This window comes from Tiliqua scincoides, chromosome 1, assembly GCF_035046505.1.
Source record: "Tiliqua scincoides isolate rTilSci1 chromosome 1, rTilSci1.hap2, whole genome shotgun sequence".
In the NCBI taxonomy this organism is placed as follows: Eukaryota; Metazoa; Chordata; class Lepidosauria; order Squamata; family Scincidae; genus Tiliqua; species Tiliqua scincoides.
This window is the reverse complement of record NC_089821.1, coordinates 135,114,828-135,259,006: the sequence shown is the minus strand read 5'-3', so window position 1 is coordinate 135,259,006 and position 144,179 is coordinate 135,114,828. Positions and strand designations below refer to the sequence as shown.

Here is a 144,179-nt window from a genome sequence, read left to right as displayed (position 1 = left end):
GCTCATAGAATCTGACACTAGATTCACATATTTTATTCTAAAATTATTTTTAAACATATACTATCATAATTAGGGCGCTTAGAGTATGTCATTTACTTGGGGCACTAAGAGTATGCCTCAGTATGCCTTTTCCCCTTCATCCTGCACTGCTCCTTCTGATTCTTTTATGTCCCAATCCTAACCTGTGCTGGAACAGGTAGGCAAGTTAGGAGGTGGCTGGCGGTCAACTTGGGATATTTTTCTCATTATCCTGGTTAAAGCCCCAGCCACTTCTGGGGGGGGGGGGGAAGAGAGAAATCACTGGTACAAATCTGAGTTGCCCATGTAAGGCTGCTTGGGCCAGGGACTGCAGTTAGGAATTGGCCTATGCTGGACTACCTATAAATTAAGCTTAACCCTTTAAAGGAATGAAAGGTTGAGTTTTATGCTAATATTTCAACTTTTAAATTCATCAGAGTAATTTCAATGGCCAACGATCAAGCAATTGTGTTATTTGCATCTCATACTCACTCGAAATGACACCATGAAATGAATTTTACAGATGAATTGAGCAATTATGTATCTCTCAGGCTCTTTAGATATGCTTTACTCTATGTGCTCTGATGTGCTCACAACTCTGATGTGCTGAGATAGAAACTATTATGTTAGCAAAAAAAAAACCTTGATATTTTTTCATCAGTAGAAAACCTTATTAAATAAGATAAAAAATGAATACTGGAACAGATCCATGTCCACAGTGGAAACATCAATAAGTACTTCTTTCTCTTTAAAAAAAAAATGATTTAATAAAACACAGGAATTAGAAAGTAATTCCTGCTGGATTATTTCAGAAGTGCCTTTTTTTGCAACTGACTATATTGAAGGATGATTAAGAGTGCAAATCCTATCCTCCCCCTTCCCCCCCCCTGCAGCAGCTTAAAAAAAGAGCATTTGTATGCAGCAGCTAAATAAAGGGTCCAGTGGGGTGGAATTGGGAGGCTTCAGAGGAGAAAGGGGATCCTTCCCCCCCCCTTAACTCCTTGGGGTCTCCTTGGACCTGTGCCAGTGATTTTGGTGGCATAAATCTGAGGAGACAAAGGGGGCAGCAGGCTTGAAAAAGGGGGGATAGGATGCAGTATGTGTCATTGCTGCCAGATTCATCCAATCCCGAAGCCTCCCTGCTCCATTCCATCCCTCCCCACTCTGCCTCTGCCATACCTGCTCTGATAGGTGCTGGTCAGTCTGGCAGTGGCTGGGAAATCACTTCCTGTGAATGCCAGCACAATCTTAGGTAGGAATGGGCCATTAGTGCTGCAGTTTGGAAATGGCACTGCTTGACTATCTGTAGCTTCTCTACCTCTATCTATATCTAGGCAGATGATGGAAGTGTATGTGCAGCTACGGTCCATCAAAAGTTGGGAGGGAGATTCAGCATGAATTTCGGCATAGAATTCCTCTTCCCTTTTGTGGGGTGTATTGTGCTTGCTTCTCTAGTTGGAATGGTGAGGTCGAGGTTCCAGTTGGGTGTTGTGTGGAGTCCTCCTGGAATATCTTGCTGTTCATGTTGTGAGGGATAAGAGGTTGTTTGCTCCCTTTGTGCACCCAATGCCTTTTCACCATGGTACCCTTCACCAAAGTTCCCCTTTGAGGGACCAGATGTAGCCCCATGTTGTGCATCGTCTCAGCGGTGATCTGTTTGGCAGCGGGTTTGTACTGAGGCTGATGTGTAGACTGGTTCCCCAAGTTATGGATTGCTTTATTGGCACTTTTGCACAGGTGCAATATGTCCTTTGTCATGTTTTTGTACACAATATTGCTGGACCAGCAAGATATGACTGTTTTAACCTACATACATTCTGCCATCCATTTAGACACCTGGAGTGGAACTGGTACTTATGAGGGGGACTGAGTTTGTTGATCCATATGGCAGGTTTTTCTGCAAAAGTACAATTGCCATATGGAACAGTCATCACAGGAGGACCAATTGGTCTCAATGCAGGAATTGTGCTAAGTAACTCTGTTGGCTCTAGCAACACACTTGTATTTCTGTAAAAGGGAGGGTGCATTATAAGGTTCACATAGCATTTGATTATCAACAGATATCCTAAACAAAGGAAAAAGCCAATGGTTCATATCTATCTGCCCTCTTTTGGGGGGGGGGGCCTTCAGGCCTGAACCTCTGAAGCAGATAATAAATTGAGTGACCTCTGTGGTCTTGCAGTATCCACAGGGGAACAATGGCTGTGATTCATTAGATCCATTTTGCTCACTGTGGCATTTTATCATCTGTCCTGCATTTCAAAGCTATTGAATGAAGTGTAATGGGCTGTAAAATGCTCATTTATCCTATAGATGTGCCATGTGCAGTGTATCTCCTGTACAAAAAGGGAGCAAGGAAATACAAGTAGCTATAAAGAGCAAGTAATGCTGTCAGTCCCAGTTCCTCCTTTTACAGGGGAGTGTCATTGAGATACAAAGAAAATGCAAGGTCAGGTCCAGTGGTTGCATTTTCTGGAGCCGTATCTTACAGCTTGGGACTCCTGAAGCGGACACTGGATACTGGAAGCTTAACTAAAAATTCTCAATTGAGAGTTAACCTCAGTTTAATGGAGAAAGTTACAACAGGCCCTTCTTGTCATTACAGTAGGCCCTTGGCTTCCATGGGGGGATCCATTCCAGGACCCCCTGTGTGGATACTGAATTCTGTGGCTAATGAAATCTGTGGGGGGGGGGGTGTCACACAATTCCTTACCTGGGGGCTGTACCCTTCGGAGGTTGCGCTCAGCCTCCCTTCATCTCAGAACACCTCCCAGATATGACAGGAAGCTACTTCTGGTCATGTCTGGGAGATATACCAGAACCACCAGCTACAGGCTTGGAATCTGTGGGTTTTCAAATCTGTGGATACCAAGTCCATGGATAAGAAGGGGCCACTGTACTTTGTGATATTTCCTTGTAAAAACTATTTATATGCGGATGTCTGCATGTATGGCAAGTTATATCATAGGACAAGATTCAGGGCCAGCCCAAGATCTCCTAATGCAGCATGCGAAATGCTGCCTTCTTACCTGATGATGTGCCACCTCTACTCCTCCCACTCTTCAATGTTCTAGCATTTGTTATCCAAGTAGAGAAGAACAGTAAACTATAAACAGTGAGCATTGTAAGCTATAGTTAAGCAAAAAAACCATTTCCCAGAAGTCCAAAGAGAGTTTGCACAAGCCCTATGAGAGCTCAGAAGCACTTCTGTGTCTCTCACACACTCATCCATACAGACATTGTTACTTATTCCTCAACTTACGTCGGGAACTACACCTCTGCTTCTGGGCAGGGGTGGATCCAGAGTTTGTGTTTGGGGGGGGGCATAAGCACTAGCTTAACTCCAGAGCAGGGGTGCCCAAACCCTTGCCCTGGGGCCACTTGCAGCCCTCAAGGACTCCCAATGTGGCCCTCAAGGAGCCCCCAGTCTCCAATGAGCCTCCAGCCCTCCAGAGATTTGTTGGAGCCTGCACTGGCTCAACGCAACTGCTTTCAGCATGAGGGCAACTGTTTGACCTCTCGCATGAGCTGTGGGATGAGGGCTTCTTCCACTGCTTGCTGTTTCATGTCTGTGATGCAGCAATGGCAGCAAAGGAAAGACTGGCTTTGCTTTGTGCCAGACATTTCTATAAATGCCTTGAGCTATTGCAAGACCTTCATTCATATAAGTTCATCTTTAATATATTCATTTATGTAAACTTATGTAAATTTATTCAAATTTTAAATGTAAATTCTTTTTTTCCCCCAACACAGTGTCAGAGAGATGATGTGGTCCTCCTGCCAAAAACTTTGGACACCCCTGCTCCAGAGCCCAGGTCAGCCAAGCAGATAGACCTGGGCTCCTGCCTGGACTTGGAGCCCTGATCCACCTGCTATGTAGACAAGGGCTCCCGGTTGAACCTGTGGCCTCCATGGATTTGCTGTGTGGGTTGCTGTGTGGGGCTCCCAGTCTGACTGCTATGTCAGATGCCCCATCCAGTGGGCGCTCCCTTTTCTCCTGACTGTGCTCCCCATTCCAGCAGGTGCCCTTAAATTTACATACAAGTTAAAGGTGTTTGGGTCCATAGAGTTGGATATACCATCATTATAATATGAAATCTCTAATACTTGGAATGGCACATTTGCATAGGATATTTTTCAGGGGCTATAATCAGTGCATCCAATCCTGCAAGCCAGTCAAAAAACACAACCTTCTTTTCTGGGGTTCAGCTCCCTATATTTCTAGTTTTGCATTTCACAGCAACACAGATCTCTCCTCTGTGAATATGCCCAGTAAATGATTCTGCCCTCATATCATATTTAAATTAGACTCAAAACAAAGGTGTAGCTAATCAGTTACAAACACTTCCAAACAGGATCATTTAGCCAGATTTCTGCTTCTTCAGCAAGCCCATAGCACAGTTAGGGTGCATTCCTGACCAGTGCTTATGTTGGTGCTGACATAAGGGCAATGCAGCTCTGAGGTAAGGGAACAAACAATCTTTGAGGAGGCCTCCGTGAGTGACACCCAACTGCAGGATGCAGCACATGTCCCATTGGAAAGCACTGACATGGGGTTAGGATTACAGCCTTTATGTGGAAAGTCTGCTTTGGAAACTTAATGTGGAAAGCCACAGGTCTCCTATGCCTTTAACAGGGACATTCTATGACAGCAGCTGTTCTTTTTGCACCAAAGACCAGCTAATCTAATTAAGGGTCCAATCCTATCCAACTTTACAGCACCAGTGATGGAGCTCCAACGTAAACACATGTTCCCAAACCTTGAGGAGGACTCAGTGACTGCCCCTCCACTGCAAGATGCAGTTCATGTCCCATTGGTACAATTGCACCAGTGCTAGAAAATTGAATAGGGTTGGACCCCCAGTTCAAGGTAGGAAATGTTGGGATTCTCATCATGTCAAATGGAACAGAGAAGCACTTCAGAGCTGCCTTCCTTTCTCCCCCCCCCCAGGGGGGCACTCTCTTATAGTCCAAGAGAACCCACTCCTTGGCATGTCTACCCCCCACAGTTTCACCATGAAATACCCTTTTTCCCCATCCACCCCCCTTTTGGGGGGATGTTTAACATCCAAAGTGAGAGTGAACTGAAAAGGAAGGTTTGCTCATGCTTTGACTTTTTAGTTGGTTCTAGTCTGTTTATTCCCCTGGGGGCTGGGAATAAGAATAAGCCCTCAGTTTGGCTGTACTTGTTGTAAAAGGCGACTAAACCGCCACCAGGTAGATGGGACTCCTTAGCCTGGGAAGGCAGCTCATCTGAGAGAAGGAAAACTCTGATCCCAAACCTCCACTGCCTTGTGGCTACATCCAGTTACGGAAAAGGCTTCGGGAGTCAACCTCGAGGCAAAATTCGGAGCTGGAGTCCCTGAGGCAGTTCATGGCTGAACACAGTCACATTCTGGCAACTCCTGTGACGCCGCTGGAACCAACCGTATTGGCCTCTGCCTTTCCATTGGACCATTTCAGCGACGTGGAGAGGGGGGATTTGCTGCATGGGAAACAGCCTATCCTCCATACCTACTTTACCCAGGCTTCGCGCACTGGAGAGGACACTCTGTTCCAGAATCACTATTCAGAGTGTGATACCATAGTCTTCCAAGACTGAAGGGTGCCAACCTAAAATCTGCATGTGTCCCCTGTTCGTGTCCTAACAGCTCCAGCTGGCTAATTGCAGTTCTTGTCAATTGGGGGGAATGGACTGCTGTCTGAGACATGCCAACCCTATGCATGTCTACTCAGAAGTCCCATTATAGTCTGTGGCGTTTGCTCCCAGGTAAATGTGGATGCCATTGAAGTCCTTGGCATGTCTACTCAGAAATAAGTCCCATTATAGTCTATGGAGTTTGCTCCCAGTTAAGTGTGGACAAGACTGCTGCCTAAGAGAGCCCAATCCTAGGCATGTCTACCCAGAAGTAAGTCCCATTATAATCGGTGGGGCTTCTTCCCAGTTAAGTGTGGACAAAACTGAAGCCTCAGAGCCCGATCCTAGGCATGCCTATTCAGACGCAAGTCCCACTATGGTCAATGGGACTCACTCCCAGGAAAGTGTGGATGGGACTGCAGCCTGAGAAAGCAGGAGAAAAGTCAGGGCGTGCAGGAGCTGAGGGTGCACTCTGCCCGATTAGAAGGTCCCCGCCTGCTGCCCACCTGTAACAGTGAAGGTGCAGTTGGCCAGCATGTCTACCCAGCCCTGCTGGGGCTGGAGCAGCAGCAAGAGAGGGACCAGGCAGGGCAGTGGGTGCCCCATGGCTGCGCACTGGAGAGATTGCGCTGGAGGGCAGCAGGGGAACACGAAAAAGATGGAAAAAGAAGCCACCAAGAAGCGCTGCACTGCCAATATGGAAATAAAACCCAGTTCCCTGTTTGCCCTCCCCCACTGCCTTTCCACACTAGTGCGACAGCTTGGGGGGGGGCTATGCATCCATGGCCCCCCCTTGGATCCACCCTTGCTTCTGGGGGCCATCTTTGTTTAAGGAAGAGGTTCTGGCTAGAGGCATATAGTTGGGTACTGAGCCTTTTGAGAGGTTTCAAACACTAAAATGTGTTTGTACCATCTGCATTAGCACTTCTGCAGTGGAAGTTCCCTCCATGAACTTGCATTCTGTGCATTTAAAGTGCATTCTGCTCTTTTGGTTCATAAAGGGAGTGCTCAGCAGTGCTCACCACTGAGGATGCTACCCATCCTGGGTACACACTTTGTTGCTACCCAACTTACCTTTATTAATAACTTAAAAAAAACACATGTTGGATTGTAACCCAAGCATTTTAAACTGCTTTATCTTAACTGTCACTTAACAGAGCCATCTGAAAATAGGGCATATTATGGGCCTCAGTGTATAGATACTCCATGTGTCAGACAGTTTGAATAAAAGGGCTGAATTTCAGATAGTGTTGTCAGGGTCCCCACGCTGCACCCAAGCCCCACCTTATCTCAGGAGAAGGCTCCAGGGCTGGGGAGCCAGGCCACTGGAGAGGGGAGAAGCCAGAAGGACAGGAGGAAGGGCAAGGTGAAGGCAGCACAGGGGAAGAAGGGAGGCCTTTAAGCCCAGGGAAGAGTGGCTCCTTAGGGAACCACCCTTGTTACCTCCCCTGAGGGGAAGGGGAGGAAGGGGCTGTGGGGAGCATGACTGGCTCTAGAAAAGCTGGGAGGCCAGTGAGGCTGGGGCTGGCTTGAAGCTGGGAGGTGGGTGGCTGTGCAGCCAACAGGCAGAAAAAGCCCAGCCAGGGAACAGGACCAGGGTGCTGTAACCCTGTCTCCCTGAGCCAGTCTGAGGCCTTCTCAGGGCTCCCTTAAAGAGGCCCTGCCCCAAGAGCCTCACAAGTGTTTAGAATGTTTATGATTTACAGCTGCAGAATTCTATATGACTTATCCATAACAACTGCATAAATGCAGTCAACATGACACTGCATGTCATAAATAACTCATGACAACAAGGAGTTTACAAATTCACATTGCCATGGACAATCATAATAGCAGAATTACCACTGCTGGAGGAATGCTGCAAAATGTAAAGGAATTACATCAATGGCACCTGAGAAATTCAGAGGCTCCACTAAGCAATGTGCAGGTTGATATGAGAGAGAGAGAGAGAGAGAGAGAGAGAGAGAGAGAGAGAGATGAAACGTCAAACATTATTTGAAAGGTTTTAGGAACAGTTCCTATCTTTCTACTAGTTTGATATTCAGACTTATGCAGTCATGAATTAGGGAAATTGGCATGTATCTGCATGGACAAAAGAAGCCAATTATGTTTTATTAGGATCATATCAGAAGAATGTGTACTAAATCACCATTTCTCTCCAAAGAGGACACCCAGAGTGAGTGACATGACAATGAACATAAGTATGGCATTTACCTTTGGCAAAGAGGCAATCATAGAGAAAGACAATATCCTTGACCCACTGTTTTGAAGCAGGGAATTTGGAAGTTCTTTTTACAAGCCATTTGGTGATGTTGCCTCATGGGAAGAAGTGGAATTTTGGGTGCTCCCAAACCTTAAAGCAAATTTTGTTTCAAGGCTTATATTTCTTTCTTAAAAAAAACAAAAAAAAAAACCTGATTAATATAAATGCTGAACTCTAAATCATAAAAAAATAATTCTAGAAAATATGTAAACCCAATGCTTGGATGCATTGACATTTATTTTATATCACAGGAGGAAGAGCAAGAAAGAGAAACACACTTTTTGTTACTTTGACAAAACTTTAATTATAAAAACACTTTTCTTTTTAATACAAAAATACACAAGCTGATAAATCTTTGTAAGATAGACAGAATAGTTCTTTTTTTCTATGAATATCGTGAAACACAATAGAAAATTTAAAATAATGAACAGCATTCATCAGACTACCATCCTCTAGTCTATCTCATCTAATAGAAAATGCATGTCATTACTGCCACTAATAATGGCATATATATGTTACCATTTCAAGGGAGAATACTGAACATCTGGATTCATTGACAACTTCCAGCAAGCCAAAAAACTAATGGTTCCTATGACAGCTGGAAAGGGAATCTTATAAACCTAGTGCGCAATCCTATCCTGCACTGGAACAGGCAGGTCAAGAGGCTTGCACTGTATCCAGCGCAGGATAGTGGCCACAAGTGACTTAGTTAGAGGCAAGGGGAAGCTTTCCCCCTTACCTCTGGGTAAGGGCCACTGGCCCCTATGGGTCTCCTCGAACTTGCGCCACCTCTTGAAGTGGCACAAGTCTGAGGAGAGCGGAGCAGCTTAAAGTCACTCCATTCGCCCACAGAAAGATGGTTGGGATCTGGCATAACTGCTGGATCCCAGTCCCGCCTCCAGCTCCCTGCCCACCTGCTCCTGGGGCTGCCCACCACCTGGCCTCCCTCCCGCTTCCCCTGCTATCTTTGCTGCTTGCACTGGCCCAGCCAGGCCAACACAAGCCTCAGAGGGGAAGCCGGCATGGAAGCTTCCGTCAGCCTCCGCAGGCCAGCGCTTCTCAGAGCGCCGGCCTGGCTTCCTCTCTAGGAGGTGTAAACATGCCTTACAGCCTCAAGGCACGTTTGCGACCTTCCTGAGCCAGCCAAAGTCATTTCTAGAATTGCGCCCCTAGTCAAATAACAAAAAGCCAAATAACAAAAACCACTTTGTGTTGGTTAGCATGAGAGCTAGCCAGTATAAATCGCTACATTCCATACAGTAATTTGAATGGAGCATGTGCTGTGTTATGATGGAAAGAGCAGACTAATCAATGAAATACAGATATTCATACAAATGACCAAGTGAACTTCCCTTGATTTCATGAGAGTATGTCAAAACCGTAGTGGGTGCAATCCTCCATGCACAGCTGTTGCACAATTCCCATTATCTTACAGAAAGCATGGAGCTCCCCTAGAAATCCCACTGAAATGGATGGAGGATGTACCACTAGGCTTGATGGATTCCTGAACACTGCATTCTTGAAAGTGTAAATTAGAAATACGTTTAAATAGTGTATCTGCATATTCTGTTTCACACAGGATTTTGCATTTTTCAAATTGGATTGCACATCTCGCAATCCACCCCTGCCCATATTTAAAAAGCAGTTTAGGTGGTGATGGTGGCAGTGGTTTACTGATGGATAAAGAATGCACTGTGTGTAGAAGTTGTATACACTAATAACAATATATCCTTGAATACAACATGATAGAGGATGTTTGCTGGAGCACAGCCTATATAACCAGGCATCTATTAACAAGAATCATGGCATTCAAGTTCTGGGAAGTTCACAATAAAGAAGTGATTTTTAACATCTGTTTTAGGAACATGAACAACAGTGTCTGATTTGCACTGAAAGAACCAAATGGAATGTCAAGTTTGGAACTGGGTTGCATAGTGCATTGTATGATAGCTTTGTTAAGACCAGTTGAGTGAAATAAATTTAAACCAATGTGCCTCTGATATGTATTATGTCACAATTTCAGGCATCTGGAAACTGGGAAGCAGAATGATGAGGTACATTTCATTGCAAAGTATGCACATTTAGTATTATTATTAGTTGGCTCTGCTTCCCTCCAACCCGAATGTAGCTGCTATAAAATTGACAGGTCTTATCCTGAATTTTAACTGGGGCCTAGCTGAAAATAATGGCTGCCTGCAGGGAACAAATTGGTAATAGGTTTGAAGAGCATGCAATATCTTTTCCATACAACGCAGTTAACCTTACTGTGTTTCCGATTTAATGCTCTTCAGCATCACTAAATTTTAAAGCCTCCTGTGACACCTGCCTACAGGTTATTTTATATTTTGTAAAATACATTAAAAAGAACAGCCATTCGCTGGTGTTGTCAGGTGGTCGTAGACAACTGATATGGCCTAAACTGCTTCTCAATGTGAAAATCACATTGCCTGCTGTGAAAAGACTATTTTTTGACATCATTGCTGATTGCCTCTCCAATGACTGAAGAGGACAAGAAGGTGGTCTCTCAGATATCCTGGCCCCAAGCTGTATAGGACTTTAAAGGCCAAAACCAGAACCTTGAATGAATGGACAGCCAGTGCAGCTGCCAAAGCAGTTGAACCGCTGCCCTCCAGCAAACACACAGGCTGCCACATTCTGCAATAGTCACATTTCAAAGCAAATGTAATTACACTTGAGATAGGAGTTTGAGGATTACTGCCTTAGGGCCCAATCCTATCCAATTTTCCAGTGCCGGTGCTGCTGTGCCTATGGAGTATGCACTGCATCTTGTGGTGGGGCAGCAGTCACAGAGGCCTCCTTAAGGTATGGGAACATTTGTTCTCTTACCCCGGGGCTGCATTGCGGTTGCATCAGTGCTAGAAGTTGGATAGGATTGGGCTGCCAGAGCCCAATCCTATGTCTGTCTACTCAGAAGTAAGTCCCATTATGGAGCTTACTCCCAGAAAATGTGCATAGGATTGCAGCCTTATACCACAATGTAAGGTATGGCATTTGTACCACCATAGCCCTCTTTTTACATGCCACCTACTGCATTCACTGATCATGAGCTTGAGTGTCTCAGGACTGCACCCGATGTGGGAGCAAACTGCCTTGTCTCCCAGCAACCTTCCATTCAACATTTTGATTCTGGTGATAAAGGGGGTGTGGGTTTCATGGGCACAGTCTCTTTCTCAAGATTGGTGAGCATGTGGCTGTCTGGGAAGTGGCTAATGGGCATTGTCCCACACCTACCTATGGTAAGCGAAAATGGAACACACTGAAGAGATAGCTTACTGTAGTGATACAGTGTCTGGGATCCATGCAGCTACTTTAGGTATGTCCAAGAATTTGTGGCTACTCAGTAGGATTTTTTACTTTTTTCTCCTTACAGAATTTTCTCCTTTTTTTTGCTCAATGCCATATTACTAACATTAAAAAAAACCCTCAGGTTTAAAAATGGCTAGTCATGTGGGTGGGTGAGCTGCTGTGTAAGGAACAGAAGCTGGACATGTGAAATGAATTACACAGTTCTTTGGATCCTCTCTCTTGGTTTAAGCTGATAGCAGTACTGTTGGCACACTGCATCTTATGCATCTTACTACTGGGGCAGCAAGTTCAAGACCTAAAGGTTAGTAGAGGTCATGCCCGATTATCCACTGATTTAGCATCCGCTGATTTGACTTACCACTGATACTGGGTGGAAAATGGCTTGTAAATGCCTTGTAACAAGGGGGGAAAAAGCACCAAAATCTCATTTCTTAACTTTGTGCTGTTAAAGCACACTGGTTATAAGCTCCTCGGGGTTAAAGATAGCTTTAAAGACCCACTTCTGAGTTTCTTCCTTCTCCATTGTCACCTCAGAATGTATCAGTATATAGACTGTATACTGCATTCAGCCATATTTTCATTCCATTAGATTTCATTATTCACAAAATTTAGTGGATTTGGAATTTGGAATTTGCATTCTGGGGCGACAATGAAGGAGAAAGAAACCTAGAAGTAGGTCTTTAAAGATATTTTTCCACTGATTTGGTATCCACTTATTATTATTATTTTTTTTTATCTACTGAGAGTTCCAGAACAGAACCCCAGTGGATAACAAGACACGACCTGTACTGGTGCAATTATGTTCCCATAAATAAAAGTTAGTACTGCCATCTTTTATCCTAGAAGATACTGGATAGTCCAGTGGGGTAAAATGCAAAAGATGTCCAGGAACTTCTAGCAATCATGGTATAACCAATGAATGAACCAATGACCATTCCTTCCCTATTTGATTCATTAAATATGGAGCTAGCACAAAGCTTACTGGTCCTTATAGACCTTATAGACTGGTTCTTACAGACCTATGCAGCAACTTCTGTTTTCAGATTTGGGTGTCATATGAAACACATACTATGTGGTTTATGGAGGAGTCGGGTCCTTGCAAATGCTGCCTCACAATCCCTCCCCCCACACAGATTTTAAAAGAGAAGGCAAACTTGATTGAAACGTTGCCCTTCCAAAGAAAACAACAAAGCAGGTCTGTCTTTTCTGTACCTGCAATAAACACCATTCCTGAATGTGTGCAATCTATAAATTTATTTATTTATTTATTTTGTTATTTACAAATTTATATCCTGCTTTATCTCCCAAGTGGGCATTCAAAGTCAATAAAAGCATAAAATGCAATATAAAAAAATATCAATACTGTATTGGAAATCTAAAAAAAAAAAACTAATTAAAACCTAGGAGCAAAAAGCAGAAGAAGCAGCAAACACCCATAACTAGCCCATAAAACTAACAAAAAGCCAGAACCTTAAAAGGCAAGAATAAAAATAAGTGACTTTAAGTCCCACTGGAAAGCCTCTAAGGGAGAGAGCAGTTTGTAAACTGGGAACTCCAAGTGGCATTGGTACTACTATGGAGAAGGCCCTACTCCTTGCCTCCACCTCACCCACCTCCATAGGTGGTGGTACCTGTTAAAGGGCCCTCTCAGATGACTGGAGAGGACAAGCTGGATTGGAAGAAGGTGGTCTCTCAGATTTCCAGGCCCCCAAGTCATATAGCACTTTAAAGGTCAAAACCAGTACCTTGAATTGGATCCAGAAATGAATGGACAGCCAGTGCCAAAGCAGTTGAACCGCTGCCCTCCAGCAAGCACATAGGCTGCCACATTCTGTACTAATTGCAGTTTCCAAACCATCGTCAAGGGCAGCCCCACATAGAGCGTGTTACAATAGTCTAGTCTTGATGTCACTGTGGCACAGATCACTGTGGCCAGGTCTGCATGATCCAAATGTGGCCGAAGCTGGCGCACTGGCTAAAGTTGGGCAAAAACTCCCTCATTACAGCTGCCACCTCAGAATCCATGAGCAGCTGTGAATCCCCAAGCTGCGGATCTGCTACTTAAGAGGGAGTGCAACCTTGTTCAGTGCACAGGGCAATACTCTAGCACAGGGGTGTCAAACTCATTTAATACAGAGGGATGAAGTTAGCATTCAGGGCACCTGCTGAGGGCCGGAAGTGACGTCATTAACCAGAAAGTGACATCATTAAGCAGCTGATAGCCAGAAATCAGCACTTTGTTCTCATTAACTGCAAATGACAGAAGAGAAAATACGCAAATCTTGATCATATTTCAAGATATGGGAGAGTCCAATTTTCATGGGGGCTGCTGTTTCAGCAGTACCTAATGCAACCTCAGTGCTGCTCAGCAGCTGAGAGCCTGAAGGCTGAATAAAAAGCTTCCGGGGACCACATCCGGCCCCCAGGCTTTATGTTTGACACCCCTGCACTAGCACCTGCATTATGGATTTCTGAACCAGGACAACCCCTGTCTTGTTTGGATTTAATCTCAGTTTATTAACCCTCATCCAGTTCTCAACCACCTCCAGGCAGCACTCCAGGGTCTCCACAGTCACCTCGGAGTCACCTCACTCCAGTCATCTCGGAGAGAGAGAGCTGGGTGCCATCAGCGTACTGGTGGCACCCCACTCCAAATCCCCTGGTGACCTTCCCAGTGGTTTCATGTAGAATAGCATGGGGGACAGAATAGAACCCTGAGGCACTCGACACCTCAAGGGCCAGGGTGCCGAACAGGCATCCCCCTAGCACCACCATCTAGGACTCATTCACCAAGTAGGAGCAGAACCACCACAGAACCGTACCTCCAACCCCCAACTCAGCCAATTGGCCCAGAAGGACACCATGGTCGGCGGTGTTGAAAGCTGCTGTGAGGTCCAGTAGGACCAACAGGGATGTACCCTCCCCATCCAGTCCCTGGCGTAAGGCTTTTCCATCCCAAAGGCTTTTCCATCCCTAAGTCTGGCCTGAAACCAGATTGAAATGGATCCAGATAATCCACTTTATCCAAGATTCTCTGGAACTGATACGCTGTCACCCACTTGCCCAGAAACTGGAGGTTAAAGACATGGAGTCCAGGAGAGTTGTTTTTTTTTTCAGAAGGGGTCAAACCACTATCCACTTCAGGGCCAGTGGCAGGACCCCCTCCGTCAAGGAGGAATTAATCACCCTTCTGAGCTTATGACCTTGCCAGCTGCAAAATTGTTATATTTGAGCAATATGAAGCAGGCTCAGCTGTTGGTCTCAAGTAACATGGAGTAACTTTGTAAACAAATTGCTGTTTTTTAACTTTTATTTTTTATTTTTAACATATATTTATATATTGGACTGTCTGGAGTTATCTGTAAAATTCTATGCCTAATAAAGGTTTGTTGAGTTGAATTAATCACCCTCCCCACCTACTCATTCAGGCACTCATTCAGCCTAAATCAGGCAGATCTAAAAAGCCAAGCTGGGTAAGGGTCTAGTCTAGCAGGTAAGCAGATGGCTTCAAAGGAATTTGTCCACATCCTCAGCCCGTACAAGCTGAAAAGAATCCCACAAAACTGGACAAGAAGTCAACAAGGGGACATCATTGTGGCTTACAAGTCGTGATGAATGCAAGTGATTTTATCTGCAAAGTGCTTTGCAAACATGTCAAAGTGGGCAACCATATGTTCCTCCTGGTCAGTTAGTTGGAGGGGTCTGATGAAGTAGGCCTCACACAATATGGTACAGTTCCACTGGACGGTTCGCTGCAGACACAGTAGCAGAGAAGAAAGATATCTTTGCTGCTATCACCACCATGGAATAGGCTCTATTCAAGTCCGGTCAGATTCAGCCCGGGTTTTCTACCACCATCGCCCAAGATGTCTACCCTGCTGCTTCATCATTCACAGCTCCTCAGTAAACCAAGGAGCCGCTCTGAGTCTGCAGTGTGGCAGAGGTCACTTGGGAGCAAGCTCATCCACTGCCCTGGCTATTTTCATATTCCAGAGGTCAACCAGGGCCTCAGACACTAGTCATGGCAGTTGGAAAATCCCCCAGAGCACTAAGGAAACCTTCAGGATCCATTAGCCTCCAGGGCAGACCATGCAATGCAGTCTCCTGCCTTTGCAGAGGTAAGAAGCCGAAACAAGTCTAAACCTTACCAGGAAGTGATCTGTCCATGACAATGGAGTGATCTTTTCAATTCATAATTGCAATTATGAATTGCTGGCAACAATAATAGCATTCCACCAGTTTTACTCCTGATGACAATGGTTAGGGACCAGACTGCAGGGGTGGTCAGGGGTGGTATTAATGTGGGCCAGACAGTTCTCAATCGCCTCCCCCTCCCGCCTCCCCCTCCCCTGCTCCATACTCAGCCCTCCCCATTGCCAGCTGTCCCCACTTCTTTCATAGGTGGGACGCTAAGCTTTTAAGAGTCTGGTCCTATGCCTGCCTACTCAGAAGTAAGTCCCATTCTAGTCAATGGGGCTTACTCCCAGGAAAGTGTGGATTGTAGCCTGAGAGCCCAGTCCTGTGCCTGCCTACTCAGAAGTAAGTCTCATTCTAGTCAATGGGGCTTACTCCCAGGAAAGTGTGGATTGGATTGTAGCCTAAATCTCATGCTTTGCTTGCTGGGAAGACTTCCTTACTGGGCTGTTTTATTTGTGTAGGCTGGAGCACGGAGAGTCTGCACCATCTCATTCTGAATTCAGCAAATGCTCCCTGGGTTTTTTTAAAGCAATCCCCTCAGTTACTACAGAGTAGTATGAGCTTGGCAATGAGCCAATGGGGCAAAAGGACCACAGTGGAAAAGGATATGTTGAAAGTCACTTTTGCAGAGCCTTAGGAAGAAAAGGGCATCCCAAAGTGCTGAAAAAAATTTTTTTTAATTGGCCAGCAATAAGCTGCCTTAAAATATAGTTTTCGTGCATTTTTCTCAGCCAATTGGAAATGTTGCCCAAAGAGCCAGGGTAAAGGGGGAGTGAGCTCAGATTGTCAGCCCAAGCCTAAAATTCGTGTATGAGCAGTGCAGCCTGACTGATGGCATCACAAAACACAATGCTTCTTATTGTAACCAGGCTGCTGTGGTGAGTGGTGCTGGCCTTAAGGCAGTGACCTCCTTGGAGCCCCTGGCACCAGAATGGAGGGGGAGGACTGGGAACATTTTTGAGTTGAGTGGGGGAATCAGGGATGAGGAGGAGGATTTGGCAGCATCATTTGAAAACCTCCTCACCCTTTTTCTAGCTTTGGACATATGCCACCAAAATAGGTAGCATTTGTCTGAGGAGACCCATTGGTTTCACTGACCCAATGTTTTCACTTCTCTCCTGCAGGCTATCCTGCCTGCCTCCCCACCACCACCACCACCACCGCCACCATCATAAAATGCAGAATGCACCTTTTCTGGTTTGGTGGCAGAGGATAGGATTGGGCAACATTTTGTCCTAGACAAAGAACTTTGTCCTGAGAGTAGGACTAGAACCAGTGGGTTGAAACTACAGGGAGGTAAATTTAGGCTAGGTATGAGAAAGCCTTTCTTAACTGTAAGAGCTGTCTGGCACTGGAACAGTCTACTGCAGTAGTTCTCAAACTTTTGGCACCGGGACTCACTTTTAAGAATGAGAATCTTTTAGGACCCACTGGAAGGGAACTCACGACCAGAAGTGACATCATCAAGCAGGAAAATTTTTTAACAATCCTACCCAGGAGTAAGTCCCATTTACTATCATTGTTAAAAGCATATAGTACATAGTAGCCTGTCAAAAGTGTAGATCTGCAACATTTCCCCAAATGCAGTCACATACCATGTACATGGTTGGCAACCTTCAGTCTCGAAAGACTATGGTATAAGCCAGGGGTGTCCAAAGTTTTTGGCAGGAGGGCCACATCATCTCTCTGACACTGTGTCGGGGGCCGGGGAAGAAAATAATTAATGTACATTTAAAATTTGAATAAATTTGCATAAGTTTACATAAATGAATATAATAAAGATGAACTTATATGAATGAATGAAGGTCTTGCAATAGGGCAAGGCCTATAAAAGGCCTTGCACAAAGCAAGGCTGGCCTTTCCTTTGCTACTGCAACACAGACGTCAAACAACAAGCAATGGAGGGAGCTCTCATCCCCACAGCTCACGCGAGAGATCAAACAGTCACCCTCAAACTGAGAGCAGTTGCATCGGGCCAGTGTGGGCTCCAACAAATCTCCAGAGGGCCAGAGGCTCATTGGAGACTGGGGGCTCCCTGAGGGCCGCATTGAGAAGCCTTGAGGGCCACAAGTGGCCCCAGGGCTGGGGTTTGGGCACCGCTGGTATAAGCCTACAGCACCCGGTATTCCCAAGCGGTCTCCCATCCAAGTACTAACCATGCCTGACCCTGCTTACCTTCCAAGATCAGACAAGATCAGGCATCTGCAGAGTAACAGTTGCTGCCTACCATGTACATACCATCAAGTCTAATATATTAAAAATAAAATATTAAAATGAATGGGGACTCACCTGAAATGGGCTCGTGACCCATCTAGTGGGTCCCAACCCACAGTTTGAGAAACATTGGTCTACTGGAACAGTCTATAGTAGTAGGCTCTCTCACACTGGGGTTTTTCAAGCATAGGTTGAACAGGCACCGGGCAGGGATGCTATCCCTGCACTGATCGGGGGAGGGGGTGGACTAGATTCCCTCCAAGTTGCCTTCTATTGCAAATGTTCTATGATTCTATGTCCTTTACCACCTTTGGAGCCCCTCACATGGCACTAGAAAAAACTTAATTGTATAATTAAAACTGTTTTTGCAGTTCATTTGTACTTGGCAATAAAAAAATGAGATATCTATTATTTGTAATTACTGCAGAAATGACAAGTGGTACTAGGGCACAAAACACTCATGGAATTCTTTAGTAATAACTATTACTGAAATAGTAAAAACAGGCTTACTGTTTTAGCTTTCGAATCTGAAACAGAGAGAGCCAAACTATCTCAGCGGTCTAATACAAGGTGTGTATGTATAATGCAGACAATACAAATGTTGTATAGCCTCACATTCCCAATTATGATTGAACATACAACATCTTTCAGGTAGATGGGATTTTCCCTTCATCTAAATGTTTGCCCATTATTGACATTGCTGAGTTTCAGAACTGGAGATGGGCAGGTGGGCTTCAAAACGAATGCCTCCAGTTACAATCAGCTTTTTAAAAGAGCTTTTAAAAAACACCAGCCAAAATTCCTTTGAATGTCAGCCCATACATAAAATTTAAGGCAATCTGAACTGCTCTCTTTTACTGCTTCTCAGGACAAAAAGCTGTAGCAAGAAGTTCCCAGTGCAAAGATCCCCAAGAATTGTACTCTGCCAAAGTTTTAGGCTTTTACTTATTATATGGAAAAACTACAGTTTTGCTGTCATTATCTCTGACATGCAAGGCTGGCCTTAGGAGCTAAAGGACCCAAAGTGGCAACAGATTTTGCTAGCCCCCCTCCCCTAAGCCCTCTTTCTCATGGGTCCCCTTTCCCATGACCCCTACTCATCCTGAAAAGCAGCAGGCATACCCAATAGTGCCTACTGCAAAATGCAGCACCTCCTGGAAATAGGTAGCAGTGACATGACCAGGTCATGACTAGGACACAAAGACCAGATCTAAATATCTGAGAATGCCTGGAAAATGCTGAGCAGGGCTTTTCTGATAAATATCTGAAATATCTAGGAAAATCAAACCAAATTGAAATTGTGGGGGAGGGAGGAACATGGGATGCACAAGTACAGGCTCAGCTTGGCTTTTCAACAGTATGTGCAAAAAGGATCTATGTATAGTGGAGCCCAGTACTAAATAAATCTGCTAAGCTGATGATGCAGCCATGCTCCATACATCCTGGGGGGGGGGGGGAGAGAGAGACCTCCATCAAAGAGGTCTCTTCAAGGTAAGGGAATAATCCCCTTTCCCTGGGAAAGGGAACCCTTGCCCCAATGGGCCTCTTGGATCTCCACCAGACATTTTGCTTGTTGCAGAACCAAGGAGAGTAAGGAAGAAGGAATGGGGATAGGATCCTGGCGCACACACACCCTTCCACCTCCCCCACCCCCTCTCTCCACCTCCCACTGGTTTCCTCCCTGCTTCCCTGTTCCTTCTCCTCTAAGCCCCTTTCTAAGTGCTTGGAGGACAACTGATTGATGGAGTGTCTTCTTAATGACTCTTATCTTACATCGCAAAGGTCAGCAAGGCAGTATGCAATGGGGAGGTGGGAACAGGAATCAATGCAATCAGCAAGATGCCTTTGAAACAGAACTTAGTTGGCAACCTTCAGTCTCGAAAGACTATGGTATCGCGCTCTGAAAGGTGGTTCTGGAACAGCGTCTAGTGTGGCTGAAAAGGCCGATTCGGGAGTGACAATCCCTTCCACAATGGGAGCAAGTGCAGTCTGTCCCTGGCCTGTCTCCCTGGCTATGGGCCTTCCTTCTTTGCCTCTTAGCCTCAGACTGTTGGCCAAGTGTCTCTTCAAACTGGGAAAGGCCATGTTGCACAGCCTGCCTCCAAGCGGGCCGCTCAGAGGCCAGGGTTTCCCACTTGTTGAGGTCCACTCCTAAGGCCTTCAGATCCCTCTTGCAGATGTCCTTGTATCGCAGCTGTGGTCTACCTGTAGGGCGCTTTCCTTGCACGAGTTCTCCAAACAGAACAAGAAGCTTGCAAACACACTCTTTCAAGAAAGCAAGACACAGACCGTTTGCAAAACAATGCATGAATGCCTAGGAAAGAGCAACACACATTTCTGCATTCAGGCAGCCACTCTGCTCCTGGAAAACCCAATTGCAAGGCAAGACGGAGAGGGAGAGAAATTTCCCCATGTCCTAGTGCTAGCCTGCACTCCTCTGCTGTTGCGGAGGAATTAAACAGGGGGGAATTAGCACACACATACATAGACAAACATAACACCACACACACACACACACCACCATCACGGGGAAGAGAGAGACCAGCTTCAGTCATTGGATAAATCTCCTTCTACACACCTTCAGTCTTGTTGGCAGTGGGCAATGGAGGGAGCAGGACAGGGAATCAACATAAGGGTAATAAGCAAGATGCCTTTTAACAGGACAGGAATTGCAAAAGCACTCAGGCAGAGACACAGACTGTTTGCAAAACAAATGCTGTAATCAAGTAGAGCAGTGCTCAAGATGCCTAGGCAACCTCTCTGCTTGTGGGGAATAGGAAAAAGCCAACTGTTGAGATAAGCCAGGTCTTGATGAACTGCTGGCAGGGAAGGAGAACAGGAACATCAAGCTGTGAGAGAGGAGAGAGGAAAGTGGAATGCAATCATAAGCCCCTCATCACCCCCAGCATAAGAATGTGGGTTAAGCCACACTGAACAGAAGATGAGCTACTCTGTCAGGAGCATGAAAGTAACAAGAGGGCAAGGTGTTTTTTTTTGGGGGGGGGGCATTATTAGAGCTTTTAAAGCACATACAGGCAGCACTCACCCACTCAAGCAGGATGTGGGAGAATAATTGTGGTGAGCTTCTCCTCTTCCCCACTGTCCCCCAACAGAATTGCTCCTGAATCTTCTGCTCAAAGGTTGCCAAACAGCCAACAACTTGATGATGCATTCTGGGGCAAGTATTTTGTTTTTAAAGGCATTTAATCTGTATTCTGGTATAAGTGGATTGTACTGGTAATTCATTTTTCAAGATCTGGCCTCGGGTAAAATCAGGCAAAATTATAGTCAGACACTCCCCCTAAGTTTTACCCCGACTTATCAGAGGGTCATAGAAAATACCATAATTTTTTTTACTCAAAACCTGCCCTCAACTTATCTGTAAGATGGACAAGGCAAGTATCTGTGGTGCATCCTGTCTTTCAACACACATTTTCACAGTACCTGTTAAGCGTATACCTCTGATAAAATGGACTGTAGCCCATGAAAGCTGCAGTTGAAATTCATTGTTAACTTTTAAAGTGCCATAAGACTGTGGCTTTTCCACTGAAGACATACACATACACAATGCATGTGTGCGCACATGTAGCAATAGTTTTAGTTTGATTGATTTGACTGTAACAACTAAAACATTTGACTGCCTTAAAAATGTAGCACTTACTGTACTTACAAAGCATACGTACTTATCAGGAAGGGCTTCACTTGATGTAGCTGTCAGTTGAGCTATGGCACCTTATAGCAGCACAGCATTGAATACAAGGCCTTTAAAAACCTTAAATTTGGAAAAAGTTAAGCAAGCAGTAGTCCCACTGAGGTCAGTGGAAGCTGCTGAATGCTGAATGGTTCAAAAAATCAGGCCACTCATTGCTATGCCTAAATTATTTAGTTCTTTATGAATTTTTTAAAAGCCTAAATATAGTCAAACACTTTCCAAAACACTGGCTATGATGCAGTGCCAAATATCCTCCACTTCTGGGATGATTTTGTTTTGTGTTCCTGTTTAAATGTGTTTGTGTCATGGAAGAATAGCAGAATAGTTGTCAGGCTGAGTTAGGGACATCCTAATGATGTCATATTATATGGTTACATTGACAGAATGATTACACAATTTCATGGACAGAATTTGGGGTAAGGCAGCTAATGACACTGAGGGTGCAATCCTACCCTGTGCTGGAACAGGCAATCCAAGAGGCCCAAGGTGGCTCAGCTAGAGGTATGGCAAGCATCCCAGCCCCGACTCCTGCTACCCACCCGCTTGCTCCCGGGGCTGACACTGCCCACCCTTTCCCCGCCTAGGAATGCCTCCCTTTCACCTCCTCCCCGCCCAGCCAGGCCGACGCAAGGCTCACTGCAGAAGCTGCCACAGAGGCTGGATTCAGGCTCTGTGTGCTGGTGCACCTCTGTGCGCTAGCACGACTTACTCTCAAGGAGGCGCAAACGTGCTTTATGGCACGTTTGCAACTCTCCTGAGCCAGCACAAGGGACTTGTGTCGGCCCAAGTAAAGGGCAGGATTGCACCCTAAGAGTGCAATCCTAACAGGGCATTCGGCTGGTGCAAGTCCCTTGTGCTGGACTGAGAGGGCCTACTCCTGAGTCAGCTGGGCTGGCGCAAGGATGTGCACCAACAGAGGGTAAGTTCATTCCGGCCAAGCTTGGCTGGCATGTGGGTCAGGGGGCATAGGGAGGGCTGGGAGGAGGCGGGAAGGAGGCATTTCAGGGCAGGGGTGGGCGGTTGGCAGGCAGTGGGTGGGCCCATGAGCAAGTGGCAGGAGAGCTGGGGGTTGGGCCAGGACCCAGCTCTTGCTCCAGATCCTGACCCCATTCCCGGGCAGCGTGGTGCAGCTCCAGGCTGCTAGGCTCTTCGCCACCTCTTGAGATGAAGCAGATCTAAGTACACCCATTGAAACTGCAGCAACTCTCCCCAGGTGATTCCCCCTGCCCCAGACTGGGCTGCTCGCAGCCCGAAACTTACACTGAATGGAGGGAGGCATGCTGGCCTCCCTGTTCCAGTGCAAGTTAAGATTGCACTATAATTGTCCTGATGGCAGTGGATAAACTAATTCACTTTCTTCCCATAGCCTCTAAAACTGTGTATGTCACTCTCATATATTTAGGGGCACTCTCATATATTCTTGGGGAAATGGCTCTCTGGAACTTTTCCTACAGTTGAAGTGGTGATGTCATTAGCAGGAGCATTCAGGTACCACCTTTGAAATTTTTTTTTTTCAAATAGACATTACAGTGAACAGTGCTTCCGAACCTTTAGGAGCTCAGGGACCATTAAAGCAAAACCTGGAGATGGCTGGGACCACATGCAACCCCCGCACACACAAAATGCAATTAAATTTGTAATACATAAGAAGACTATTTAATAATTAATGTGATGGTTGTGTTTGCACTTGCTTCACTAGCTGTGAAAGTCTTGGGTTTACATGGAATACATGGAACACAAAATAATCCCCCCCCCCAACTCAGAGGTTTTCACACCCACCGACCTAATTCAATCCAGTTTCTTTTCCCCCACACCAGACCACATTACGCACAGCCCTTGCCTCTTTTAAGTGTGGAAAAACACCTCAAAAAGGGAGACGGTAAGCACAAGGGGGTTATAGACAAGTCATGTAAGGTAGTTAAAAAGCACACACACCCCTGCACAGTTCCTTTTCTTATACAGCCCTGGCCCTGCTCCCCCCACTTGTGAGTCCAGAGTCCTTAGGAAAGTGTTCAACACAATTTAGGCAGGTCGGTCCTGAAGGAGAAGAGACGTGTGAAGGAAGCACCAACTCAGAGAGACATCTCAGAACGGCTGCTGCATGTCTCAGGAAGAAAAGTCCTTTTGGTGTGAGCTGCAAGGTCTTTAGGGGGGAAAAAAAGCCACTTCCTGTTCTAATTGCTGTCATGCTCTAGCTGTGGACTAATTCGGTTGGGGCTAAGAGAGTGTGAGCAAGCCTATAGGTAGGCTGCAGCCACAAAACAACAGCTTCCCACTCTGCCATTAGTCTGTGGAACTCCTTGCCCCAGGATGTGATGATGGTGTCTAGACTAGATGCCTTTAAAAGGGGATGGGAGAAATTTCTGGAGAATTCCATCACAGCCACAGTGTGACTGACAGCCCCATTCTAGGCATGTCTACTCAGAAGTTAGTCCTATTAAAGTCAATGCGGCTTACTCCAAGGTAAGCATGCATAGGATTGCAATCTGAGGAGATGGGGGAACTGGCCAAGTGTGGGTGGGGGAGGGCTTCCCATGGACAAAGCTGCTGCTGCTCTCCTGAGGAGGAAGAGGCAGGGGTTACACCTGCTGTACTTGGCTATGGCGGTGCCTCTTCTGCAACTCCTGGGATTGCTTCTCCCCAGGTGGGCAGCTTGCAGTAACACAGCTTGCCTGTTTCCCTCTCCAAAAAGGGTGCAAAAACCTGGTTGCCTGGATCCCTTGTTCCACCCCTGGGCGACAGAAGAGTGCATCCAGGGGGTCCAGTCCCGCCAACTGAGCGGGTACCAGAGCTGGGGCTTGAGCATACTGTTTCTCCCCTCTCCTGCTGCCACACCACCTCCAACTGCCTTCCTCCATGTTCCCTGGCCTGCAGGAAGGAAACCATGTCCAAAGCCCAGAGCGCCCCCAACTGCCCAGCCAGCGATGACTCCTCCTCCTCAGCCTCTCGCCCCCTCCCCAGGTAAAAAAGAGCTGCCTGGAGTCCCAACCCAATTCCAGGGAAACCTTCAGGCTCACCTGAAGGAGGTGAGGAATGCAGGTGGCAGTGCCTCTGCTCCTGATGCCAACCTGAGGTCTGAAGCCCACCACGAGGCTGCACAAACATGCACAGGCGCCTGCCTCCTTACAACACAGGCGCCCGCCCACCTTACAACTGCCTGTGTGCCCCAATCCTCCCTGGGCTCTAGGGCTTCCCCTTCAAGCTTGTCTGGGTGCTCACACGTGCCTAATGAATGTGATCTAAACTCAAGCACACCTCCTCCCCTCTCCTGCTGCCACACTGCCTCCAACTCCCTTCCTCTGTGCTCCCTGGCCAGCTAGAGTCCACACTCCCAGGGAAATCACACCCACACCCAGGGAAACCCCCAGCCAGCCAGCGATGCCTTTGGGAGCCCACTCCTCCTCCTCAGGCCCCCACCCATCAAAGCAAGAGGGACTTCCCAGCCCCTGAGAAACCAGGCTGCCAGGGCTCACCTGAAGGCACAGGGTCGAGGAACAGAGGCAGTGGGTGGCAGGGCACCTCTCCTGGATGCAGCTGAGCCATGTGTCTGCACAAATATGCACACACCTTACAAGGCGCCTGCGCTTGCTTCACTTTGTTGCTTGTCTGGGTACTCACACACAAGGAGGGAGGGAGTTGGGGGGGAGGCAGGAGAGAGGGAAAGGCTCTGATTGGCTGCTGGCGCTGCAGAGGCTTTTTCTCTTCTTGGAAGGGCATTTTTTTTTCTTTTTTCACCAGAGAAGTTGGGACCACCTGGGTAGGTTCTTCTAGGACCATTGGTTAGGAACCCTAGCACTAGAAGAAGCATCAGGCTAATCAAGAGGTAGACTGAGAAATTTGCCTATTACTGCTAGGCTGTCATCACCCCCAAGGGCTATGTTAGAGATAGTATGTAGCTACACTCTTTACCTATCTTACGGAACTGAGTGTGACTTGCGAATAAACATGCATAGACTACTACTAAGGGCCCAATCCTATCCTTCGCTGGTGCCCAGCAGTACAGCAGCACCCAAATGGCTGCCACTGAATTCTGTTGGGCCAGGGAAGCTGCAGAAGGTCTCCTTGGGATAAAGGACCCTGTGTCAAGCGTGGCTGGCCCTGTTGGGTCTACTCACATCTGTGCTAACCCTTGAACTGGCTGTCAGGCAGCTGGGCTCTGGAAGGGGCATAGACTCATGCGACAGCATCTGCCAACACTCCACCCCCAGCCCAATCCACCCTCTAGCTCGCCCTTCTCCACCCAGTTTTGCCCCCTCCCCACCTTCCCCTTGCCCTGAAAGGCCTCTCTGCCGCCAATTGGGGAAACCAGCCACCTAGTGCTCCTGGCTTACGTCCGTCCAGTGCTGAGGCCCACTGCTGACTTGCTCTGGCCTCTCTGCTGTTGCAGGCAAGCGACGGCTCACTACCGCCGCCAGACTGCCTTATGGCACTTTTACAGCGCCCAGCGCAGGGAGTTCAGGATCAAGCTGCCTGGTTGAAATTGTATACACACTTACCCGGGAGTAAGGCCCATAGAAATTAATAGGCCTTACTTCCGAGTAGACATATACAAGATTGTGCTGTAAAAGACTTTGTATATTTATTTGGGATATTGTACTGCCTGTTTTGCACCACCTGCACTCTATTTACTTCCAGGATCAATTCAGAATGCTTGTTTTAAACTTTTGCGACCCTATACAGCCTGGGACCCATATACCTAAGAATCACTCAGTGGTGAATTCAGCTTTTGTGGGTCCTTGGGACAAAAGCCCTCAATAGCATATTCCCTGCGTGCTTTAGAAGTGCCTGAACCTGAGCTGCAAAACTGGGAAGGATCATGTGGGCCAGTGGACACCATGGACCAGTTCCAGGAGGACATTGACAGTGACCCAAGAGGGAGCAGGAGTAGGCATTGGTGAACATGGTTACCTTGTGGCAGGTGGCAGAACCACCTCTTGAGCATCCTGGCTGGAGTGCCAGCTGTGGGCATGCTGCCAGTGGTGTGTATGCCCAAATAAGGGCCAGTCTCAGTATCGGTGTGGTGTCCATATAGGTTAACCAATCCATGAGATCCATGAGATATCCTACTTCTCTCGAACTAAGCAGATCAGGGCTAATAATATTTTAAATGTTTATGTAGTTTGGCCCTAAACACTGTTTGTGTTGGTGTATTTCCTCAGCTACTTCACAACAGATACCTTTTTTCATTTAATCTGTGTATGGTGCTAAAGTCTATGATGTTATTCCAGGCTCAAAAGGAGCAAGCATTTCAGCTGCATTTGACAGATGTGCAACAAAATCATGTGCATATTTACTCAACAGTCACTCCTAGTATGTTCAATGGGTCTTACTCCTAGATATGTGCATAGGACAGATTACTAGCTGACCAGCAGTAACTGCTGAATTGCATATGCATTACTATCACTTTTTTCTTCACATATTGAAGAATATATAAAAAATGTGGAATGCATACAACTGGTTTGTCATACAAAAGTTGATAAGGGATCAGAACTGGGCTTCTAACTCTACAAATGGCTTGTAATAAAAGTTGAGAATAATTCTGAAACTCTTGTCTTCAAAATCTTTGTGTAGTTTTAATTTATAAACTATGCATGCAAAGCTAAATGCATTATTCCACTAAAACATCTCACATGGTATTGCAATTTTGGCAATTTACTCACTTCATCCACTCGCCAAGTGGATTGGGAAGGTGTGCACCACTGTGATCTGCTCCTTTTTCTTCCCAGAGAAGTCTTGACAAAGACATGCCCCCTGAATCTCCTCAAAGTTACACCAGCTAAAGGCCTGGCATAGGACTGAGGACATCCATTGGGAAAGAGGTAAGTAATGGGGAGGTAAGTAATGTTCTTACTCTTCTGGGATGCCTGGTCCCCTGCTGATACATAACATGCTGCACATAGCATCTATGGCATTGCATACCCTGGGCTAGCAGGGTATCAGATTGGGCTGTTACTGTGAACCTATGCAGCATTGGCTGCAGAGTGCAATCCTATGCACTGTCTACTCATAGCATGTCGACTCACATATAATCCATACTTGAGTTCAGTGGAATTACTCCCAGTGCAAAGGACTGCAGCATAAGCCTACTGGAAGTAAAAAATGCATACGATTAAGGGCGCAATGCATATGATTAGGGGCACATATGATTAGGGGCTGCATGAGTTATGCAGCCTAGGAGGGTCACAAACATGTCGTAAAGCACGTTTGTGCGTCCCTGGAAGGAAGCTGCATCAGCGCACGGAGGTGTGTTGGCACACAGAGGCTGCATCCAGCCTCCATGGCGGCTTGCAGGGTGAGCTTTGCATCAGCCGAGCTCAGCCAACGCAAGGCTCTGGGGTGGGCGAGGAGGCGGCAGGAGGGAGGTGTTCCAGGGAGGGGGAGGGCTGTCCTGGGCGTGGGCAGGTGGAGAGTCAGAGGCAGGGCTGGGATCCGGCTGTTACGCCGGATCCCAACTCCCATTCCTGAGCAGCACAGAGCAGCTTCAAGCCGCTCTCCTCTCCTAAGATGTGTGCCACCTCCTGAGGTGGTGCAAGTCTGAGGAGACCCATAGGGGCTGTAGTAGCTTACCTGGGGGTAAGGGGAAGAGTTTCCCCTTGCCTCCGGCTGAGCCGCTTTGGTGCCCTATCTCACACTGGATACAGCGCAAGCCTCCGGACTTGCCTGTTCCAGCGCAAGATAGGATTGCGCTGCATGTTGATTAAGGGAGCACATGAGAGTGTGTGTGTGTGGACATTGACTGCAGACCTCCAGTAATGCATGTAAAACACTGGATCTCACTGGCGTTTCCCTAGTTTTAAATGAATTAGAAGAGATTCAGTCAATCTGGTCTGGGGATAATCAACAGATAAATACAACATGATAAACAACTAATTATCACAGTCTCCTGAATGCACATGCAACAATAGCTATACACACACACATATATTATATAAATATATATAAATAAATCAGTGAAATAGATTTGCTCATAATTTCCCATTTCACTACAAGTCTCTATGAAATAAAGAGATCTCTATGAAATAAATCCACTGACCAGTACAGAAAAGATTAGCAGTTATCTGGACACAGTGCATGTGTTCAGAGAATAAGATCACAGTAAGAAAACAGAAAAAGATGTTTTGCTGGCCACTGGATAATCATGGAATTTTAAAAACAGATCAACTTGGGTGCTATACACAAAGGCACTATATATCAGTGGTTGCCCAGTTATTTTCACAGGGCTATGTCCTGTTTGTCAGTCCAGTGGATCAACAAGCATGCATAGGGTACAGGCATTGATTCAGTTGATTTACAATAAAAAATGATTAATATTGCAATGCTTTCCTTCTGTAAAGACTGCATGCTGATGACACTGTTTCTCTTCCCCACCTCACTCATCCCAGCTGGTTTTCTGTTTAAGTAGTGATATGCACTATATGAGTATCAAGGAAAGATGGTAACAGTCTTTTCTATTTTGAAGAATTATTGATAATAGAACTAGCATCTGTCATGGTCTCATTGAACTTTTGCATGCAGAACAGGTCCTCCTCTTTGGATCCCCTGTGAGAATCTGATTTTGCAGCTCTTTCATCCTCATCACATTTGCCCCTTCATACACTTGTGGCTTTTCCCTATGTAGCAGTAATCTGTTAGATTAGCTGTGAAATGGGCAGCCCAATCAAATACTGCCCTAGAACCAGCTCTGGGGCTGCAGTGCCAGTGCTGGGTGTCGCAAATATGCCATTTAGGGTCTGGCGCTGCCCTGTCAAAGAAGCCCCAGTTGCCAGTGGAGCAGAGGTAAGTGCAAAATGGTGTGGGGGTATAGGGGAGATGGTGGGAGGGTGGGGGGAGGACAGAAGGGGGAGGGACAGGCCCAGGAGGGCAGTAAGACTGGCAGATACCTCCTCTCCACCAAATTTGATGCTCCCTGTTGGGCACAAAAACTCTACACGAGACTTCTCAAGTCCTATTGAGCAGGCAAGGGGCATTATTTGGTAGACCTCCAGCCTGCTTGCATTCAGCATAGGATGTAGCAGTAGCCATTTAGGGCCTGCTGCTTCTGTGCTGTATAGGATTGGGGCCTAATATAACTCTCTTCACATTTTGCACAATTTTTCTGAATTTTCAGCTGGTCTTCGTGGTTCACAAAGGTGGAGCTAGAAGGGTTACTTTATCTTAATTCATGACCCCTGTGTTCTTTCTCAATAAGCACAATTAATGGCTGGTAGGTATGAAACCACTGGCCACTGATGTTTGAAACCACTGATGTTAAAAATTACACTTAGTAATATGAGGACTGAAACAATCTAACATACTTTCTGTTTTAAATATTAGTCATACTACATCTAAATTTTTAAAACCAGTGGTAAAGCTGGACTCATTCCTTTTTTTTAAATAAGAGGATACTATTTGTCTAGCAATAATGGAAAAAGTGTGGATGAGCCTATCAGTGATGGGAGAGACTTTGGGCACAATTCAGTTGATGACAGGATACTTGGCTCTTAAGGTATTTTCAGCTTTCAGCTGATTGCACTGACAGTTTGTGTTGGACATAGTGGGATTTAGGCATCTCCCACAAGGCTGCCTGGAAATCTATAGTAATAGGACTAGCATCTGTCATGGTCTCATTGAACTTTTGAATCTAGAAACCTATTAATATTATACATCTCTGCCACCACATCTTAGTTCATTGATCTCTGACAGGAAAATTAGATTAAAATGGAGCAAAGCAGTCTTCAGATTTTTAAAAGTTGTCATATAATGTACCTAGATGGGATAAACATTACATGCGTTCACAGGCATGAAGGGGTGTGCATCTTCCCGTCTCACAATTCCACCTAGCAGACCAGATTGCTCCAGGGGGCATCAGGCATCTGAACAGGTGCTGTGTGTGCAGTTCCTCCCTTTTGGTGACCAGGTCAGTCCACAACTTGGGTGGGACAGCAAGGGTGAGATTGCTATCTGTTCTTTCCCCCACAGCTGATTTGTACTATTGTCAATTATTTGATTGCTTACAAACATAAATGGAAATCAGGCTGAAATATAGAAAATAGGATAGAAATTTTTAAGGGAGAAGTAAAGACAAGATCAATGAATGTCCTGCAAGGATTTAGACAGCTCATGGCCAATGAGAATTTGGTTGAATATGTCCATATACATATACCAAAAGCTAAAACAAATGAGACTGGAGACAGTATCAAGAAGGTGCCATATGCAGTCCAAGAACATGGCTGGTAATGAGGCAATACAGAGTGGATTCCCATCCACTCTGTATTGCAGAAAGAAATGCTGACCATCCAGAATGCATTGTGAAAAGGGGGGAAGAATCTCACAGTGCAATGCAGGTTCACATCAAGGTGCAGATGTGCAGCTGACAATCTGACAAGGTAAGCTATGTGCAGATGTTTACCCCCCCACATATCTCAGTATGACCCACTGTGCAATAACATAGCAACCCACTGACCCATAGCAACCCACTGTGTGAACTCTACAGTTTTAAGGGGCCTGCAAATAACTCTGCAGTTATTTTTATTGATGCAGATCAAGGTCTGTGTGTCACCCCTTCCTCTGCTATATAAGCACACATTCATATTGCATAATATACACAAAAGACATACATTATAAATCTAAAAAGTAAAATAAAACACATCTGATTTAATATCATGAAAGCAGCAGCTGCAGTAGCCTCAAAATGTCTTGCTATGGCATGAGTGCCAACTTTACCATAGGACTGCAGAACTGTTGCTGTATTCCTGGAAGTAGCTTGCTAGGAAAGAGGGGAGAATGGTTCTTGGTCTGTATAAGAGGATCAATTTCAGATGCAAGACAGTGCTGTGCTTGCAGAAGTGCATTTTCAGATGAGTGGGTTTTAGAAAGTGGGGTGGGGTGGGGTGGGGTGGGGGGCTAATGAATGCCTGAAGTCTCAAAACACAGAACATTCTCATCTTTTGCCTTAGTGCAGGACTGATATCATGTTTTGGTATAACAAAACTTCAGAACAAAACCTGTTTCAAAATCAAGTTTCAAAGGAGCTGGCATACAAAAATGTCACATTAGCAGTTCAGCACTTCAGAGTACGGTCATTTAAAATGTTGACCAGCAAGATGGTAACATTTTTACGTCTCAAATGACTTGTGAACAAAAGACCTCTCATGAAAATCCTGGAACCAAAATATGAATCCCCAAATCCAAAACTGTAAAACTTTACATCAGATTCAACCGTCTAAGTTTGAATATGAATATCATTTTAGATACTAGTGTAAACACTGGAGAAACATAGAAAAAGGAAAGTTGACAATATCCTGTGGCAGAAGGAAATTCAAATTTCAAAGGAATTTTGAAACCAGCATCATTTTTTAAGAAGTGTGTTGTTTAAATCATGAAGAACCGAAGCACGTGGGGCTGGCAGGTGGGCAACAGCTCAGTGATAATAGCACATACTTAGCGTGCACAAGTTGTATCTTTGTCATCTTTAATTATAAGGATCTCAGTGCTGGGAATGACCTTTGCGTATAATCTTGAGTAGTCACTGCCAGCCAGAATAAGGCTTTGGAATAAGGTCTGATTCAACAGATCATATGATAATGAAAATATGGCTTTGGAGCAGGTCATTCTCAGGATCCATTTACTGTACTGGAAGAGAGATGTCATGGAAGAGAGTGTTTAACTGTAGCAAAGAACATGTGGGTCAGCTGTCCATGAAGTAGTGATTGGCATAGAGCTCAACAGAGTCTTCTTCCCTCCTTCCTCCCTCTCTGAGCACATGCACGTTGTATTAGATCAGCCACAACCATCAACAGGAGGAGGATCTATGCGCACCTCCCTTATATTCAAATAGCCAAAAGAGATGGGAGGTAAAGCTTCAAATGATGTTTGAAGTTAAAACAATATAGTATGCTCAACACATTTCAGCACATTGCCTTATTCATGGAAGATTTCATGGTTGCACAACATGTTGTTACACAATGAGCAAACCTCTTCTGAAAGGAATCAATGAATCAACAATACCATTCCCTCCATACACACACACACTCCCTTCACTATTCCTTTTAAACAGTTATCATATACAGAATATATTTTCAGGAAGACATTGCTAGTTTATGCAAGGCTAGACTGCATTCAAGAATGCATTAAGCAAGCCCTTTCTAAAATGCAGTTGGAAGAGAGAAATACGTGGCTTAACTCAGGGCAAAGCGTCACCCTGAGTATGATTGGTTCATTCTCTTTCCATTCCTTCTTTTGCGCTTCTAAGCATGTATACTTTGTAAAGCAGGGACTATAACCCTAGTTTCATGCAGTAAGGGATGAATTTACTGCATTCATCTATGATTCTTGACAGCCATAAAGCTTTGTTTTTTTTTTCACAATCTCTCAGCCATTTAGTACTAATGCTTTATAAAATTCCATTTTTCTAACAGCCTGATGCTTTTCTGTTTAATTTTAGTCTCATTAAAACAATTTTTTATTGTAGCAGAAGGCATAGTCTACTGATCCATTTGCCAAATGAGACATGAAACATCAAGCACATAGTTCAGAGCATATTTCAAGGGGAAAATGGGGAAGCTTACCTCTGTTATGTGCTCAATTTTTGATTCAGGCACAGAATTATCATTATGCTGTGTCTACGGTGATCTATCGTTACCAATGACACATCTGATTAGTATTCTTTGCCTAATGCTGGTACTGAGAATATGGGAATCAAAAGGACAGCACTGAAGTAATTATAGGCAACACTGCAGTGGTTGCAATCTGGTCTGCTTCTCAAAATTGAAGTGTGTATGTATACAACAATTCTGATGGTTACTGTAGCCCAGTTGCGAGCACTGTCAAAATTCAGTTTTGCAGAAACAAGAGTTGCCTTGTAAATTCCTCTCCCATAAATACAGTGACCTACATTTCAGGGGAGCACAGACTCGCTTTTTGAATAAATGATGCCATTGCCAATGTTGGCATGTAGATCTGGGGTATTAGAGCAGGGTAGTACTTTGGCTTAGATTGACTGAATATCTACTTCCCACCTGCATAGGTTTTATTATGACTGACCTTAAAAAAAGTTTGATGTTATGGCCATAACTTTACTTTCTCCTTCATTAGTAAATGTTGCTTTCTCTGCTGGGAAATCCTAATGACCATTTTTATTGGCAACTTTGAACTGAGCTGTTAACTTCCATGTCTATATCGTGTTCTTCTGATAAAACTGCCAGTAAACACTATTCTTAGTGAAGTGAAAGGATAAAAGAAAAACAGTCTGGGGTACTTTTCCTCCCTGCTTTCCCCCCTTTCTTTTGGTTATATTTTAAAACAGGGTTTCAACTCCATTTGTCATAAATACCCTTCCTTGAGCTTCCTTTGAGCTTCACATGGCCAGCGCAAGCAGTGGAGAACTCTACTTTCCCTGCAGCTCTGTGCAACTTTTTCAAGCAATAAAATATGTAATTTTGTGTGTGACTTTCAGACTGCAGTCACGTGGTCAGGATTTTCTTGAATTTCTATGCATTCAATTTCTTCTCTCTCCCTTCGTTTGGCCCGTTTCTTTTTCTTGTGGTGCTTTTTGGAGGGTGGGAAAAATGTCAGAAAGACAGGTAAAATCACAACACAGTGCAGAAGGGTGCAACTGCCCGTGAGCAGCAAGCATTTGAACAGTGTGAAGGTCAAGTTTGAAGGCACAAAAAGGAGGGGGACCAACCCAATCAGAAAAGAAGTGACATTTTGCAAAATGGCTGTCCCATGTTCTTGCAGGGAGCTCTTGATACACTGAGTTCGAGTGTGCTCAGTTGCCAAGACAAATGTGTAAAGCAAGGGTGCACAGTGATCAATGGAAAAATTCAAAGTGTAAATAAGGCACAGGACAGAAATGCAATCCATGTCTACACTCCATAAAGTCATCAAGCCTAAGACACCCAGTTCTATTGAGGTGACAGTGATAATTAACCAGAAGTTCCCCAAAGGATGAATAACCAAAAAAAAGGTAAGTAGCAACACCAGCAAGATGCCAAAGCTTGAAATCAAAACAGGCATAGTGACCGATAGGCTGTATTGGTCCATGAAGACGAAGGTAGGGTTGAACACTATAAACTTGATGCTCTGCTTCAAGGACAATGGCCTCAGTTTCTCCAGCAACTCAATAACATCTCTCTGAGTTTTTTCACTAGTCCTAGCAACGAGATACATGCGAGAAGCAATGATGTTATTCTCATATCCAGCCTTGGAGAAAATGATGTCATTTTTGAAATGCTGGAATTCTGGCTTTCTTAAAAAGGAGTTTTGAAGGATGCTAATAAAGTCACTTTTATTGGTGGCACTAATATTCCCAGCTCTCAGATATTGGTAATACTGCTGAAGCCAGGACAGGGTGGTGAAACCTTCACTCAGTTTCTTTAAGTCGTCTTGTACAGTGCCATTCCAGTACTCGAGGGGTTCATAGATGTAGAAGCCAATCACTGGACTATAGTTGCTGAAGTACTTCTGCTGAATGACAGCATAGGACACACTTGGAGAATCGCTGGATAGCAGGTTGATAATGTTGGCTCCATCACTGATCTGCAAGCAGCCCATGAAGGAGAAAGAGGCATAGATGAGATACAAGATCACCACAAATGGCTTAACATAGATATTAGTAATCCACTCATTGTAATGCTCCCGTAGGAAATGTTGGATAAAATGGTTCTGGTACCGGTCTGTTTCATGATGGGAAGAGTGCTGGTGGCCATCGCTCATCATAGTCTGGAACCAAACTGGCTTCCTCTCCAGGTATTCTGCTGAGGGAATCTTGCAGCAGAAAATGCTGTGGTAGCGGTTCTGCTCCAGCTGTCCAGCAAAGACTAGACAGGAGCCAAAAAAGGAGAAGATATAGAAGTAGTTCAACAGGATGGAGATGCACATATTCTGGCAGAAGACCTTCACAGCCTCAATGTTGGTGAAAGGACTGGCACCCATGCCAAAAGCAATGAAGTATAAGAAGCTTGTCATTGTGTAGGAGACCATGACATCCGAGTAGGCGTCTGCAACCCTGTCTTTGAATGGCAAGTTTTCTCTGGTTCGCCGCCATCCTGACAGAAGTTCAAAGACTCCTTTTGTTCCATGACCTAAAGCAATGACAATGAGGAGATAAATTAATGTGTTACGGTCCGTAATGAAAATTAATTCTGTGACTGAACACACTATAATTGTGAGTTGCCTGGGGCAACCCCCAGTATTCCGCCCCCACACCCCATTTCGCCCCTCCTTCTCCACCCCCCATGCACCTGAACCGGAAATAACTGCGGTGACGTCATGGTCACCGCAATTACTTCCGCGCAGCTGCCTCCTACGTTCCCCCTTTGAAAACAAGGGGGAATGGAGGAGGCAGCCGAGGCCCCCACACAGACTTCCACACCGCAGGGGTCTCCATAGCAGTGGTCTGGGGCTGCTTCCAGCAGCCCCAGACCGCTGCAGTGGAGACCTCTGCACAGCTTGTAAGCTGTGCAGAAGGCTCCGTGGGGGCTGGGAAGCAGCACACGTCTCCTCCAAAGTCGGAGGGGGCGCATGCCGCTTCCCCTCCACCTCTGAGGGACGCCCTCAGAGGCAGAGCAGGGGTGACCCAGGCTGCGAAGGGGTGCCCAGGAGCGCTCCTCAGGGGCAGCGGGAAGCTGCCTCCCAGGCAGAGTCTTGGCACCAACTGGGCCGCCTCCCCCTCCTTTATAGGAGAATCAGTGCCTCTCTAGGGCGCCTGTCTCCTATCCTCCTATAAAGGAGGAGGGAAGGGGGCGGCTCAGTTGGCGCCGAGGTGCTGATGGAGAGGCAGCAAGCTGCCACTCCGCAGTGCTTCTGGGCGCTCCTCCTGGGGGGGGGCGAGGCTCTGAGAGGCGCCCCTGGAGTGCCCCGTCTGCCCACCCCCAGGTACACCAGTGCCGCAGCAGAATGGTAAGCACTACTCAGGGCAGAGAGGGCTTTTTCAGAACAGAGTGGTTTATTTATTTATTTGTTTATTTATTTGCAGCACTTCTCCCTGAACCAGCACCAAGGTGGCTTACAACAATGACTAAAAAATTACAGAAACATAAAATCACAATTAAAAACACAATAAGTATCATCTTTAAAAAAGCAATCAGACATTAATAGAGACATTAATACAATAAAAAGAGCAACAGCAGCAATTTTATAAAAGCCCCAAGTCTGTAAAAAAACTAGATGTTAAAAAGGCCAAGAACTCAGAGGGCTTGACTGAAAAGAATTGTCTTCAGGCTTTGCCTGACGAGAGGGAGCAATTTGTAAATTAAAGGAGAGGGAATTACATAATGTTGGTGCCACATTTCTTGGTCTTATTTCTTGCCACCATCCCACACACCTCCCCATTATAGAGGGCCTTCTGTAATGACCCATGGGGATGTGCCAGATTATATGAAAGTAGGCAGCTTCTCAGATGCCCTGGCCCAAGCTTTATAGAGTATAGAGCTTTAAAGGTCAAAACCAGCACCTTGAATTGGGCCCAGAAACAAATGTTTCCAGTTTGGGGACTCTGCACTAGGCGCTACTGTGTGTGGTCAGTGTGTGGTCACTGGCAGCTCCTCTCTTAACCTTGCCTTATCTAAATGTTACCAGTACCAGAAAATATCTTTCCATCATCTAAATCAATGGGTTTCCAAGCAAGCAACAAATTGCTTAACTGTAACACATCCTTTGACCCTTTGGCCAGATCAGGCGCAATATGCCCAGCAGCACTGACATTTGGGGGGAAAATGGAAGGACACCATTGAAATACATTTCAATACATAATTGAAAATATACTGAACATGTACAGAAAATGTATTAGGCAAACGGGGTAGCCCAGGAAAGGAAGAGTTGGCGCTCGGGGCCAACCACTGGAGAAAGCGGAAGCTAAGATTATTTCCCTTAGCTCTGTTTTAAAATGAACTAATTAAATAGAGTTTACAAGCTGAGTATGTCTGATGTTCAGATAATCCTTAACTACTTTCCGGTTGTAATTTTGGTTACAGATACACAAGACTCAAGTGGAAGATAAGTTTTGCACAAAGCATGCAATCTTATGCATGTCTACTCAGAAACAAATTCCACTGTTTTCAGTGGGGCTTACTCCCAAGAAAGTGCATACAGGCTTACAGACTTACAAATAAATATAAATTCCAAAAAGCAGGGTCACAGCAGAATCCTATACATGGTTAGTCAGAAGTCCCAGTATGTTGAATGAAGTTTACTGCCAGGTGAGTGTGCTTAGAAGTGCAGCCTAGGTTTTTTGTGAAAATTGCACAGGGTTGCAATCCATAGCTTAAGATAAGGTACATGGGAAATTGGTTGCCAGAATTAAGAGTTTGGAAGTGAAATTTATGAGAAACTTTGAGGTTGTATTAATCCCAAATTCACTGTTGCCCACAAAGCAACACTTGTCTTCCTCTTGCAGAGGAAGAGGATTCAGACTGAAAGATGAAAGGAAAGCATCGTTGTATGAAGGTTAAGTTAGGTGGCCATAACATTGCACAACATGTTTATTGCATGCATGTTATGGAAGTTAAAGTGAATGTCTTAACAAGAAAGCTCATGTCACAGTAATCGCACACAAATAGGCAGGACAAAGACCCTTGATTTTATGAAGAATGTGCACAGAATGGTGAAAAATCTGCTCATCTCAACTCTGTGGGCACTCCTGTATGTGCAAAAATCATAGTACAATGGGCCTGCTAAATCCACGGATTCAGAACCTGCAGATAAGATTTCACTATCTGTGAGTCCCAAACCTGCGGGGATGGCCCCACATGAACCCTCCAGAGGCTACCAGAACTCTGCTTCCAGAGGGCCTTCTGAGGCCTGTGGAGGCCATGCCTTTGGGAAACCTTAGAAGGTCTGGTCTTCAGGTCTTCAGGCACTTCTCCCATCACCTTCGGAGGATTACAGGGCCCCTGAGACCTGCGGATTTCATCATCCGTAGGTTTCCTTATTCATGCGAGGTCCTGGAACGGAACCCCCACGGATATCACGGGACTCCCTATCAATTGCACATGAATTAAGCTGCCTCCGAGAACTATAGTTGAATAATTTTTCTGTTCAAGAAGGCATTCTCCTCTTTGTTACAGCAAAATTAAACATACTGTCACTTCTAATAAGATGGTACAGAACTATTGTGAATTCTTTCATGTGGGTCAGGGGTAATATATTTATGAGAGCTAACTTGAAGGAGAGAGAAAGTGGTTTACAAATTTTCAAACACATTCAAATGTGTTTGAAAAGTCTGACACATTCAAAAGACCAGAGAACAGAGTCGGTTTGTATCCTAAGTTGTATAAATTTTGCTTGGTAATGAAGAAATTCTTCTGTTGAAACATTCTGAATCTACAACTTCCAGAAGTTCAGCCACGTTTGTCTGTAAGCAGCAAAAACAGTAAAGAGTCTTGTAAGTAATTAGCAATAAGTAAGTCTCCACTTGGGGGTAGCATTTACCCCCCAAAATGTGCATTTTGGGGCCTCAACTCCCAGCTTGGGAAACTCTGTTCTACAGGCAAACATTTCTGTGAAAGTGGACTGTAGTCAATGCAAGCTTCTTCTAAAATAAACTGGTTGGTCTTTAAGGTGATACATGACTGTTAAAGTATAATTTCATATATTATGATGTTCTCTATGCTTCTTCCTTTTAGTCTCTGGAGACATTGCTACCTTGGTGAGTTGTACTACCTGCCCCCTACAGCAATTGTCTGTAACCTCATTTTTCCATAAACGGTTTATCACAGACTAAAACATCTCTACACAATTCAAACATCTCCCAGTGTGTTCTGCATTCCCCGATATTGCTTCCTCTTCACCCTGACTCCTCCTCATTCATGAAAATATATAAACTAAGGCAAAAGCTGAGTTCCATGAGAAATGTTGCGAGTAACTGAACAATAAACTATCAAATGCATTATCGCTTACTGAAGAAAAAAATTTTTTCTTAACACATCAAATCTTTTATTATTAACATGGGTTGGTAATCAACAACAAACTGTAAGGCACATCTGTGGCACCCAGGAAGAAGAGGCGGCGCTGGGCCTTAGTGCCAGGTGGAGACACCATGGGAGAGCCCAAGGTAAGTCACACCGCCAGGCAGCGGTACGGATTTTTTGGGCGGGGGAGGCATTCTGGGGAGGGACCTGCCTGGGATGGGGGTGAGACCGGCAGAAACCCTGCTCCACCAGATGCTATACTCTGTGTCAAACTGCAAAGCAGACTCAAGTAGCCCCATTGTGGGGCCTGCGCCCTTACTTGGGGGAAGGGGGCACAAATGTTCCCTTCCTCCTGAGGAGACCTCTGGTGGCCTTCAAGGGGCTGCAGGATACAGCAATAGGATGCCAGGGATAGGATCAGGCTGCCCATCTACTCACACCACTAACAGAGAACTGCTGGTAGCTGGTCTGCAGAGCACAGCTAGACATCCTTTTCTACTACCTTTCTTCAAAGAAAATGGCAAAAAAAGAGAACCACTAATATCTTAGATTTTGGGCTAGAATATAACATTTTAATCCATTTCACCAAATTTTCAGGAAAACCTTATTTGATCAATGTGACAAAAATAAAGTTCCAAAGGATTTATTGTGGGGTTTTAAACTATCCCATCCCTGCACTATATGGGGAAGTTTCAGGAGGAAGGAAGTGAAAAAGGACATTTTCCCCCTTTCTCACTCTTCAGAAACCTCCCTCTTATATATAGCAATGGTGCTCAGGTTTATATAGTTCAATTGATAGATTTTGGCAGGGGAAAAGTTTTTGGAAGATAGGAAAGGAGCAAAGGTGTGTCTTTCCAATTTTGTGAAACCTCCCCAGCACAGTGAGTGAGGCAAAAATACTCCTATTCAAGACAAGAATACTCCTGTAACAGGTTGGAGATGCACTGCAACAATTTGCACTGCACTGCAATTATTTGCACTGATAAATCAAAGGACGTATTTCAAGTACTAACAACAATTAAACAACAACTAACAACAACAATAAATGAATGTTCCTACTGGAGTTTGCACAATGACTTTGTTTTTGTATTTTTCTGTTTTTCAACCATAATAATGAATTTTAGTTGTTTGGGAAATATCAATGATTAATTACCTTTGTCCTCATGCTGATCCTGTAATGCAATCCTATATATACTTACTTGGAAGCAAGACCTATGAAACTCAATGGGGTTCATGTCTGAGTAGACATGCATAGGATTGCGCTAGACCAGTAATTTTCAACCACTGTACCATGGCACGTTGGTGTGCCGTGAATGGTCCGCAGGTGCACCACAGGAATTTGGGGTAGGGTCATTTATCAGTAGGGACGTTGTGGGATATGAGCCCCCCATTAGCAGTACATTGTGCCTTGCCAATTTTTCAAAAACGGACCATTTTAGTGCCTTGTTAGCGTGCCGGGGGATGAAAATGGCTGTGCTAAACATTCAGACACACTATTATATATAAACATACATAGATACATAATATAAATGATATTAATCTTAATAAGATAATCTTGATCTTAATAGAATAATAATATAGGGACCAGTTTGGATCTCCCACACCTCCCTTTTCTCTTATCACATAATACTTCTGTGTTCTGGGTTTTAATTGTTCTAAATGAATTTTAATCAAAATTGAACTACTCCTTCAAACCAAACCCAAAAGCTGAAAGGATTTTTTTCAGTTCTAAACCCAAATTGAGTTGCTCTTGGTTGCCCTGAACCTGAATCAAAGCCCTTAAACACAAAAATGCTAACTGGCTCAAAATAAGCAGTTTAATAATCAGGTACTCAATTTTCATTTAAATGATTCATATTTTATCATCACAATTTCTAACCTGGTTTATGTACTTTATAACAACTTTTAAAGATCAGGGAAATCTGCTTTGACAGCAGCACATGTAAAAAGGACCTAGCTGTCTTACAACATAAAGACATTTGATCCATATTTATTTTCTCCCTCCACTTAATTTCTCATATTCAACAAGATGTTTCACTTTGGTTTTCATTGCAATTATTGGCAGAACAGTTTAAGACTACTTACTAAATGCTTGTTCTGAACTAAGCATGGTTCTCAGGCTGTTTATTTTCTCTTAAACTTGTGGCTGACATTCTTTGAAGTTTTAATTGTTCACACTTACACAAACAAAAATTGTCAAAGAGAAGAAATCCACCTGAAAATTCAAACTGAACTAATAGCTTCAGAGATTTTACTTGAGCATACATAACATGAAATAAACTGGATAAAAAAAAACTTCTTGGGCATTACTCAGAAGCTGTTGATGTATAAGTCATGCATGAATCTAAATATGAACAGAATTAGTGTGCCTCAGCTAAATTCAGGAATATTCCCTATCTTTGGCCATGTATTAATTCAGAATAAATCCAGACAAACCTTTACCAAATAGCAATTTATATCAGATGATATAGAAGAATTTGCCCATCTGGTGAGGAAAATATCAACTAGTTTGCCCCATCTGTTCCCTTTAAGGCAGTGGTTCCCAACCTTTAGGAGCTCAGGGACCACTAAGGCAAAATTTGGAGACAGCGGAGACCACATGCAACCCCCCCCCCACGCACACAAAAAATACAATTAAATTTGTAATACATAAGAAGACTATTTAATAATGTGATGGTTGTGATTGCATTTGCTTCACTAGCTGTGAAAGTCTTGGGCTTACATGGAATACATGGAACACAAAATAATTCCCCCCCAACTCAGAAGTTTTCACACCCACCCACCCAATTCAATCCAGTTTCTTTTCCCCCACACCAGACCACATTACGCACAGCCCTTGCCTCTTTTAAGTGTGGAAAGACACCTCAAAAAGGGAGAGGGTAAGCACAAGGGGGTTATAGACAAGTCATGCAAGGTAGTTAAATGAGCCAACAAAAAGCACACACACCCCTGCACAGTTCCTTTTGTTACACAGCCCTGGCCCTGCTCCCCCCACTTGTGAGTCCAGAGTCCTTAGGAAAGTGTTCAACACAATTAGGCGGGTCAGTCCTGAAGGAGAAGAGACGTGTGAAGGAAGCACCAACTCAGAGAGACATCTCAGAATGGCTGCTGCATGTCTCAGGAAGAAAAGTCCTTTTGGTGTGCGCTGCAAGGTCTTTAGGGGGGGAAAAAGCCTCTCTTCACTTCCTGTTCTAATTGCTGTCATGCTCTAGCTGTGGACTACTTTGGTTGGGGCTAAGAGAGTGTGAGCACGCCTTTAGGTAGACTGCAGCCACAAAACAACAGCTTCCCACTCTGCCATTAGTCTGTGGAACTCCTTGCCCCAGGATGTGATGATGGTGTCTAGACTAGATGCCTTTAAAAGGGGGTAGGAGAAATTTCTGGAGAATTCCATCACAGTCACAGTGTGACTGACAGCCCCATTCTAGGCATGTCTACTCAGAAGTAAGTCCTATTAAAGTCAATGCGGCTTACTCCAAGGTAAGCATGCATAGGATTGCAATCTGAGGAGATGGGGGAACTGATTTAACTGATTTTTTTTTTTTTAAATCCACTGAGGGTTCAGTGCACAACAAGGCATGACTTGTACAGCTGGTCAGGAACATGTGGCCCCTCTTTCCTTCCCGTCTACACAAGTGCAAAACTCCTGAAAAGGAAAAGTTGTTGTCGGGAACTATAAAACCTGGGAGTAGGTTCCATTGGGAGGAGGTCTGGTCTAGAGGGTAGAGCCTCCATTTGCCTGAAAATAACATCCAAAGGTCACCAGTTCGAGGCCACCGGCACTGTGCGACCTTGAAGCAGCTGACAAGCTGAGCCGAGTTATTCCATCTGCTCTGAGCATGGGAGGATGGAGGCCAGAATGTGAAACCAGATCAGAAAGAAACACCTGAATGTTGTGGTTCTTGTAAGATATAACATTCTTTCAAATTGTAAAAATCCCTTCGAGGAGTTAATAAGCCTGCCTATGTAAACCGCCTTGAATAAAAGTCTTGAATAAAGACCAAGAAAGGCGGTATATAAATACCTGTATTATTATTATTATTATTATTATTATTATTATTATTATTATTATTATTGACCTCAGTAGGATTTACTTTTGAGTAGTCATGCATAGGATTGTGTTGTAAGCCACACTAGCTTAATGAAAGCTCCACATATAGGGGCAATGAATCTACAAATGCATTTGAATCTGCTAATTTTCACTGTTTTGGTTTTCAGTAGCTGTTCACCACAGATGACTTCGCAGAACATCTGTATTCTGAGGCAGGTTACCTTGGAGGTCAGCTAGCATAAATAGCTGCTGGGTTGAGCATTTACCAGCACATGGAGGTCTGGACTCTCATGGTGGCTTAACGGCACCTCTATACCAGTACGTTTCAACCAGTGGTACTAGTGACATGTCACTGCCATGGTGATCACATGGATCTGTCCCACCTGGGTCTGACCACACTGGAAATGGAATTAGCTAGGGTCATGGTGCACCAATGGGCAAGATGTGGCTGTGGAAAGATAATGGGCTGAATGGGCCCATTAGTGCTCTTCTTACACCCTTAACCCATTTTTGCCTGGCCTACAGGTGTACACATCTGACTTCTGTTGCGTATATGCAATGTTGGGCAGAAAATAAGCTGCTTCCTTCCCTGAAAAGGAAGCATGGTTTGGGGAAGGAGATGCAGAACAAAAGAGAGGTCAGGAGGACATCAGGTGAACAAGCCCTTGCTCTCCCTGGATGCAAGGACAACTGTGGGATAAGTTCCTGTGCACAATTGCCATCTCTGTGACAGTGTGTGGTACTTGCAAAAAACAAACCACCACCACCACCAAGACTGAAACATCCTGGTACGTCATCATTGGTAGTATACCTCTGAATGCCAAGAACTAATGGTGATGGTGGCCACCAGCTCTGATGACATTTGAGACAGGGGAATAGAAAATATTTACAGGGATAAGTTTCATCTATGACCTTTTGAGCGATGACATACTGAAGCTTCCAGGTTAAAAGGCAGTGAATATACGAATTCCAGGAGCAATGCAAAATGATCACTAGGAAATGAAGCTTCCATGTGCAGCTCAGAATGACAGGAGATATAGAAGGGGATGCAAGCTTCGATGGCTTTTAGCCAAAGTTTCATTCACAGGAATACATCTATTCATGGCTGTTAAATGTAGTACAATAGGGAAACCTTCTTGTATTAAAGCACTGTACCTTGGCATGCTGAGACATGTGGCTCACATAGCTTTAAAGATCAAGGTTCCAATACATACCATAACTATGAGGTATAGGGTCATAATGGAACCTCCAGATGTACCTCAGAGCTCAATTCTATCCACACTTACCTGGGAGTACGTCCTGTTACTTACTTCTGAATAGGCATGCATAGGATTGGGCTGTCAGTCTGCTACTTGGTGTGGTGTGATTTCAGATAACTATCTCAGATAACTGAAAAACTGGATTTGGTGAATTCTTAAGAGCTCAGTCTAGAAATGAATAACTACTTACAGTACTTTTAGGAAGCCTCCACATTCCACAGCAATTTACCTCTGAAGGACAGAAAATGTGTTGTATGCTGTGGCCTTGATGATTTTGTACATATGTCTTTGCATGGGGGTGAGTTCCTTATAGGACAGTTGCTTTGGTGATAATTGCCTTGCCTTCATGGTCGGTGCAACATACCTAGGACTTACACAGGAAGTGGCAACGGCCACTGGCTTGTTATGTCCTGAAAATGTAGGTTAGACACATTTATAGAGAAGATGTCAACTAGGCCAGAGCAGCACCTTTTAAAAAGTGACAGCTCTCTTATTTGGTAGGAGGAGCACCACTGTTCTTAGTCACCCCGGGTTAGCATATAGCATCCCTCCCAGTAGCTGTTGCTCTCAGTGTTTCTTTTTCAGATGGTGACACTGGGACAGGAAGCATCTTCTCATTCCTTTTGCTACGTAAACCTTTTTAGTAGTGTCTTCATTTGAACAGTGGTATATATAAATATTGTTAATAATGTAACAATAACAGCAACAACTTTCACCAGTAAAGTCTTAGCATACTTGGTGTAGTAACTTATTGGCAAACAGCAACCTGGAAAATTTATTACAAGAGCAAGTGGAAAATCATTTCTTGTCAGTGGCATTTGCATCACATCAAGAATTTTGACTTTTTTCCCCTCAGGTACTCCAACAGAGAGCAGGAGGGCAGTGCAAAAGATTTATCTTCAGAGCTAATTGCGTTGGCTCTGCTCAAGCTCCTGGCAGTGTTGTCAACTTTTTTTCTTTCAGAATCTCACTAACTTGCAGGGCAATTCCAGTGCGACTTGAGTCAAGTCACGAGTCTCCGCCCCCACGACTTGAGTCGAAAACGAGTCCTAACACAGGGACTTTTCAAGTTGCCCAGAGTGTTTTGGTGACTCAAAAAGACTTGAGTCACAAGTCTTTCCCTTTAAAAAGCCAGCCATGGCTCCATGGAAAAAACTGGAGCTGCTGCCAGTGTGTGTGTGTGTGTGTGTGTGTGTGAGTTCTCTTTAACCACTCACCTGATGTTCCCATCCCATCTGCAAACAAGGTGGGAGGGGACAGGATGAACTGTGTGAGATCAGGGACAGAAGCGATAAGGAGTGAGGGTCACATGCAGCAGCTGGGAGGTTTACCAGTATGACACAACCCTTTGCAGCTCTTCTCAGAAATAGTCCCATGTGCACCAGTCATTCAATGAGGCTTCCTCCTCCCAAGTAACAATGGAGCCATGAGATTGGAAAGCGTGATTGCTAAAAATCGCTTCCCCTCTGGCTTGCCAGCCTCCTTTTTCCCCCCTCTCTGGGCTTTTCCAGGCAATTGTAAGGCAAGAATCCCCTTGGGCTCCTCCTTCTGCCCTCCCTCATCCAAATAAAAAAATCAGACCACCCATCCTTCGTCCAATGAATTCCTTCAGAGATGGACAAGATAGCCCACTCCTACCACCCCCGTCCTGCTCGATGCAAAAGGAAAACATTAACTTTTCCCTGCTTCCTGGCTGCAACTTCCCTGCTGCTCAACCAGTCTGAATGATGGCCCTATGAGGTCTTTCATGTCACAAAAAAGTAAGCCAGCACAACCAGACACAGACAGACTTGAGTCTGCATGCATGGGGACCGAGTGCAGAGTCAGTGGCCTCAGATTCAAATCAGTACCCGAGTCATTGACACAGGTGACTCAATTACACGTGTTTTTGTGACTCTGACTCAAGTTCCCATCCCTGGTAACGAGGTTCAAGAGCCACTAAATAATGGGGGAAATTAACTGGACAAATTCCTTGCCATGTTCTTTTCATGTCCTTGTACTATTAGATTTTTTCCCCCCTGCATTAGGATTATTTGAGTTGGTACTTGATTGTTGTTTTTGGCTGCAATTCTATAAATACTTATTCAGGAGTAAGCTCCACTGAGTTCAATGGTACCTACTCAAACTGCAAGTGTCATCCCTCAAGGTTAGTACAAACCCATCCAGAACATAAATCCATTACCTGGGTTGTAGATTTCCAATCTAGAAGCACTTATGTCTTGTTCAGATTGACTTTCAACTGAGCAACTTACAAAATGTAATAAATTAATACAAAGTAAAAAAAAAACAACAAAACAATCAATTACAACAAAACAAAAGAATCAAAGCAGCCAGAACAACCAAGGCAATCTTGTGAACCAAGGCAATCATCCATCCCATCATTGACCCCAAACATCCATCATTGTGGGTGTTCAGAACATCCACAGTGTCCCTCTAGTACTCGATGGAAAAGACACCTAGAGCTGAGTATCATCTACATACCCTCACATGACCCCTCCCTGCAGTTCCACGTAAAAATGCACAGGGGTCAGAATGGAACCCTGTAGACTACTACAGATCCATGGCCAAAATGCCAAACAGGAATACCGTGGCACCATCTTTATCCTTCAAGAAGGACCAGACCCACTGAAAGAGTGCCTCAACATTCATCTTAGCAAAGCAATTTAATCTCAAAGCTGCTGTGAGGTCCAGCAGAACCAATACGACACACTTCCTCTGTCTAGTTCCTAGTATGTCACCCACTAGGGCAGTGGTTCCCAAACTCTCCCAAACTCTCTGGTCTAGGAGATTGCAGAACTGCAGAACCCGGGTGACTGCTGCACGCTAGCCCAGCGCCAGGAGTCTGGCGGTGAGCCCCGCAAACGTACATTACAGCACGTTTGCGACTGAGGTCTGCAGCGTGGAGCCCAAAGATTGGGCTCAAAGTCAGTACAAATAGTTTCATGTAAATATGTACAGGACCGTGACATTAATTTCTGCAATTTACGATCCCTTCAGACCCTTCTTGATCTCAGACCCTTCTTGAACACTTGAACAGTGTAGAAAATTTCATATGGGGAGAGTGCTGCATAACTTTGGGTTGAAAACAACAAAAGCAACCATCCTTGCAACAAAAGCAACTTTTCTTTACCTTTTCTACCAGCTCTCCATCAAAGTCAGTTCAACCAGTATCCATTTTCCTTGCTGAGCTGACTAGTTTTCAGTAAAAATTTCTCCTTCATTTTGTAACCAAGTTTAATGCAAACACCTCTCTCACATTGGCTGAGGTTGTAACAGTCATTTCCCGCTTTCTGTTTTGTTTGGAGATTTTTTTTTTTCCTGGCAAGGGAACAGTCAATTTAACAGAGTAAAAAAAAGCCAATTGTATAAATGAATGAATGAATGAATGAATGAATGAATGAATGGTGTCCTGTACCTTCAGAGCCCGGGACACAATTTACAACCCTGTCATTAAGTCAGCTAATCCTGTTATTAGGAAGATAAATAATTACCCATTGCGAAGAAAGGGATTCCCAACAGAGTTGAGTTATATTTGCCATCCGTAATGAAAAAGATCCCTGCTGCAGTGACACTGGAGATGCAGATAGTGAGCACTCCTAGGAGTCCCAGGAATGGCTTACTTCGAAGGCAGTCCTTCATGGAGCTGGAGAAGATAGCTGTCACCAGAATCAGCATCAGGCTCACCAGGATCTTGCCCCTGGCCAGTATGCTGCTTTTGTGAAAGTCCCTCCACAGGCTAAAAGAGGCTAGAGAATACAGTTGCAGATCCTCATGGCTCAGACGCAGTTTATGCATCAGGTTGCAGAATTCATTCTCCCATTTTTCACCAATGAGGTCCTGGGCAGCAGAATGGTAAGTTTGGAGGTAGTATGTGATTTGGATGGCTCTGGCCGACTTGACCCTCTGATCCTTGCTGTTTGGCAATTCCATGACCCCGCCCAGTTGGTGACCAATAAAACTGGTTCTTCCATCCTTAAAGAAAAACAAATACAAATGATTTGGTTACAAGAGAATTTTATGCGTCAGAATTATACACCACCCTCCCATTAAGACAGAAACAAGAACTTCAATAAATCATCCATTAATGCCAAACAGTTGTAAGTGCTTACAAAATCTATTACAGGTTGTGCTTCACTGTCCACTGGGATTCTATTCCAGAACCCTCAATTGATTTTTTAAAAAATCAGTGGATACCAAATCAGTAGAAAACTTTAAAGACCCGTTGCTGACTCGAGTCTGCCTGTGTGTGGAGGTGCCTGCTTACTGTTTTTGCCATGTAGAAAACCTCATAGGGCAAGCATTCTGACCACCGAGCATCCGGGAGGCAGGAAAGGGTTAATACAAGCAGGAGAGGGGGGGGCAAGACTGGGCTCTCTTTTCCCATATGTGATAGGAAGGAAGGAATGGATGATCATTGGACAAAGGATGGGCATTCTTATATTCCCATTGGCTGAAGGAGAGCAGGAGGAAGAGCAACCCTCATGAATAAATGGCTGAAGTGGGACTACTTGTGAATAGGGCTGCCAAGGATCTGTCATTCTGGTAAGCCTCCCAGTTGCTGCTTGTGACCCTCCTCCCTCTTGCCGCTTCTGTCCCGGCTGTCACTCAGTCCCTCTCACCCTGTTACAGATGGAAGGGAAGTGAGTAGAGAGAACTCCAAGACAGACAGACACACACACGCGCACACACACAGAGCCTGGCAACAGCCACATTTTTCCCACAACTGACTTTTTAAAGGGAGTAATTCAGCCCAGGGAGAGAGAGGTGGCAGAGGAGCAATCACACTTTGCAGGCATGGCTCTGTTGTTACTTGGGGAAAGAAGCCCCACTGAATGACTGGCTGCAGTGAACTACTCCTGAGTAGAGCTGCAAGGATTGGGTGTCCTGGCAAGCCTTGCAGCTGCTGCTCGTGACCCTCCCCCCTCTCACCTTCTGTCCTGACTCTCTCACTCCCTCCCACCCTTCTTGATGGGCAGGGACAGATGGGCGGGATAGCAGGGGAATGTTAAAAGAGCTCTAACACATGCATGCACTCCCTGGCAGCAACCCTGTTATTTCCACTTTTTAAAGGGGGGCTTTTTAAGGGGAGAGGCAACTCGAGTCAATCAGAGTCACTAAATGGTGACTCAGACTTGGAAAATGCCCCCAATATGACCCTTTTCCGAGTCAAGTCATGGGAGGTGACAACTTGAGTCAAGTCACGTTGGGTTTTTCCAACACTGGCAGCTGTGGGCTCCAACAGTCTCCAACAGGCCAGAGGCTCATTGGAAACTGGGGGCTCCCTGTGAGCCAGATTGGGGGTCCCTGAGGGCCACAAATGGCCCCTGGGCCGGGGTTTGGGCACCCCTGCTGTAGAGGATGAAGTGATCTTGATAAAGCACTCAGAATTGTCCTCATGATCTCTAATGCTGCGTATATTCAGACTATGTCTTTATAAGCTAGAGGTGTTTCATAACCCCCTTTCCTCTCCTCAGTTCAGGTTCTCAGCACATCAAGGCAACTTTTAATGATAGATGGTTTGAACCAAGGATGGCCAACTGGCAGTCTGCAAATCATGAAGAAATGTTTTTCACAGCACCCTGACAATTTTGCCACATTTTAATCAATTTACAAAACATGCTATCCACATTTTTGCCTCTAAGAAATTATTTTAAGAACTTATTAGAGTAGATATTTCAAACTCTAGTGACCTGTGTCTCTCCATTCCAACTCCACAGTTTGAATACTATTTCCCTCCCCATAGCTACCCTGAAATTAGCTACTATATATATTGCATACATATTAACATCAGTACATTTCAGAACAGCAAAGGCCCATTGCCAATCTGCCTTTTGAGAAGGATCATTCAGGAAGCTATGACTTGCAAATCCTTTGCTTTTATGTGTCAGTAATAGTGATGGGCAAGCTTTCTACACCCCCTGCCCCGCCTTAAAATGAGTAGCAGGAGCTTGAGAAATAACTGATTATTTCTGAACCAATCTAAATTTGAACGCACTCCAATGAGCCCCTTTGACAGCTATTGATTCCCCAATCCATCATTTGCCTGGATTTACTTCCAGCATGAAGCAGTGCACTTGAAAGTGAGGAAGAGCCCTCCCTCCCTTGCTTCCTTCTGCTTGCTGCACTTTACCATAGTGCTTGCCTGGTAAGTGGCAAAGGAATTCTTCTCCAGCTTGACCTGTAATATGAATAGGATAAAAATTCAAGCGCTGTAATGCTTGCCTCATAATTGAGAGGAACCTAACAATCTTAATGTACACATCCCAACATTCGTATTTCCAAGCCCAGAAAATTGCATCTTGGCAACATTACTAACCACTGACTATATTATAAAGTCAGATTATTTGCGCAGAACGTGGTTGTGAAGAGATCAACAATACTTCCAAATCCCTGTTTGGCATGTCAGAGAAATGGAGGTCCAGAGTACCTTGGTTACATGAGTGACCTTGAAATGGCTAATTCTTATGCAAACTATGTGTTGGCATCCTTCAGTCTCGGAAGACTATGGTGTCACGCTCTGAATGGTGGTTCTGGAACAGAGTGTTCTCTCCAGTGCGCGAAGCCTGGGTAAAGTAGGTATGGAGGATAGGCTGTTACCCAAGCAGCAAATCCCCCCTCTCCATGTCGCTGAAATGGTCCAATGGAAAGGCAGAGGCCAATACGGCTGGTTCCAGCGGCGTCGCAGAAGTTGCCAGAACGTGACTGTGTTCAGCCATGAACTGCCTCAGGGACTCAGATGAGCCGCCTTCCCAGGCTGACGAGTCCCATCTACCCGGTCGCCTCTTGTCGCCTCTTACGACAATTACAGCCAAACTGATGGCCTATTCTTATCCCCAGCCCCCAGGGGAATGCAAACTATATACTATACAATATAAATCAATAGTTTTCTTAGGGTGCAATCCAAACCTGCGCTGGAGCAGGCAAGCCAGGAGGTTTGTGCTGCATCCAACGCAGGTTTGTTGGCTGCAGCAGCGCAGCCAGGGGCAAGGGGAAGCTCTTCCCCTTACACCTGGGTAAGGGCTGCTGGCCCCAATGGGTCTCCTCGGACCTGCGCCACCTCTGGAGTCTGGAGACTCAGCTTGAAGTCTCCACGGGGATGGGGGTTGGGATCCGCATAATTGCTGGGTCCCAGCCCCGCCCTGGCTCCCTGTGCGCCCACCCCCAGGGCCGCCCATCGCCCGCCCTTTCCCCACCCAGAAAGCCCCCTCCCACCTCCTCCCCACCCCCCACGCCTACCGTTGCTGCTTGTGTTGGCGCAGGTGTGCTGACAGAAGCGGCGACGAATCTAAATGCGCCAACATGCTTTCCTCCCATGGAGGCGCAGATGTGCTGTAAAGCACGTTTGCAACTCTCCTATGCTGGCCCAAGGGACTTGGGCCGGCATAAGGCACAGTTAGGATTGTGCCCTTATAGATTTATTAAATCCATAATAGCCTCTGTGTAAACAAAAGCTTATTGTAAAGTGCCTTGGTCTTGCCCTATAGTTCAGCAAAGAGTATGACTCTAGCTGCAACAAGCTGTATCAGTACTAGGGTTGATACATTGTGTTTCAGACATGCCAATTGGTTTCTGAAGGTCCATCCTGAAAATCATGTGATTTTGGTGGGTGGAAAGTCAAAAGGACAGTTATCTGCATTTGAATATATAATTATATATATAAATTATATTTGGGGAATGCTAGTATAGTAAACATGCTTAATTTTAGGCAACAGGAATATGGCTAAATATGGTTGTAACTGAGCTTATTTTATGAATAGATAGATAGATACTTTATTTACGGTCATCCGACCAGCTCGTCACAAACAACAAAACAAAATACACAGAATTAAAACCAACACCCCGTTACACATATGTAAAATCATAAAATCAGAGGTCTACACTCTCAATTTTCTTCCTTACCAACTGTGCAGCATAACAGAAGCGGGCAACCCTGAGTGATATATCCGAGTAAACATCAGAAAGCAGAAAAGCAAGCTGCTCCTCCACTTGCATCCCCGTTTCAATACCGAAGATCGGGGAGATAAATTTAGATCTCAAATCGTCATAGTATGGACATTGCAAAACAATGTGGGCAGTTGTCTCCACCGCATTTTGAGGGCAGGGGCACAGTCTCTCTGAATAGGGACGCCTTGCATAACGCCCCAAAAGAACTGCTGATAAAAGTGCATTACACCTAGCTTTAGTAAAAGCAATCCTAAATTTAGGTATAACAATATTATAAAAATATCTAGCAGGAGAAAATGCAAGAGCTTGATCCCCAAGAAAAGCATACACAGAAAGTCTGGCTCTCGCAGATCTCAATTCAAGGTATATTTTATGAATATGTAACAGGTATCTGCAAAAGGGTAAAACAACTTCGGACATTTTGCTAAGGAGTGTGTCCAACCTTCATCCCATGTGTGTTGGCACTGTGTCCTGAACAGCTATAAATGGAGCTCTATCTGAACTAAAAGCTACTTTGTGTTTTGAATGTTTGTTGTCTCCAGACAGAACCCTGAAGGGGATGCTACTTGGTTTCCCTGACAGAAGGATAGAGTGGCTTCCAGGAATATAGAAGTTGGTCATCTCCAGTTTAAAAAATGCAGACTCACAAACTATCACAGGGTTTTGAAATGTTCTAGTCATTTGATGAATATCCCATGTTACTGCTCATTAATTTGTTCCAAATGATACATTCTATCATTTGTTTAAAAAAAAATCACACATGTCCAAAATATACTGTCAGACAATACTGAGGAGCCTCACAATTCTGATCATGAAGCACACTTCATGAAAGGGTCTTTTTGAGCATCAAGCACACTGACACAGTACACTGGCACCAGCAAGCATGAAACAGGCAAACAAGCATGCAGTGACTGTGGCAATTTCTATGCTGAATAGCGCTAGTCTAAACAGTAGATTAGGAATGAATATAATCAGTGTCCATAACTCAACCACCACTTAGTTTGAGGAACCTTTTCCCTTTTCAAGCACTAACGATTGAGGAAACTGCCATCTTTCATGTCATTCACTGAGATGGTGTGCCACCACTATAAGAATAATACACTGATATTGCATACAGATATGGTGTGCTAATGTATAGTGGGAATGAAAACGTTACAATGAACAGAAAAGAGCCAAGTACGCAAAGCAAGTCACAATCCTAGCTACCACATCCTTATGTCTCATGTCATGTGGAGTTGTCCTTTGTTTTTTTTAACTATGGTTTGTTTGATCACCCAAACCAGGTTGTCAGATGAACAGCCCAATCCTATGGACCATTTGTACTAGTGTATTTACAAGTACGACAGTTGTTGCCCTCATTATATCAGAACATGAGAATCTCCACCCTCTCACAGCACTGGTGCTTATAAAGATACCAGTCTACATCAGTGGCAAAATAAGAGAGGCTTTAGGCTGAAAACCGCTCACAAGTGTTCCAGTCAAAAAAATCCTTGCCCTGTTTGTTTGCTGAAAAACCATTTTTACACACACATTGAAATGCATAGGCTGGAAGCTGTGCTGCTTCGTTGCCTCAGCCCAGGGCAAGGGGAATCATTTCACCTTACCCCAGGAACAGCTGCTGCAGCTCCACTAAATCTACTCCAGTGAGTCTATTCCACTCTTCTCCAATGAGTCTACTCGGATCTGTGCCACCTAAAGAAGCCATGGTGTAGGCTTCCTCATGAGGAAGCTGCTTGAACCATTCATTAAAGAGGCTATGCCGTGTCTCCAAAACTAGATGTGATAGGGCAAAATGGATGCCATTTTTGGAATCAGCACCCTGAATATACCCAGGAATTGGTGTAATGTTTAAGGAAGCAAAATGTGTGTTGGCCTGTTATTGCTTCTGGAATGCAGCTCAGCAACAAATGATTAAAGAGGTAATTTACAATCTCCCGTCAGTTCCCAAAATAACTCAGGCCAGTATACTCATTACCTATATACCAAGTAATAACTGGGCACCAAGGAACAACTGAAAATATTGCAAGTAAACTTCAGTCCTGAACCAATTAGTTGAAAGAAAATCTATTGATTTCTGTAGACTTCTAGGGAAGCATTCATTTAGGGTTGCCAGATTGCAACCCAGAAAGCCTCCCATATCTCTGTATGCAGATATGTATATTGAATCAGAAGATGACACCCTTCTGGTGCCTGCCCCTCCCTCCTCTTTCTGCTAATCAGCAGCACTCCAGATGTGCTGCACAGCAAGTGCAGAAATGCAGGCAGATGAAAGGACAGGGCAAACAGGGGCAGGAGAAATTGACTTGCCTTCTGATTGCTGCAGATTTAAAGGTATAGCAGGAATCTCTGCCTGCGCTTTACTGTCAGCTTTTCTCTGGCTTTAAATTTATTTGCTTTTATCATTACAACTAATACTTTCTGGTGCTATTTCAAACACTCAAAAATAAACAGAAACAACAGCACATACAAATGTGACACAACAGAAGGGTATACACACAAGGCACAGAAGGCATACAAGCTAGACTGACCAGATGCTCTTGTTCCTTTAAAACTCAGGCACAAGAATTGGGGGGGGGGGTGCTAAGTAGCAAATGAAACAGGGTAGTCTTCAGGATCAGCTCTTGAAGATTACCTGTTTTTCACCTGAAACTGCAGGTCTAGAGACCTGGTAATGAGTGCTAGTAGAGGCACTGTTATCCTGCCGGCTTCAAAGTATCTGGAAAGTTTAGAGCTCTGCTGGAGAGCTTTCTTTTCAGGACTTTGCCAGTAAGGCAGCAAGGGAGGCTTTCCAAGTTTTCCTCAACAAGCTGTTGAACCCCTGTGGAGATACCATCTGATTGAAAGAAGAGATTTGGAAGAACTAAGTAAGTGCTGTTTATGTTATGCAAATTCTGGCTATAAAGGACTGATGTAGCTCAAGGCTTTGGAAGATAAAGAAGAAAGAGGGGGAAGACTCCTCCACTTTACTGTGGAGAAGATCATTGAGCACTTGGTATTATATGACACATGATTTCATCAATATACATTTATAAATGTGTAACCCTGTACTGGATATAATTTCCTTTTACTAGACTTTGGATTTTCAACTATTTTGGATCCTTCACCGTGGCAGGATTTCATGAAATATGAACTGGGGAATAGTCTTTGTTGTGTCTACTAATAGAGACAAAGAAATTCTTCAAATTCCATAGAAAAAAAACAAAAGGAACTTTATAGTAAAAGAGATTTGACATCTAAGTAGACTAAAAGAAAATTGCAAGGAGAAATGATGGAACTCCCAGAAGAGGAATGGCAGATCCTGATCCACAGACAGCTCAATTTGCTTGTGATTAGTAGAAATCAGGTGATTCAAACTCTACAAATACAAATTAGTGTGGAAACTTTAAACCAACAAGTATCTAAGCTGTGTGAATTGGAAGTAACACCAGAGAAAACTAATGATCAACAATTTGAGTTACTAACTGATGGAGTAAATTGGAAGATAAGAATTCAAAAATTATTGGATTGGAAAGGAGAAGAGATACCACGAAAAATAGATCTTGAAGGGACTGATCAGGTAATTGATCAAAAGATGGAGAGAATGTATCAGGAACTGGAGATGTTGGGAAGAGTAAGAAGAGGATGGATTTTCAAGAAGCAATTGTTGAAAGATGTTGATATGAAGTTTATTAGGAAAAGAAAGAAAAAGAAAAGAGAAAAAAAGTTTAGAGATGATATGCATGATTTGAAATGCTATTCAAGATAATAACATGATTTGGTAGTTGTGTAATATTTGATTTGAGAGAAGAGAAAATATATGTAGGTATTTTATAGGTTAATTTTGATGAATTAGATTTAAATTTGTCTGATATTGTTTTGGAATTTATAGATGGGGAAATGATATGAAGGTAGAAAGTTAAGTTTAGAAAGTAATGGATATGGATAATATATGAGTGGTTTGGTAGATTTGTTTATAATTAGATTTATGATAAGTATTTAGAAGTAATTTGTATTAGAATTAGTTGTATTAATAAAAGAGTTTAAGATTTTATTGAAAGAATAAAATAAAGAATGATGGAACAAAGAATGATGGGAAAAGAAGGGGAGAGATAACTGATGATGGAAATGTTGAAAGTATAGAGAATATGAAACAGGATTTTTAGATATGAATATGTATTTCTTTTTATAATTGTTCTTTTTTGTTTTAACATTCAAGATAATGATATGATTTGGTAGCTCTAATATTTGATTTGAGAGAAGAGAAAATACATGTTAGTATTTTATAGGTTAATTTTGATGAATTAGATTTAGATGAATTTTAATGAATTAATTTTGATGAATTAGATTTGAATCTGTTTGATATTGTTTTGGAATTTTAGATGGGGAAATGATACGAAGGTAGAAAGTAAAGTTTAGAAAGCAATGGATATGTAATATATGAGTGGTTTGGTAGACTTGTTTTTAATTAGATTTATGAAAAGTATTTAGTAGTAATTTGTATTAGTATAAGTTGTATTAGTAAAAGTTTTATTGAAAGAAGGAACATAAAGAATGATGGGAAAAGGAGAGATAATTATGATGATGGACATGATGAAAGTATAGAGCAGGGGTGCCCAAACCACGGCCCTGGGTCCACTTGGGGCCCTCAAGGACTCCCAATGCGGCCCTCAGGGAGCCCCCAGTCTCCAATGAGCCTCTGGCCCTCCAGAGGCTTGCTAGAGCCCACACTGGCCCGATGCAACTGTTTGACCTCTTTGCGTGAGCTGTGGGATGAGGGCTCCCTCCACTGCTTGCAGTTTCATGTCTGTGATGCAGTAGCAGCAGCAAAGGAAAGGCCAGCCTTGCTTTGTGCAAGGCCTTTTATAGGCCTTGAGCTATTGCAAGACCTGCATTCATTCATATAAGTTCATCTTTAATGTATTCATTTATGTAAACGTATGTAAATTTATTCAAATTTTAAATGTAAATTAATTCATTTTTTCTCCGGTCCCCAGAACAGTGTCAGAGAGATGATGTGGCCCTCCTGCCAAAAACTTTGGACACCCCTGGTATAGAGAATATGAAACAGGGTTTTTAGATATGAATATGTATTCTTTGTATTTTTTCCTTTTTATAAATGTTCTTTTTTTAGATTATATTAAGAGATATAAGAAATTATTGGTAGAACAAATCATTAATTAATTGGCATATGGTATCCTGCAACCTCAATGTTTGTATGTGTGTTTATATAAAGCAAAAAATAAAATAAAATAACTAATATTTCAGCTGCTCGGGGAATAGAGCAGGCAGAATTTTTGCATGCCAGCTTCTGTCAGAGAAGGGAAAGGGTGGCTTAATGAAACACTAGGTTAGGACTAGGTGCTGACAGAAAGTAGAGAACCTAACAGAAAAAGATTCCAGAGGCAGGATGACTGAAGAAAATGGATAAGGGACTATTTTCGATGATATATCTGACCAACCATGCCAATCTTATGGGGAAGAACATAGGCACGCTCAGCACACTGTCCCACCGCTGCATGTAGAAGGTGAAATGTCTGAACTTCCCATTACTGAACAATTTTGTTCCACCCTGTGTGATTGTGGGGGTGGTCCAACTTACTTAAAGGAGGGGATGTGCATTCCCCTACTTTTCCTTGTATGATTCAGTGAAACAGCCTAGAGCTCAGACATGAACCTGAACAATAATGAAACAAGGTGACCATATTGGCAACTTGGAGACTGTTTTTCCATTAACCGCTTTCAATGAAAGCACTGAGTCAGAAGCAGTACTCTGTTGTTACCGCTGTGTCTTTATCAGAGGACAACGTGGCCTGAAATGCCAGAAGTGCGGGACTTCACAGTGGTGTAGCAAGGTCATTTGACACCCGGGATCCATAAATTTTGTTGCCCCATACGACATAATGAATTTTTCAAATGATATCATGGCTGGAAGTGACATCAACAAGCAAATTAAAATAAATAATCAAATTAAAGAAAAACAAATAAATAAGGAGAAGCCTGATCCACCAAGTGAATTTTCTCTGTAGCCTGCCTGCAATAACCGCCCCCTCCCCCCCCAAACAAAATCAGTGAGATTCTCAGCAGTGCCCAGTTCAATTTAAGTTCTTATATTTCAAGCATAGCACTATCAGGACTCGCCTGGCTTTACAAGTCTAAAATAGAAAAAACTCACCTTACTCTCTCAAGCTTCTGTTTTATTCTTTTTATTGGAGGGGGCTGCCTTCTGGAACATTTTGCCTGACCTGACCACATCAAGACACATTTGCTTACCCCGCAAGTAAACACTCAGTTTCACTTTCCATAGGGCTCAATACTTTCTTCAGCTTGGAGGGAGGAGTGTTTTCTGGGGGCTGCGTTCATTGGATCTGGACCATTCTGGTATTGTTGGATTCCTCTCAATCTGCCCTTTCCTATGGACTAAGGCAGGGGTGCTCAATAGGTGGATCGTGATCTACCGGTAGATCGCGGAGTGCCGACCCCCCCTTCAGGTGTCTCTGGGAGGAAATGCCGGGAGTAAGGCCCATTGTACTCAATGGGGCTTACTCCCAGGTAAGTGTGGCTAGGAATGCAGCCTCACAGCCTAATCCTAGGCATGTCTACTCAGGAGTAGGTCCTGTTATACTCAGTGGGGCTCAAGGTACACCAACATACATTGTACACATAAATGTTATATGTTATGATGGCGTGAACATTGTAAAAAAAACTCTGGTAGATCTCCGGGCCTTGCTGGGTTTCAAAGTAGCTCTCGAGCCAAAAAAGTGTGAGCACCCCTGGACTAAGGCAATTTACCTACTCATGAGTAAACGTGTGATATGGCTCAGTTTCACTTTCCATAGGACTCCATGCATTTTTTGTTTTCTGGCCTTTCGGTCATAACTTTTAGGCTGGATCTATTTCATCCAGTTTTTTTAATTGAATTCTGCTGTACATTCCACATCCAACGATATATAGCATCCATCGTGATTTTAGCGATTTTGGTTACTTGTGGTGTCATCCGCCAAGGCTGGTACCAAGGGCAGACCACCCTCCTGCCCCTCACTAGCTACACCACTGCTTTTGTGCAATGGGTATGTTTAGGAGGAGAATGAGCTGCTTCTCACTCAAATGAGCAGGAAGCAGAACAGTATGGCTTGCGTTGGTGTCGTGTTGGAGGGAGGCAGTAGTGGCAGACTTAGGTTAAAAGGCATCTCAAATCCTCTGCCCTCTTGGAACCCTCACAATCTGCCTCTGATGCAGTGCCATTGCTAGGGGGTGCAGACCAAACCGGGTGATGCACTGGGGGTGACTTCAACACAACTAGTGGTCAAAATGGTGAAAATCTTGGTATTTTCAAATAAGACCATCAAGTTATAAATCATTCAATGCTTATTTCTTGCAGAATGGAATTAAACAAACCATGTTGAATTATCTGTATCCTATCAAATAACCAGAAAAGGAAACTACAACTGCTAACAAAAAGTGAATTTCATTAACTCAAAATTGTCCAATGAGACTGATTGTTCTGAGAGCCAATGACATGTTATTATGGCATAGCAGGGAACCAATAAGGTGCTAATATGAGCCAGCTCTCATTTCCATGTAGCAGAGCTAATACTAGACATTTATTCAGTTGTGCGAGTATCATCAAGTTGGCCACTGGTTTTTTGTTGATTACTGATTTGTTCAGTATGACCTGTACTGTTATGTAAATTAATCAGTTACTTAAATAAAATCAATAGGGTTACACCAACCCTAGTGATGCCACTATATTTAGGTTATGTGTATGAAATTGTAAATTATTCTGTACGGTCTGGTATGGGAGGAGGAGGTCCAACATGTCGGTGATGCAGTGAGCTCTCACGCTGGGTGATGCAAACCCTAGTGATGCCTCTGCTCTGATGCAGCCCACATCAGCTGGCCCCATGGATGGGCTGGCAGTGGGAGGAAGACATGAGACAGAAGTTGAGGAAGAGGACAATTATCCGTGGCACTGTGCAGGTGTGTGCCCACTGATTAGCCAGCTGTTTCCTGTGTAGTTCACTAATGCCTGTTCTCCTGCAAGGCACAAAAGACTAGCCACATACTCACCTGGTACTGACAAAGCACCACAAGGACATGGGGGGACCTATGTGGTGGCTGGGGTTATGTCTACGAGTCAAGGTTGGCCCATCCATGATGTCCCAACTGAAGTGGTTGCCTCAGGCAGCAGATTGGTGAGGGAAGGTGCTCAACTCTCTCCACCTACTTGCCTTCACTGCTGCTGCTCCTCCTCCCGCTCCCTGGATTGGAAAAGGAAGAGGGCAACAGAAAGGAAGTGTGGAGGGGAGGAGATTGCTGTGCTGGAACACTGGGCAGAAGGAGAAGCAGAGGCTGGCACATAATGGGATGAAGGGGTCAGCATCTGACATGTTGCTTCACACATCAGAGGGCTGGTCCTACACCCTGTATTACTACATTGTGCATAGTTTAAAGTGGAACAATTTACAGTTGGTTTTTTTTTTAATTTTTTTGGTATGGAATGGGATCCCATCTATGAATTGGAATATGAATTCATTGCACTATAGTGATGCACTCATGTAAACAAACTGCCAGTACACAGAATAGTTTTTTGAATAACACAGGCCTACTTACATTTTGTTGTCATAAACGTTAGACCTTTTCTTTAAAAATGGCATCAGTTTTGCCTGACTGGCTCTAGTTTTGGGGGCACAGCATTGCCACTTTATATGCTAATCCAAGCAGCTTCATCATGATAATATTCACAAGGAATTTGCTTGAACCAGCATATAAAGTGGTTATGCCATACCCCCAAAACTAAAGCTAATCAGAAAAACAGATGCCTTTTTTTTATTCAGCACCCCAAAAATAACCTAAATTCATTCAAACATCCTTGGCAACTGAAAAAAAAAGTTTTTTGTAGGCCTGTGTAATTTATTATTATTATTCCTTAAATTTGGTGTTTTCTTCCCCGCCTCCCCCAGTACAGCAGCATCTCCTCAGTGGCAGACCTCCCCAGCCCTGCGCCTGGGGCAAAGGTCTGCGATAGTGCCCCCCATGGACTGTCACCACTCCCCCATGTGAAAATCCAACCCCCCCCCATTCACCTGAGGTTCACGGAGTCTCATGCAACCTGAGTCTGCATCGGGGAAACCTCTCTGAGGTTCTCCAACGCTATAAACTGTGCTTCTGGGAAACTGGGCGCACAGTTTCCAACCTTGTCGGAAGTCTCAGAGAGTCTTTCGTAGGGTCACAGAGGCTCGCACCTGAGGCATTTGCCCCATCTGACCTAATGGTTGGTCCACAACTGCATCTCCTAAGAACATTTCAATGTCTTGGATGCATTAATCTAGTAAAGCACTACTGTGAGAAAAGAGAGAACCTCACAAACCACATCACTTGGATGTTAACCACTAACTTCTGAGTGATCAACTTTTTCTTTCGTCCTTTCAAAATCAGCCTGCAATGCAGAAATGTGGCAGATGACATTTTTCTTGGCGTAAAGATAAATCCCTAGGAAAAGTTTTGCTTGCTCCACTCATGCATAACAGGTTGTGGTTAAAAACTCAGAAACAAACTCTGTTAAAACTTTAGTGGGTTATTTATTGCTAATTGGCTTATTATCTACTCTGCTTTACTGCAATTTACAGCACAATCCAACCCCTCCCCAGTGTTAGAAACATGGTGTAAAGTACTTTTGCAGCTACTTGGAAGGAGGCTCGGCCAGCACACATCTGTGTGCTGGCTTAGCAGTGCCGGAGCTGCACTGGTGGATGGTGAGTTTGTGTCAGGAGGCTGGCAGCCAGCATGGGAGGTGGGAGAAGGTGGTGGGAGGGCAGAACGGAGGTGTTCTGGGGTATGAGGAGGGTGGGGGGGGTGGTCCAGGAGGGGGTGGAATTGGCCTGGGCAACCAAGACTGGATTCTAACCCCTGTACCTGGCCCAATCCGTGTTACACGGATTTGAGCCCACAAAATCATGGGCACAGATCCATGGAGGCCCATAGGGCTGACTGGCACATTACATGGGGTAAGTGGACATAAATCCTTACTCGGAGTTGCACCCAAGCCTGCTCCTACCCTGTGCTGGATACAGCTGCGCCAGCTGGCCTGCCCTTTCCAGCACAGGTTAGGATTGCACTCTTTAAGAAGACTTTCATACCCTCATGTATTCATCCTTGCTATTTCAGGTAAACAGTGGTTTTTGTGGTTCTGGCATCACTGGTCATTGAGGTCAACACACTGCAAGCCATGTTTTGCTGCTGACTATGTCAGTTTAGCAGAACTGCTGGCACAACAGATATACCATTTATAGATGAGATTGCTGAGGTAAAGCCTAAGAATTGGCACATTATTGTTCAGCAAGGATAAACAGGTCATTACATAGTGGCCAATGGCACATCGCAGAAATGGACGATGAGTGTGAAAGGTGCACGAAAACAAACTTTATCATGGGGACAATTAACAATAATGGGAATAAAAATAAAGCAATTCAGTACGTCTTAACCATTCACTCCCAAAAGGTCCCAAATGTAAGTGGTTACTGGAGAATGGAAAAGTAGAGAGGAGAAGAAGGAAAGAGAAAGATAATTCTTAAAAGGAGAAGGGGCACCAAGGGAGAGAAAGAGAGAGAGAAAGGATGTAGGGAAATTATGTGAGACAGAGGAGGAGAAAGGATGTAGGGAAATTATGTGGATTTCTCATAGACAGCTGGAAAATGGGGTGGTGTACTGGGAACAAAGGAGACCAGAATAAACTTGAGAGATCAGAAGGAAAACAAGAGAGAAAGATTCTGCTGTTTGGTCCACAGCTAAAGACTGTGGTTAGAGACTGCTTCTCTAACAGGCCAGCAACTCTGAATGAACAGGGTGGGGCTGAAGCTTCAGGAACAAATCAGTGCAGGTGGGGCTTGCACCCCCTCTCCCCCTTTTTTTATACAGGTGGATGATGCTGTATGTATCAAAGATGTCCAAACGTCTTTGATGTTGTGCTGGTATTATTGTTTAGACTGCAGTATGCAACAGCCAAGAGTAGATGTCCTAACTGCAGAGCTGTCAGTCTTCCAGTTCAGTTGATTTTTCTGAACTGAAACTTCCAGATTTATTATTGTGTGAGCCATCCACCAGACAGCAGCAACAGAACATCAGTCCCTAACTTGATGAGAATTCCTTGGGGTGAAAATGTTTCTTAGTACATTTCTCCACTCATCTTGGGGGAGATCAGGTTACAAACCACGATGGATATGTGCAACCTTCTGGTTTTAGAAATGAACTAACTCAGAATGCCAGGTGCAAGGGAGTGACAATAGAATGCAGGATGCTTGTGGTCTTTGGAACTCCCTGACTCATTGTTCTTATGCTAAGGGAGGCCCCTTGATTGCAGTCAGATTGTTTTCCAGAGAAACATATAGTGGGGCTGCATGTCTGTGCATGCCTACTCAAAAGTAAGCACGGCAGAGCTCAGGGTGATTTATTTGTTGTGCAACTGGATCTATGGACAAACTCCATGGAAGAATAGTGGGACTGACTTCAAAGGAAACATGCATTGGGTCTACTGACTTCTGTTCATGTGACTCGCTGGCCATGATCTGTGGGTAAGTTCCATTGAACATAGTGGAGCTGACTTCTAGGCACACATATATGGAGCTGCACACATGTATGGAATCAGTGCATGTTTACTTGGCCCTTCTGAGTTCAGGGTAGCTTGGTCCTTGTGGGTAAATGCTGTTGACGCAGTGGGGCTGATATGCGAGCAGACATGTTCAGGAATCTGGCTGAAGCCCTGTGCAGGTACCTGAGAATAAATGTGCACTGAGCAGAGTGGGACCAAAGAGTGACATTGCTAGAGAGGTGTGGACGACACCAGGTGACACGCACAGGGGGTAACAACACTACCGGACAGAATTTTTTAAATCTTGATATTTTTTAATAATGCCATCATGTTGTCTATCATTTGGATGTGTAATTTAATGAGGAATGCAATACAACACTGCACTGAAGTATCTTCTTTCTATCAGAAGTTATAGCCAAAAAACCAGCAGGGGCAGGACAATGGTGCAGCACCATATCCACCACCCAGGGTGTTGCCCTGCCCACTGCATGGCAGGAAGTCCATCATGGGGGTGACATGCTGGCTTTCTGCACTGGGTGATGCCAACCCCAGTGATGCCACTGATTGATACACTGCAGGTGGGGCAGGTGACACTCATTATTGAATTGGTAACATTCTGTTACCGCTGGGGCCTGGGGATAAGATTAGGCCCTCAGTTTGACTGTACTTGTCGTAAGAGGCAACTAAACAGCCACCGGGTAGATGGGACTCGTTAGCCTGGGAAGGCAGCTCATCTGAGAGAAGGAAAACTCTGATCCCAAACCTCCACTGCCTTGTGGCTACATCCAGTTATGGAAAGGGCTTCAGGAGTCAACCTTGAGGCAAAATCCGGAGCCGGAGTCCCTGAGGCAGTTCATGGCTGAACACAGTCACATTCTGGCAACTCCTGCGACGCTGCTGGAACCAACCGTATTGGCCTCTGCCTTTCCATTGGACCATTTCAGCGACGTGGAGAGGGGGAATTTGCTGCATGGGTAACAGTCTATCCTCCATACTTACTTTTACCCAGGCTTCGCACACTGGAGAGGACACTGTTCCAGAACCACCATTCAGAGCGCGATACCATAGTCTTCCGAGACTGAAGGACGCCAACATGAACATTCTGTTACAAATTCACTATTACCAACACCACTGTGACTTTATAACTGCATTTTCACATAGGGAACCGCTTTGTCAAACCAGCCCCTGTGTGAAAAAACTGAAACCCTATAGTCAAAAATGCTAGTTCCCACATCTTCCATCAGTGTGGTAAGCTTTTGGTTCACACACAGGGATCATTTCAGAAAGCTACAGCCAATCACAGCTCCTGAGCAAGTGCTGCAAAATACACACATTCACAAACACGTGTTTATCTTGTTCATTTATCTTGATACACAAATGTGGATTGGCACCAGGGATGTGGATTGGCACCTTCATTGTCAAGCAAGGCTTGACAATAAATGAAGCCTTTGGAGGCTTTTCTGAGTCCTGCAGAGGCAGCGCTGTTTCAGCCAAAAAGACACAACTTCTGGTTTCCCAATGGAAACCGGAAGTGATGTTTTCCACTTAATAAGGCATTCTAAGGCCTGAGGAGGCCCTCCAGGGGCTTCTCCGGCCTCCAAATGCCTTATTAGGCAAAAAAAGTCACTTCCCATTTCCCGAGGAAACCAAAAGTCGCATCTTTTTGACTGAAACAGATGTTCTGTGCCTCACAGAAGCAGCGCACGGATGAGCACTGCCTCTGTGGGACTCAGAAAAGCCTCCGGAGGGGACAGGGACTAGTATCCTTCAGAGATCCTAAAAAAACCACTTTGTGTTAGCCAATACACTAGTGAACAGAGTTGGGTGGGCATAAGGTAATTTAGGTTGCAATCCTAACCCCCTATACCAGTACTTTCTAGCACTGACATAGCGGTGCCAATGGGACGTGTGCTGCATCCTGCAGTTGGGTGTCACTCACAGAGTCCTCCTCAAAGTAAGGGAATGTTTGTTCCCTTCCCTCAGAGCTGCATAGGCCTTAAGTCAGTGCTGGAAAGTCACTCAGCTGCCAGGACAACCACCACCATTCCCATAATCAGTAATGCACCCCATTTCACAAATTACCCTGAAGATTCCAAATGCTTCTTTGCCACATATTCTGACTTCACTTTCAGTCAATTTCACATACAACCCCAAAGATCACCAAAATCATGGAACTGGAAGGGACGTAAGCAGTGGTGGGATTGAGCCGGTTCGCCCCGGTTCTATAGTACCGCCTCCTAGTTCACCTCTTGGTTCGGAGAACCGGTTGTTGGCTGGGGAGCGCACGCGCAGCTATGACCCTCCTGCGACTGCGCGGAGAATGCAGGAGAGGGCGCAAACGGCCAGCCTGCAGCCTCGTTGATGAGGAGCAGTTCAGCTGCTCGCCACGTGCCTCTCCTCCCCGGCTAGGCTCAGCACTCCCGGTGAGTCGGGGCCCGGGAGGAAGAGGAGGGCGCTGGAGCCCAAAGAGCCCCCGCTGCCCCCAAGGGCGAGCCCCCCCGCCGCCATGTGTCCCCACCCGCTAACGAGGGAAACAGGAGCAGTTGCCCGCCCTGCGCCTGTCCTCCCCAGCTGAGCTAGCTGGCTCAGCTTTCCTGGTGGGTCGGGGGTGCAGGAGGAAGAGGGGGACGCTGGAGCCGCTCCCACTCAAAGAGCCCCCGCTGCCCGCGAGGGCGAGCCCCCCCTGCCGCCATGTGTCCCCTCCCGCTAACGAGGGCAACAGGAGCAGTCAGCAGTCCATCGCCCTGAGGATTGCAGCCCCAGCAGAGTTTGCCACACTTTCCTGGGAGTAAGCCCCTTTGAACACAATGGAACTTACCTCTACGTAGGCACTGAGCACAATCCTAACCAGGTCTACTCAGAAGTAACTCCTATTTTGTTCAATGAGGCTTACTCCCAGGAAAGTGTGGATAGGATCGCAGCCTCAGTGACGAAGATGAGATGCTTCCTTCTTCACATTCTGATTGACAGTGGCTGCAATCCTAACCACACTTTCCTGAGAGTAAGCCCCATTGAACAAAATAGGAGTTACTTCTAAGTAGACCTGGTTAGGATTGTGCTCAGTGCCTACGTAGAGGTATGTTCCATTGTGTTCAATGGGGCTTACTCCCAGGAAAGTGTGGCAAACTCTGCCACACTTTCCTAGGAGTAAGCCCCATTGAATACAGTGGGACTTACCTCTGAGTAGACACTGTCAGTCAGAAGGCGAAGAAGGAAGCATCTCATCTTCATCACTGAGGCTGCGATCCTATCCACGCTTTCCTGGGAGTAAGCCCCATTGAACACAATGGGGCTTACTTCTGAGTAGACATGCCTAGCATTGCATTGTCAGTCTGGAGGAGAATGAAACGTAGCCCAGGACCTCCAAGGGGCACCTCCTCCTTCCAGCTCCAGACTGCAGAAGTTTTTGGAGCTCCCCTCCACCTTTGATCCAGGCAAGAGGGTCAGTCTCCCAGTGTCTCACCCCACCAGTGGCTCTCCCCAGAAGACTTTTTGCCCCTAAGAGACATCAAACCCCCCCCCCATCTCTCACACAGGAAGGGACTGAAGATCGCTTATGTCTCCCTGGCACACTTCTCCAGCTTGGATGGGCTCAAGGTCCCCAGTGAGAGGAGCCAAGGGAAGACTTGCCTTCCCCTGTGAAGTGCAGGTGCAGCTCCACGCCTCCTGCTGCTGCTGCCGCTGCCCAGAGCAGATGGGTTGCCAACCCCTGGACTAAGCTAATTACTGGGCTGGGGCACCTTCCTTATGAGGAAAGGCTATTTGGGCCTCTTCAGCCTAGAAAAGAGGCACCTGAGGGGGGACTTGATTGAGACATACAGAATTATGCAGGGGATGGACAGAGACAGAGAGGATAGAGAGATGCTCTTTACACTCGCACAAAACACCAGAACCAGGGGACATCCACTAAAATTGAGTGTTGGGAGGGTTAGGACAGACAAAAGGAAATATGTCTTTACTCAGCATGTGGTTGGTCTGTGGAACTCCTTGCCATCACTGTGGCAAGGAGTTCCACAGACCAACCACATGCTGAGTAAAGACATATTTCCTTTTGTCTGTCCTAACCCTCCCAACACTCAATTTTAGTGGATGTCCCCTGGTTCTGGTGTTTTGTGCAAGTGTAAAGAGCATCACAGGATGTGGTGATGGCCTAGATGCCACCTGGCCTAGATGCTTTTAAAAGGGGATTGGACAAATTTCCAAAGTCCATCACAGGTTACAAGCCATGACATGTATGGTGCAACCTCCTGATTTTAAAAATGGGCTACGTCAGAATGCCAGATGCAAGGGAGGACACCTGGATGAGGTTTCTTGTTATCTGGTGTGCTCCCTGGGGCATTTGGTGGGCTGCTGTGAGATACAGGAAGCTGGACTAGATGGGCCTATGGCCTGATCCAGTGGGGCTGTTCTTATGTTCTTATGCAGCCCTGACCCCCTCTCCCATGCAACCCTGATCCCCTCCCCTATTTTAACAGTAATTATTGCCTACTCTTTATTCTATAATTTCAGGGAACAAATGTTCCCTGCCCCCCACCACAGGATGCAGTGCATGCCCTATTGGTACAGCTGCACTGGCACTGGAAAATTGGATAGGATTAGGTCCTAAGTCCTCTTAACTGTAACTTTCCAGCACCAAGTCCTGGAGGTTTCCTTGTGACAACGAAATGTTTGTTCCCTTACCTCTGGGCTGCATTGGCTCTGGAAAGTTGGATAACCCTTAGGCTGCAATCCTACTCACACCTGGGAAGCAAGCCCAATTGACTATAGAATGTGATTTGCTCCTGTGTAGGCTTGCATAGGATTGGGCTGCTATTCCCAGTGTGCTGAGGATGGTACAGTTAGCATTGCTCCTTCTCTCGAAGAAAAGTTCCTTTAGGTTATTCTCCCTCCCCCCATGCAAGTGAAATGCCAGGCTGACTAGCAATTGAAGATTTTTTGAACAAGTTTGCAAATTGGGTTTAGGTCTTATCACCTAATGAAAAAGAACTGGAGAAGCACTGGGAAGAACTTGTGATCAGGGTGAACCTCAAAACCTGCAAGGCTTGTTACATGTGCTGTTAATTTTCATTTTTGGGCTGGGTTGTGGGTGCTGGGCACCTACACAGCTGCAACACTTTCGAAGGACTGTGGTGGGGAGGTTCTGCCTCACCTGCCTCCCCACCCACTGCAGGCCCCTGCTTTGCACTCCCTGGTCAGTAGCAGCCCTCAAACTTGTGGGAGACTCGCCACTAGAGTAGACCAAAGTGATGGGTATCTGCTGTTGCCTGTCAGAAAGCAACCTAGAAAAATAGTCCCCTCATTGTACCTTTTTGCTCATTAGTGAAACTGTCCTTCAAGGCTGCCATTCTCTCTCAAACCCTGGAAGTCAACAACTCCCCTTGAACTTGTTGGGCTTCTGAGTAGACGTGCATTGGATTGCAGAGTTGGAAGTTGGAGGGGGAAGCTTTAGAGTTCACTGGAATTCTTTTTGGGGCTGGGTGGTAAAAGCAATAGAGCAGCATTTCTCAACCAGTAGTACTCATACCACCAGTGGTACTTGAGGTGGTGCCCAGTGGTACTCATGGCAGGACCCCCCCCCCAGACCTCCACTGCCTGGCAGTGAGACCAGCAATACGATGCAACAAACAGTGGTAGGAGGCTCAGTTCTGCTTTTCTTGCACTCAAAAAAGCCTTCCCATCTACCCTGGGAGCCCAATCCTATGCATGTCTACTCAGAAGTAAGTTCCATTATAGTCAATGGGACTTACTTCCAGGAAAAAGTGGATAGGATTGTAGCCTGAGCCTCTCTCTTACCGTGGTTTGTTGTATCATGTCTGGCTTCTTAGCATGGAAATAACTGGTGATAAAGTCATTCCAGTTACTTCCAGTTGTACTTCCCAGAGGTGGGCCATGCAAAATGGTACAGCGGGCGAGAGGCAGATGCTGAGGAATGCTGTAATAGAACAAAAAAGAAGGGGAGATATAAAGATGTTACTATGCTGTTGTTGCTTTTGGTTGATGATGAGGTGTCAGACTATGTGCTCAGTGCACTTTTGCTGACCAGATGTTCACCACTAAAAGTGAACCAGATCCTTGAGAGGATTGACTGCTCTGGTAAAAATCACCAAGTTCCCACTGAGAAGGAAGGTGGCCCAGCTCAAAGCCCAGTGCAGCAAGTTGGTTTGTGCAGATGTGAAGGTGCTATGCTGCTGTGGTGTCTCCAGAGGTTGGTAACCTGGAGCCCTGGCAGTTCCCACCTCCTCTTATTGGTGCCTTCCTGATTTCATTATACAACTGCCTTGAGAATTCAAGAAAAAATGTCCATTTGAAGTGTGCATGTCAGCCGCATGTTTATCCTCCTTGGAAACTAGTGGCCAGAGGCCTGTAAGTATGACTATAGAGGACAGAATTGCAGCCTTGCAATTTGGATTTAGACATTGGGTTACAGCAACTTGGTTAAAGTTACAGTGCAATCCTATGACTGTCTACTCAGAAGTAAGTCCCATTATGTTCAATGGGACTTACTCCCAGGAAAGTGTGTACTGTACAGTATAGGAGTGCAGCTGTAGTCTTTCAACTTCCTTTGCAGCAGACAATTGAAGCTGAGTTGCTCATTAGGACATAGAACCTGTTGTTAATTTATTTGAATCCCACCACTGGACGTAAGGGGTCATTTAGTCCAACCCCCTGCCTGTAGCTTCTGAGACATATGCTCAGTGCTTGCTTTCAGCCCATTTGACATACAACCCTGAAGATCACCAAAATCATGGCAAGACCTAAAAGGTCATCTAGTCCAACCCCCTGTCTGTAGTTTTTCAGACATATGCTCATATGCAGAAGAGATGGCCAAGGAACTTGTAGAAATGAATCATATCTGGTGTAAATCAGATATTATTATTATTATTATTATTATTATTATTATTATTATTATTATTATTTATATACCACTTTTCTTGGTCTTAATTCAAGACTTTATTCAAGGCGGTTTACATAGGCAGGCTATTTAAATCCCCGTAGGGATTTTTACAATTGAAAGAAGGTTCTATCTTTCAAGAACCACAACAGTTCAGATGTTTCACTCTGATCTGGTTTCACATTCTGGCCTCCATCCTCCCACACTCAGATGGAATAGCTCGGCTTCAGCTTGTCAGCTGCTCCAAGGTCGCAAGGTGCCAGTGGCCTCGAACTGGCGACCTTGTGGATGTTATCTTCAGGCAAATGGAGGCTCTACCCTCTAGACCAGACCTCCTGCCCTGTGTGTGTGTGTGGGGGGGGGGGGGTGAAGCATCCCCCTCACAGCTGAAGAAGGAAGATAAGGATGCCCTACTGTTCTCCTCCCAGCTGCTAAAAGGAGCCAAACAGTGGGGTAGCTAAAGTGGAAGGGAGCGCTCACTTGTCGTGGCTGGGAAAGGTGGCAAGGTGCATCAGATGAGGGGTTCTCCATGGTTGCCTGGCTGGCAAGATGCCAGAACATGGGGAACTGGGCTCCATGCTCAGGAGAGGGAGGGGGCAAGCCTGCTATGTGGAAGGGGTCTGTGCCATAGCGGGGTCAGCAGGGTCAGCTTCACAGAGGGAGGGAGAGGGCTGGGCTGGGCGGCTGAGAGGACTACCACTAGCAGCAGCAGCAGGAGGCAAGAGGCACCCCAACACAACTGGTGATAGAGCAAGGACCAACCAGGTGCCCCTTCAGGCTCCCTCGCTTGCCTATGCCAGGGAGAGCTTCGAACGTAGTCGCTGCCCATAGAGCCCTTGGGAGGCAGAAGCAACAGCACCCACACCTCTCCTGGCACACGCTCAGCCAGGCAAGAGGGGAGGCTCAACCAGCAGAAGTGTGGATGCTGCAGCCTCTGCCGCCACCCATGGGCTCTACCCCAGAGTGTCTCTCCACACTCCCTCTCGCCTGGCTGACCCTGTGCCAGCAGAGGAGTGGGCACTACAGACTCCCTCGCCACCCACGGGCTCCACCCCAGAGTACCTCTCCACACTCCCTCTTACCTGCCTACTGTTAAAAGGGAGCCAAACAGAGGGGCTCTGCACCCCCCAAGGATGAGGGAGCATCCTTGAATGTTGTGAACCCCACAACACTACTCTCAGAGATGGACTGAGGTCACATTTGTTTTCATTACTATAAAATATGTGCATGATAGAAGCTATTTCCCTTCCATTGGACTCAAGAATTATTTCTGAAGTGTCTGGTGGCTCTTAAAACCACCCCATCTTACCATATCGAAATAAATACACAAAAGGAGGGGTCATCACTGCAAAAGATGGTGGTGCTGAGCCTGGAGAGTAACAGCCCAATCCTATCCAACTTTCCCGCTCCACTGCAACCACAATGCAGCCCTGGGGTAAGGGAACAAATGTTCCCAAACCTTAAAGGGGTCTCTGTGACTGCACCCCCAACACAGGAAGCAGTGCATACCCCATAGGTACAGAAGCACTGGCACTGGAAAATTGGACAGAACTGGGCTGCAAGTGAGGGAAAGGGATGCTGGACTGCCTTGTCCATCTAGTCTGCTTTTTCTTGTCTTTTTTCTGGGTTGTACTACAATGTGACCAAGAGACATATGTACACATTTGTACAAATTATAGGTAGCTTACTTTTGTGTGAAATTATTTCTCTTCAGGCTCAAAGTGGTGGTATTTTAGATGGCAACAGAAAATAATTCTCTGCAAATTTTAAGTACGGTTCTCAGTTAACCCTAACACTCTGCAGTCACTTTTGCTTGTAAGCAAAATAGGTCATGTGCAGTCAACTATTACAGGGAAACCTAATTTAGCCAAGTAGCCTGGGGGACATGCAAAACATCTGGGATTTGAACAAATGAGTGTGCTCTTTCTATATTAGTTGCACTGATGGAGAACAAAATGAGGAACAAGCAATTTGGATAATCAAGAGATACAGATAATATAGGGGAGCAATAATTAGAGGGTCTGCATTTGTTTCACATTGTCCTATTTTTAACACATAAACGTACAGAGAATTTACCCTTGATGTCAACTATTGTGAAGACTAAAAGTTATTAGAAAAGCATTCACAAAGTTCATGAAAGGCTGGATAATGACATTCATTAAATACTGAAATGTCTACTTTGGATCCCAGAGGGTTCACACCATAATGTGATAGCAGTCCCAGTTCCACAAGCTGCCAAAGTTCAGGCAATATGTTTTGCAGTAACTTGACTTTTAATTTCTCTTCCTTCTACTTCCCATAGATATGTAAGGTAGATTTGATAAAGCAGTCCCAGGGTAGTTGCAGAGGAAATTATCAAGCAGCCTTTTATAAATGCATGTTGAAATACATCACTGCAATGATAAAATGAGCCCACAGCTGGACTGTGGCAAGCCCATTAAGAAGGACATTTGCAGGACACTTGGAGTGACATTGGAAAATCATATAATATTTTGGCAAAAATATATGGCAGCTTCATCACAAACAAATGCCCGAGAACAATGGCATCTCCTATCTTTTTGGTCAATGTACAGTTCATCTTTGTCCAACTGCTCCTGTCCTTAGGCTGTCAAGCATGCTTTGCCTGATTTTGGCGTAAAAATAATAGTGTTGGAGAAAAATTACTAATCATCTGTTGGACATGCAGATCAGAAGCACAATCTTTCTTTCACATCCAGAACTCCAGCCTCATCTTAAGCCAGGTGTGTCAAACAAAAGGCCCATGGGCCGAATGGAGACCGCAGAAGCAATTTATCCAGCCCCCATTATAACTGGGTCTCCCTGCATGATAATTGGACTCTCTCATATCTTGGAAATAAGAACAAGATTCGTACATGCTCTCTTCTGTCATTTGCAGTTAATGAGTTTCTATGTGAGAACAAACTGCTTACTTCTACTTACTACTAAATCAACTGCTTAACGATGTCACTTTCTGCTTTCTCACTTCCTGCCCTCAGCATGCACCATGAATACTTACTTTGGCCCTCTGTCTGAAATGAGTTAAGCACTGCCTTAAGCCAAAGAAGCTACGTGCAACAATATCCCATCTTTGTTTTCCGTAACAGAGCAACCACCCTTTTATTGAATTATCAGGTGACCAAACTACTCATCCTCTTCTGCGACTGCAAGGGATGGTATTTTCATTATGGAATATCTATTTCATTCACACAAAGCTGATTCCACTGTACAAGGGCAATGAAAAAAATCACTGCCTTCGATGTGCAGAAACCAATACAGATTCTGCTGTGATTATGTAAGAAAGGAATTCTACATGAGTTGACAGAGCAGATCTACAGCTCCACATTTACACGTGGAAAGTGTTTGTAATGTCCAGGTGAAGGTGAAGACCCCACCCCTGGTGTGGGACCAAACATCAGGGACTTACCCTGTTGATGATGGGCGGTTGTCAGCAGAGAGGACGGGAGACAGACACGGTCACTTTGCACAGGCGGTTTACTTGAGTCAGACGTTTAATATTCATGGGGCCTGTTATGCCACAGGCCCTTCTGGCTTACATAGACTTGTGCCGTTGGTGCACGTTAGGATAGTTCCCCAACCCTTCCTGACCCCTCGATGTTCCAGGTGGAGATCCCTGGCTGGTGCCTGGTGCCCCAGGATATGGGTTCCCCAGGGGTTGGTCGCCTGCAGCACTGGTGGCAGCCCAGATGTCTTCAGGAGGGACGCAGGTACCTCAGTGTTTGAACCTCGATCAGTTGGCCAGTGCTGGGGAGAGCTGGCTGAGAGTCCTTGGGCCTGCAGCCTTGCTTCTCCTGAGGTCAGCCCAGGGACCCAGGAAGCCCAGGCAGGTCCTGGGGGCTCCCAGTCCCGGCTCGCTCTCTCAAGGACCGGGGCAGTCAAGTTCCCTTTCACGTCATGGACCGGCAGAATAAGGCCGGGGTTGCTACGCCCTCTGGCCTTCCCTCCGGCACTGCTGCTGCCTGGGGAGGAGCGACCCCTCCCTTGGCTGCCCAGGCTGCTTATGAAACCTGTGTCTGGCTTAGCCGGCACCACAGCTGTTGGATGGTCCTAGAAGGCCCTAGGCCCTACTCCCGGGGAGATGCCGTGCCTGGGGGCCCAGTCCTGGCAGTACTTGTGACTTACCCCCAAGGAGGCCCCTACCCATGAAGAGACCCCTGCTCCAGAGAAAACCCTGGGGGGGGGCTGGGCCCAGGTGACAGTGTTGCACAAATAATCTCTACACTTCCAAACTGGCTTTCATATCAATGAATTTCAGGTGTACAGGTTCATGAAAGTATTGCACCTGATACTAATTATTATGTTTTTCCCGCTCTCCAAAAATTGAATAATGAATGTAAGTGTGATTCTAATCCAAATTAGCAATTGGTAATTAGTAATTTTGGTAATTGGTAATTTAAATTGGTAAAGTAATTGGTAATTAAAAAAACAATTTGGATAATTAATCCTAATATTCCTATGAACTGTATGTTTGTACTCTTTAACCATCTTAAACCACCTTGACAATGAGAACAAAATGATGATTCAATATTCTGTCAACAGTGCAAAAAACTAACTTAGGGCACAATCCAATCCTGCGCTGAAACAGGCAAGCCAGGAGGTTTGCACTGTATCCAGCACAGGACAGGGGCCAAAAGCGGCTCAGCCAGAGGCAAGCGAAACATTTCTCCTTACCTCTGGTTAAGGTGCCTTCTCCCCTGTGGGTCTCCTCAGACTTGTGTCACCGTCCAAGGAGAGCGGAGTGGCTTCAAGCTGCTCCGATCTCCCCGGAAATGGGGGTTAGGATCCAGCATAACTGCCGGATCTGAGCCCCACCTCCCACTCCCAGCCCGCCCACCCCCGGGGCTGCCACTCTCTCCCCTCCAGGAACGCTTCCCTCCTGCCTCCTCCCTGTCCCCTCTCCGCCTACTGAGCTGACGCAAGGCTTGGTGCCTCCATCAGCACTGAGGCTTGTTCCAGCCTCTGCAGGCTGGCACGCTTCTGCAAGCCAGCCTAGCCGACTCCTGAGGAGATGCAAACGTGCCTTACGGAACTTGCAAGGGACTTGTGCCAGCCCAAGCCTGGATCAGGATTGCGCCCTTATTCTAATCTGATTCTGATCTGGGTTTATTCATGAAAAATAATTCCTTTATACCTGCAGCACTCCAGACATTTAATACTAAGGTCCTATACGGCATTCCCATTTGGATCTCTGTCTTCTGCATCATGGTTGAGAGGATTCAGTCTCTCTTCCTATATAAAATCTTTGCAGTACGCATACCTCATGCTGTTTTCTGTCTGGAAATTGGCCAAAATAAAGTGGAGTCTTTTAGCTTAGCTTAGCTTTTTCAAACACTGGTTCAGAATTGGCTCTGCTGCAGCTAAGGACCCCCTATTGAAAAGCATTTTAGAAGACTCTTTCTGTTCTCCAGGACTTGCCTTACTTAGCAAGAAAGTTCAAACTCTAGGGCTGAGGTATTCAATCTGTGCATCAGGGCTCCCTTGGGCATCTTGGGGGGAGAGGTGGTCACCAGCTCAGCTCAGCTCAGCTGCTCTGCTCTGCTCTGCTTCACATGCTGCTTCCCAACTTGCTGCTTTTCTGCAGCTGTGAATGAGGTGGGTGGGGCAGTGTGAGGTGGGGAGGGCTGTGAAACATGGGGGGGAGCTGGTGCAGCCTCCCTGCCAAATCAAGAGAAGGCTGGGTGGTAGGTGCACAGTGGAGAGAATGCTGGATGGGAGGCTGACTGGGAGAAGCTGGGCGATGTGCAGCGTGCAGCGCTTTCCTCTGCTTGGGAAGGAGGGAGCCCAGTCTGCTCTTGGGGGGTGTCCAAATGCTCCAGCCTGCATTCCTCTGTCTTGCCCGGGGGGAATAGGGGTGGCAGCTGCATGTTGGGGTGTATGTGTGTGAGCATGCCCCCATCTACTTTGGGGGTGAGTTGTAATCTTGCTCAGTGTGGCTGTAATCCTATCCACACTTTCCTGGGAGTAAGCCCCTTTGACTCAAATGGGACTTCAGAGTAGACCTACATAGGCCTGGGATCTGAGTCAGCTTAACCAAGGATCTTCACCTTTCTCTTTTTCCTCTCCCTTCAAAAAAGAAAAAAAAGCCACTCCTGATGGTTTTGTCTTCAAAAATTGATTAAAAAATAAAAATACCCATTCCTTTTCAGCCATCCCCCTTTTTCCTCCTGCCTCCTTGGGAGGGGGGTACTTCCCATGTTCGCTGCTATTGTAAGACAAAAGGCACAATCCTAGCTAGGTCTACTCAGAAGTAAGTCCTATTGTGTTCAGTGGGACTTACTCCCTGGAAAGTGAGGTTAGGTTTGCAGCTAAACAGCCTCTGGGTCTCAGTTTGCATTAGCTTGCAATTAGCAGATACACACAGAACAAAGTCTTCACCCGCTAGCAAATTCCTCACTTCCCCCCCCCTTTTTCAAAACCCTCCAGGTGTGCTGCTAATAAACTCAGGGCACAATCCTAACCAGGTCTACTCAGAAGTAAGTCCTACTTTGTTCAATGGGGCTTACACTCAGGTAAGTGTGGTTAGGATTGCAGCCTCAGAGTGCTGGCAGCTGTTTTTTGTTTCTAGTGTATAATTATAACACCTTCATCCCCATTTTGGGGGTAACTGAGGTGAGGTGTTGTAATGGGGAGCCCTTGGCCAATGGCCACAAGGATCAGGGGAGCCGCGGGCTGGAAAAGTTCGAGAACCACTGCTCTAGGGCATTCCCTGGATTTGCTGGGTACAATGCCATGGGCAATTGCGTTTAATACCGTATGTACCCGGCTAAGGGACATTGAAAAACAAGAGCTTTTAGCTGAGGCAAAAAAACCTGCTCCCTACTTTATTTTGGACTATATTGGGCAGCTGATTCTGGTAGCAACTATTTATATTTTCTAACAAAACCGCAGGAATGCAAAGTGTTGCCAGATTCAATGCTTTCCCCTCAAATGAGATGAAAGCCAGGTTCAATGCTCAACAATTCAAGGTATGTCGTTGTGGTTCAGGTTCTATTGAGACACTCCCTCATATTTTATTAAGCTGTGATTACACAGGCCTACAAAATTGAGGGTCAGAAAAGTTTCTTCCAAAATTTATAGTGGCCTGATATGACTTTGGGGTGCCGATTCCAAAAATGGCATTTGTTTTGCCCTATCACATCTAGTTTTGGAGTACAGAATAGCCTCATTAGTGAATGGTTCAAGCAGCTTCCTTATGAGGAAGCCATGGTGTCGGCTTCCTCATGAGGAAGCTGTTTGAAACATTCACTAAAGTGGCTATGCCATGTCTCCAAAACTAGACATGATAGGGCAAAACGAATGCCATTTTTGGAATCAGCACCCCAAATATACCCAGGAATTGGTGTAACGTTTAAGGAAGCAAAATGTGTGTTGGCCTGTGTTATTGTTCTGATTTACGGAGCCACTATTTATCCCCTTTTTAAAAGTCTTTTAACGGATCTGAAATTGACACGGTTAGACAATTACTAACTGGCAGGAATGAGATTTTAACAACCAACATGGCATATATTTTACTGTATACATACAAGAATTTCTCAAGATGTTGAGTCTAATGTATATGGATATTTTTCTGTTTTAACACCCTGGTTTTATTGTTAATGCCAACAAAGGCTTTTGATTTGATCTGATGTGATGAAAAAAAATTAGAACAGTGCTTCTCAAACTGTGGGTTAGGACCCACTAGGTGGATCATGAGTCAATTTCAGGTGTGTCCCCATTCAATGTGTATTTTATTTTTAATATAAAATTAAATGGTATGTGACTACATTTGGGGAAATGTTACCAATATGTACTTTTAACAGGCTATTGTGTATATGCTTTTAACAATACAGGTTGAGACTCATTATTCAAAAGGGTTCTGTTCCAAGAACTCACTGGATGGCAAAAAATGAACTATAGCAAATCAATTTAAAAAACAAAGTCCCTTTGCTCTGGTGATTTAAAAACAGCCTTGCTAACCTTTTGAAATGCAAACAGAGGCAATCAGTCTGTCTCCAGGCTTTGGCTTTACTAGGAGGCAGCGATCCCTCCCTTCACCAGAAGCCCCAGCAAGGGGGAAAGTATGGAAAAGGTGAAAATTACTGCCATTTAGTCTTCTTTCAAGTGCTCAGGGGGAAGGGAGGAATGAAGCCTGGAGAGAGAATGATTGATGGATTGTCAGCCTGCTGCCCTCTCTCGCATTATTAAACTACTGTTTTCCTTTAATTTAAAGGGCCCTTCTCATCAGCTTTGAGATAGAAAAACCTGTGGATACTTAGGTTATACCTGTAATCACTTGTATGACTGTCTCTGCAACAGTAAAAAGCAGTTTTTTAAACTGTGATTTTACAGGGGTGCATTTTTCCCCTTCTCCAGGGATCAGCACATTCCTTCTCATTTGCAGGGGCCATTCGTGTTGAGTCAAATCCGTGTATAAAAAATCCGTGTATAACAAGGCTGGACCTGTACTAATCAATGGGGCTTGCTCCTGGGTAAGTGTGGATAGGATTGCAACCTTTGGGATGTTTGGGGATGTTTATCTTTTTAAAAAAACAGATCAGCAACTGCTTGGGAGAATTAGGAGAGTTCTTCTTTATTTTAAATATTCTTTAAATTTATAGTTATTGTAAACTTTTAATTTACTTATTTAATTTGATTTGATTTTGTCAGATAGGGGGTGATAATAAATTCTCCTGCTTAATGATGCCCCTTCCAGCCATGACATTACTTCCAAGTTAATGACACCACTTCTGATGGGTCTCAACAGATTGTCATTCTAAAAAATGGATCCCAATGCTAAAATGTTTGAGAACCACTGAATTAAAGGGTCACTGTTATTAGGAAGGGCCAGTACTCCATGAAAGAAAACAGACTTTGTTCCCAGACGATCAGGTCCTGCCATCTTAAGTGTAACCCATTCAACAAGACTTGTACCTGAGAACTTGGAAAGGTGCTACTAGTTCAGGTTGACAGCACTGGAAGTCATTCTTGACTCAGTGTAGCAGTATCTCTACGTAAGAAATCTGTAAGAATCTTTTTAATGCCTCTGAACTATTTTTAAGGAGAAGCAACTGTTACCCTGCACATGCCTGATCTCGTCTCATCTTGGAAGCTAAGCAGGGTCAGGCCTGGTTGGTACTTGGATGGGAGACTGCCTGGGAATACTGGGTGCTGTAGGCTTATACCATAGTCTTTCGAGACTGAAGGTTGCCAAACATTTTTAAGGAAATCAATGTTCCCTTTTTAAGAACATTTAACAGAGCAATCAGGGTGTCACAATGTCATCTAGGACAGGCACTGGTTGATCACTCAAACCCATCAAGAAGATCCAGCTGGCTGGGCTGACCTCTGAAGCCTCAGCACCAGTGGCAGCAGTAGTGTCCAATGTGCCATCAAGGAATGAACGAGGGGTGCCATGGCGTGGCACAGTGCAAACTGTCCCAGGCTCCCAGCAACCTGATGCTAAACTGAGAACGATCCTATGGTGCCAACTAAGGGTCCAATCCTATCCAACTTTCCAGCACTGGTGCAACCACAATGCAGCCACGAGGTAAGGGGACAAATTTTCCCATACCTTGAGGAGGCCTCTGTGACTGCCTGCCACAGGATGCAGTGCATGCCCGATTGGCACGGCTGAACCGGCACTGGAAAATTGGATAGGATTGGGCCCTAAACCTGCAGTCATTTATGCTGGTGTAAACATAAATATAGTTTAGTCAAGATCTTTAATGCACACCCAGCAGCGAAGCAGTACAAAGCCAATCAATCAATTCAGAAAACATAGCAACTTTGAAATATCATAATAACACAGCCATCATACACTCGTCACAGAGCACCATGCTGACAAGGCCTCTGTATTAGTCATATCTGGACTAGTTACACATAGTGTTGGGGAAACAACTCCATGATAACACCACCAGCATAACCCCAATGCTGATGTGACATTGCTGGCACAAAGGTCTTACACTGAATTTTAAAAAGTTCCTTTAGTGCAGGATTGCTGCTTAAACTATGGAAATAGGTATATACCTGATGATATCCAGAGGCACTTAGCCTAATATTTGATGATATGCCTATAAACAGTCAATTTGTCCAGCCTTTTTATACTGTCAGTTATACTGTTGGCCATTACTAATTCTTTTCAGAGCAGACTTTGGCTCAGCATTCAATTCTTCACATTCTTTCATCTGCCTAAAAGAGGAGCGGTGACCATTAATTTTGTTCTCTCCCTCATTTTTTCCGCCAAATGTATAACTATTATCCATTGCAATGTTTTCCCTGTACTAACCAAGGTTAGCAACTTTCTCCAAGTTTCACATCACCTGTGAAATTCATTAGCATGCTCTCTGCTACAACTTCCCTGATAATTAATGGGCAGCCCAATCCTGAGCTGCCCTGGGCTGCAGCGGCGCGGAGAATGGCTCCCACCACAACCTGCGTACCTCAGGCAGCCACAGGCAGCACCTTGGGAGAGGCGGCACCACTTTCGTCCCCTTCTCCTGGGTAAGGGAAGCAACCCTGCAGTGGGGCTACTCGTTTCACCACCGACCAAAAGATTGGCGGTGAGGAAAGGGCGTTCGTGTCGGGTGGTGAGCCCTTCATGAACGCTCTGGATCCGGTGGAGCAGAGCCTCCCCTTTCCCTCCCCCAGCAAGCCTCCCACCCCCTCTCTCCACACTTTCCCCCTCCCTGGAACGCCTCCTCCCCGCCCCCGCTCACCGTGCCACGGCTTGGCAGTCCATGAGACCACCAAGCAGCAGAGGACGGGCACTCACAGGGCTCCTGCCCAGGGCTAGCCCAGCACCAGCCAGTGCTAGCCCAGCACAAGCATGGGTGCTAGCCCGGCGGTAAGGCTCACAGGTGTGCCTTACGGCACGTTTGCAACAATACGCTCGGCGGAAAGCCAGAGTGCCAAGCTCAGGATTGGGCTCTAAGATGTTAAATAAGAAGATAAAACCAAGCAGAGATCCCTGGTGTTCACCTCTCTCAGAGCTCTTCCATTTATTGATCATACGCTTACAGTTTGGTGTTTTCCTTTCACCTATATGTAATTATCCCTGTAAGCCAAGTGCAAATGATTTTTTTTTTCCATTTAAATTAATTGTTCCTCCCAATACTCCAGAGGCTCTGGATTAGGTTTAAACGTTATTTTCATCACTTACATCCATCATGTGTTGATTTAAAAGAAGCAACACCTAGATCAGGGAGAGCTCGTACCACTAGCTCCTGAGGTACTACCAATGATAGACACTCTACATTATCACTTGTAGTTTTTAGTTGGCATTATTTTAGTATTTTCAAATGATAAACTGCTTTGAGTGCCAAAGTAGTATATAAATACCGTAAATAAACACATTAAGAGATAACCAGTTGGAAAAATGCCATTAGTTATCTTATTTTTCTCTGTAAACTGCTTTGTGAACTTTTTGTAGAAAAGTGAAAAACAAAAAAGCATCCTATACCAGATTAGTCGTTGCCCAGGTCAACAAGGAATGCGCTGGATGTTGGGAGTTCCTGGACATCTGGTGACAAGTGGGTTACAGGACTCAGGACCACTGGCTGAGCAACCAGGGCGAGAGGCTGTAGGATTACTGGAAGAACAAGCATTGCACAAACGTCGAAAGTTTACAAAAATCGAGAATAAAGAAATTGCTATTATGAATTAAATCTAGCAAGGAAGGGTTATTTGAAGAGAATGCATAAGATCTGGAAAGAGAAACATCCAACATTAGAACTCATAGAGCAGAGATAGCTGATCAGTGCCAAGTTATTCTAAGGAATAAAGTGTTCACTGATGTTGAATTGGAAGAAATGCAGAGAATAGCCCAGAGCACAGAAATAGAACAACTGCCCGGTTTAGCAGCCCAGTTAGTTGAGAAGGCAATACAGGAAAATTTGGCAGTAGAGGAAGCACCCGTCGCATATTCAGTTTCAAACAGTCTTTCCCTGGTGTCCTCTCCTTTGCACTCACCTCAGCAAGAAGTTCATTCTCTTCCCTCAAGTAAAGAAAATAACCCCACAATGGAATTACTTGATTCTATGGCAGCTCTGGAGCTGACACAGAATTAGAGAGCTTTGCGCAGGGCCACGGGGCCCGACACAGAGCTCAGGATCCAGTGGAGCTGTGCTCCACTGGTCCCACCCTCCTCCCGCCCCACTTCCTCCCTTAGACAACCACTGAGCAGCAGAGCACCAGCTTTCCATCGGCACTAGCCAGCACCAGCTAGTGGGCCGGCGCGGAGCAATGGGCCAGCGCGGAGGGATGGCAAACGTGCTTTATGGTATGTTTGCGACAGTGCACACTGGTGGTGACTTGGTGTGCACTGTTATAGATTGGGCTCTTAGATTGCCTGTGTTTAAATATGTCGAAATGAGACATCTTGCCACAGTTCTAGAAAACACAAACATTGTACTAACCACCATAAGCACCAGTTCACTGTGCTTACAAACCAACTCATGTACAACACAGTTGCAATAATAACTGAAGAACTTGGTTGCAAAACCATAAAACTAAAACATCAAAATAATGCATCATCAAAATGGAAGATCAGGTTACAGAGCAAAATTGCCACACTAAGATCTGATGCCAGGAAGCTGAAGGAGATGAAAGAAAAGAAACTGAAAAAAATACAAAGACCAAAGAATACCTGATCAACAAATACCATCTAGAAACTAGGAAGATCAAAGAAGCTTTGGAAATAATTAAGCAGCAAATAAGTGCAGTTTCAAAAAAGATCGGCCAATATGACACAAGAATTGCACAGTATACGCAGAATCTCCAGTTCCGATTCAGATAAATCGGAAGCAGTTTAACCAAAGTGTCAATAGTGGTGGAAAGATTGCATACAGTCAGTAAACAATACCAAATAAGGATGATATTGTGCAGCTTGGATAAAGGAGGTGAGAGAAGAAAACAGGAAGGAAAAGTAAGTTGAAATGGAAAATCTAGTTATAACAGAAATGATTAGCACAAAGGCAAAGAAAATTAAAAACTGGTCTGCACCAGGAGAAGATGAACTGCACTGCATGGCTTTTGGCTTAAACAACTTGCACCCATGCAGTGCCCCGCAGTTTAACAACATACTAGAAGGAGATGAAATTGAAGACTGGATGACATCTGGCAAAACCTACCTAATCATAAAAGATCAAGCAAAAGGAGCAGTTGCTAGTAACTATAGACCAATAACATGCCTACCAACAACATTTAAGTTGCCAACTGGGGTAATAGCACATGCAGTCCAGCAGCATCTTGTAAAGAACCGGCTTGCTCCATCTGAGCAGAAAGGAAATTGCCCGAATACAAGGGGAACAAAAGATCAGCTAATAACTAATAATATGATTGTGGAAAACTGCAAAAAGAGAAGAACAAATTTAAATGAGTGTGAGGGTCCTGGTGTGGGGGGGGGGACCCACACTCCACCAGGCTGGCCCTTTGGGGACCTTTGGGAGGCCTCAGACTGGCTCAGGGGGAGGGGTTACGGCACCCAGTTCCTCCTCCCTAGTGTGGCTGCCTGTGCCTGGATCTCGAGCAGGGGCTGTTGGATGCACAGCCTCCTGCTTGCATCCACTTGCCACCTCATCATCACTGGCATCCTGGCCTGTGTAGGCCTGGCTACCCCCTTGACCCCCCCTTCCCCTCAGGGAAAGCAGAAAGGGCAGTTCCCTGGGGGGCACCCGCCCCTGGGGCTAGCAACCTCCTCCCCTCTCCTCGCTGCCTCCATCCTGCCCCTCCCTTGCCAGGCTGCTGTGAGCCACCTCGGCCCGTGGTGGGGTGACCTCCGAGGTGTGTCCAGAAAGTAATGAGATTGATGTTTCAAACTCGCTTGCATTTTTCTTAATACGAAGAGGGTGTCACAAAAAAGAATGTCTTGACTCTCACAGGGCTGGAATGCAATTGATCAGTGTTCTAATTCAGGGTGCCCAAACCCTGGCCCTGGGGCCACTTACAGTCCTTGGGGGCTCCCAATCCGGCACACAGGGAGCCTCCAGTCTCCAATGAGCCTCTGGCTCTCTGGAGACTTGCTGGAGCCCATGCTGGCCTGACGCAACTGCTTTCAGTGTGAGGACAACTGTTCAACCTCTCACCTGAGCTGTGGGATGAAGGCTGCCTCCACTACTTGCTGTTTCATGTCTGTAATGCAGCAAACGAAAGGCTGGCCTTGCTTTGTGCAAGGCCTTTTATAGGCCTTGAGCTACTGCAAGACTTTCACTCATTCATATAAGTTCCATATCTAATATATTCATTTATGTAAATTTATTCAAATTTAAATGTGAATTAATTCTTTTTTTCCCGGCCCCCTACACAGTGTCAGATGATGTGGCCCTCCTGACAAAATGTTTGGACACCCCTGTTCTAACGTATATCTGGCACCCCAATACAAGTGACCTTGGTCAACTTCTCCCTTCACAGAGCCCTTCTCGAGCGTAGAAACTTCATTCTCATTACTTTCTGGACACATGTCGTACACTTGTCTTTGTGGAGTAATTTTAGTGAGCCCAGTTGGAGAGTTCTAGACCAGGGTCCTGGACTGATGATTAGGTTTTATTTAATCTACTGTGTTTGTTCTTCTGTTCTGCCTTCTCATCTATCTCATCTCAGTTAGTTAAAAACTCTTAAAGGATGTCTCACTTAGAGCCCAATCCTATGCCTTTCTACTTAGAAGTAAATCTCATTACTGTCAATGGGGCTTACTCCCAAATAAGTGTGGATAAGATTGCAGCCTTAGGCCTGTATGAGAAGACTTGTGAGAAGTACTGGGAGATAAGATTATCACAGGGCTAGAAGAGGACTCAAAGGCATTGATGTCTGTCTTCTGAACTGAGGTGGGGTTTATCAAACCAGAAGTATCCTTTGATCAATAGTTACACAGCCTAAAGAACCAAAAAATTGCCTTGCTGGATCAGACCAACATTTTCTTTCCAATCTTGGCCCTCAAAAGTGCACTGAATGTAGAGTTTATGAAGTCCAACTTGTTTCTAGTTAGTTGTTTCTTCTTCAAGAGCTCTTATTAAATAAAGAAGGCTTCTGTACTGACTCTGAGACAGTACAAAAGACTTCTTTATTTAACCTCCCTGAAGAAGAATCATTTATTTGAAACGTGTTGCACTCAGTCAAATAAATCTTCAGTACACCTTTGAGGTTGTCTTTCTCATTGTTTCTGAACCAAGTGCCCTCCCTCCTTTCATCCCTTCTTCCAAGAGTACCAGGTGCAAGCCAGGTGCTTCTGAGATGGGTCACAGGACATGACAATGATAGACATTCCCCTTTTTTGTCCCCAACGGCTGATAATCAGATGAACTAGTTGACAGACAGATCATCCATTAATTTGTTTAATTCTTCTTACAAACTGTTTTAGCTAGCCACTGTTATCTGATATTGAAACTTCACAAGGATCATGTGTGTACCTGCTTAGTACTGGAAGTGGATCCAAGTACCTACAAAAAATATGGAGCAGTAGCCACTATTATTTCTTTGTCTCCATCAACCTTTAGTGCATCCTGAAATCTGCTTTGCACCCAGCTGAGTCTAGTCTAATGAAATTTGTATAACTTGTCCTGCATTCTGTTTAAAGACTATTATAGACTGCAGCTTTTTCAATTTCAACATCTTGCTCAGCTTTTTCTTCTCCCTTCGCCATTCACTCAACATCCAACTCAAGAGAATTCTGTACAATTTGAAGGCTTGCTCACTATTTTGTGAGATTTGATTTTGCCCACATAAAGGTGTCATTCTACTTTGGCCTTTTGATATTTTCTAATAAGCCAACACAACCTTTGTACACTTTGGAAACTTCCATGAAGGAAAACACTGCAAATCATTGCCACCGACCCACCCACCTATTCAACAACAACAACAACAACAGGTATTTATATACCGCCTTTCTTGGTCTTTATTCAAGACTTTATTCAAGGCAGTTTACATAGGCAGGCTTTATCTAAATCCCTATTTAAATAGGGATTTTTACAATGTCAAAGAAGGTTCTTTCTTTCAAGAACTACTACATTCAAGGTGTTTCATTCCGATCTGGCTTCACACTCTGGCCTCCATCCTCCCATGCTCAGAGCAGATGGAATTGCTCAGCTTCAGCTTGTCAGCTGCTCCAAGGTCACACGGTGCCGGTGGCCTCAAACTGGCGACCTTGTGGATGTTATCTTCAGGCAGACGGAGGCTCTACCCTCTAGACCAGACCTCCAGACCTATTCACCCACAAACAACTTGCAACCCCTAACTTGCTGGATGTACCCACAGCAAAACTACTGCACATGCTCTTGTCACAAGATTATGATCTAGGCCAGTGTTGGCGAACCTATGGCACGCGTGCCAGAGAGGGCACTCCGAGCCATTTCTGTGGGCACGTGCACTGAGCCAGGCAGCCTGGAGAGGGGTGCTGAAGCTGCTGCCTCCTCTCCCTTCACTCCGTTGCCCCCACCTGCTCTGAGTTTGTTTCCCTCCCTGTTTTTCCCTTCCCCAACTCTCCAGCAGGCTCAGCCAATCAGCATCCAGCAGACTCCTGGCTTTTTCTGTTAGAATGGCTCAGGGCCCTTCACTGGCTGAAGACCAGCCAATCCTGAGCTGCTCTCCTCCTCAGCCATTTGAACCTTTGTAGCCCGCCATTCCCACTCAGCGCCAGGAGAGGCTTTTCCTCCACAGCACAGGCGCAGCTGGGGGGGAGCAGCGCAGACAGAGACAACTCCTGCCTGTCTACTCAGAAGTAAGTCCCATTAGAGTCAGTGGGGCTTGCTCCCAGGAAAGCGTGGCTGGGATTGCAGCCTGAGAGCCCACTCATATGCATGTCTACTCAGAAGTAAGTCCACTGTAGTCAGTGGGGCTACTCCCAAGAATGTGAGGGAAGGATTGCAGTTTGAGGGTGCAGCGCGGACATTCCTGTGGTGGGGTTGGAGAGGAGCTAGGCTGGAGGGGAGCACAGCTTACAGCGTGGCATAGCTGGAGGGGAGCAGAGCGCTCGGGCCACAGCTTGGGCTTTGTGGCGCCAGCCCTGCACTTGCTGCTGGCCCTGCCTTATTGCCTGCTGAAGGCTTATCTGCAAGAATGTCACACAAAACTAATTTTTATATTATCTTAAAGGTAAACCACAGAATTGCTTCTCCAATCCTATTGGAAAAGAAGTGCATGCACAATTTCACATAGCTGTGAGCATGAAATACAGCATGATGCAGCCATCCAACCAGCCCCATTAGAGTTGATGAGACTTACTCCCAGGAAAGAGTGGCCGGGATTGCAGCCTTGGAGCCTGCTCCTGTGCATGCCTACTCAGAAGTAAGCCTCATTAGAGTCAATGAGGCTTATTCCTAGGAAAGAGGGCTGGGATTGCAGCCTTAGAGCCCACTTCTGTGGGTGGGGCTTTAAAAAAAAATTTTTTTCTTGTTTGAGAAAATGAGCAGCAGTAAGGTCTTGCAGCCACCCCTTCCCTGCCAATATTTCCTTACCCAGCATGTAATTAGTTTGTGGAACTCTTTGCCACAGGAAGCAGTGATGACAACTTGCCTAGATGCCTTTAAGAAGGGATTGGACAGATTTCTAGAGGAAAAGTTCATTATGGGTTACAAGTAATAGTAGGTAAAAGATGTTAATGTATGAGTTGTTTTTTCTAAACGAAAACCTCAGTATTCAGGTTAAATTGCTGTGTTGGCACTTTGCGATAAATAAGTGGGTTTTGGGTTGCAGTTTGGGCACTCGGTCTCTAAAAGGTTCACCATCACTGATCTAGGCCATTGTTTCTCAGACTGTGGCTTGGGACCCATTAGGTGGGTCACGAGCCAATTTCAGGTGAGTCCCCATTTATTTCAATATTTTATTTTTAATATATTAGACTGATGCAATCATGGTATGTAACTGCATTGGGGGAAATGTTTCTGATCTGTACTTTTTACAGGCTATGTATATGCTTTTAACAATAATAGTAAATGGAACTTACTCCTGGGTAAGTGTGGGTAGGATTGCAGTCTAGGATTAAAAATTTTCCTGTCAGTGACATGTCACTTCTAGTCATGACATCACTTCCAGTAGGTCCTGAGAGATTCCCATTCTAAAAAGTAGGTCCTGGTACTGAAAGTTTGAGATCTAGACTACTGATCTAGACCCACAGTCTGCACTCTTTTTTCTGTGCAGGAAATTTGTAATTTATAAAAATATTGAAATCTGTGTTCCTGATTCAAGATGTCTGTGTCTTGGGCACTGTGTCTCTGCTGCCCTCCCTCCCAGTACAACATCATCACTGAGTTCAGCACTCCCCAGGGGAGCTACTCAGACATTTTCCAACCCCACCAGCCCTTAGCAATGCATTGGTTCAGTCTGCAGCACTAGATATGCTCATTACCTTTCCTGTCTCACATGGGCAGAACGTTAGGGGGTGAGGTTTTATAAGTGAAGAGCAGAAGCCCAGCCCTTTCCCTGAAATGTACATGCAGTAAATCCAAATTACCTATATGTCACATATAATTTGAGAGAAAAGTTTAGCAAACCTCTCAAACATCCAGCTGGTGTTTGCCATGCAAGGAGAATACGTATGAAAGCCTTTCTTAGAAGCAGTGGTGTAGCTAAGTCGAGGCCCATAAATTTTTGTCACCCCATACAACATAATTCTTTAATTATTAATTAATTATATTAATTAATTAATTAATTAATTCACTCACATTTTTATACCACCTCTAAGCAGCTCGGGGTGGTATACATAGTTCCTCCCCTTATTTTGTTCTCACAACAACCCTGTGAGGTAGGTGAGACTGAGAGAAGTAATAGTCATGACATGAAATGAATAATGACCAAAAAATAAATGCAGTGAATATTTCTCCACAGGCACTGGATGAAATTCTGCATCAAATGGTATTATATACCATGATGGTATTATTCCTAAAAGCCATGATTTCCAGAATTTTGGTCACTAGGGTGTCATCCCCCCAGGGTGTCTTATATGCCTATTTTGAGTTAAGGCAGTGGTTCTCAAACTTTAAACACTGGGACCCACTTTTTACAATGACAATCTGTCCAGAATCATGGTTGGAAGTGACATAATCAAGCAAAATAAAATAATTAAAGAAAAACAAATAAGGGGGTGCCAGCCCTGCTTCACCAAGTGAATTTTCTCTGTAGCCTGCCTGCAATAACAAACCCCCCCCCCCCAAAAAAAAAAAATGTCAGTGAGATTTTCAGCTCTCCCAGTGCCCAGTTCAGTGTAAATTTATTTCAAGCATGTCACTATCAGGACCCACCTGGTTTTACAAGTCTAAAAACAAACTAAAACCTTACCATCTCAAGCCTCTGTTTTATTCTTTGGGGGGTGCTGCCTTCTGGAGCATTTGTTTAGCTCCATTTCATCAGATTGGGACCATGCAGCTAGCCTTGCATTCCCCTTTGCCTGACTCGACCAGGTGCCAAGGCACACTTGCTTACTTGCGAATAAACACGACCGTGTGGCTTACTTTTGCTTTCCATAGGGCTCAATACATTTGTCTGCTTGGAGCGATGTTGAGTCTTTTGTGGTGTCACCCCCCCCCCCGGCTGCTACCTGGGGTGGACCGCCCCCTCGCTAGCAACGCCACTGCTTAGAAGACTTAAATATTACATATCCTAATTGCAATACACACAGGAATATTACAAAACTTGTGTCATTTATCATCTAGTTTCCTTCATTCATGTATACATGACAGAACATTTTACACAGGTATGGTTTTCTTTTCTCACAGCTGTAATCAAAAGTTAGATTTCCTCTTCTTTTAAAACATCCTGAAAGACTGAAGTCATGATTTTAAATTGTGGAGATAATCAGTCAGTCAACAGCCTCAGCTCATGATGTGATGACAGCATTAATTAAGCACACTAGTCTTGAAAATAAGAACATAAGAACAGCCCCACTGGATCAGGCCATAGGTCCATCTAGTCCAGCTTCCTGTATCTCACAGTGGCCCACCAACTGCCCCAGGGAGCATACCAGATAACAAGTGACCTCATTCTGGTGCCCTCCCTTGCATCTGGCATTCTGACATAGCCCATTTCTAAAACCAGGAGGTTGCACATACACATCATGGCTTGTAACCAATAAGGGATTTTTCCTCCAGAAATTTGTCCAATCCCCTTTTAAAGGCATCCAGGCCAGATGCCATCACCACATCCTGCGGCAAGGAGTTCCACAGACCAACCACATGCCGAATAAAGAAATATTTTCTTTTGTCTGTACTAACCCTCCCAACACCCAATTTTAGTGGATGTCCCCTGGTTCTGGTATTATGTGAGAGTGTAAAGAGCATCTCTCTATCCACTTTATCCTTCCCATGCATAATTTTGTATGTCTCAATCATGGCCCCCTCAGGCATCTCTTTTCTAGGCTGAAGAGGCCCAAACGCCGTAGCCTTTCCTCATAAAGGTGCCTCAGCCCAGTAACCATCTTAGTCGCTATCTTTTGCACCTTTTCCATTTCCACTATGTCCTATTTGAGATGTGGCAACCAGAACTGGACACAATACTCCAGGTGTGGCCTTACCATCAAGTTGTACAACGGCATTATAATATTAGCTGTTTTGTTTTGTATCTTTTCTAATGATCCCAAGCATAGAACTGGCCTTCATTACTGCCGCTGCACATTGGGTCGACACTTTCATCGAGCTGTCCGCCACCACCCCAAGATCTCTCCTGATCTGTCACAGACAGCTCAGAACCCATTAGCCTATATGTGAAGTTTTGATTTTTTGCCCCAATGTGCATGACTTTACACTTACTTACATTGAAATGCATCTGCCATTTTGCTGCCATTCTGCCAGTTGTGAAACAGATAGTGAAACTGGCTTTTGAATTCCACTCTTCACTGGGCATAGGAATTGAAGGAGAAAGTAAAAACAGATGTCACATGCTCAGATTGTTAGTTGGCCGATTAATAGCCCAATCCAATGGGCTGAAAGCACTGGCACAACATGAGTTCCATCAGCACTGGCTGCTGAAAAGCAGCTGTAAAGTACTTTCCAGGAGTGTGCTGAGTAGTACACCACTGGGGTGACTGTGGAAAGGCTGGAGTCTTCCAGCACACATCTCCAGAGCTTCACCACCCAGTAAGAAAGATAGGATGGTGGGAGAGATGGAAGAGGGCAGTGGAGGGTAGAATGAGCTGGGGAGGAGCAAAATGGAGTGGAGAAGGGCATGGGGTGGGGAGGCTGTGGGAGCGGTGAATCCAGTGGTGATGGTGCATGCCAGATCCTATATCCTCCAGTAGGAGGCTCCCTGCCCCTCTTCTCTCCTCAGACTTGCGTTAGCAAAATCACTAGCACAGGTCCTAGGAGATCCATTGCAGAGTGGGAAACTTACTCAGGGTAAGGGGATTTAAATCCCCTTTCTCTTCCAAAGCATCCCGATCTCCTCCCCCCCTTGCTGGATACAGTGTGCCTGTTTTTTGGTGCAGCTACACCAGTGGGGTGGGAGGATAGGATTGGGCTATTAGTCTTAGGTTCTTCAATACTAAATAGGAACAACTTTACATTTGTTACAGAAAAGAAAGGAAAAAAAATTATACTCTGAGTTGCTTCTTATCCATGATAGGATGTATAAACCTAGCCCACAGTGAGGAAGGCTACAGAAAGACTCCTAACCAGGAAGATGATGCCAAAGAGCTCATTTAATTCAGGATGCTGTAAAACCATTCTTCATAAAGGAAAAAAAAAAATTGAAGACAAAATGGGGTTTTCAAACTACATGCAAGATTTGCTTCCCCAGCCCAATCTGCAAAACACCACTGAATAATAATAATAATAATAATAATAAACTTTATTTATATCCCGCCCTTCTCTCCAAAAGGGACCCAGGGCAGCTTACAACATGTTAAAAACAGATTAAAAAACATAATTTAACCAACAGATAAAAAACATATTAAAAACACATTAACAGATACCATAAAAACAGTAGTAAGATAAAAAGAGCATAAAGCAGCAGATCATAGAGGAATCCAGCCTGTAAAAAATACTAAAAGATATAGAAAAAATGTTTAAAAGGCCATGAAAGAAGGCTTGTTTAAACAGAAGCGTCTTCAGGCCTTGCCGAAAAGTCTCAAGAGAGGGAGCCATTCTCAAGTCAAGGGGAAGGGAATTCCATAACGTTGGTGCCACTACTGAGAAGGCCCTATTTCTTGCCGCCGCCCCACGTACCTCCTTAGGCGGCGGCACTTGTAAAAAGGCCTTCTCTGATGACCTAAGAGGACGAGCCGGATTGTGCAGAAGTAGGCGGTCTCTAAGATACCCTGGCCCAGAGCAGTATAGGGCTTTAAAAGTCAAAACCAGCACCTTGAATTGGGCCCGGAAACAAATGGGCAGCCAATGTAGCCCCCGGAGAAGCGGGCTGACAGAGTCAAACCGCCTAGCTCCAGTGACCACACGGGCTGCCGCATTCTGCACTAACTGCAGTTTCTGGACCATCTTCAGGGGCAGCCCCACTTAAAGCGCATTACAATAATCTAACCTCGATGTCACCGTAGCATGGATCACCGTGGCCAGGTCTGCACGATCCAAGTACGGCCGCAGCTGAAGAGTACACTGAATTCCAGGTATTGGGCTGACAGTAGCTTGTGTTCCACCATTCCATCCTCTTGCAGTATTTTTATTGCCAAGCAAGGAGTAAGAAAATAGAAGGACTTGATATTCACTCTCCTCCCGACCATCCTCCCACATCTACACTCAGCCAGGCTTGTCAAATTTATGAAGTTTACAACCTGATTTAGTAGCAAAATCCCAAGGCTTGGAATATTGCACCTTGAAACTTTTGTACCTGAAAGTCAGGTTACTCACATGTATTCATCACTCACAGATGGAAGCATCAGGTGAGATATGGTGTCAGAGGTTAGCCAGGTTTAGTACTGGCCAAGGCCCCAAACCTATAAAAGCAGGGCTAGCCCACCCATTAGACCAACTGAAGCAGTCGCCTAACCAGCAGACTGGCAGGGTATACCCACTTCTGTCCACATGCTCACTCCCCTACTGATCCTTCCCTTCACATTCCCTGGATTAGAAAAGGAAGAGGGGAATAAAATGAAAGTGCATAGAAGAGGAGAGCAGTGGGCTAGAGCGTCAGAGGATCAGAGGCTGACACATCACCAGGTAAGGGGGCAGCATTTGGCACACTGCCTCAAATACTAGGAGGTTTGGGTCTGGCCTTGCCAAGGAGAGCCCATTTGTTTGCCCAAATCCCTGAGCTCTCAGTACCAGTAGTAGGGACTGCACCCAATGTGCCATCAGGGGGTTGATGGAAGGGTGCTGTGGGGGATCCAGTGCAAAGTTTTGCCTAAGGGACTTCAGAAACATAGTGCTGACAGTGCTTCATAGTGATGGGTAATATATGTGAATCATAGATGGAAATTGTCACCCTGTCACCCAAACAGAATATTCTCAATTGAGTTATTCATCCAAGAATAGATGAATAGAGTATTCATCCAAGAATCACAATGCTGAATTATCAAGTATGGGATGATCAAGTCACTGGCGTACCTAGAGGGGGGCAAATGGGGCATATGCTCCAGGCACTGACCCTCCAGGGGCACCTCCTCAAGCCTCCCCCCCACCGCCCGCCTGCCCACCTTTTTCTTTAAAGGAAGAGAAACCGGCAGCTCCAGCAGCCCCAAACCGCTCCAATGGAGAACTCTGTGCTGTTTCCCCCTTTTTTCCAAAGGGGGAACGGAAGAGGTAGCCGCACAGAAGTCACTGCGATGACAATGATGACATAAGAACATAAGAACATAAGAACAGCCCCACTGGATCAGGCCATAGGCCCATCTAGTCCAGCTTCCTGTATCTCACAGCGGCCCACCAAATGCCCCAGGGAGCACACCAGATAACAAGAGACCTCGTCCTGGTGCTCTCCCCTACATCTGGCATTCTGACTTAACCCATTCCTAAAATCAGGAGGTTGCGCATACACATCATGGCTTGTACCCCATAATGGATTTTTCCTCCAGAAACTCGTCCAATCCCCTTTTAAAGGCGTCTAGGCTAGACGCCAGCACCACATCCTGTGGCAAGGAGTTCCACAGACCGACCACGCGCTGAGTAAAGAAATATTTTCTTTTGTCTGTCCTAACCCGCCCAACACTCAATTTTAGTGGATGTCCCCTGGTTCTGGTATTATGTGAGAGTGTAAAGAGCATCTCCCTATCCACTCTGTCCATCCCCTGCATAATTTTGTATGTCTCAATCATGTCCCCCCTCAAGCGTCTCTTTTCTAGGCTGAAGAGGCCCAAACGCCGTAGCCTTTCCTCATAAGGAAGGTGCCCCAGCCCCGTAATCAGCTTAGTCGATCTCTTTTGACACCGCAATTACTTCTGGATAACAGGTGGAGGGGGTGGAAAAGGGGTGGGGGCGGAAAACTGGGGTTTGCCCCAGGCACTGGAACGCCCAGGTTCGCCACTGGATCAAGTGAAACCTATGCATGTGCAAACCAGCTCTTGGCTGAAAAATAAACTCATCAACATGGTGAATTTTTTTTCCTACTTAAGAGTCCATCTGCATCAAAGACACTGCTGCTCCCATTTCAGCATTTTAAAGCCAAATCAAAATTTTGAAAGAAGACTCCTGCACAGGACAACCCTGCACCAGCCCCATACTTGGGATTGTGTGGATCAAGGCCTGTGATTGTCCTACTATTCTGCCCTCCAGAAAACAAGCTAGTATGCAGGCTGGGAGTTTAAATTATGCACTTCCCCTTACAGGCATTTCTGGAGCAAGATAAGTCCTTTCTAAAGGCCAGTTAACAGTTTATCCTGCAATCATGTCCGCAGCATGCGTATTGGTGTTTGCTGTGATGAGTACATAAAGTGTAAAGGGGATATATATGTGTCCAGGCATTCAAGGGCACCTGTTAATCACAACTGGATGTCATTTTTTTGGCATGCATCCAGTGTTTGCAGACACATTTCACATGCATAGCAAATGTGTTGCAATATAATCACTATGTGTTGTTGTTCTACTTTATTTTTACCCCACCTTTCTCCCCGAAGGGACTCAAGGCGGCTTACAAACAAGGTTAAAACAAGTTAAAAATATAATTTAAAAGCAAATAAAAACATAACATATCATAAAAACTAATCAGGTAAGAGCATAGGGCAGCAAATTAGAAAAGGATCATGCCTGTGAGCAGATGTTAAATAATGTTAAGAGATGTTAAAAAGATGTTTAAAAGGCCAGGAACTCAGAAGGCTTGTCTAAACAGAAGGGTCTTCAGGCCTCGCCGGAAAGTTACAAGAGAGGGAGCCATTCTTAAGTCAAGGGGAAGGGAATTCAGCCCACAGAAATAGCACTGAATTCATTCCAGGGTCAGTTATTCAGAAATACAAATAACAAGCACTTATATTAATTAGCATTTAACCAATGTGTTCAACCCCAACTCCTACATCCACTGAATTAATACTCACACTTCTTTTCTTAATACCAAGTGCCAAAGAACACCTGTTCTTTCACTCATGATGAACTAGCCATGATCTATAGGAGCCAGTGAATATGACAGGAAGTTCACAACATTTAGAATCCGAGAAAAAGTTTCAGGAACAGAAGGCAATGCTAAATGCCAACATTCTAATTCCACTCAAACTTTAGTAGAAATAAATCAGATTTTGTAGTTCACTATAGAGTTATCACCTTGTTGGTTCTCAAAAATAAGCAACAGAAAATACATACACTGACTTATTTCATGTGATGAAAAGGGAATGCAAGCACTGTTACACTGTTCAGATAAGTGAATAAGTCAAATTTGAATATTCCCCCCCAAAAAAACCCCACTCACTCCCCATGTTTCCAGTTGTGTATGTAGTGAGCACCAGTTTCAGAATGCAAGGAGGTGGCTTGGCACACTCATCACAGGGCTTTGAGAGGAAACCTATTGGATAATGGGAGGGTGGGAGAAGGAGAAGCTGCTGCAAGAGTGCCCTGTCCATGAGATTTGGGTAGCATCCTTCTCCCACTCTTTCCACAGGTCAATAAGAACACCCCCCCCCACCCTCTATAATGCAAGGGCCTCTGGGAATATTCCCATTTGCAAGTGGGGTGTCAAGCAAAAGCAACAGCAGTGCAAATCTCTCAGCCAATTTCTACCAACACATAGGCTTCAGCTGAGTAGGTGGATGCAGGCACTTGTTTGCGTGTGGGACTTCAAGCTCATGTCAAACCTGGCCCACTGCCCACCATCATGCAGAGAACGTAGCTTAGATTGAAATAATGCACTGTCTGCCACAAGAAAAGCCCATGAAGATAATTTCTTGTACACTAAATTTAGGAACTTCCCAGGTATAAGAAACTTGTCAGAATAGCCCTGTCTATTATTAATGGTCAAAATGCAGGTTTCACTAAGGATAGAGAGCAGCTTAAATAGTTGAATTTTCATTCTGAAGTTTCTAATAAATGCTGGACATTTTCCAGCCCAGCATTTATTAGAAGCCTAAGATACTCTAAAACCTGCTGCTTGAAAATTTAGAGGAAGGAAATAAGTTACATTTTTCCTACCCAGAGATTACTGTTTCTATGGGATTAACATACATTAAAATTGTGATCACTGAAGTCTGAGTTTTTCCTGCTGCTCAAGTCGTGATTTATGCATGTTTTCCCACATGGTGCTTATTTCCTAGCTGGGACATTATCCCACTTGGGAAAATGTAACGTCTGCATCAACACCAAGAAACAAGTAGGTTGTGATCCATCAACAGTTAGTCAAGCTAAGTCTTCCTGAAATGAATGGAGTGGGACTTAGTCATAATTGTTCCATAATTTAAATAGTATTCACCCCATTTATGGCTGCCATGCAGCTAACAATAAAATATGCGGTTATTTACAAGCCATTTCACTATGGCTATTACTTCATTCCTTAAATAAGCAGGAAGGCTCACTCTGATATCAAATTTGCTGATTATACTTGAAATTTTGCTTACAGAGTAATGTAGTCGCCTCTGAACTGTTTTTCAAAGGCATCTCAAAACAGCCTGTCCAGGAGCTGAGAGATTCTGTTGAGCCAGGAAGAAACTCCCCAGAAACAGTTGTATTTTTGAGATTCAGAGGTATGATGTTTGTTTGCAGAGGAATATGAAATACTTTGATTAGCTAGGCAGAAACTTTTTAACCTCTTGCTTGGATTTTGCCCTTACTCAGGAACTGCAATGAAGCCTGGTCTTTCTGACATTGGACTTGCCACCTGGTCCCCAGACCTGCAGGTGATGAAGAGCATTCCTAGAATCACTGCAATACCTCTGCCACTAGCACACTACAGAACAGACCGTGCCTTTGTTGAAAGCTCATTCTGGTTCATGTGAATGGAATATTTGCACACCAAAGAGAGTTTCTGATAGGTACAAATGATGACATTTTCTGGACAATCTTACACAGCTGTGTCAACCACCCTGTAACGCATTAACCCTTAAGCACAACTGGTGTTGCAAAGTCTTGTGCTTTGCAAACTGGCCCATTTTCCAGACCCCACTCCCAACAGAAACACATTCTTCTGTTAACTCTTCTCTTAGGAGAGGTCTGCATAACTGGGTGCCTCATTTTTTAAACAAACAACAAAGATTTATTGACAACAATGCTTCTGTTCTGTTTAGGACAAGAAATGAAGTGCTGCCTCTTTAATTGGCAAAAGCATGCAGTTAAGAGCATACCTTTAATTTAGTGTTGGGATAGCTCACTTGCACCCTGGCTGTTGTCTTATTGGAGAGGGCAGCCTGCCTCAGATCCTCTAGCACTGAAATTATATCATCCAGCACGCATTTCTTATCCTGATTTCTCAACACACACAGATGGGAAAAAGTATAATTATAGCCTTTGTGGTTCACCTTCATTTCCAGCACGGCTCGGTGGATCTGCAGCAGCCCTTCAGCCTGGTGCAAAATATTGCCTCCGGGCTTGGAGAGGAGGATCACCCTGCCATACCTTCCCGGAGTGTGCAAGTCCGAATAGAGCTGGCTTTTGGCGCGATCGAGGGGGAAGAGGCTGTTGGCTAAGCTCCTCTCGATCTTGGCCAGGCTGTGGCTCGGGGCCACCAGGATCTCCAGGTCCGTTTCAGGCTGGAAGCGGCTGAGGACACTGAAGCCGAAGATGATGGTCAGCACTGCGGGCACCGTCAGGAAGAACACCGGGTGCCGGCTGACGAACAAGCCCAGCTGGTGGCAGAAAGACTGGAGCCCTCTGTGGATCGCCTGCCGCAGCATCCTCCTCCGCCCGAGCCAGCCCGCAGATGCTCCCGCTCCGTTTGTTAGAAAGCACATGTGACATCGGGAGCTCCTGGCCGAGCGTGCTGCCTCCTTCCTCTTCCTCTCCCTCTCCCACTCCTTTCAAACACTGCAGCAAGTTGCAGCAAGGCGACCGAATATCGATCGGTGGGGCGTGCGTGCGGGTGCCTGGCTGTGGGGACAGGCAGAGCGGGCTTCCCTGGGGCCGTTCCCCGCTTCCCCCTCTCAGGCCCCTTCAGCAGCAGCCACCCCCCCGCCTCCCCCAGCCCTGCTGTGGGCGCGCGAAGCCATCGCCGGGCTCCAGGGCGCCGCGGCCCCCAGGTGTCCTCTTCCTCTCCTTCCAGCAGGCACGCCGAAGAGGGCTGGGGCTGCAGCAGAGGACCGGAGGAATCCCGTCGCCGCGGGAGCAGAGCCAGGCTAGGGGGCGCGGGGGAGGGGGCCCCCGCCAAGGCGCATCCCTGCCTACCTGGCGCTCGCCTCCCTCTCCTGCTGGCCGAGGGAAGGCACTCGACCTGCATCTGGGGGAAGCCAGGCAGGATGATGCTGCACTTTAAGCCCGCCCGCTCATGGCTTGCCTTGCCTGCCTGCCTCTGGCTTGAGAGCTGCAGCTGCGGACTCGGCAACTGGCCTCAGGCTGGTTCAAAGGGAACCACCTCCATCGCCCTCCCCCCGCAAGAAATTGGCGGAGGGGGGATGGGTGGGCCGTAGCCTGCAGCTGCAGGTCAGTGGGGGGTGGCAGATGCTTTCCCTGCATACATCTGTGGTGTGCAAAAAAGCACCTGGGGGAACAGATGGACTTTTCGATCGGTGATCTCTACTCACAAGCAAGGACACACCCGCATGTCAGTTGGCCACAGCAGGAGATTCGGGAAATGCCAGAGATGGGGGAACAGTGGCACCTACCTTGACCAGGTCCAACAAACAGATCAGAAATCACTGTGCCAAACCTGTTGTTCTTTTGGCATTTCCACCCATGGCATCCTGCACGTCCCTCACCTGGACATGATGCCACTGGGGGTGACATTTGGGTGTTTACTGAACGAACCAAGTTGGCATTTCCTGGAAAAATGCCAGGAGACTCCGGCTTTTAAATCTCCAGGATATCCTGAGAGCTGATGCCACTATAACACACGTACCTTATTATATAGCTGCACAGGCAGCCTCTCTCTCTTACCAGCAGTGGGGTCACCTTTGCATCAGGGCTGGCCTGCTAGTTCATTTGGCCCCTAAGAGCTTTCTGTGTGATTTCTTGTTCCATGACAACATCAGACCTAGATTTCTTAAGCTCCAGAAAAACAAGGATGCTTGGGTGTGTTTTGCTAGGTCTGCCATTGTTGCAGAAGGTATACCCTGCATTACTGGGACAACATAAGTAACCAGCAATAGCGACTGTATTTTTAGCTAGATGTGTTTAAAGAACCACATCACAACACTATGTCTGTATGTCTATTCAGAAGTAAGCCCCTTGAGTTAAATGGAATTTTCTCCCAGATAAGTGTGTATAGGACTGCAGCTTTATGAAGCAATCCTATAAGGCCATGTTTCTCAAACTGTGGGTCAGAACCCACTAGGTGGGTTGCAAGCCAATTTCAGGTGGGTCCCCATTTATTTCAATATTTTATTTTTAATAGATTAGACTTGATGCTGCCGTGGTATGTGACTGCATTGGAGGAAATGTTACAGACCTGTACTTTTAACAAACTACTGTGTATATTATTTTAACAATGATAGTCAATGGGACTTACCACTGGGTAAGTATGGGTAGGATTGCAGCCTAGGATTGTTAAAAAATTTTCCTGCATGACATCATGACATCACTTCCGATGGGTCCTGATAGATTGCCATTCTAAAAAGTGGGTTCCAGTGCTAAATGTGTGAGAACCAAGGCAATCACAATATCTTTAAGTACTTAACGGCACAATCCTATGCATGTCTACTCCACTTAATTCAAGGTAAGTGTGTATAGGACTGCAGCCTTATTTGGATGTTATGTGATCACTGACACTGTCCGTGGCTACAGAATGTCCAGGAGTGGCCAGCAAATGCTGCTTCTGGGGAGAGACTGGCCCCATGATATGGAACATTTTTGTGATGTGGAAGATTTCCTCTCTTGGATATCATTGACCTCTTCAGACAAATGCTATCTCTAGGGAGAGTCGGGAGCACAACCACAGTTGTGATGGGGGTGGGACTTGCTGGTCAGCTCCCAGATGTTCTGCAACCACAGAAAACATCTACAGTTACATGATAGGCTAGGATGATTATTGAATCAATACATTTGTATTTGCTTTGCCTCGTAATCAGGCTGGTGTACTATCTTTCAGCTGTTTTGGATAAAAATAAAACTGACAGTGCAATCCTGTGTATGTCTATCCAGAAGTGAATCTCATTGAATCTCAGCTACTTTACACTCAAAAAGAGTGTGTGTAGGTTTGCAGACTGACAGCCCAATCCTAACCTTTGCTAGCGCTAGCATAACAGCTGCTGTGCTGGTGCTAGTTGTTGCTAATGTGCCATAAAGCACATTTGCGACAATTTGCTAGTAGGCCGCGCCAGCAGGAAGGCCTGTGCCATCCCACCAGTGTTGTATCTAGCCCAATGCTGCTGGAGCAGGTAGGTGCTGTGTCTGGTGGTGGAGGGACAGAGGGAGGGTGGTGGTAGGGCTGAACGGTTTAGGGTTTAGAAGAGCCCTACATAGGCTACTCAGACTTGCTCCAGTTATTTAACTGGTGCAGATCTAAGTACCCTCATTGAGCAGACTGAGGCTTGACAAAAGGAACAAATTTTCCCTTACCCTGAGAAGCTCGCCCAATTTCAGTGCTGGACACAGCATAAGCCATGTGATCCCCGAGCCAGCACTGATTAGGGTTGGGCTACCCACTACACAACTTGATTTCAGAGGACAAAAAGGCTCTTCTGCAGAATTGACCAAGAAAGCAAGCACTGATCTGAAAGAATTGTATACATTGTATTAGCCAACATAACAACTCAAAGCCACGTTAAAGAGAGCCAGAATGGTGTAGTACAGTGGTTCTTAATCAGTGGGTCATGACTCAATTTTTTGTGGTTTGCAAAACCAACAGGGCAGATTAGCCTATGTGCATCAAGGGTTAAACAACCTGCTACTTGGGGGCAGCACTGCTGCCCAATCACCATTATAGGCACATAGGCTTGAATGGCTGGTAAACTTTTTTTTAGGTGGGCCCTGATGATACAAAGTTTGAGAACTACTTGTGAACCAGTGGTTTGGGAGTTGGACATAGACCAGGAAGATGCAAGTTCAAATTCCTGTCCAGTCATGAAGCTTCCTGGGTGACTGGGTGACCTCACTCTCTCTCTCTAGGATTACCTACTCCACAGGGTTGTTGTGACATCAAAAGGAGGGAAGGAACCATGAACACCTGTGCTGTTCCTCCAAGATGCTGTTAAAAATGAGGGAAATAAATTCTGAGTTTACTAATTTGAAAATCCCAGCAAAGACGTCTGAATAGTTGTTTAAAAGTTTAGAGACAGAACTGTAGACAATTCTGACAAGCAAAAAAAATGGCTACATCTTGGTGGGATCTCCACAACATAATCCAAAGCCTAGATTATTAAAAAAAAAAAAAAAAACTTTCATAACAAGTGAATGCTACAGTGTTGGTAGATAAAAATTGAAACAGAAATAGGGGCAGCCCAATCCTAACCTGCGCTGGTAACACAAGTATTTACCACATTTTCTGAATGGAGCACTTTCAGCCAATGGATGCCATGAACTGGCAATGTCCTGTGTCAGCAGCACCTACTTAATTCTGCAGGTTGTCTGTACATGAGCCACATAACAATACCCAACTGTTCTTTACAATTTGCATTATTACACAGTAAGGGCCCAGTCCTATCCAATTTTCCCATGCCGGTGCAGCCGTGCCAGTGGGGCATGCACTTCATCCTGTGGTAGGAAGGCAGACACAGAAGCCTCCTCAAGGTATGGGAACATTTGTTCCCTTACTTCGGGGCTGCATTGTGGCTGCACCGCTGCTGGAACGTTGGATAGGATTGGGCCCCAAGTCATTTGTAAATTCCACAACCAACCAAGGCACCCTGAGAGCATGGACTTCTCCTACACCACAAAATTTCTTATTTAAGAAATATAGTACGTACATGTACAAAGAAATGTACATGTACATAGAAAAGGAGATCCTTGCTAACTGGGCAAAGAGGCACCTTTCAACATGGTGTCATCTTATATTTAGCAGAGGGAGAGCAACTGTCCCTCTTTACTCAAGCATGGCATCTTTTCCAGTGGCTGTGTTATGGCAGTGGCACAATGTGCCTTGGGCAGGCGGAGGATAGGATTGAGTGTTGTTAGATTTATTAGATGGGCAGACTTCCCAGGTGACATTTGGTTTGATAGAATATGTCTTAGTAGCTGTTGCATTTTTGATGGCAAGTGTTTCTGTAAGGTACCTGCAGGTGATACAGTGACTGGATTCACAGCAATGTGATCCAGAATTGATGATGGGATTATTTCAGCTATCACTAAGAGCCCAATCCTGAGCTCCATAGCGTCCGTGGTACGAGTATATCACTGGAGGTGGGTGTCGCAAGCAGTAAAGCAAATCTGCAGCACCCGGAGAGAAAGGAATATCAGTGCTGGGCCTCAGTGCCATGAAGATGACTCCTCTCAGCTACCACCAGTGCAAGTAGCACTGCTGAGTGTGGCTCTTGGGGGGGAGGGCAGGGGGAGGGTGGAACTGGGCAAGGGGAGGGGAGGATCAGGCCAGGAGGTGGGCGGAGATGGTGGCAGCTTTGCTACTGTATTTTATGTTCCCTAACAGTTCAGGCAGCCTGGCACAGGTCTCCTTGGTTCTGTGCCCACTCAAAAGTAGGCACAAATCCAAAGAAACTCATTGGTGCTACGGCAGAGTTACCTGGGGTAAGGGAAGAAACACCACGAGGAGACTCCTGGAGCTAGCCTGGCGCCCATAGGATACAGCGGTTGCCATTTTAGCAACCCTGGGCATTTCAGCTGTAGCCCTGGGTGCCGGCAAGCATAGGATTACCAGGAGATACAGGTGGTGCCTCTGTATCCATGAGGGATTCGTTCCAGGACCCCCTGCGGATACTGGAAACTGTGGATAACAAAATCTGCAGTTTCTGAAGTCCACCTTTGCTCCGAATGCAACCAGAGCCTTGCTCCAGTTGTGTCCAGAGCCATTCTGAGCCTCGGAGAGTCATGCGTGATGGTGCACAGTCTCTCTGAGGCTCCGAATGCCACTGGGAGTCTTTTTGGCCTCTCCAAGTCAGAAAACCTCCAAGACACCACCAGAACAAAGTTCCAGTTGCATCTGGGAGGTCTGCAGGAGAGTGATTTGGGGGTTTGGTATCCACAGTGAGGCAAATCCACAGATAAAGAGGCCCCACCTGTATTAAGGATATGCTGAATGGAAAGCAACCATAAGGAGAGATGGTGTTCTTTCTTGACATTTTCCTTTTTTTGTGAAAGGAAGAGTCTGTTGAGAATATGATGCCATGTGGATATGGTCAATTGCATGACAAGGGGATCCCCTCTGTAGAAGGTATTATTTAAAGTTCATTTGTTCTTTTACAGTTGTGGTGGTAGGTTTAATTCTGAAAATCGTAAGTGATGTTTCTTTCTAGGGGCCAGATGTTAGATGGGTATGTAAGTATGTAACTAGCCCAGTGGTTTTTTTTTTTTTTTAAGTAGCTATTCTGAGGACCGTGAAACAGTGGAGCCACGGCAGAGGGATGGAAAGGCTTTAAGTCTTAGTTTTGTTTCGTTTTTTGCATCCCCCTTTGCACTGTTTTCAACAGAAAAAAAAGCTTTGTTGGTGAAAGCTTATGAAATGGAAGCAAATTTTTTTCTTTTTCATAAAGCATAAAATAGAGAGGATGTAACTGGGAGTGAAACTAGAATGGAGGCAAAGTCTTAAAGTCCCCAACTCCCCATCACTATTCTGTTACATTTTGTTCCTTTATCCTTTCCAGGTCATTACTTAAAAGCAAACAACTCATCAGGCCACATTCCTTGTTTAAAGGTATGCCTAATGTGGACCTAAGTGTCCTGGGTGACAGGAATGCCATTCTAAGTAAACATGGACATCAGTTTTGGTCTGTAATATAGATCTGTTACAATCTTGTTGTGCTCTGTGATCATGAAACCATCAAGGGAGGGGATTTTTGATTCTCCTGAGTGGCCTGACATGTAAATTTGATAGCTCACATGGAAAGAACTTACTTTTTGAATTGTTCTATGTTTGCTTTGCCGCTGGCCCAGTTTACAAAGGTGTCATCAATTAACCCCAGCTAACTAGGTAAGAAGCACTTTTTCAAGTGGATGCTCCTCTTTTATTTAATAGGGGAAGAGTAACTGGCCCTCTTCACACCAGCAGTGTCTTTTGTAGTGGCTGTCTGCTAGTGTTCTTTTGCATCTTTTTAGATTGTGAGCCGTTTTGGAACAGGGAGCCATTATTATTATTATTATTATTATTATTATTATTATTATTATTATTATTATTATTATTATTATTATTATTATTAACAGTATTTATATACCGCTTTTCAACTAAAAGTTCACAAAGCGGTTTATTAGTTATTTGAATTTCTCTGTAAACTGCTTTGTGAACTTTCCATTAAAAACAGTGTTATTGTTAACAATAACAACATGGCAGCATACATGTGGTCTGATTTGGCTGTTCAAAAAATGGCTTGTTCAAGCTCACCCAGTGGTGGACCTGGAGTGGGGGCAGGGGAGGCATCCCCCTCACTGCATCCCTGCCACCTCCACCACGGATGGAGCTGTTTCACGGGCAAGCAAAGCGCCACGTGGTGCTTGGCAGTGTGCTAAAAGCCTTCTCATGCAGTCTTAAGCAGTACTTCTAGTTTCGTCAGGAAACCAGAAGCACTGTTTAAAACAGCACAAGAAGCCTCAGAAGGCTTTTTGAGTTGGGCTCTGCACTAGGCAAGGCTCTGTGAGTATCCCAGGGAGGGGGGGCAATGAGGGCAGGTTACTGAACTCACACATAAACAGAGTAGCAGAAGATGATGATGCCATGTGTGTGCCCATAACTGTACTTCATATTTATATATCTGAACTGTGAGCATTACCACATCCTGGTAACTTGAACATTTTTAAGTGATGTGATTCATGGCACCATGCTGTTTTGATCAGTCACCACTGTATTATAGACTATGGTTAAAATGCTACTGTCCTTCCATCTGTTATAACACCTTCTCAATTCACTTCTACAGTGATGTAAATCAATGATGAGAGGCTTGTTTCTGTCCTGATGTGCACTCACCACTATATTTTCTTGCTCCATATCAATGCTAATTTTGTTAGTGAGCTGTAGGCTTTCGTCTGCATGTTCTTTATTTCAATTTGGCCATTTTTGTGCCTGATGTTTGTCAATTGATTTACTACTGCTTTCCAAAGAACTTGTTTCTTCGTGAACTAGCATGCTATAATCATCCAAACATCTCTATATGAGTGATGTACTAGAATCTGATGCTTTGAAATTTGAGCTCTAAATTAGATACTTGAACTGAAGTATAGTACTTAAGTTAGCTTAGGACATAAGCATAGTAATGATAACACACACTTATGGGTTATCAACACAAGCAGACCTAACTGTGTATATGTACATTGTATGTGTATAGTAAGTCCTTGCTATCCATGGGGGGCCTATACCTGCCCCCTGGATACTGAAATCCGCGAATAATGAAATCCACAGTCGGACCTCTGGATACAACCGGAATCGCCTTTCAGACGTATCCCAAGGTTTTCTGAGGCATGGGGAGGCTGCACACCAGGGCCATAGCTAGAGTTGGGATCTCCCCAACTGCCTAAAAGCCAGCCTACCTGCTCTGGCACATACTGGTTTTCACAGGCATTGGCAGGCTGGCGCAGGCCTTCCCACTGGTGTCTCAAACTCTTCTCTGTTGCAACATGCCTTTTTCACCCCTTTAAGCCCTCCGGAGGTGACCGGAGCTGTGCTCTGGTTGCCTCTGGAGGGCTTTCTGAAGCCCACAGAAGCCGCATGCATCCTCCTGCGGCCTCTGCAGGCTTCAGAATGGTCTTTTCAGCTGAAAACAAAAACAAAAACATTACTTCTGATTTTCCAAGGGATGCTCCTTGAGGGATCTGGAGGGCTCAGGTTGGGCCAAGTCTGGCTCAATGTGGGTCTGGTGTTGAGCCAGAACCATGGATACCCAATCTGTGGATATGAGGGCCCCACCTGTATGAATGTTTCAACCAAAGTAATTTTCCCCATCCATGATGTTTTTAAGGTATCCTGTCTGTGTAGGTCTTTTTCCAATCCTCACACTAAAGAGAAATAATTCCTATAATTTATTGAAATCCCTCATTAGTTTGTCTCCCAGATATCTTATTGGACCTTCTTTAAATTGTGCCTCCATAACTCAACAACTTTCTGATTTTGCTTTCAAACTTGAGTTCTAGATGTTTTTAAAATGTAATTTCTCCTTTGCAATCAGATTAATATTAGTTTTCAACTCTCCCTTCTACATCATTTAAAAGTGAAAGGACGGCAGCTTGCACACTTACAAAGCTGATAAGCAGACAGCTCCAGAGAAAGAAGTAAAACTTTTTCTTACTTATCTACCTGTAGACCATTTGGCCTCCAATATGCTAGCTATTTTGCTGGTGTAAGTCCAAGAAGACTCAGGGGTCATTTGGGGGCAGAGAAAGGGGGTTAGGATCATTATTAGAGTGGTTGCCACCGAGATCCTCCCCCTTCATGGTCCCTTGCCCACCTGCTTCCCACCCTGAACCACCTCTGATCCTCTCCCTTTCCCCCTGGCATTTCTGGCTCTTCTGCTGCCTGGAGCCAGCAATGCACATGCTGAACCCACCTCACGTGATGACATAACCACAACTACTTTGGGCACAATATGAGCTGTTGCTTACCACTCTGATTGGCCACCTGGTTTTTTAATGCTTTTTTCAAAGTAGAAAATGTGGGAGGCACTCAGGTTGGCCACCCACCTCTCTCACTTTTTTAAAAAAGCAAAAAGGGGGCAGCTGGAGTGGTGCATGACAGCTCAGAACAATTGCCTGGTTTTATTCACTTTTTTTTTTTCCAAAGCAAAAGACATGGGTGGCATATCTGAGTTCCACCTGTGTTTTTAGCTTTAAAATAAAAGTGAACAAACTGACTGCAAACTTGTCCCCCTTGACCCTGCTAGGTATTCCAGTGCCTGTTCCACCCATGTTGCCAACCTACCTGTTTCAATGGGGCTTCTGTCACACTTACGGGGCCTCAGCCATTTGCACTGGAGTGACAGCAGCATGACTTTTGCGCCAGCATCCTGAGCTTTTTGGTGGTAGATCTCAACAGCAAAGCAAATAAAATATAATACAGCAGTAAAACATATCCATAAAACCTGTAGAACTTCCAGGACTAGAATGGCCATAATAAAATCAGAAGGCTATATCCCATTCTTCTTCCTAGAAGCTCAGGCCAGTACACACTGGCCTATTCTATCCTCACAACTCTGTGAAGTAGGTCAGGTCAAGAGAGAGTTTCTGATCCAAGGTCACTCAGGGAGCTTCACAGCTTAGTGGGTCTTCCAGGTTGTCGCATGACACACTAACCTGACATCATAGTGACTCTCCTAGGGAAGTGCAAGGATTTCTTTAAGGTGGTCTCCATGGCTACCCCCAACACTCCATTTCAAATGTGGCTCTGAAGAGGTGGAACTGAGGTGGGGGGCCAGGATATAATTGCCGAAAGGAAAGGGAAAGGGCTTCAGGGCCCTGCTGTCCCTCCTTGTGAGTAGGATTTTGCACTAGTTAAGGAAAAGTTCAGCATTTGACATAACAGAATATTCTGCAGATCCTCAGGACAGTTTTGGCTCAGTTTAAATCCATATATTTTTTCCTGTCTTCATTCTAGGTTCACAGTGCCACCACTGCCAAGGGACTTATTTCTTACCTTGGGGGCAGAGCTGGCCTCCTGGTCCTGGAGGCCTGCAGCCCCTTGGATGTCCTCTTAGGCTTCTGTAAACAGTTCTGTATCAGCAGCTGTTTCCTGCGCACAGTGGCATCGCTAGGGGTGTGTGGGTCGTACAGGGTGATGCATATGGGGGGGGTGATGTTCACTGGGGGTGACATGCTAAAATTGCGGTGGTTAGGAGTAAACCCATCATGTTATATACCATTGGATGCAGAATTTTGAGTGGAATGCAATGCAAAACACCAGCGTGAAATATCTCCTTTCTGTCAAAAGTTATGGCCAAAAAACTGGAGAACAAAAAATGCATGGATCCCTATGGAAAGTGAAAGTGAGCTGTATCACGTGTTTATTCATGAGTAAACAAACTTGCCTTAGTCCATCGGAAAGGGCAGGCTGAGAGGAATCCAATGACACCAGAATGGTCCTGATCCAATAAATGCAGCCCCCAACACCTGAGAAGGAAGTCCCTCCCTCCAAGCAGGTGAATGCATTGAGCCCTATGGAAAGCGAAACTAAGCGTCAGGGTCACATTTACTTGCAAGTAAGCGAACGTGCCTTGGCTGGTGGTCAGGCCAGGAAAGGGGAATGTGAGCCCACAAGAATGGTCCTGATCTGATGCTCAACAAATGCTCCAGAAGGCAGTCCCCCTCCCCCACTAAAAAGGATCAAAGCAGAGGCTTCAGCTGATAAGATGAACTTTTTTGAGACCTGCAAAGCCAGGTGGCTCCTGACAGTGATCTGGTTTAAACAGAAGTTCTTAAATTGAACTGGGCACTGGGTAGGGCTGAAAACCTTACTGGTTTTGGAGGAGGGGGGTGTAATTGCTGGTAGGCTACAGAGGAAATTCGCTTGGTGGAAAAGGGCTGGCTTCTGCTTATGTACAGCCCAATCCTATCCACACTTTCCTGGGAGTAAGCCCCATTGACACTTTTTACTTACTTCTGAGTAGACATGCATAGGATTGGGCTGTTAATTATTTGTCTTACTTTAATTATTTATACTGATTTTTTTTAATTTGCCTGATGATATCACTTCCACCATGATATCACTTCTGGTGGGTCTTGGACAGATTGTCATTCTAAAAAGTGGGTCCCAGTGCTAAAAGTGTTAGTAAGTTGACACCCTGGAGGGGTGTGTGGCACCACTAGTTACTAAAATCAGTAAAATCACAGTTTGGAGGAATAATACAATGTTATATATCAATCAATGCATAATTTCATGCAGAATGCAATGAAACAAACTGCATTGACACATCTGTGTTCTATAAAAAGGTACAGCCCAAAAACCAGTGGGGGCAGGGCGATGGTACATCACCATGCCCATCACGTGGAGTGTTGCCCCGCCCACTGCATGGGGGATGATGCACTGGCAACCCACACCGGGTGACACGAACCCTAGTGACACCACTGCCTGTGCGAAAACAGAAGTAACTGCTCACTGGACACTGGAGGGGGCTGCAAGCCTCCAGGACTTTGGAGGAGGCCAACTCTGCCCCCAAGGTAAGAAATAAACCCCTTAGTAGCACAGCACAGTGATAGCTATAGTGCTTTTGCTGCCCGCCTCCCTCCAAGCCCACGCAAATACTTATCTGGTTCCCAACTCCCCTGTAGGCGTTTGGGAACCACTGTTCTAGATGCAAACCCTTTATTTATACATGGAAATTGTTCCTTCTTTTAAAAGCAGAACAAAATGCAGGTCCAGCTGTGTTATACACTTATTTTTAATACACAGATTTGACTTGACACAAATGGCCACTGCAAATGGGAAGGAATGTGCTGATCCTTGGAGAAGGGGAAAAATGCGTCCCTTTAAAATAACAGTTTTAAAAAACGGCTTTTCTTACTGTTGTAGAGAGACAGTCATGCAAACAATTACAGATATAGCCTGTAATATTTTACAGATATAAAACCCATGGATTTTTCTATCTCAACAGGATGAGAAGGGCCCTTTAAATTAAAGGAAAAAACTTGTTTAATAATAGCCTCGTTAATGCAAGAGAGCAGCTGGCTGACAATCCTTCCATCATTTTCTCTCCAGGCACTTAGAACAGCTTCACTCCAAGCCAGCAACCCCTCCCTTCTCCCTGACCTCCCTTCCCCCTGAGCATGTGAAAGAAAGATAATCCTTGTGCATTCTTTCCCAGCTCTGAGTGAAGCTGGGTCTCTGGCTCAGGTGAAGGGAGCCTAGAGAGAGACTGATTAATGGATTGTCTGCCTAATTACTGTGTTACATCACAAGGGTTGTTTTTAAATTGCTTAGCAAAGGAACATTGTTTTTTTAATGGATTTGCTTTAATGCTATTTCTGCCATCCACTGAGTTGTGGGAAGGGAACCCTTGTGAATAATGAGACTCATCCTGTAACTAAATAAAAGGCATGACTAATGATCACATTGTAGTGTGTTTCTTTGCAGTTGACACTAGGGGTAGGCAGACAATCCCCCTCCTACACATGCACGGAACATCGAATGGGAGTAGGATTGCACTAGCAACTATTGGCCCCAATCCTGACATCTCTGTATTCAGTATGAAAGTGGCTCTAGGGACATGCAGCTTTACACAGTTAGGCTTCTCTATGCAGTCAGAAAAACTGATCATCCTAGAGTTCCAAATTTTATGAAGGAGTCCAAGTGCACGCAATGTATGTGTAAAGAGCCACTTTCACACAAACATATGGACATGACCAGCAAGCACAGTCTTTTCAACATGTTCAGTGGCCATTAGAAGAGATGATGACAAATGAACTGGTGTGCCGACTATTGAGAAAACCAAGCCAAAAGTAAGCACTTAGCAAAATTACAGTAAAATCTCAGTGGGTCTTACTTCTGTAAACTAGCTAGGATTGAACCGGACGTCCTGCTGACTTCAAGGAGAGCTGAGTACATACTGACATATCTGCAAGTGAAGTCCAAAGGGCAAACTGGATTGTGCCCAGTCTCACAGCCCAATCCAACTCTGCATGATTATGCAGCTGTGCTGGCACAGCCTCTGTTGCATCCCACAGGGAAGTTTGATCTACTAGAGGTCTCCTTGGACCAAGGGGAAATTTTCCCCTTGCTCTGGGGTAAGCCCAACAGCCCTTATGGGTCATCTTGGATCTAAGCCAGCAATATCACTGGCAAAAGTTCATGTTGACTCAGGCAGGTGGATAAGACCCAGCAAGAGGATTTGGATTCAGCTCTTTCGATCTACCTGCCCCAGCCCCATAACTGTTTTAGGGTATCCCAGTTCATTGGTGATGGTGAGTAGAGTTCTAAGGTTGTGAGTGCAGTAGATAAACACAGACAGTCTAGCCAAACCACGAAAGATAAGATAATCAACGTCATATATACTCATGCTCAGAATGTCACTAAACTTCAGATTGACAGAAGCTGGAAATGAATGACAGGAGGTGAAAGGATTACTCCATTATTATCAGGAAGCCTCTGGCAGCTGGTTCTCATCTTTATAGTATTCTGAGCTATAAGGAACCACAGTGATCTAATCCACAGGAATTTATCCAGAATCATAGAAATAGGAAAGGATTAAACTGACATTGTATTTGTCTGGCAATGAAACTTCTTTTAATGCCATTCTTTTCCCCTGAGGTGAAATGAGAGGTGTCTAACAGAACACAAATCCAGCATTTTCATGTAGCTGTAACTGGGCTGCAGTACATCTACCTAGAAACAAACAACAAAACAGAGGTTCCTGTTCTTTCTAATTCAAGTCTTACATACTTTAGGGCTCAATCCTATCCAATGTTTCAGTGCTGATAGAGATGTAATGCAGCCCCAAGGTAAGCAAACAAACATGCCCTTACCTTGAGGAGGCCTCTGTGACTGCCCACCCCACCGCAGGATGCCACAGTTGCCCCACTGTCATGGCTGTATCAGCACTGGAAAGTTGGATAGGATTGGGCTCTTAGAGAATTTATACCCCATATTTCCATCATGCTCAAAGTGTCTCAAGAGCAATAAAACCATAATACAAAAAAAATCCAAACAAGACTTGAATCAAAAACCTCCATTAAATCAAATACAATTAATGACAGTTTTGACCCAATCCTATCCCCCACCAGCCCCGAGCATGCGGTGCTCTTGCTGAAGCACGTCCTGCATACTGTGGTGAGGGTGCAACCAGATGGCCCAGGAGAGGCAAGTATAAATCTTCTGTACCTAACTCCCCATAGCCTATCTGGCCTCCAGTGGGTCTCCTCAGACCTATGCCAGGCTGCAGCCTACAAAAACCTGCAGCAGCAGCCAGCTAGCTAGGGACAAAACTATGAAGGGGTGGAAGACCAAGGACACTGCCTGAAGCCATCTCAGGTCTAATATGAAACACTTTGCAAGCCTCACTATGGAGAAAATAAGCCATAGATTGGTCTACTAAGATACTGTTCGAAGGCCTCAAACCTCATTTCAAACTTCTTTGCTCAGACTTTGAATACATGCATTTGTTTATTAGAATCGCAGAAGATCTGGTGAGGAGTTAGGATGTGGTGTCAGCAGTGGCCCCTTTAAGAGTTAAGGCCTGGGCATTCAGCAGAGGGTGTGCTGCACAGTTGCAGCCACTTGAAGGCAATAGGGCCCTCAGGCATAAAAGCACCTGATGAAGAGGGAGTTTGGTGTGGGTAGTAGAAGGAGGTAAGACTGGAGTGATTGGGTGATGGAGCCACTGATGGACTTTAGAGTAGAAACTGTTGGAAACACTGACATTGGTGTTTGGATGCCATGCCTAAGACCTGTGGAGGACCAAGGTGGTGCTGTAGTGGTGGTGGAAGGAGAGCCTCTGTAGGTTGTACAGGCAAGCTACCCTGGTGGTGGGCTCCAGCAGTATTGCAGGGCAGAACTAGGGTCATTTTGGGGGAAAGAAGGAGCTAATTAGCATAAAGTGGGCATAATTCTCTAGGTGGTGCTTGGTCTTGGAATCTGGTGAAACAAATTGCTGGCATGTCAGTGTCATGTAGCAGGCTGATTCCAGGGATGGGCATTTGAGTTGTGGTAACACAAATTGTCCAGAAATGTGTTTTTGGGCAACTGCTATCAACTTGAGTTGTGGACATCACTGACTCTGACTTGATTCATGACTTAGTGCCAGTGACTCTAAAAATGAGTTGTGACTCAATGACTTGACTCACTGTCTTGAGTCCCTATTTTTTGTAGGTGCTCTTGCTGAAATTTTTTGCCTCATCCACTTTGCACTGAAAGACCAATAATACTGGACTAAGACAAATCCCTTATGAGGAAAGGCTACAGTGTTTGAGGCTCTTCAGTCTAGAAAAAAGGTGTCTGAGGGAAGACATGATTGAAACATCAAAATTATGCAGGGGACAGATAATTGCAGGACTCCAAACTGTGGTTCCCTTCAGCATCTGTGTGGCCTGGGACATTTCCTCTGTCCTGACTGTGAATTGCACCTGCAGCCTGAGGAGTGTGTATGTATTTGATTTTCTCTCCTACTCACCAGAGTGGATAGAGGGAGGTTCTTTTCCCTCCCGCTTAACACCAGAACCAGGGGACAGTCACTAAAATTGAGTGTGGGGAGAGTTAGAACAGACAAAAGAGAATATTACCTTTACCCAGTATGTAATCAGTCTGTGGAACTCCTTGCCACTGGATGTATGATGGCATTTGGCCTTTAATAGGGAATTGGAGATTTTTCTGGAGGAAAAGTCCATCACAGGTTGCAAGCCATGATGGGTATGTGCAACCTCCTAGTTTTAGAAGTAGATCACTCAGAATGCCAGATGCAAGGAAGTGGAACCAGGATGTAGGTCTCTTGTTGTCTTGTGTGCTTCCTGAGGCATTTGGTGGGCTGCTGTAAGATACAGGAAGCTGGACTAAATGGGCCTTTGGCTTGATCCAGTGGGGCTCTTTTGTTCTTATGTTAATTTGCATTTAATATGTCATCTAACAGCTGAAACACTGGCCTTCATCTACACCAGGGCAGTTCAACTTTTTGTACCTCGAGGGCCACATGCAGACTTTGACACAGAATCCAGGGGCTGCACAATGAATTACATTTCCCTATCATAAATTAAAGTGCTTGCAATATATTTCTTTAATATGCACAATTAATATATTTAACTATTAAACGAGAGAGAAAACCAATAGCTCTTGTTCAAAACTGGAAACATATTATATTGTGAGGTTCACAATATAATATGGTGCATCTGTCTGTCTGTATGTGTGTGTGTGTGTACACACGCATAGATATACATTTCCAATAATTATGAAATGAAAGCTTTACAGGCCTCTGCAGTCTGGGATCTTTTGCAGAGATCAGGGGCAGCTGCTTAATTTTCAATTGCTTGTAGAAATAGTTGAATTACCACTGCACAAATTCTGATTGCCAAACTGGAAAACTAAATCAAATTTAGCCCATCTGGCTGACAAAACTGGACATGGAAGTGTCACTACCAGAAAGGGAAGTGAGCACCAATATCTCATGTCAGTAATAGATGCAAGCTGAAAGCTTTGTGGATCTCTGCAGTATGGTATCTGCTGCAGGGATTGGGGCAGCTGCTTAATTTTAAGATTTTTTTAGTAGTGACTTGAATGACCACTGCACAAGCAGAGCTGTAGCAATCATACTGTGAAACCAGTTTAAACCAGATCTAACCCTTCTGGCTGACAAAACTAGAAACTGAAGGTTCACTACCAGAAAAGTGACATGAGCACCAGTATCTAGTGCAAATAATGGGTGCAAGCTGAAAGTTTTTAAGAGTGAGTGAGTGAATGAAAAAGAACTGTTTTGGGGCCTATGATCTGCAGAGCAGGCAGTTCCTTCTCCAACCACAGCCCAAGCAAAATGACGCTCCTCTGGGGTGGCCAGTCCCTTTGCTTCTGCTGCCCAGAAACCCTCCCATATGAGCCCCCTAGCAATGCGGCACAGAAAATTTTGCCCCAAGATTAAATAAAATTTAATTAATAAGTAAGTAAATTAAAAGTTCAAAATACAAAATTTTGGGCATCAGTTACTTTAAAACAGTGAGATCACAGGCCATGTGCCTAGTGCAAAATAAAAACAACAACAACAAGAGCATCAACAACAGGAAAAATTAGCACATGTCAGCAACCCAGCATCTCCTTTCTCAGAGCCAGGATCACCTCTTTCCTTTCCAAACAGAGTGGCCCGTTCCAGGATTTTCTGGCTTAGGGCTATTCAGCTAAGAAAAACAAGGGGGAGGCACTTCAAACTCTGCAAGATAGGTGGGAGGGGAGAAAATCAAATACACACACACTCCTCAGGCTGCAATCCAGGATTTATGCCTGATCCTATCCCTGTTACCAGGTGGCCAGGGACAGCTCCAGGCTGCTCGGGTCACCTCTTTAGATGGCGCAGATCCAAGTAGCCCCATTGGGGCCACTGCAGCATGACATGGTGTTTGGGGAAGCAATTTCAGCTCCAACCCTGCCTTGGATGCAGGGCAGGCCCGATGGATTCAGCTGTCCGTGACAGTGACTTATCTTAGATAAGATTTTGCTTATCTAAATGTTGTACTGACAGAATATTTGTTTTGCAGGCATACGCTACGGCAAAAGCACTGTAAAGTGCTTTGTGATTGTGCAGAGAGCTGGCAGAAGGGTTGGAGTCTGTGCAGGCCAATAGTCCTCTGGAGGCCCACTGAAGCAGGTATGTTATGCTCCGGGTAGAAGAGAGCAGGGGTTGAACAGAATGGAGGAGGCTGGAATGGGGTGGTGATTGAACCAGTAGTATAGCTAGAGCGGTGCAAAATGGTAAGTAGTGCAAGCTCCCAAACATAAGCAGACCCTCCCACTTGCCTTTGGAGCCCTTAAGGCATTGCTGCCTGAATGGCTCCAAGAGGGAGTAGGAGGGGCTGCTTATGCTCATGTTCCACATTGCACCATTCTAGCTACTCTACTGGATTGGGCTGGTGGAGGGGGGGCATGATCTGCGGCACCAGTATGTGCCATATCCAAAACCCTTTTCCAGGCCTGATCCGCCTGCATGGCTCAACAAGAACTTGCACTCAGGGTAAGGGGACATTTGTTCCCTTACCCCAAGGAGACCTTCAGAAGCCAAAGTTCTTTGGTGCTACTGCATTGCCGTGCAGGGATTTAGTTAGGATTGGACTGTCATGCATAAATGTCTAGATTGGATTACTGTAACACAGTGTTTCTGAAACTGTGGATCACTGCACACTTGGTGAGTCATGAACCTATTTCTGCTGGGTCCCGCAGAGCCTCCAATGAAAACACAGGTGATTGAAAGACCAGAAAAGTAATTGTCTCAACCCCTGAGGCCAGGGCCTCTGAGAGGAATTTTAACAGGGGGTACTAAGTTTCTTTTGGACCCCTTTGCAAAGGGGGAGGGGTGAAATAGGATGAGGGAGAGAGTGGAGACAGCTGGAAAAGCCTTTGGAGCCCAGGTCTATCCACCCATGTGGCACTAGCAGCTAGATATTATAATACGGAAAACCAAACACTCCACTCTAAAATCTTTTAAATATAGAAAATCATGCAGAAAATTAGCATGAATATCATATTTAGGCTCCGCACTAGAATGGAAAGTGTCCTTTGTATACCAAAGCTTGCTTTTGCAGCAGCTGTGTCCCTGAGCTCCTATACAGTCCTTCATGGTAAGCAGATCCACAAGTGAAAAACCTACTGTAGCAGTCCAGTTTCCTCCCAGATTTGACTTTGTGTTAAGGAGTGTTATGTAAGCATTCCTCAGCCCAGTTTACATGGCTTGGTAGTGAGGGCAGGTGAAGATCACATAACTAAGCCAATATTCATGAGGGCTGCCTCATAACAAGAAATGGATTGAGTTTAAAAAAAAATATTAGTTGTAAATTAAAATATTTCTTTCTAGATCACTTTTTTAAAAGTGTCATAAAACTAGGTGAGTCCCAATAGAGTGTCATTTTAAAAAGTGGGTACTAAAATGTTTTAGAACCGGTGTTGTGACACATTTACATGTGGCTGCAAGAAGACTGCTTGAAAACTTTAGTTCATTCAGAATGCAACAGCCAGATTGTTTATGGGAGCCAGGGGACATAACCATGCCATTCCTCTTTTGTTTCATCTGCACTGACTGCCACTTTTATTTCCGGGCACAATCACGTTGCAAGTGATTAGTTTTAAAGTCTTTTACAGCTTGAGACCTAGATACTTGAATGACTTACCATCTTCTCCTCCAGCTCTGCCAGCATTGTGTTCTTTTTCCAAGCACTCTCAGGAGAGTACTCAGGAAAAAAGCCAGAGCCACCTCTCCAGCTGAGCCTCTGCACTGGCTACTTTACAAAAAAAATGGGGGTAGAGGAGGATGGTGTGGTGCATTTTTAGGATGTGTGTGAGATGCACTCCTGACAGGGCAGTGGAGTAGTGCCATTTCAAGCAGCTGCCCCTGAGCTGATGCCCTGTTTTAACACTTATTCAATCGGAATTCATCAGACCAGGCTGGCAGCTGCTGTTAAGTCATAGAACTTGATTACTTTGATGATTACTTGACTGATGAGAAACCATAAGGAATGTTTTGCAGTCCAGTCTTAATTTTGCCACTGCTGGGAAAGGGAGTGGCTTCTACCGCTCATCCTACAATAGCCACTTATGCCAAGAACCCATGCTGTCACATCAGCATCAGGCTCCACTTCCATTTGGAGAGAACAGATAGGATGTGCATCTCTAGAACAGGTGCATGTTTTGTGGCAGCAGTTGCCCACTCTCTGTTGGCTGAAGGTGGAGCTGCTGCTGCTCCCTCTCCATGTTTGGTCCTCCCTGATTACATGGTTAACACCATCAGGTCATCAGAATATGTGATGCACAATGCACAGGAGCACTGCACAGTTCTTCAGGCGCTGCTGCCTGCCTCTTCCCTACAGAGTCCAAGCAGAATTGCATGAAGTGGATCAGTTCAGAGCTCTTGAAAGAAGTGGGTTTTTTGTTTGTTTTAGATTTACAGAGGATGCTTGTAATTAATGACACAAACATCATTCAGGTAGGAGAGGATTCAGTCATACAAAATGGTTTCTCTCTCTGTTTGGGGCCTCCCTACCTACTGATGCATATAGGATCATCTGCTTTACCCAAGATAGCACATGACTGGTTCCAAGTTCTATTGAATAAAGCACCCTTCAGGCAGAATAGTAAACAATTGGCAATCATATTTCCCAAAGACACAGGAAATAGACAGGACCACAACAATCAGGACCCCTCTTAATCTCATTTATTTTTAATCCCATTTTCTCCCAATCTGACCCCACTTCATCTTCCATAGATGATCATATTATTCTGTGAGATTACATGAAGCTGCCCATTCCCTGAGGTCAGCTGGCAAGATACCATTTGTAGATGCACGGCTGGTGGCAGCACATAGTGGCGCTGTCTCTTGTGGGGAGCACCTTATGCAACTCTCTATAGACATGCCAGCCAACCACAGCAAACTGGCTGATTCTGTAGGTGACCTTGCACTTTGCACTTGAGACTTCTCCCTTGTCAGCAGAACCCTTGCGTCTGTCTTGGGATTAGTCTCTTTGAGAAGGTCATCTTTGAAATTTAGCCTATTAATCAAAATGCTGGCAATTCATTGCAGCTAAGTGGCAATTTCAATTTAGATCTAACCCGAGGGCTTCTAGTTCATCCTCTTAAGCTGGCTAAATTTATCACTAATAGAAATAGCACATCACTGCTGGCAGAGGCCCCTGATCAGAAAAAGAGATGACAGGTCACTGTGTGCGTGTTTGTGTGTGCGCATGTGCACGAGCAATTCTGTGAAGAGGCAGAGTTGGACCAATCCATTTATAGAACATTTGTAAAAAAACATAGTGAGCTCATAGGACATCAGGTTGCTTTAGCATATTAGGGCACTGTCCTAACCAACTTTTCAGGACTAAGGGCAATGCCGCTCTAAGGTAAGGTAACAAACTTTCCTTTACCTTGAGGAGGCTTCCATGACTACCCCCGAACTGCAGGATGCAGCATATGTCCCATTGGCAGAGCTATGTCAGAGCTGGAAAGTTGGTTAAGATTTGAGCCTTACTAGCCTTACTACTTACTTACTTACTACTAGTACCCTTACTACTACCCTTTCATTGCAACAAAGGCTTTGGCTTTTCTGGAGGCTCAATTGCATATTGATTGATGAGGAAAGGGGGCAGATTGGAGACACCTGGCTCAGGAGCAGAGGAAGGACTGACTGGCCCTGCTTTCTTTCACCAGGTGAAATAGATATTATGGAACATTCTGGCAGACATGGGACTTGAAAGTAGGCACCTATATCTGATTAAAAAAATCTTTACCATATTAGACTTAGCTGCCTCTAACATAGATGTTAGCTGCCTCTAACATCTTGTCAGACCCAGTGCAAATTAATAAAGGAGTGAAGCAGGGGTGCGTACTTGCCCCCACACTTTTTAATTTAGTTGTGACAGACCAACTTTAGCACGTGATAGCAAAATCATATCATCCGCATATAACAGAATAGGAATAGGAATCTGAAGTAAACCTAACTTTGGGGTATGGCAAAGAGGCAATCATAGAGAAAGACAATATCCTTGACCCACTGTTTTGAAGCAGGGAATTTGGAAGTTCTTTTTACAAGCCATTTGGTGATGTTGCCTCATGGGAAGAAGTGGAATTTTGGGTGCTCCCAAACCTTAAAGCAAATTTTGTTTCAAGGCTTATATTTCTTTCTTAAAAAAAAAAAACCTGATTAATATAAATGCTGAACTCTAAATCATAAAAAAATAATTCTAGAAAATATGTAAACCCAATGCTTGGATGCATTGACATTTATTTTATATCACAGGAGGAAGAGCAAGAAAGAGAAACACACTTTTTGTTACTTTGACAAAACTTTAATTTTAAAAACACTTTTCTTTTTAATACAAAAATACACAAGCTGATAAATCTTCGTAAGATAGACAGAATAGTTCTTTTTTTCTATGAATATCGTGAAACACAATAGAAAATTTAAAATAATGAACAGCATTCATCAGACTACCATCCTCTAGTCTATCTCATCTAATAGAAAATGCATGTCATTACTGCCACTAATAATGGCATATATATGGCATATATATGTTACCATTTCAAGGGAGAATACTGAACATCTGGATTAGAATCCAGCCTAAGTGCTTCACTCCCCTCCCAGCACACCCCCAGAAGCCATATATATGGCTGGATTCTAACCCCCTTCCCAAGCGGCCCAGGTTGTTCAGTCCAGCGCCATCTTTTTAGGTGGTGCAGATCCAAGTAGTCCCCTTTGGCTCACTGCTTTGTTACCCAACTCCTCTTGCCCTTGGTTGCGCCACAGCCAGCTCAACCCTGGGCTGGATACAGTGACTTTGAAACAGAGTTACCTCTTCTTTGGGATTGCCATTGCTTTGAAGCTAACTTTGCAGCTGTGGAGGGCTGGCCCATCCATGAAGCCAACTGGTCACTTCTGGCAGCAGATTGGTGGGGGCCGCTCCCTTCTGTTCACCTACTTCTCTGCTGCTGCTGCTCCTCTTACTCCCTGATTGAAAAAGGAAGAGAGTGACAGAAATGAAGAAGAAAGGTAGAGGTGAAGAGAATGCTGAACTAGAACACTAAAAGTGGATGAAGCAGAGGCTGGTACATTACTGTGTTGTACCCTGCCCCAAAGTGCTGCGCCAATTGGTAGACAGGGGTGGGTCTGTCCAGTGCTGCTGAGACCAAATAAGCAAGACACTGAAAGGTGGAAGGCTATGAAGGCTGTTTATTGTTCCGGCAAGGCATGCCTGTGCAGCCTCTGGGAGGCTCAGCTCAAATCCAGAAGCACCCCTTCAGAGGGTTGGGACACTTTTATACATTTCAGTTGCAATTCAAAAAAGAGTCTCCAAAAGCAGAAGTTCCCTTGGTACTTTTCCACTTTGTCCCTCTCATCTTCTTGCCCCCTCCTCACTTTCAAAGGGGAAGTAGCCTTGTCTCACTTTGACTTGTTCAAGGATGCTTACGTCTAATTTTAACATATGTGCTGTCTTCTAAAGTTCATCTCTTGCAGATGTCTGACTTGTGGTTAGCTAGCTAGACACTTTGTTAGTTTGCCAACAAAAACATTGCCAACTAATAGGACTACCTTGACATTTTAGCAGAGCAATTAATTTTTAAGCTTTCCCTTAAGTTCATACTTTCCCTGTCTCTTTCTTTCCTTCTCCCTCCCTTCTCTGTTACGCTGTATTAATGGTTGCTACAGGTTTGGCTATCTTTTCTTGGGCAGGGGTCTGAGACAGGTAAGCAGGTGTCAACTGGGTAAGTATTTGCGTGTTGCCTCAGCCTTCAGGAGTGTTGGGTCAGTCCTGCTCACATTCCACCTCATCTGGCATCTACTAATGGATTTAGAAATTGTGCTAAATAAGGGGGAAAACATTGTCACTTTGCAAAGGTCTATCGTCTGTCTTGGTTGAACTTGGGCAAACATTTTGTTCAGCGCTTAAGGTAGCTTGCTTGTTGTGAAAAGTTCCAAGTTCTTAATACTATTTCTAGCCTTCAATGCCTCCCATTTTGTCTTATTTTCTGCCCATTGATGACCTGTATGTAACCTCAGGCTTGTTACAGTTCCAGAAGGGAGGGGGAGGAGTTAGACCTGAGTGAAGACTGTCACTCCAAGGTCCCCCTCCTCCAAAGCCTGTTGAGTGCCATGTGCAAAGAGAGGGCTATATGCAGAGCTTGTTGAGGGCCCTGTGCAGAGGCAGACTATAAACAGAGGCTGCTGTCACCCTTTAGGTTCATGAAGTAAGCTGACATGGAGCCTGGATTCAGCCTCTGTGTGTCAGCGCACCTCTGTGCGCCAACGTGGTTTATTCCCAAGGAGGAGCAAATGTGCTTTACGCAAGTCCCTTGCACCGTCCCAACTCCTTCTCAGGATTGCACCCTGAGTGATAGAAAAGGAGCATGTGCCTTTAAAATCAGTTTCAGAGCGAGCCCTTTGCTTGCTTAGGCCTTTAATGCTGGAATATTTCTTGTACCTCAGCAGTAGTGCAACAATACTGACATCTGTATTGATGGAAATTATTGCCACACACTGGGCAAGCTGAAGCACCCAGTTCAGATATGGCTTGACACATTGATTGGGCTCTCCACCCTCTGCTGAGCTCTACCAACTCCCAATAATTTCTGTCAATTTCTATTTTACTGTTGCAAGTCTGGACTGACCCATGCTGCAGGATCAAGCCCTGGAAGGCAATTAGGACATTGGCAGCACCGTCTCTGCAAAGCCCATCTCCTTCTATGACCCAGTCCCATCATACCCCACTCTTCCCTGCCCTCCCCCATCCCATTTAACCCCTCCCCTGTTCTGCCTCCTTTTTCAGTGATCAGTGGGGGATCCTCTGGTGGCCACAGGAAGGTGTTGGTGAGCCTAGCAGTATGCTATGTAGCACTCTTTGGAGCACCTTTTGTGACAGGTGCTGATTGCTTTAGAGCAGGGGTGTCCAAACATTTTGGCAGGAGGGCCACATCATCTCTCTGACATTGTGTCAGGGGCTGAAAAAGAATTAATTTACAATTTAAAATTTGAATAAATTTACATAAATGAACATATTAGAGATGTAACTTACATGAATGAATGAAGGAATAGCTCAATGCCTATAAAAGGCCTGGCACAAAGCAAGGCCAGCCTTCCTTCACTGCCACAGCAATATCACAGATGTGAAACAGGAAGTAGTGGAGGGGGGAGTCATCCCACAGCTCAGGTGAGAGGACAAACAGTTGTCCTCATACTGAGAGCAGTTGTGTCGGGCCAGCAGGGGCTCCAGCAAGTCTCCGGAGGGCCAGAGGCTCATTGGAGAGTGGGGGCTCGCCGAGGGCCTGATTGGGAGCCTCCGAGGGCCACAAGTGGCCCCCAGGCCGGGGTTTAGGCACCCCTGCTTTAGAGCATAATCAGCAACTGGGGAAATTTCTCCTATTGAATTAATCTGCAATGGATGCACCCCTCTCCAGTGAAAGTTCAGGCTGAAAGACAAATGCAAAGTATTTACGCATGGAGCTTAAAGCATTTATTGCAGTAGTTCTCAAACTTTAGCACTAGGACCCACTTTTTAGAATGAGAATTGTTGGGGCCCCCTAGCTGCCCAGGTCCTCTCATAGCAGGCATCCCTACCACCCAGAGTCACCAGGAGCCCCCCCACAGGCCCATCTCACCTACCTGGAGAAGGCCCTAGGCAAGGATTCCTCAGCCAGCCTTGCTTGAAGCAAGGGCAGAATACTAAATGCTTTGTAGGTATGTAAAAACAGACCAAATATGTACATTATTGTACAAGAGGGAGGGAGGGATAGATCCTAGTCCCTCCAGTGCCACTGGGATCCAATTCCACCCATCTCACCCCTGTAGAGCCCCACCCACCCACCTCCTTACCTAGACACTCACCATTCCTCCCCTCCCCACCCTGTTCTTCCTATGTCTACTCTGCATGCCCACTTACCTGCAGTCCTGTGTGTAGCTGGTTGTGTCCGTGGGCCTTCAGCAACACCACAGTTTGCAGTGGTGGTGCCAGCATAGCTGCTGTATGACAATGGCAATTCTGCTCCCCTGTTGTAAAGTCTAGTTAGGATTAAGCTGTCATCCATCCTTACCATTACTAGATGCCTTCGGGTGCAATTCAAAGATCATCCTAGGCCAGCGCAAGTTCCCTGCACTGGCCTCCTGGTGTGGCAAAGTGCCATACTTCTGTGGTATTTCTGCACCACTGGGTGAGTAGGGAGGCCAGTGCTGTGAACTTGTGCCAGCCTCCGGAGTGCAGCACCAGCGGAGGGTATGTATGCACCAGCTGCGGGCATGGGGGTCTGGGGAGGGTAGGGGGAGGAATTGCGGGGGTGTTCTGGGGCAATGGGTGGACCCGTAGGTGGACCAGGCCTGGGAGGTGTTGGAGATAAGATCTAGCACTTAGGTCAGATCCTAACCCCTCTCCCAGGCGGCCACTTCTTTAGGTGACACAGATCTGAAAGCCCCATTTGAGCTAATGCTGCGTTACCCAGGGGAAGGGGAGTCGATTCTGGGTTTTGCTGCCATCAGCCCCAAACCTGTGCTGGATACAGTGCATGCCAGCCAGCCAGCCAGTTCCTGCAAAGTATAGGATTGCACTGCCCATCACCCAGAAGGGCCAGGAACCAGAAGGCAAGTAGTAGGATTCAGACTTTCAAGCATTCTGTCCATGTTCTCAGCATGGTTATGGACATATCAAGCTGAAAGGTATCCATCAAACTGAACCAACTATGCAATAGCCACATTCATTTTTGATTCTGTGTCCACTAAAACCAGAATGGAGTTAGGAAAGACTGCACACATTTTTGGAGAGAGCGATCATTAGCAACAATCAACAACTTCTTTATTCCATGATAACAGATTAATTTCAAGAAAGTGATGCAGCTTAGCAATGAATTGTGTGTGTTTATTTTTTTAAAAATCTATTAATTATCCTGAACTAATGGCACAGTGAGTTTCAGGCACAAAAGGGAGAAGAAATTGGTGCCACATATCACAAGTATTTGTTACACAATATATGACATGAAGCCAAGTGTGGCTCTTGAGCAAAAGTCAGCTTTGTTTCTAAAATGGTTGAAGAGTGAATCTTCTGGTTACTCCACCTGGAAGTAACGATTGTGTCAAGGTTGGAGCAGGCTTCCACAGGTCCAGGTTTTTCACTTCCATTTTTTCCTTCTCTAATTCTTGCTGTTTTTCCTTTATGTGGAAAGGCACACTAAGAGAGTGGGGAAGAAAGAATCAAAGAAGCTGACTGCAGAATGGCTTTCTGGATTCAAAATTGAAGACTGCACAATTTTCCACCATCACCACTCATCTAAGTATGTACAATATGCATGTGTCCTCAGAAATAAATCCTGCTTAGTCAATGGCAATCCTTTGCAATATTCAAGACAGGCCACTGGCCTAGCTATGCTGCCTTAACAGTATTATCTGTCTGGCAGTGGTATGGGAGAAATAAAGAGAACCCAACCTAACCAACGTCTCTTGCAGCATTCATTGATACTGTGCCTGCACACACCAATTACAGTGTGGCATGAGTCGTGCATGGAAGGAACCAATCCTGCATGACAATGGGAAGACACCCTTATGGGTGTAAAAACATAACATCTACAATCTACTTGACATAAGGATGCTACATCTTCCACTGCAGGAGCTACCTTAGCACTGACAACAGGGGAAAGTGGCTGGGAGGGGGGGGATAAAGAGATCATTCTGTGGGTGGCTGACTAGAATAGCTGAAATCAGAATCAGTCCATGTAATCAGATGTGTAACTTGGGCGGAGTTTCAGTGTCTTTGCACCCATGTCCCTTCTCCTGTAGTGATGAGGAGAAGGCACAGTATGTGCAAAGCTGCTGCATCAAACGCTCTTCCTCAAGGGAGAGACCAGAAGCAAAATCAAGTGACACCATGTCACAGTGACATCATTATGTCACCGAGGCAGTACATTATGCCTCTGCATGTGGTATGAGACACAGGGTCCAATCCTAACCAACTTTCCAGCACTGTCCTAGCCGCAATGCAGCCCCAAGGTAAGGTAACAAATATGCCCTTACCTTGAGGAGGCATCCTTGACTGCCTCCGCACTGCAGGCAGCAGTGCACACCACATTGGCACAACTATGTCAGTGCTGGAAAGTTGGTTAAGATTGTGCCCACAGATGATTAGTCCAGATAATCCACCCTCTGAATAGCTGGGATGCTGCAGCTCTCAGGTGTGTCTGTTTGTGGAGGCACTTCCTAACTCTTTCCATTGGGGGTGTTCTGCTGCATTCCAAACCCAATCATCCCAAAATGATTTGCAGATCATGCAAATCCATGAGCCCTGTGCTTTGTCACAGAGCTGGGTCCCCTTGTACAGCCTCTGTGTTCCTGTGTACTTGGCTAGATGAGGGAGGAGATGCTAGGCGATACCGTGCTGCCTGGTTAGAAAACTGATTATGAATGAGTGGTGTAGTAGCAGGTTTTGAGGTGCAGGAGCTTGCCATAGCACTGCCCCTCTTTACCACAATCCACAAAAACTACACAGTAACAAAAAACCAACTTTAAATGTCTTCATTGGAGTATTTTCTTCTGTACGGGTTTTTTCCTACTTTGATCTTAGGATAACAATCACAACCCCTGAGTATAGTTGAACCAAATGTCTATAAATTGAAAAATGTAATATTAAAATATCTCAGATAAATATAAAAGGTATATTGTAATGATAAACTCTGCATGTCCACTCAGAAATATGTCCCAGTGAAGGACTTACCCCCTGGAAAATTTGCACAGAATTTGCCTGGATGTAACATACATCCAGGATGTAAGATCTCAGGCAGGCCTTGGGAAAGACAAAAACTTTGCTATTAACATACAGCCACAGGCATATGTTTTACTTTACTGAGACTGATGCTAGGGTCCTTTAAAAAAATTTCAGCGATAGCACCTAAGCACTTCAGCTGGTAGTCACTGTAGGAGAAATCTTAGGGCTCTCTTTCCCCCTCACTCACATCCCTTCTATATACTGAGCAGACTGCTTTCAAGATGTTCCCACCCCTCCTCTTCTGCTTCAGATCATGCAAAGGGTGGGCTTGGTCTTGGCTTTACTTGTTACCATGTCTGGTCTCAAACCTGGCCATGATTGGCTTCTATCATCAACCCTAGGGACCATCCAGGGGAACTTGCCTCCCTCAGGTGGTCAGCATTCTCAGTGGCAAGGAGCCTCCTGCAGGATGCAGCACATTTGTGGTACTTATGCACAGTATAAATTCTAAATGCAAACAACTACATAAAAATTATGTGTTTCTTATTGCATTGTCTTTTGAAAACATAAAACTGCAGAACAAATATTAGTAACTAATGGTATTAAATAATATTAGGTGCATACCAAGGAACTAGTGGCAAGCGCTGGAGAGGAATAAATGTATCCGATTTCTTTTTATACATAGCACTGTTAAAAGTAAGAGAAAAGGTGTAAAACTCTCATGACTTTTGATACAGACACTTTAGTATTTGGGTTACTTTCACATTTATTATGTGAAATATGCAATACATAATACTATTACATATAGTCTACTTACTATGAAACATTGATACACACAGTCTACACTCTACATTGATACACAATCTGAGGTTCTTTCAGTATACAATGAACCCTCAATGGAACAGACTGTCAGGTCCTGGATAAGGGAGGTGTTGCCCCAAGGAGGCAAGGGGGTGTTTGACATCCTGTGAGAGGCAAGAGAGGGTTTACCATGCAAGACTCTTTGGGTAGTGGCATTCAAACAGAAACGCTTTATTTCTTTATAGGTACTAATCAGGTACTTTACAGGTAGCCAGCTCCTCCCGCCGGGGCAGGGCACTGATGCCCCGAGGAAGAGAGTTCTAACATGGCCGCAGTCTTGGCAAAACGTCCCTTCAAGGTACGTTGAGGGCTGTCCTCCGGCAAGGTAGGGCTCCTATGCCTCCCCGTGGGTCTGGCATCTCTACTGGCGTCTACGCAGGGCTCTGAAATGGGTTGCTGCAGGTGCTGTCTGGTCCACCCCATGGGGCCTTCCAGGGTAAGGCCAGGAGTGGAGGCTCAGCCAACGCAAGCACGTTGCTGGGTTGGGCATAGTCTGGCCCCATCATCAGAAGTCTGGCGACCTGAATTCTCCTCCCGTGGCCGGTAGTTGCATTGCCTGTGGGAGAAGGTACAACCTGACCCAGCCCCCCTCCCCATCTCCAGGCTGGCCTCAAATGTGCCCCACCCAGGGGGAGGGATTCCCTGGTGGTGGGCCCCTTCTTCGAAGACCCTAGCTTCTCACTTAAGGAGAATGTTCCTAGCTGGTTCTTGGGGCAAGGGCCATCAGACTAATGGGGGAAGAGGTGTCTGTTAATACTGCAGATTTGTTAAATCTGAATGCGCTGCCATCCAAAACATGACCAGTTTTTAATGAAGCAGAAAACATCTGTTTCTGATGTCTGTTAAATTGAGGTCCATAAATTGTGAGCATTGAGGATTCTCTGTAATCTGCATTTTGCTCCATTCTATATGAGGGGCACGGACAGTATTTTAGTGGCAAAAAAATCAATTCTCATGTTAGAGTTTGATCTTGGTTGTCTCAAAGCCTGGCATTTGTTTCCATTTTTTAGGTTTGTTATTTTTGCTTTGACTCAGATTCAGAAGTCACACACGGGACACCATAAACATGAAAGATATCCCGTATCTTGATCTGTGAGAGGTCAGTAAAACAGGTTGTGGCCAAGAGGCTTACCACTCTTCCTTGGTATCCAGTGCTGCTTCTGCTGCTACCACTTCTTCTAATGGCCACAGAGGGAATGCTGCATTCCTCCTATCAGCCATTAGAGAAAGAGAAGCAGCAGTGGTGGCAGTGCAGGACACTGAGAGGAAGCCACTTTGGGCATTTGCCATGCGAAATGCAGAATGTAAAACTTTTAAACAATAATAAATAATAAGATGGGGGAGGCCCCCCTGCATCCAGCACTACTGCCACTCCTGTCACTTCCTACACATCCTCTAATGCCCAGCAGTGGGAATCCAGATGTTTTTGTATTCAGATTTATAGAAAATGCTTGTACTCCCTCATAGTCCTGGGGAGATGGGCAAGAAACTTCCCTCTCTCTCTCTCTCTCTCTATAATCCAACACCTTTGGGTTTCATAAAGTTAAACCTAAGGATTTCATAATCTCTAAAATGCATAACAATGTAATCTGACTTGCCTCCCAAAATTCACTTGTGGCCTTGATGATCCCAATTTGTAAAAGTCGGTACTTTGCTCTGGACACTCGTATGGGTGGTCACCTGGTGTCACCAATGGAATGCCATTTCTGGAGTCAATTTCAGTTACTGTGATGACACAGAAAGCAAGCAAATAAGGAATGCATGCCAAAAGCATCATGCACACCATCTGAATAGTAGCAAAAAGAGATACACTTGTATCTAAGAACATAAGAACATAAGAACAGCCCCACTGGATCAGGCCATAGGCCCATCTAGTCCAGCTTCCTGTATCTCACAGCGGCCCACCAAATGCCCCAGGGAGCACACCAGATAACAAGAGACCTCGTCCTGGTGCTCTCCCCTACATCTGGCATTCTGACTTAACCCATTCCTAAAATCAGGAGGTTGCGCATACACATCATGGCTTGTACCCCATAATGGATTTTTCCTCCAGAAAACTTCCCTACCCTTGTGTCAGCAGTTTCCCCAAGAGTAGTAAGTTGGCATGAGCACAAGTTGGCATGAACATAGGCAGTGGGTAGGGAAGTGTAAGGGCAAGGGGGGAGAATAAGCGTAGGGATCAAGGCCGCTGGGGGACATGTTTGGTGGGAAGACGGCAGATAGCAGCAGCAAAAACACCACCAATATGCCCCTGCTGAGCACTGCCATGCCCTCCTAGGCACACTCACATTAAAGCCAGAAAAAGAGCTGGTACAGATCCAAGTAGACCCATGGCATAGGATCTGAATAGGTAAGCAAACTTTTTTTCCCCCCACTTTTCTCAGTTGTGCCATGGTCCCTGGGTGACATACAGGACTCAGCAGAAGCTGCATCAGAAGAGGTTGCCTCTACACCCCAAAGCCTGGCCAAGAATAAGAATCTTAGAATCTGGCCTTAGAATCATAGAGTTGGACTATAAGATCGCTGAGTCCAATCCCAAAACAGCTGTCCACAACTATAGCATCCACAAGAGATCCAGCTATCTAGCCTCTATTTGAAGACCTCCAACTATTCCCCTTACCAATGGCTCCAAAGGGTCTCCTCGGACTTGCACCACCTCCAGCAGTGGCATAAGTCCAAGGAGAGCAGAGCAGTAGCATCCCAGCCCTGCCTCCTGCTCTCTGCCTGCCCACCCACCCCTGGAACCCTGGTAGTAACAAGAAAAAAAGAGCTTCCATTGGGAAGCACCCTAAAAATGCCTGCTTCTGCAACTAATACATACATCAACACCTACTTCCAAAGTTTTGAGTTTTCACAGTGCTCTTAAGGTGGTCAGCGCAATAATACTTGTGCTGGAACAGGCAGGCCAGTGGGGCTGTGCTGTATCCAGAGCAAGTTTCAGGCTGTCTGAGGATTGACCCAAGGCAAGGGGGAAGAATTCTCCTTACCTAGGGGAGAGCCACAGCAGCCCCAATGGGGCTACTTGGATCTGCACCACTTAAATCTGTGGGGCAAATTCGAGCAGTCCAGGACTGCTCTGGACTACCCAGGAAAGGGGTTAGGATCTAGCACAAGTGCTGAACCCTGGCCCCGCCTCCCGCTACCCACCTGCCCACCCCTCAGGAATGCCAGCAGCCCACACTCCTCCCACCCCAAAACACCTCCCTCCCACCGCCTCCCCAAGCCTCCCCCAGACCCCAGCACAAACTTACTGGGCCCCGTGGTTTGCATTGGCATGGGGAGGTCAGTGCACATCTGAGCGCAAGCCTACATACCCAGAGAGTGGCACGAAATTGTTTTACAGCACTTTCGCAATACTCTTCAGCTGGTGCAAAGGACGGCTGAAGGGGTGCTCTTGATTGTGCCCTAAGAATACAGTTAGATAAAGAGTTTCTGGGGTTTTACCATATTTCTTCTTTCCTATACACATTTCTAATGTCCTTTCAGATGATGTAGTTTTGTTTCGTAGATGGACACCATCAAAGATACATTTCTTTCCAGTATGATAAGTGCGATTACCAGAACTTGGATAAAATGTCCATTCCATGTCTGAGCTCTCATTATCTCCTTTAAAAAAAAGAATGAAATCAAGAGGAAGTTGAGCTTACGAAGTCTCTAAGACTTTGCTAATATCAAAGTAAATGTCTTCGGGAGTCTCAGCTTTTGAACCAGAGAGAACCGACAAAGAAAACTACAGTCTCCAATGCTGGGTTTCTGCCTGCTTCTTAATAGTACAATAAATGGACTCATAACAATCTGCCATAGCGAGAGATGCCATAGTTCAGGGGTAGGCTATCTGCAGAAGGCTACAAACCCAGGCCTGACAAATCCTGCTGTAAGAACTGGGACCATCTCCCCTGCCTGAGGCACTAGAGACCAAACTGCCAGCCACAAAACCACATGGATCAACTATCTGATTCATTATATGGCAGCTTCACATGTTTGTGCCAGTCCTTATGACATTTGTATCCCACTCTTATTCTGAAGAGCTCAACCACACCAACTCTGTGAAGAAGTTCAATTGCAGATGAACACTTGATTCTTATAATATAAATTATAAGATATTTTTATAACTTCAGTCAGTCCTTAATTTGAATTCATACATTTGTAGGAAGAACAAGCTCTGAGGTGTGTGTTATAAAACAGTACTTATCCTACACAGTAAATAAACCGCCAGCGTTTCAAAGGATTTCTGCAACTTTACTCACGTGGGGAGGGCTTCAGCAGCCTGACCTTACTTAGTTGGTTTGTTTCTTCTGCCAATTTTGCTTCAGGTAGTTGAGCATTAGAAGAGAGAGGAATGGCTGAGGAAAAGAAATTGAATTTTGAATGAGGGTTATGCCTGTCAAAAGCAAAATGGAGGAAAAGAATATCCTTCTTATAAACCTAGAGGAAGCAGTACTGACCAAATATTTAAATATCTGACATGCACTCAAAAAGATTGGGTTCTTTGCAAGCCTTACTAGATTGCGGTGTTGGGAACTTGAGTCAGTATGTCAAACTTGAGTCACAAAAATGCATGATTTGGGGTGACTTGGTGACTTGTTAGTCACGTGCATGCAAGACCCTGAAAAAGACCAGTCAGGGCACTCATCCCCACATGTGCTGACTCAAGTCTGCCTGTGTCTGGGGGTGCTTGCTTATGGTTTTTGTTGCATGGAAAACTTTTTGGGGCAAGCATTCCGATGGCGAGCAGCAGGGAGTTCCAGCCGTGAGGCAGGAGAGGGTTAATGCGAGCAGGAGGGGAAGACGGGACAGGTCTCTCTTTTCGTGTTTCTGATAGGAAGGAAGGAAGGAATGGACGACAAAGGATCGGCATTCTCATATTTCCATTGACTGAGGGAAGAGGAGGGGAAACCCTCATTGAATGGCCAGTGCAATGGACTACTTGTGAGTAGGGCTGCCAAGGATCGGGTCATTCTGATAAGCCTCCCAGCTGCTGCTTGTGATCCTCTTGCCGCTTCTGTCCTGGCTCTCATTCAACTCCTGGCTTTGTTACAGATGGAAGGGTGCAGCAGGGGAGTGAGTAAAAACAACTCCCCCCACCCCCACCCCCCACACACCCAGCAGCAGCCCCGTTTTTCCCACAGCTGGCTTTTTAAAGGGGGCAACCCAGCCAAGGAGAGAGAGGAGGCAGGGGAACTTTGTAGGCATGGCTCTGTTGTTACTTGGGAGGGGGACCCTCATTGAATAAGCAGCTGCAGAGCAACTACTTCTGAGTAGAGCTGCAAGGATTGGGTTGTCCTGGTAAGCCTCCCAGCTGCTGCTCGTGACCGTCCTCCTCACTGCTTCTCTCCCAACATCCCTCCTGCCTCTCTTTACATCAGGGGACATCAGGGGTGTGTTCAAAGAGAGCTCCGGCACAGCCCCGTTTTTTCCACTTTTTAAAGCGGGGGGGGGGGGAGGCAATTCGACTCCATGACTTGGAGACCCGGAAAGTGCCCCCAAATGACTCTTTTCAAGTTGAGTCATTGGGGTTGGGGGCGGTGACTCAGCAATGCAACTCTGGGTTTTCCCTTCCCTGCTAGATTGTCTTTAGATTTTCAAAGTCTGCCAACAATTGTGAGCAACTCTTACATGACCCTGAATTTTATCTTGAATTATTCAATTGCAAACTACAATTGTACTTAACATGTCAAGGCGTCATAGCTCCTTTTAATGTGGATGCTGCTGCCCAGAGAGGACAATCTAGTTCTGTATACACCAGACTGGACATGTGACCAGACCGTGAACTACTAGATTCAAATCGGACTTGGTGTACCTAGATAGGAACCAAGCAACTGATGACTGAATGTGATTTTGATGTCTGTTCAAGTTTTTCTTGTTACATGATAGGATGAATGTTCCATCTGAAGGCATTTATTCAAGTAAGAATTTTCATCAATACACGACCACATTCATTCCAGATTTAAACAGATTAGTAGTAATTTAAACATTGCAAAATCAAGTTACTGGCACCAAAGTAAATAATGAACCATGTTCTATATTGAGTTTCTGTAAGACAGGCCTGTACAATGTGCCCATACATCAAGCTGAACACAGTCACTCAAGCATTGCAATGCTTCTTTCCAAGTGCTTGAGATCCTGCCATGTTTTGCAGTCCCAGAGACTCAGTAAAATGAGAGGCTTATGGAACCACCATACGTCACTATAACCACCATAACCACCATGGTGACAAGGTTTGGTTTGATGGAGCACATCTTGTGCAAGGCTTCCAAAACTCAATTGTTTTAGGATTTAAATGCTGCAGTCCTGTGCTTGGGTGTAGATGTGCATAGGATTGGGTTTTAATTTACTGAGATAACAAGCTTGTTAAATTTGTCAACCAATTAAAAATTAAGCCACAAAATGGTTGGCAACCTTCAGTCTTGAAAGACTATGGTATAAGCCTATAGCACCCAGTATTCCCAGGCAGTCTCCCTTCCAAGTACTAACCAGGCCTGACCCTGCTTAGCTTCTAAGATCAGACAAGATTGGGCATGTGGTAACAAAACCACTTGTAATACACATGTGTGAGCCAATTTTTGCCCTACTGGGAGCATATAATCTACCTATTTAATCTACACATATAATCCACCTAGTTGAAAAGTGATACATAAATACCATTAATCCATTCACCAAGCTATCTTACCACTTGTAATGTCCTCTGAAGGTTCTGAGCTTCCTCCTGCTTCCATCATGCTGCTCATTAAATTGGCATTTCAAAAATTCTGTTTTACCCCAGAGGGCACTGCCTGAGCATCGCCGTGTCAGCACTATGATCATTTCATTCTAAACTGTGGTCTTTACACAGTGAGGTTTCAGCACAAACTCTGCTATCTGTATCAGCTGTTCTATTGTCTTTTGGATGCCAAGGAAACCAGAGAAGATAGCAAACAAAGAAAAAAGGGAATTCTGATGAGTTGATCTGGTTCCTGCTTAGATTCTTAAGGAATGTTCATGTTCTTTGAAGAGCACATAGATCTCTTACACTGGGACCCAGTATGGTAGGGATTATGTCCTGATTGTGAAGCTAAAGCCAAGACAGGAGGAATGACTGCTATCTTCAGAGCCAATCCTATTCAACATCAGCGGCAGCATTGAGTTCCAGCGCTGGCACTGGGTGTTGCCAATCTGCCATAAGGCACATCTATGATCTCAGCACCGGATGGATACCTCCTGGAGCACAGTAGGAGCTCCAGGCAGTGATGAGGGCCTTGGGGGTGGGGAGGAGGCATTCTGGGGCGGGGGAAGGAAATGGGGTGTGGAAGGTGTGGAGCCTAATCTGAAGGCTCCAAATGGAGGAGAACCTGCACTTGAGGGAAGGGGATAAAAGTTTCCTTCCTCTGTGGAGGCCTCCAGCAGCCCTTGTGGTGCCCCTGGATGCAGCGGTAGCCATTTTGGCGTCACTGCACCTGGCGGAGCCACCGGGGATCGAATTGGGGTTGCCCACCCTATCCCAGAACAGGAGTGTTAAAGGCAGGAGTTGATTTTCATCTGCAGATCACTATAAGGACACTTTAGGTCACTATTAATCCTGATGTCTCATCTACTACATTGTCCGTGCACGCCCCAATGAACACTTGAGACAACCTGAGCTGGGAGAAAGGGCCACTTTATTACCAAGTAACATATTATAGGAGAGACAGAGAGAGACCTGCAGATACCGGGGCAGCAAAGCACTTGTGGTGCAGAGGCTGGACCCACAGAAGGCACCAGAATCGTATCTGTCCCTCGGGTTAGGCATGCACCCAACTCCAAGCCAGGCCCCATTACAGGTGGGGCAGCTTATTCAGGTCTTCACCCCGTGAAGGGGTGAGGCAGCTAGACTGCAGGCAATGCCACCTCGAGGCGCCGAGCCTCTGAGGTAGCCCTGCAGTCCCGGTCAGGGCCCAGTCTCAGCCCTCATGCCACTGGGCCCCCGAGGATTGAAAGTGGGTTCTACCCTGCCTAAGCCGCCTGAAGGTGCACCCCAAAGACCACGCCTTCTACCCCACACCACCTGCCATAAAGTGACCAAGGATAGTAAGAAAGGGGGAACCCCTTAACCCCCTGCAGTCTGGGGTAGGCAAAAAACCTGCCTGCCACCAGCCAATCTTGGCAGACAGCAAAATATTCCTATCCAGCCCCAATGGTGACCAATCTAAACTCAGACTGCTCTAGGGATGGGTAGGTGGGTGTCAGCACCGTGCCCACATGAAACAGCAGAAGAGGGCCTGGCGCTGGTGCCTTAAGAACCCTCTGGGCCCACCCAGCACCCAGTCCTGTCCAATCCCCTCTCAGGGGAGGGGGCTCTTGTGTTCTGGGCTGGCCAGACAAAGCTCAGATCCCGCTTCATATTTTCCAGAATCGGCATTCTCAACCAGTTAAAGCTATTGGTTTAATAGCTCTTTAAAAAACTGGGAATTTAAAATTTAAAAAAGTATTTTAGAAATAAGTAAGAGACTTTAAGATATATAATACTTAATATGTCTAATGATTATTGATTGATATTTTGTAAAAGAACAAAGTAATTTAAATTTAGGGACTCCACACTTGCTATGTAACTTTCAGTGTATATTTTATTGTATGTTTTAGGGTTTGTAATTGTATTATTTTAGGTTTAAGGCTTTGTGGATTTGTGTTTGTTAATTTTAGTTGTCTTAACAAACAAACAAATGGTGGAAAAAAGAAAATTGACCACAGTTCCAATCATTGTCCCTGTGAAATGTCCTCAATGAAATGAGATTTTTTGACAACAAAGTAAATCTTCTTATGGCACCTGAGGCAATAGCATTCTATTAGTAAAGTAGCAACTACAAACATGACTATGATGCTATCAGGTAACACTGTGTAGCTTCAAATACTTTCATTAGCCTTTGAACAATCCGTTTTCATCAGCTATCCAAAAACATCTCTATAGATATAACATCTATAACATCGACACTGTTATCCTGCACAAACTCCACTGAAATCAGTGGGAGCAGTGCAAAATAGTATGCCAGGAAAATATGATTCAACATAAACCAGTTTTTGCCATGAAAAACCACAGACCTCATCCACTTGATGAGTCAGAGAGATAAGCCATGATTCAAATTCAGACTGAAACCAAATGCAGCACATCACAAATAGTGTTTTTGCACACCACCCATTTATTTTCATTAGGGATATCATGAACAATTGTGTATGGGGCTCAGGAAAGATGAAGTGTAGAGAGCTTAGTGAAAGCATTTCCCTCTTGTCTTACCCACAATCCTCTTCTGCAGTGGCAGACTTAGCATATTTGACACCTGAGGTGGATACTTGTACTACACAGAAAGGCTGGGCAAGACTAGCCTGTGTGCAACAGGCCACCACGATTCTGTACAGGCAACATACCACCTAATTGCCTGGACACAGGGCAGTCTGCTCCCACCACGCTGTCTTTGGTACACCACTACTCTTCTGCTTCCTCTCCCTTGAAAGGCAAGCATGTACGGTGCCAAGCAGAGCTTCAAACAGCAGTGCACTGAGCAGGATAGCCAGAGGCAGGGCAAGGAAGCAGAGCTGAGGTGGTGGTCCCATGAGCCCTGGAGGAAGAATTGAGTGGGGGGGGGTGGCTAAAGGTCCCCCCTTTCCAACTCTAACATTTTATGATTTTCCTCCTGCTCCTCAATCTTTTGAACATGCGAGTGGGGACAGAGAACACTAGGTGGCTGAGAAAAACCTATCAATTTCCTGAAACTTGCTGTTCACAGGGTTTGACTCAGAGCTACACATTTTAACACAATGCAAATGTCATGTGAAAAAGCCATTCTAGAGGATTTTTATTAGCATAGTATAGAAACTGCAGTGCTCCACATTTTCATATAGATGGCAGTCTTGTAATTCTGCACATTAAATAGAACTGTTTGATTCAACAGTATATTTTATTTTAATATATTGTTTAATGCTTTGCATGCCATATAACACAAGATTCAAAATGCAGAGCAGGTTAACTAGTGATTGAGAAGGAAAAAAATTAAAAGGGCTTGCAAGGATAGGAGCGGGAAGGGGAAACTACAGAAAGAACTGAATTGCTTTTAAGCAAGGCTATTTCATTCCATATTTCATAAATAAGCATGCCATGAAAAAGTGTCAATCCAATACACCTGGCTGACTGGCTGGGGAGTTAAGACTGTAGGACTTTAGTTTCTCCTAGCTGGAGATAAGGGGTGGTGTCACCTACTATAGGACAGTTGGCCCTGAGAAACTGCACATCTGACTAGGGCAGTGGTTCTCAAACTACTGGGACCCAAACAATTAGCACTGAGACCCACTTTTTAGAATGAGAATCTGTCAGGACCCACTGGAAGTGATGTCGTAATCAGAAGTGACATCATCAAGCAGGAAAACATGTACCCAGGAGTATCCCCCATTGACTATCAATGTTAAAACCATATACAGAGTAGCCTATTAAAAGTACAGATCTGTAACATTTCCCTCCATGCAGTCACATGCCATGGGAGCATGAAGTCTAATACTATAAAAATAAAATATTGAAATGAATGGGAACCCACCTGAAATTGGTTTGTGACCCACCTAGTGGGTCCCAACCAACAGTTTGAGAAACATTGGACATAGGGCAGTTGGTCAGTGAGTTGGAGGTGTGCATGAAAGTGCAGCTTTTTTGCCTGGGAACTGTCCCCCAGGGCCTAGGAGAGGGGGGTAAAGGGGGTAATTTATACCCAGGCCCAGGGTCAAAAGGGGGGCCCAGGAGCCAAAGGAGGGGGCCCAGAAATTTCCTGAGATCTTATGTTTTCCTGTCTACTCAGACTTGTTGCCTGCATGGGATGCTGGGGACACTACTGCTGCCACATGGGTTGGTAGACTTGGGCTCCAAATACTTTTCCAGCTGTCTCTACCCTTCCCTGTTCTGTTTCACCCCTCCCCTTTTGCAAAGGGGTCCCAAAGAAACTTTGTACCTCCTGATAAAATTCCTCTCAGAGGCCCTGCTGTGCCTTGCTTATCTCAGTGAGTATTGTGAGTTGGTAGGATACACAAGAACATATGCAAAACATGACTCACTGGGAGTAGCTAAATCTGTGAGATGGGTGTGTATGCACGGTTGACTCCAACCATGGGACTCCCCCAGACCATGACCTACCTGTCTATTAGTTGATCTCATAAATAAGCCAAGGTCAAGTTTCAAACCAAAAATCATGAAATTTGCTATCACTGGTGGATAAGTGTGAGTGTGGTCTGGTGGAAGAGCTGCCTCGGAAGCTCTACAGGAAGGCACAGCTCGGGAAACCCAGCAGACAGGGTCTGGGTCAAGTCTGAAGGAGAGACCAGAAAAACTCCCTGATAAGCATGCCGTTGGTGGTGGAGAGGAGTCATTGTTGATGTTGCTTGCTGTGGTGGGAGAATGGTCTGAAATGTTGAGAATGTCAAGAGTGACAAGGACAATAACACTTGGAAAATACACTGCCTAGCATGATTTGTGGTTTGCTTGTGGAAAGCTCGGACTGTTCCTGCTCCTGGTTTAGGAAGTTGGCTACACCATTGAAAGATCAAGGGGTAGAGTTTGAAGGGTTCTATATATAGATAACAACATTGTAAAGAGCCTTATCGGGTCTCGAAAGCCTGCCTATGTAAACCGCCATGAGCAATATCTGAAAGAGTACACTGAGGAGGAAGAAAGGTGGCATATGAATGAATGAATGAATAAATAAATAAATAAATGTGAGTGTAAAACTTAGGGATGGTCATTCATGCATGTCAAAAGACTTGCCAGCAATTGTTATCTAAGAACCTACAATCAAATTTATTGAAGAGTAGTATAAAAATGAAATAATTAGGTGCATTTTCATTCATTAACTATTAATTTTAATCTTAATTTAACATGTAACCTCAAGAGATGTTTAAAATGGATATCTTAAAATCCTTCAAAGTCTAATCCTAAGAGGGGCTTCACCCCTGCTCCATTGAGAATGCCCGCCTACTCATCTGCCCTACCCTGCTCACAACCTGCTAGGTGCACAGGTCCCTTGTGGTGGGATCATCCACCTGATCCATGCCACAGTGCCAGGATGATGGACACCACCACTTTCCCCACCCCACATCAGGTTCTGGGAGTACCCCAGAAGGACTTGAGACACTCAGCTTGCTAATTCCTGCTCAGGGGCCATTGACCCAGGTTTTCAGAGTCAATTTTAAGACCTAAATTTTTGAACTTATATATGAGTATGCACAGTCACTGGAACATGATCACACCAAAGTTAAATCCTTATAAGGCTGTAGGTCTCCATTTGGTAGGATAATGCCCTTGATTGAGTCACTGGAAGCATAGGACCAACCACATGATTTCTGTTGTTACTCTGTGCATATTGCTTTCTGTTTTATATCCTACTTCAAGCAGTCTCCCATCCACACTACTCAGAGCACATGTCCCCTGCTGACTGGGCAAAGAGGAACCTTTCTGTTATATTTGTCCTCTTATATTAGCAGCTGGAGAGCAATTGTCCCTTTTCACCTCATCATGGAGGGTTTCCACTAGCTGTTAATGGTGTCTCTTTTGCATCTTTTTTTTTTTTTAGTTTGTAAGCCCTTTGAGGACAGAGGACCATTTATTTGTTTAGCTATGTAAACCACTTTCAACTATTTTTTGTTGAAAGGCAGTACAGGTTGAGTCTCATTATTCACAAGGGTTCCATTCCCAGAACTCAGGTGGATGGCAAAAAATGCAATAAAGCAATTTAATTTACAAAACAAAGTCCCTTTGCTCTGGTGATTTAAAAACAGCCTTGCTGGCCTTTTGTAATGCACACAGAGGCAATCAGTCTCTCTCCAGGCTTCACTAGGAGGCAGCAATCCCTCCCTTCACCAACAGCAGCAGAGAAGGGGGAAAGAATGGAGGAGGTGATAATCATTGCCATTTAGCCTTCTTTCACTTGCTCAGGGGGAAGGGAGGAGTGAAGCCTGGAGAGAGAATGATTGATGGATTGTCAGCCAGCTGCCCTCTCTTGCATTAACAAAGCTATTGTTAAAGGACTGTTTTCCTTTAATTTAAAGGGTACTTCTCATCACATTGAGATAGAAAATTCTGTGGATAATTGGGTTATACCTATAATAACCATGTATAACCATGTATAACCATGTATAACCATGACTGTTTCTCTACAACAGTAAAAAGCCGTTTTTTAAACTGTGATTTGAAAGGAATGCATTTTTCCCCTTCTCCAGGGATCAGCACATTCAATCTGTGTATAAAAAATCCACGTATAACAAGGTTGGACCTGTATATAAATATTCTCAATGATGTCCTTAGTTTTAAGATTCCTATAGGTACCAAATTTCCTAATGGCGGGGTGGGCTTAAAAATGAACTCATCAAGTTCAAAAACACTGCACGATTACCCATCAAGACAAACTCCCCTCTGAATATGCTCACCTTGACAGGAACCATCTCCCTGCTTCCCTACCACCATTTTCCCTTTCCCTCCTCCTGCCCTTTCCCAAAGTTACCTGGAGAAGAGGGAAGGTGGTGTCAAGAAAGCTGGAAAAGATGGGGATCAGCTTGTTAGGGAGGATCACTAGTTGATCTTTGAGATTTTAGAGAATTCCCTGAAAGAGCTCAGAAAGAACAGGCTTACTCTGAATTACAAAGAGAAGTTTTTGTGACTCTCCAGTGGTATTACTGTAGTCTGTAGTGGCATTTCACACTCTGTTTTCCTAATGAAAAATTACTAATGAATAAATAGCTAATAAAAATTGCTAATGAAAAATTACACTTACTCATTGTAAGTTACAAGTAACCATTTTTCCATGACTGTCAGAAATATGGTGACTCAATTACCCACTTGTTTCATCTATGGATGACTACTGTTTTTCTTGGGGACATTCAGAGATCATAAAGTGGGCATGCCTTTGAAAAGAAAGACATTTGAAACTATGAAGCAATGCTGCTGAAACAAATCAGGTTCAAAGGCAGTCAGATCTCTCAGGAGGGTAAAGTTGTGGCAGAGCTTGGTGAATGGAAGATTCTGTGCTTTAAAAAAGGCTACAGTATTACAAAGATCCCCCCTCACCTCCAGGCAATAATCTGCTGAAGAAAACAGATATATTTGCAAACAGTGTGCTGAAAGACATCCTCTCTTTTTTTAAAAAGCTCAGTAGGTCACCTCTTCTGTATATTTGTTTGTATAACCAGGTTCTGGTTATTACTAACGGACAGATTTTAAATATCAGTTTGCATTTTTTAAATTAGCTTCTCAACGACAGCATCACAACGCAGCCTAAAAATTAATTTCCACTAGCTGAAACCTGCATACAGAGTGAACCTTATAGTTGCTAAATAAATTCCCTCTCTTTCCAACAGTTTTGCACCATTGCAGGTAGGTAAAGAGGGATGTTACTGTTCATTTGCAAGGAGACTTTCAGGCTTTCATCTACACACTACCACAACTGCTTTGTGGAAGACCACCTGCACTGAAAAACCTGGGAAATTGGCTTGCACCTTTGCAGTAATACAAACTGTGCAGGAAGGGGAGCAAACATACACCTTTAATATGCCATGCAACAAAAACATAGCTGGTTGGATTGCCGCTAGTCAGGCATTCCAGTCCTCCTCCTACTTTGCCTTGTGCCATCCTTTTTCTCCCACTAGTTTACACAAAATTAATATCTTTTCCCCCTCAGCTAAAAAAAAAATACCCTGAGCTATTTTTCAACTATGACGTCTTCAAGGCCTCCTGACACCTGAGGTAGCATGCCAAATGCTGTCCACCCCCCTTCTTGATGATGTGCCAGCAGTTACAGACCTACCATTAGGTCCGATGGGGCAAATGCCCCAGGGGTGAGCCTCTAGGACCCCACGGAAGCCTCTCTGAGGTTCCTGACGGAGTTGGAAACTGTGCTTTCCGAAAGAACAGTTTAAAGCATCAGGGAACCCGCACAAAGCTCCATGAGCCTCAGGTGAGTAAGTGGTCAGATTTTGCATGGAGGGGCGGTGACAACCCACCGGGGGCACCATCGCAGACCTTTGCCCTGGGTGTGGGGCTGGGGAGGTCCACCACTGTGTGCCAGCCTATCCACTACGTATGCACCTATGCACCTCTAATGTTCTAGTTCAATACTATCCTCCACTCTGTATTTCCTCTTTCTCTCTGTCACTCTCTTTCTTTTCCAATCCAGGAATGGAGGGAGGAAGAGGCATAGTGGAGTCAAGTAGGTGGACAGAGGAAGGTGCCTCCCACCAAACTGCTGCCTGAGGTGACTGCTTCACTTGGCCTCATAGATGGGGCCCACCTTGCTGTTTTCCAAATTGAATAGGATCTTGATGGCTACTCTCCAACTGGATTAGACTTGTTTAGTATAATAGCATCACATTTCTAAGAGAACAATTCAGTGACTTTGGTGTAGTAGACACCACTGAAATGTTGTTGTAACTTGGCCTTTGAACAGCCAAGATAGCACTTTACTACAGGGGTGTCAAAACTCATTTCATATCATGGACCAAATAGTATTCATGGTGCCTGCTGATGGCCAGAAGTGACATCATGGGCAGGAGGTCTGGTCTAGAGGGTAGAGCCTCCGTCTGCCTGAAGATAACATCCACAAGGTCGCCAGTAGCTGACAAGCTGAAGACTTGAATTCCATCTGCTCTGAGCGTGGGAGGATGGAGGCCAGAATGTGAAGCCAGATCGGAATGAAACACCTTGAATGTAGTCGTTCTTGAAAGAAAGAACCTTCTTTCAATTGTAAAAATCCCTATTTAATAAGGGATTTAAATAAAAGCCTGCCTATGTAAACCGCCTTGAATAAAGTATTGAATAAAGACCAAGAAAGGTGGTATATAAATACCTGTTATTATTATTATTATTATTATTATTATTATTATTAAGCAGATGATGGCCAGAAATAAGCACTTTTTTCTCATATAGCAGGGTTTTTCAAACTGGGGTGTCACAATGCCCCAGCCTGTGGGCCCTGGCCTGTTTCCCCTTAAGGGGAGCGGGCATTCTGGAGGCAGGAAGGAGGCTGTAG

At 45.1% G+C, this 144,179-nt stretch overlaps 1 protein-coding gene across 2 annotated transcripts; it reads right to left on the bottom strand.

Moving 5' to 3' along the window:
• Positions 1 to 33,798: 33,798 nt before the first annotated feature.
• PTCHD4 (patched domain containing 4) lies at positions 33,799 to 99,191 on the bottom strand. Of its 2 annotated transcripts, none has more exons than XM_066637784.1 (3): positions 98,586 to 99,191; positions 48,059 to 48,539; positions 33,799 to 35,432 (listed from the first exon to the last, which is right to left on the bottom strand). In XM_066637784.1, exons 1-3 carry the CDS (start codon positions 99,189 to 99,191, stop codon positions 33,799 to 33,801), a joined length of 2,721 nt encoding a protein of 906 aa, XP_066493881.1. The 2 variants fall into 2 exon arrangements, with proteins under 2 accessions (XP_066493881.1, XP_066493888.1); XM_066637791.1 differs by having other exon boundaries at positions 98,760 to 99,191.
• Between the last annotated feature and the right edge of the window lie 44,988 nt (positions 99,192 to 144,179).

Bases quoted from the DNA above. Each gene is read 5' to 3' on its own strand.
- PTCHD4 (XM_066637784.1), bottom strand. From the start codon at position 99,191: ATGTGCTTTCTAACAAACGGAGCGGGAGCATCTGCGGGCTGGCTCGGG. The intron at 48,540-98,585 runs GTATGCTCTTAA...TTTTTCTTTAAG, and splicing joins ATCCCAACACTAAATTAAAG to GATGGAAGAACCAGTTTTAT. The intron at 35,433-48,058 runs GTAATTATTTAT...TCATTGCTTTAG, and splicing joins AATCCCTTTCTTCGCAATGG to GTCATGGAACAAAAGGAGTC.